This window comes from Parasteatoda tepidariorum, chromosome 4 (assembly GCF_982258835.1).
Source record: "Parasteatoda tepidariorum strain Cologne lab strain chromosome 4, Ptep-v5.0, whole genome shotgun sequence".
Lineage (NCBI taxonomy): Eukaryota > Metazoa > Arthropoda > Arachnida > Araneae > Theridiidae > Parasteatoda > Parasteatoda tepidariorum.
In genome coordinates, this window is record NC_141758.1 from 107,900,117 (window position 1) to 108,044,295 (window position 144,179).

Below are 144,179 nucleotides of genomic sequence, written 5' to 3' on the forward strand. Positions count from 1 at the left end.
ACGACATGTTGAGAAAAAGAAAAAAAAATGCTAAAGCCTGAGACTCGTCCAATGCATAGCTATAAAATTATACAGCACATCATAAGGAGAAAAAAAGAAAACCCATGTATCAAGACCAAAGCAGGAGTGTTTAAAAACTAATTTGCTTACTGTACCAAATTTACAATTTAAATAAAATTTTAAGTATGCATCATTAAAAATTACAAAATTTTCATAAGAAAAATACTGCAAGTGAAAAATCTTTTTCCAATAACAATGCTGCCACCAGCATATCAGATAAATTTTCAAAAATCACATACACAAATTTCTTGAACACTCTTAAAAAAATTCTGATGTGTTTACAGGAATTACACAACAGAGTCAAAGAAAATCTCTTACTAGATAAAATTTATTAAAGCTAGTATTTAAGAATGATATGTCAGATTACCTTTTTATAAAGTTAACAAAAATTATTACAATACAGTTGTATATACTTATCTTTTCTTTGATTTATATATTACTTAAAAAAAAAAAATATTTTTACTCTAATTAAAGCAATCTTTCTTTAAAAAGTATCAACTACTGCCTGTGAGTTACCAACTAAACAAATTACCAAATAACTTACACACACAAGTATGCAAGTTAAGTCGAGATATTAAATTAAGAAATCTAATTTTTATAAGCTAATTAATCAAATTTTTTTATAAGCAATTAAAAAAAAATTAAGAGAACAGAACTACGCCAATTGGCAGAAATGAAGTATATAAAAAATATGTATAATGAAAAAAAAGCTAAAAAGAAATACTCAAATTGAGGCAGAAAACACTACAACTAGTGGGTGATTTAAATTTAACTGTGGAACTGTCTAAAGTAATATCACTAAAGGAAAAAAAAAAAAATGTGATATGGAACTAAAGCCAGTAAAAAATTCACAATTTTCTTAAGATTTTAATTTGCAGAGATCCTAATTTTTAGGAGAAATAATTGTAGTCTAAATAGTATGTTTCTTATGTAGATATATTACTGTTAACATAATTGTGAGCAAATAATTTAAATCTGGTAAAACCCATATACTGATGTAAAATAATTAACACATTATTGAATATTAATTATCCGACAGCCAAACACAAACTTTTTTTTTTTTGAGTCGTATAGTAAGCTAAAGATGGATATAAAAATCAATATTGTAAGCATCATTTAAAAAAAGGCAAGCCAAAAATATCAAAGTTTGAAATTATAAGTTTTGATAGCCTTGAAATTCTTAACATTTGAATAGAGTGATTCATAATTACAATTCAGTAATAATTTCTTTCTCCCCAAATTTAATCCACAAAGGAAGAGGTAATACTAATCGATTAAAACATAATATAAACACCATTCGGAAAAAAAGATTGAGCCAAAATCTGGCTAAAACAAACCAGACATACAAAATATATTTACAAACATATACATTTAAAAACTTGAAGTTTTAATAAATTGGCAATATTCACTGAAATCTGTTTTATGAGAAAACTTTTTTATAAAACAGTAAATATATATTTTCTAAACGAAATCCAGAATTATTTTCAAAGATATCAAGCCTACAAATTAAGCAACATAACAGCAATTTTAGCTGTTGGAAACAAATTTAAAAAAAAAAAAAAAAAAATTCCAAAACAAAATTAATACTCGAACTTTAAGATATAAACATATTCCATCTGTGCATAATGGCTTAGCTAATCTAAATTTTATTTACTAGGAGTAAAAAAATTTTTTTTTTCTTCTTTAATTAAATATTTAAACAGAAATTCAGGTAAAATTTACAAAGGACATTTTGTGTTCATGTTGTACACAAAATGTAGCTAAGACAGTAAAGAAAAAAAAATTGCCAGATTATCACATTCATCAAAATATAGATAGTAAATTTTAAAATAAAACTTTTTTCTGGGATATATTCTCAATATAGGCGGAACCAGCCACTAACACAATAAAATAAAGATCTTCTTTGGTATTTTTATCAACTTAGAAGATTAAAATATTTTATCCATAAATTTTATCATAACATACAAGTAGACCTGCACTTATAAAAAGTAGATCATAACACAGGAATGCCAAACAGTAATTCTCCATAAGCTACAAAAAATTATATGTTTTATTGAAATAGACGCCAAAGCAACGAGACCATTACTAAAATTAGCACTTTACTTTGCAAGTTACTTTTTGCATCTTTCTTTCTTTTTTTAAATATTGTTCACAAATTGTTAATCAAAGCAATTTTTTACACTACAACAAAAAATTTAAAGTAATGAAGTTTCCAAGAAATTACTTAAAAATAAGATTTTATAAGCCATTTTAAATTAAGCATTTACGACACAAGAAGTCAAAATTTTAAGCTTTTTAATTGAGAAAGGAATTTAATCCCTAAATTCAATAACTAAGAAAAATAAGTAAAAAAAATAAATAAAAAAGTTAGTTTTAAAGAGAATATTTTAATTATTTTTGAAGGAAAATTCAATTTAATAGTACCAAGTCCAAGAAAGAAAATAAAACTAGATAAAAAAATGAAAATACACCAATTTTTTATGCTCTATAATTAATATAAAAAGCAAATAGATGAAAGAAAAATATGAATTTCACTAACCTTTTATCATCTAATATCTCATTCCAAGAAAACTTAAGTAAATTTCTTATAACTATGGAAAATATATGGATAGTTGGCATAAATTACAATATAACACTGTGTTAATATATATTTGCTGGGTAAAATAAAACACGTAACTTGAGCAGCAATTAAAAGAAAAGTAAAATGCATTGAGCACAATCCATATTGGAAGCTTATTGCTAAGAGATTATATATATAGAACTTTTGCAGTCTTTTAACATATACAGCACTGGACCAGCAGTGATAAGGCATTTGTTAGAAATTAAAATTTCATAATATTCAAATAAAAGTTAACACAGCTAACAACTGGACAGCAATAAAAGTATTCCAGGAAAATAGCTTTTTTTTTTTTCAGTTAACATTATATATAACTATCACAGCCTCAACTTCTGGCCATTATTTAACAGTTGGAGCTTTTACAATTTTTACTATACTTTATTTCAGTATCGGCATAAGATTTTCTTGGAGAACACAGCAGTGAAGAAAAATTTAGGACAGGAAAGAATTTAACAAATGATAAAATTCTCTCGACAATTCATTCATTAAGATTAACTTGTAACTTTTGAAAATAAATATTGTGAAGACCATAATTATCAAGATTATATTAAAATAAATTTTAATTGAATTTTTAAATAAGGGATATTTATTGTGGCTGACGTAGAAATAATCTGTTTTTACTTTTATGCATTTTTATGACATGATCAGAGCTATATCTTTCATTTAGATCAGGGTTCCCACACAAATTCAGACTATATTTTATCAATGCCTTGCAATTTTTTCATCACTGATTCTTTTATTGGAAATTGCCAAATATTAGATTATCTGAGCAAAACAAAATATATTATTGTATGAGGAGGGTTACACAAAAATGTGAATAATAATTGTAATAGATGCTGAAATTAATGCTAATCTCAATAACTGATTACTGTTACTGACAATTCTAAGATTGGTTATTTTCCAGGTATGACAGAAATTTTCCAGGTTTTGGTTAAAAAAATTTAGTTTTATCCTGACTATTCCAAACTTTTTAAGAGCCAAAATAAAACTCTCTGACAATTCCGGGATTTCCCTGACATGAGGGAGCACTGTTAGATATAATTATGGTCTTCATAATTAAAAAATAAATAAAAATTAATTGGATTTTTGTAAGAGTGAAAATTATCTTTTAATCAAAAACAACTAAAAATCAGAACCAAATCTGATTTAGATACAATAATAATAGACTTTATTATTTAAAAAAATACATAATCATTGACTTTTGTTAATACTAATCTGACGGTGCAGTCATTTTTTGATCAGTTTTAATCTATTTTAATTCATGAAAAAAAAAAACAGTTTAGCAGTCAATCACAAATTTATTCTAAAAATAATTTCACTATAAATTTGTAGTCTAAATCTTGAACATAGTTTGACAAAATACTAAAATAAATTTGAAAAAATTTACAGAAAATACTATTTTTATAAGTGAAATTCATTAAATTTTTTATTTTTTTAAATAGCATAAGAACAATCCAAATTTTGAATGACTTTCAAAATGAAAAGCTTTATTGTCTGGAGTTTAATATTAGTGAGAACCCACTGAAAAAAAAAATTTACCTGGCCATCTGAATTGTCAACAGAATTTTAAAAAATAATGGTACATACCAAATTTTCAAAACAAAAATAGAATTTCCATAAAAGGCTTCAAAAATATTAACAGAACCTTTTTATTACAAATTAAACAATTACCACTGATACAGAGTCTAACAAAAAAGTAAAACCGAAATGAAAAATGTATTAAAAGGATTTAATTCAACTGCTTTTAATTTATCGTTCAAGTATACAAGGTGTCTAAAAACTAAAGGAATACTGATTGTGTCAGACTTTTTCAATCTCAGTTATGTAAAAACTTATGTACACATCCATCTAAATGAAATGTATGCTCATTATTTACATACTTTTAAAAGCTGTCTAATAATTTCCTCTATAATGATATGCATAAATTTCTTTAATACAGAAAGTAATATCTTTCACAAAATATTACTAATTATTGTGGGTTTTTAAAAATTTCACAGCTGCATACTTAGATTTTAACTCAAGAAAAACATTTCAAATCAAATCAAAGGATTTGCAGAAAAAAAAAAAAAAAAAAAAAAAAAAAAAAAAAAAAAAAAAAAAAAAAAAAATTCATTTTTAATTTTGTATTAGTCTAAGGAAAAAAGCACAGTAAAAAGTTTAAAAAATTTATTGAAATTGCCTTTAATGTAACCATATAAGAAATAATTCCTAAACTAATATGTTAATCAACACTCGATACACATCTTAAAAAGCATTTTAAAATCAATAATTTAATACGGGATTCTTCTAACTGAACTTTTTGCATCTTAAAAGAGATAGTTTTTCTCGATAAGTCTTAAGATACAATTTTTTAAAATTTTTTATGGAATTAGGGTAGGAATAAATATTGGAATTTATTAAATACAAGGTTAACATGATTTTTTAAGCTCAAAGAGACAGAATAAATAAATTTTAAAAAAAAAAAAAAAAAAAAAAAAAAAAAAAAAACAATTTTCTCCAAAATTCAAATGCATGATTAAAAAAACTCTGATTTAAATAAATTGCAATTTTTCAGACAAAAAAAATAAATAGAATTAAAAGAATAGAAAATTGCCTAACAGGATGGCTATATTTTACATGGAAATGCCATCAAAAGTTTGGAAAATGCATAGCTGCCAACATGTATAAGAAATTCTATTTCAATAGAGATTTTTTTAGGAAACATACCTAATTTTAGGGAATTTTCTAAAATGTACAAAAAAATGGAGAATTTTAATTAAACCAGGAGAAACTTATAAAATCCAGTTGAGTTGGCCGCTATGGAGTATGTATGCAAACATCTTTCCAACCCTTGAACCAAATTATATGCCTATTTCAAAATTTAAAAAATCAAAACATTAATTGTTGAACTGTTTTTCGCAAATTAAAACCAAAGGTATGCAAGAAATCCAAACTCACAATTCATAGAAGGGGGGGGGGGAGAGATCTTAAAGCATATTTAACAAAATATTTGTAAACTTAACAGCACAATTTTAAGATAACGGCCAGCCAGTAATATTAGGCGTAAAGACTGAAACAACCAGAATGTAAGAAAATATATATATATATCTATATATGAAATATTTATGCACAGCATTACATTTTGAGTTTAAGGCACAACAAAGTTTTGGTCCACTTTGCTTTTTAAACTAAAAATTTAAATTGCTTCTTTTTCCTAAACAGGTAAGTTATATACTTTAAAGCGAAGGGAAGACGTTTAAAAAATATACAATCCAGTCAAGCTGTCGTCTTGGAAGTAAAAATAAAAAATTCCCAGCAGAGGATGGTTCTCCGATAATCAGAAAAATACAAATGTCTATTTTTTTTCTTCTTCTTTACAATACAGATGAAAACAACCATATAACAATATACACATTCATTCAGAAGTCAAAGCAACTGAAGTCATTGGCACACACAGCAAATATATATATATATATTTAGTAGATCCTTTCTTTAAAACAAAGGCACAGCTCCATCTAGAATGTGAAAAAGAAACTATAGTTTAGCTATATGCAGTAAAATACTCAGCATCAGTGAGCTTTTCGGTTTGGACACAAAGCTCAAAAATAGACACAGCAAAATGCAGTTATTCCACACTGATTTTGAAATGGGTTTAATTTTCTTCCATTTTATTATGGCGTGGGAATGAGCGTTTAACTATTTGAGATATTAGTCTTCTATCCCAGTCAGGGTTCCATTTTTAAGAAACAATATAATTGGATAAAATATCAAAATTTACATGCATTTAACATATGTTTCGATTTTAATAACAAATTATCTATTTTGTTACTTCAAAATATCAGTAATGTATTTTGAACATAACAAAATCTATTGTAGAACAATATTTTACATAAAACTAAGACTCACCAAGCTTCATTTTCTTTAAAATATATCTATAAAATGTGAAGCGTGATTTTTAAAATTTTTGATTTTAAAAATAGTGAAAAGTACGCATTTATATGAACTTAGATATACTATATGCAAATCAAAATTATAAGAAAGGTGAAGTCTCAAAGATTATGTAAATCACATATCACAATGTGTGATTTGTAAATTGAAATTGAATTGCGGTGTATGCTTCTTAAATCTGAACAATGTGAATAGCAAATGATACAAAACGCACGAACTAACAAGACGTGAATCACAGTGTGTGATACATAAATCACTTCAATATGAATTCTGTTGCATGATTAGCTAATAGTTTTCATATGAATTGTAAACAACATTATGAGGAAAACTGCAATTTGTGATTCAAAAGGTGCTTAATATAGAACAGCTATGTGTGATTCTTAAATCATTTTGATGAGAATTGCGAGTGGTAATTCTTAAATCTCTCTTTTGTGAATCGCAATGCCTGATTTGTAAACTACTAGAAGGAGAATTGTGAGGCATGATTCTGAAATTACTTAAATATGTATTACGTTACATGATTAAAAAATAACTATAATTGAAATCATGATGTGTGAATACCGTGAATATGAATCCCGATGAGTAATTTGCAAATCACTTTAAAGTAATATTAGATAGGGGATTCATTAATCACTTTCATTCAAATCACAATTCGTAGAACAATTTATATGAATACAGATCCGTGAATCAAGAATCAGTTTAATGTGAATCACAATGCTTATTCATAATCAATGAAACCTGTAGAACTAAATAGGTAAATTAAAAGAACAAATAGGATAACAATATTAACATGTCATAATAATAAAATTAACACATTGAACATATTTCTAAATTGATTAAACACTATAGATCATTCGAAAACTATGACAACAAAACCTTACATTTGCTAGAAATTTCAGCCTCCAAACATCAGAGAGATGAACAATAATCTGGTGTAAAAAATTTAGGAGAGAAAAGTTTTGCATCTTCTTTAACCCCTTTTGACTTCAAGCATTAAAAATTGCATCTATCAGAATTTCTATAATTTTCCTTTGAATTTATTATTTTTTTACTGCTTTTTTGTAAGAAAGATTAGTATTGATTTAATTCCTAAAAAATCAAATACTTTTCAAGTACCCTATGGTAGAATTCAAAGACTTTTCGGGGCCCTGATTTTTTTCCAACAAAATTCAAGGACTTTCAAGTACCGTGGGAACCCTGCCAGTGCATTTCACATGGTTCGTCTTTCGTTTCTCGGTAGTTATTATTGAGAATTTTCCGAAGATTTTTAAATTCCTCTTTTTAAAAATCAGAACATGCAAAGTTTGAATAGTGAATTTCAGTGTATTTCTTGCACACTTGATTCACAATGATTCCAAGTGACCTTGTTTAAAACGTTTTTGACAGTTATTGTTAACAATTGTGATTATCCCATTAAATTTTCAATTGCCCATCCTATATTCTTAACACGCTCAAATCATGCAGATTCTCTATGTAGTCTTGTTGATCTTTTTCACAACAAGAGTATTCTACATTTGTTATTTCTTACACTGGTTTTAAGATTCAGATTTTTTTCCTTTTAAAACACTAATAAACTTTAAAACACATTATTATTAATAAAATATATTTTTGAAGACTATATTATCATATAACAGGAAGGAGAAATTTAATGCACAAGTTTAAAAAAAGACCGAAGATTTAAGTCACAATGCTGAACGACGGAAAACTCTGTGAAAATGCAAAAACCTTTGGCAAAATGCAGAAGAGTCTGCAGCAATGCATAACTGACTAAAAGAGAAAATTTTACACAACTATAAAAATATGGTAATACAGCAAGAGGCTAAACAAATCTAAACCCCCACTTCTGCAATTTTTAGAATTCCAATCAACAGCCTTTTGTTGATCACAATTTATTATTTGTGACAACTAATTATTGAAATAAGCATTCATTCGTAGTCTCCTATTTTAATATTAAATATGTGTATTTGTCCATAATTCCATCTGCTATTTTGAATTGTCATTATGACAGACTTTTATTGTCAGTAAATAACACTCTAATAAGCAACTTACAAATAAGGACATATTTTGGAATAGTATGAGGATACCAGATTACTTTTTAAAAGAATAATAAAATATAATTACGACTTACTTTTACTTACAGATAGAAAACTGAATAAAGAAATCAAAATTTTTTTTTATAGTATTAAGAGGCCTTACGTTCATGTTGCTCACCAACCCGTGGTTCTTTCTCTTAAATGTCGATAAAAACTATATTTATCATAATTTTATGAAAGCACATTTTGTTAACATGAGAGCGAAATTAATGGAAAAGTAATCAATTGTAGCTATTAATACAGAACGTGTGAAGAGAAGTAAAATGAATACAATGTTTATCATTCATACAACAGCCTTCGGATACAAATGTTAAATCTGGCAATCTGTTTTTATTATAACATTTATTCATTTTACATCAAATAAAGTGCAAGCTTGTGAAAACTCAGGAAAGATAAATTTCATTCCTACAGATTGCAAAGCAGTAAGCAAGATATTTTTACTTACTAATATTTGAGTTGAGTGTTAAATTCATTTATTTAATTGTATTCCTCCAACATTTTTCTATATATCTTTAGTCTTTGCATAACAAAACAAAGTGTAACACAATACCAAAAATTAAGGTTTTTTAAATATAGATTGTTGCTTAGAAAAGAAAAAAAAAAGTATCAATTTGATAATATTTCCCAAATGGATGTTCCCTTAAAAATTTTGAGCTCAAGGTAACTTTAATCAAATAATTTTAAAGTAGGAGTTCCATAATCTTGAAAATGCAGTGAATATGTCACTTGACAATTTTAAAGTCATGTATGAAAAAGATAAATCAATAATTATCTCCTGCCAACAAAACTTGCTGAAAATAAATAAGTGAAATCATAATAAAATTTGATATAGTAAAACTATTGATGGAATTTCTTTTTCATAAAGTTACAGAAAGTGTAAAACAATGAATATTTTAGGCAAGACTCTCTAAAGCAATTAATGGATGGTCCCTAAACTCAGACTTTAAGATTCTGCAAATTTACTAGCATTATTGAAATAAAAATTAGGATCAAAAATTAAAATCCTTTGATTTCTTTGTTTCAACTTGATTATTTTAAAATTCATATTTATTTCAGACTTGGAAAAAATGAACTTTCTATCAACTGCCAACAAAAAATCTAAATTAAAATTACTGCAAAGCATTTGATTAACTTTAGCAGCTAGTTTCAAACTTTTCGTCACAAACTCGTTTTGATGAAATTATATGAAAATTATTTAATTTTTATAAAATTGATTTATACCATAGGTATGAGTTTAGTTAACAACCAAACAAGCTGAAAATAGAAATTCAAAATTGCCAACTGAAACACTTTATGAATAATTTTAATACCTGAAGTTTGAGGAAACATTTTTCTGCAGAACGTTGTCAGTGTTTCAATTAAATAATGATATACTTTATTTAAATTGTGCAATTATGAATCTGAATGTGCGCTTTTTTTCTATTTAATGGAAAAAAGCAGGGGGGGGGGGAAAATCCTCCTTTAAAGTTGAATGTAATGATGTAATTGCAAGAAAAGTGTAGAAAAAGATTTCTAATATCAATTCACTGCCATATTGATATGCAGGCTAGGATAAGGAAGTATTGACAACTTTTTCTCTTCTTTAGTAATGGTAAGATTTTTTGCATGAATGGTGTTAGTGTATGTTATACATATATATATATATATATATATATATATATATATATATATATATATATATATATATATATATATATATATATATATATATAGTTCGTTGACCAGTAGTTGGCACTTGGCTCTACCTCCTTGGACGCTGAGTTCATTTCAGCGAGGGAAAGGAGAAACATATCTGCCCTTTGAATTGAGACAACCCTTAATATGCGCCAAACACAAACAGTGAAATCTTTTTCAATCACTTACTTCACTTTATTATCTGCTATTATAGCTTTCGTTTCTCTCGCTAATTAAATACATCTTAAATTTAAAAACTTCTGTTCCCAGCAAAATATCTCAAAAAGGACAAACTATTCACTCAAAAGAGAGAAATATTATCAAATTTATGAAATATTTAATGTTAAAAAAATATGCACATAAAGATTGCGAAATAAATATTTATGTCATGCAATCGCCAAATAGCAACCTTGTTCATATCCTTCTCTCAAAAATAGCGGAATAGTATTGTTGGATATCATGTGATGAAGGCGGAGCCAATTGTCAACTTCTGGTTACCAACTATACATATCTGTTTATAATCATATTATATTCTGGGCACAATTGAAACTCAAGAATGTCAAGACAAAAAGTTAAAATTTTTATCTACTGCATTTTTTATATCTTATAAGTATTTGATTCCATACCTACTTAAAGTATTAAAATCTTATGTAGAATAAATATATGACAACAAATATTGCATGTTTTAAGAAAACACTGCAGTATCCACTAAATTTTCAATACATATATGTATAACATAAATATAGAAGTAAACGAAATTATTTTATATGAACATTCCATTCTGTTACTAAATTAAATGGAAAAATAGATTTGAAAATAAAATTAAAACTCAGTGTTTGATATAATCTGGTATAGTTGAAAAATGTTATTTACAGCAGGAGAAAAAAAACTCACCAAAACCACCAAGAGCATGCTCGGTCACACTGAGGCACAGAGATTCCAGCCTAATATTTAATTCAGGATCATTTGCATCCACTCCTGCAAATATTAACATATTTCTATAAAAGGAATACTCTATTCAACATAAAAGAATTGAACTTGATTTGTATGAAATTAACTTGAAACAAAACATAGGAATTACAAAGAGTTATAAATTAAGAATGTTGATTGTTTTTGAGCCACGATGGCTCAGCAGTTAGGGTCCTGAACTCTCATCTTGAAAAACTAGGGTTCTAACTTGTAGTGTATCTACCACTATAAAAATACAATTCTAATTCCTTAGTGCAGTGTTTTCCAAACTTATGACTTTTGTGTACCCTTTCTAATTTTTCATGACGCTGTGTACAACTAATAAAAAAAAAAAGTATTTTTTACTGTAAAAAAATTGCACAAAAGTTAAAAATCACAACTGGATCTTGACACCAGTAATTATTAACTGTTAACTCTGCAAAAAATAGCAATAGAAAAATATGTAATCATAAATATTTTCATGGCTAGCTTTGTTTTTAAATAAAGATTTTTGAAAATTTTTCAAGCTATTTTGTATAAGAACGTGTACCCCCGTTAAACTGCTCCCGTACCCCTGGGGATACGCGTACCACACTTTGCCGGGGTCTGTTTAGGTTTTTCTAAAAGTACTTATTTTGTGAAAATTTTGACATAATTTGTCATAAATTTTGACATAACTTGTTAAAAATTATATTAAAAAATCAATACAAAAACATGGTAAAAATATAGATTTATCGTTTCTTAAGAGATACAAAAATAAAATTTTAAGAAAAAGTATTTTGTGAAACTGCTGTCTTTCCCGAAGTGGAATTTGTGAAACAACCGTTTTACCTAAAATTGAATTTGTGAAGGTACCGCTAAACGGTAGTAAATTCGGCCTGGACAGACCCCTGCTTTCGGAAACACTGCCCTAGTATATAAGACATGTTAACTAGATTCTACGTTGGGGTCCCTTTTCATAGATTAATGTTGACATTGTCTATAACTACTATCCCCACAATACCATTCAGCTTCATATCGATGAGTTGAGCATATAGCTGACTATATTACCACTATTATACTTTTGTTCACAAAATTTTAGAGACTACTAGCAAAAACAGGTTATCGTGGAAATACAATTTCATTTTACAGTGGTAGTAAAAAACTAAACCCCACTCTACTTAAATTTTACCCTTAAGATAAAATATGTTATTGAATATATAGAAAGACTAGAAGACAAAATCTTTCTAGCTAGTAAAAACTGCTTCATTTGTTTCAGTCAGAATTGATCTTATGGTGTTTTTAATATGTTTGCAAAAAAACAGATTTAAAAATGTTGTTTAAACCCTTGCAGTATGCTGAAATTCGAAACAAGCCGTGCCTAACTTATGCACAGGCATGCTTGCGAAAAGAGTCCAAGACAAGAGAGAGAGGGGAGACAAGATATAAAATACATATTCATATAAAGAAGAGAGCACATTCAGAGGTTCTTGTTTAGTCAGAGATTAAGTAAGGCTTGCGATATGTAGACTACGAGCCAGACTCATGAGATTTATGGTTGACATGAAATTAAACAACAAGCCTGACTGGTGAAAATAGTGCAAGGGGTTAACAAGTTTATGAATTGAAAAACCAGTACATTTTAATATTAATGAGAAAACTTTTTATACTACTTAAAAGTTAAACACAAGTCTTTATACCTATTCTTAAAATACTTGAAAATTATTGCACATCACTGTTTCTTAGCACAAATGCATTTGGCATGATGAACTTAAATTCTAGACTAATGTTTTTAAAGAGTAAACTAACTTACACCTAAAAATTTATTGAAAAATAATAAATTTGGTATACTGAAATCTTAAACAAAAAGTAAGTTCTTACCATCCACATTTTTACCAAACATAGACATTGGCAAGGGGTTTGGTCGAACTGGAGCAGAATTTGTCCGTTGTATTTGAACATGTGGCTTCATATGCTGCAATAGAACCAAACATTTAAAAGAAGCACTTTAAATAACTAGCAAAAATAACTTCAGCACAAGAAACAAGGTCCCCCCCCCACAAAAAAAAGACACTTCTAGATTTTTTAAAAAGTATCTACATACTATTGAGTAATATTTTTGTTAACGGTAAATTTTCATCAGAAATTACATTTTTTAAAAAAAAATTCTTTAAGCAAATCTACCAGGCATAAGACAACAATAAGAAAAATAAAATACTAAAAACAGGCATAGCTGCCAACATGGATAGAAAATAAAATCCAGTAGATTTTATAAAATACTATAAATTTCATGATAACAGTAGCATAATATACTAAATATTTTACATTAAGGTTATGATTGACATTAAATGTAACTGATAATTTTGAATACTAACAGACAAGTATTTTATTATTGATAGTAGAAAGATTTTTTCTATTACAGGATGCATAGCCAAACATTTTAACTAAAAAGAAGCACCTTTTAAGTACTTCTTAAGCAATCAAAAATATTTTTAAGTACTACATACATTAACAAAATAATTTTCAAAGACTTTACATGATCATTATAAAATGACTAGTTTCTGAAGAAAGAACTCTTTTCTTGATTATATTAGCTATTATAAAATGATCAAAAGAATTTTTAGTGCAATATCAAAGTTTGGAAAATGAAGCCTGAAATTGAGAATATCTTGTAAAATGCAGCAGAGTTGCACACGAGAGTGCAATACTCTCACCAAACCCAATAAATGCACATGTGGACACGTAAGTATTCCATCATATATGTAAAATCATCGGTGCTTTCATATGCTAATGACCGACGGTACACCGAAATAGATTGTGGCGAATAAATTGTGAAAACGTTGAATAGAACAATTTGAAAAGAGCGCTTTTACGTAGTACATGGAGAAAATACATTCCCTTTTTGAAAATCTCATTTTCGAACAGAGAAAATGAAGCACTTTTTAAAAACACAAAATGAAAGAAAGCAGTTTTAAAAAACGAAAATTAGCACCTTTTAAAAATGCTATGCACCAGGAATTAGTTTAAAAAAGGGTGTTCCGAAGAAAAAAAGTTAATTAAAATAAAAATAATAAAAAAAAGGACAAAACTGATTATACCAAATGAGGATCCCTTCATTATGCATAAGTAATATTTAAATATTTCAAGCAAGCAAAAATTTATGCAAAAATTCTATTTTTATAGGGATTTTTAAAAGTAGACCAGGAGAAATTGACAAAATCCAGTAGAGTTGGCAGCTATGATCATGTGAATAAAAATTAAATAATGATTTGGAAAGCAGCAAAAAAGACTTGTGCTGTTACAAGCAAGTTGAAAGTTATCAAACTTTATAATTTTGTGTCTTAAACTTATAATTGAATTAATGTACGAATAGATCAACAGAAGAAAAATTTTAAAATAATCATTTGTTATAATGAAGCATAATTTAAAAAAATTCTACATAATAAATTTCGACATATATATGAAAGTGATACAAAAACTGATAATCTCAATTTATTCTAATTTATAATTATATAAAGTTTTAAACCATCCAAGACATCATTTAGTATTCAGAAATTTATTTAACAATAATTCTAGCACGACATTCAAATATTCTCTTCATTTTTACTGTATGATTTATTTTTAACAATTTTTGACTTGATTTTTGTAACATACCTGCCAACATAGGAGAAATAAAATAAAGGAGATTTTACTAGCGAAATTTTTTAGGCTACACGTAAAGTTTTGATACATCAGGTATAATCATGTAAGTCAAAAAGAGAAATTCAAAATTGGAAATAATATATGCATATAAACCTTAATCATAAGAAAATTTCTTAAACCATTATTTATAATTACTTTATTACTATTAACATGTAACATCAGTATTGACACTAGCACCATCTGTTGAGAAATAAGCCATCAGCAGAAATACCAATAGCCAATTTTGTAAAAAAATTTCTTGAACGAATACACAGAAATTTGAGAATATAAGGGTAAATAGAAAATACAGAAGTCTTTGTTAAAAAACAGGAGACTTAGCTGGTATGTTGTAACAATCGGCATAAAATTTTATAAATATTTCCAGTTAAGCCATTTTTTTTATTCACAACTTTCAATGACGCCACAAACTCAAATTAGTTTATTTTCTCCAGACTCCTTGGACATTCCTCGATTTTAGCAGATTGATAAAACTTTTCCCTGTTCTTTGGTCAGCCTGTTTATAAGGTAAAGTAAATATGGTAGCTTACATCTTGTAGACTAGGCCTTTTTATGACCGCAGTAGATATAGGTACACTCCTTTGGGATGAGTATTGGCCATTCTGCCTGGAAAGTGGCATGCGTTGAGGTTGTTGAAATTGAACAGGCACACGCCTTCTTAATGAGACTGAACCACCCACAACAGATTCTGCAGATTCATTAGGTCCACCATTATGATAGTTGTTCCACTTGCTATAAAAAACACACACACAATAACAAAATTAGTGAATAAGTTATTTATGTCCAAAACACATCAACATATACAGTCAAGCCCACTAAGACTTAGAAACTAAAAGAACTTGCAGAGAATGAACAGCCATCTGTTACAAACATCTAAAAATTTATTTATTTTTTTTTTTTTGATGTCAAGAAGAGAAGAGTGTGTTCAAATGAAGGTTTTACATAAATATATGTATTCTTCTTTTACATAATAAATATTTCGACATAAAGTACATAATTTAAATATTTTGTACTTGAAAATCAATGAATTAATAACCAGTTTCTGACAAGGAACTAATCTTGATTAGATTAGCCATTATAAAATGATTCAAGAGATTTTTGTGTTTGATATCAAAGGGTGGAAGATGAAGTCGGAAATTGAGAATATCTTGCAAAATGCAGCAGAATTGCACTTAAGAGTGCCATAATCTAACCGAACCCAGCTAAGTATATGGACATGCGGACTCGCGAGTATTTCATCAAACATGTGAAATGGTTAGCTCTTTCATACGCTATTGATTGACAGTACGCCGAAACAGATTGTGGTTGAATGAATTGTGAAAATGCTGAATACAACAATATGAAAAGCACGCTTTTGCACAATAAGTGGCGAAGAAAAAAAATCTCATTTTTGAAAAGGGAAAATTAAGCACATTTTAAAAACCACAAAAAAAGCACCCTTAAGGGTTTTTAAAAGTGAAAATAAGCACCTTTAAGCACTTTTTAAAAAAGCTACTCATCCAGTATTAGTTTACCCTGTAACTGTCGTTCACAGTGAATAGTTTCATGAGAAACAATCAATAGGGTTTACTGAAATAGGACTTTAGAAATTAGAAGTGGGGGACAGAGAGTTATCCCTTTAAAAAGTTGATCTCTAAAGCAATGCACCACAAGTGTACACATTTAAATGTAGCACAATGTATATACATAAAAAAAATCACTTGCAATTACTTTTAATCTAACAATCAGATCCTCGTGTACTAGGATTCAATTTTAATGGTTCAAAGTAATGTAATCTCTAACAGTGCAGATGATAATTTAAGTGGCAAAATCATTCTTCCTATGAATAAACATACCATACACGGATTTTGATTCCTTAATCATAAAATATTAGGGGTAGCGACAATCTGAAATAGGGTCCCAGTAGTTTGGTTGGGAGGGAGGTCTGCATTTCGGATCCATTGATATTTTATTTTTTGCGTATTTTGGTATTCGAGGAATTTTTTAGAGACTCGAAAATTTCCTGCGCACAATTATTAAATTCGTTTATCCAAAGATAATTTAATGCAAAAATTTTTCGCCGATTATTTATTTTAATAAAATAATGTACTGTTCGACGACAGTCATAAAAAATATCCATTGCAAAGAGTCGTGATGACTCAGAGGATAGCGAGTTTGTCTTCCAATTAGAAGAACTGGGTTCGAATTCCGTCAATGGCAGGTCGATACGAATTCCGCACCCGGCTCATACCGACCACAGTGTTGGCGTGAATTATCCTGAGTGGTAGACGGATCATGTGTTAGTCCTTCTGCCATCAGGCTAACAATGGGAGGTTATCGTGATCTTCCAGTAGTTCCCTTGTCTTCTGGATTGGGTTCAATATGACAAGGCTATGGAGTTGAACATTAGTAGTCGTAAACCCAAAAACTGGGATGGCTGATCAATGACTGTTTTAAGGAAAGAAAATAGTTTCTGAAAAATAGAATTTTATATCTATGATTCCTCAGAAACAAAGAACAATGCTTACTTTCTGTGCTTGTTGTCCAAAGAGCGTCGTGGAGGAAGGGGATTACATGCTTTTTGTATCTGTTGCTTCCAAGCAAATAATCTCCGTTTCTGTACAGGAGTAAATGCCTGAAAAATATATTCACAATTAAGACCACAAACCCAAAGAATAAAAGATTTTTTTAATAATAAAAGATTTCTTAAAATAAATATGTTTTCATTGTAAATGCTAGCTCATACTCAAAATTGTTGTGGTAAAGAAATTTCTATAATAAATTAATCATTTTCACACTTCTAACATTCTATATTGCTAAGATTTAAAAATGCTGAATTTAAAATATTTTTAAAATTTGCAAATGCTTATCATTTATATTACTTATTTTATCCATAAATCTTTATACAAAGAGAAACTTTCAAGACAAACTAACACTGTCTAAAGAATGATTTATTTCAAAATGTGACATCTGTCTGTTAAAATGGGGAGAAAAAAAAAAGAAGTTTATTTATTGGTAATTACTTTTTATAGTCTTATACAAAGATTCTGCTTATGCGCCAAAAGTTTTAAAGAGGGCACAAAAAAAGGTTTAAGTGTCCTCTCGCATGCATAATTTTTCAGAGAGAAAAATTTTCAAATAACGCACCAGCAGATTTACTTATGTCTGCAATATTAAAACAAACTATGAAATATTAACAAAACAAAAAATAAACAAAAAAAATAGCTTACTGATTTTAATTGATCCACACGTTTGATTAAAATCTTTAAATAGCTCTAGGTAAAAACTTTTGATTTCAAATTTAACTCTTTCACTTCATTGAAATTTTTTGTTTTGTTTATCTATATTTTCATAAATGGAAAGATTAATAGGAATCATTAAAGATAAAGAGGTAGAGAGTTCGTCCACTCAATATCAAATTAATTTTTTCAGTCTTAGAAACTACCTTCTCCCTCCGTTAAATAGTTTTTTTTTTTTTTAAATGTTTGAAACATTTTTTAAAAGTTTAAGCGAATTATATCTTAAATAGGGACCCATTTTTAGCATTAAAAAAATGGTAATCCAGGTTGCGTAGTTTTCAAAAGTCAAGCAGAATCCCCGTAAATGGAATGGGAATATTTTTAAAACTTTAATGGGACTACAAAAAAAAAGGTTATTTACTTTGGTATTAAATTTCATCCATGAAAAGGCATATATGTCTTGAAATCTAATTGGTAATTTGCACTAACAAGAAAAATTCTGTTCTTTATTTTTATTCATAGGAAATTTGAAATTTTGAATATTGCATACGAGAAAAAAAAAATCTATTTTATTCAAAATGACTTAAAACGTAAGTATATGACTTAAAACGCAAGTATAAAAATTACCAAAACTCCTTTTTGGTGTTTGAGTGGCATAAAATACATATTAAAGACTAATTTCCATTATTTAATTATTAAGTAAAAACAAATTTACCTACACAAAGTGTCATTTCAAATTACACAATTTAAAAAATTAAAAATTTATTATTAAAATAAATTTTAAAAAGAATGTTAAGACTTTTCTTTCTTAAACAAAGAACAAATTGATTTATACCAAATCAATATTGTTTAAGAATAGTTCAAAAAAATTTTCAAATCTTAAAAAAAAGTTCAAGATTACCTCATGGCTAAGGCACTTGTCAACAACCATCACAAAGAAATTCAAATTCTCATCCTGATTAGGCGAAATCAACAGAGTTGCACAAACTGTAATGTAAATGAATTTTTCACTTCCTGTTTTCCATTAAATGACTAAAATATAAAACTTTTGACATAATATTGATAATAAAGCTATCAAATTTTAAGGTGGAATTGTGAATCAATTATTTGCTATTTTTCTTTCAATATCACACAGAACAATATATATCATAAAGTAAAATAAAAATTCTATCAGTAAACTGTGATTGGAATTTTCCTTACTAGTGAATCAGTTATATTGATATTAGATTCCAAAATCGCGTAAATACCAATCACGATGTATAATTTTTAGATCATGTAAAGTCAAATTGCAAAGCATGCTTTTTTAACTACGCATAAAAAATAAAATTGAAGTTTGATAAAACAACTGTGTGCATACGAATTGTGCGTGATATTGGGATTTTAAACTTACATGAGTAGGAATTTGCTGCGATATTGGGTTTCAAAATGCGTAAAAATACAAACATTGATATTAGATTTTTCAATCCTGCGAATAAGTATCGCGATGGAGTATTTTTTTAAACCGTGTTAATACGAATCAGGATAATAACTTTGAAATCAGGAAAAGATGAAACTCGATGCTTCGTATTAAAATCGAGTGAATAAGAATCAAGATATTAGCAGACTCCGGTACAGTTACAACTATTCAAAATTGCGAAAATCCGACATACTAAAAGAATCAAATTGGTGGAAGAATCACATGCATGTAAATGTGCCGTTAATGTAATTTAGCAACAGGTTAAAAATATTGGTGTATTTCAAGTTTTTGACTCTCAGAAAAAACCACATCTGTTTCTAGCAATTATTCCCAGAAGAACGATAAGGAAAATAAGGAAAATCCGACATACTAAAAGAATCAAATTGGTGGAAGAATCACATGCATGTAAATGTGCCGTTAATGTAATTTAGCAAAAGGTTAAAAATATTGGTGTATTTCAAGTTTTTGATTCGCAGAAAAAACCACATCTGTTTCTAGCAATTATTCCCAGAAGAATGATAAGGAAAATAAGGAATTCGAAGCCAAACCCGTAATACAATCACCCCTACATAATGTTATGGGGGCCGTTCAAAAAGTACGTACACAAAAATGATATGGAATTTTTGATGTTAAAGAAATAAAATCTTGCACACATATATATATATAAAAAAAAAAACTTAAATTGTTTAAAATTGGTAATCAGTATGATGTGAGTAGTAAATGAACTTAGCAATCATGAAATTGTTCAGAACTGATAACTGACAGACAATGATGAAATGTATTAATAGTAGTACTATGACTCACACGGATACAGAAATCAACTTAGTGATTTTAAAAACAAAATAGTTGATATCACCCTATTGTTGTGACTAATTTCAAATACAAATCATTCACAGATATGTATCGTTGAAATATCAGGGTTTCCACTCAAATCTGGAAAAAAAAAATTCCCTGTGTTTTCCCTGTACATATTATACACAATATAGTAAGAGGAAACAACAACTACTGTGCTCTTTTGTGTGAGCTATAATGGGCTTACTATATTTATTAGTTTTAATCAGGGTTGGCAAGGTTTAGGACAGAATGGATTAATCCATGGTTTAAACCCTGGTATAAACCGTCCTGTCCAAAACCCCTTTGTCGAAAACTGTCTTAAACTGTCCAAAACCCTTTTACTCAAATTATTTCACAATTTTATCTGAACAATATTTAAGAGGTAAAATAAACATAGAACTAATAACATATTGATAATTAAATATACTAGAGAATATTTGTTTTTAAAAGTATAATGTTTTATTAATATTGTTTGACTCTTCAATTTAAACAAAGGAAGATTAATCAGTAATCAAGTTCATTCAATTGGTCCTCTCATTCAATAGTACATAACTGCAGTTTGGCCTTGCCATACAGGTTAAAATATTAGGGACTAAGTGCTTGGTTCGTCATAAACACATCTATTTATCTAAAGTACTATTCAAGAATACTTTTATTTTATTCATGTTATGCTCCTCAAAACTGTTAATACATTTTTCAGTTATTTTGTATCTTCAATTTCAACTAATATATTTTAAGAAAAATTATTTTTTAATATTGCCATATTTATCCTTATGCAAAAATATTATTTATCAGTATTAAAAGCATATTTATATTTAAAGGATTGGGTATTCACTTTTGTTGTTCAATGAATTGTGGAGCTTCAAAAATGATAAACCTTTTCCTATTATGTTACAGTAAATTGTATAAAAAATATCAAATATTTATTGATACATGTAATTATTATGTGTACAATGGTTACATCTATAGAATTTTTACCTTTTACCAAAGTTCAAGGTTTTGGACACTTTAAGACAGTTTTACCCAGTTCAGGACAGTAAAACCCACGTGTCCTGTCCAAAACCCCAACCCTGGTTTTAATTGCTGGAAAATCAGCTGAACATACTTAAAATAATGCTATAGTAAATGAAACAGTTTAGTATAGCTGAAATATAACAGTTAAATATCCCATAGATATGAGTGGTTACCATTTTTTAAAACACAAAAATAAGAAACAAAATTGTGTATTTTCCCTGTTATTTTAAGTGATTTTTAAATTCCCTGTATTTTCCAGGTTTTTCCTGTTCTCCCTGTGGAGTGGCAACCCTGTATATTTTTGATGATATTGAAAATATAATTAATGGAAATTAAAAATATATAACAGTTATGACTTATACAATTTCTACTATTAGTTCACACTCTTATCTTGTTCAAATTTTTAATGGTCAATAATTTTCAATGAGAAAAATGTTTAATTATTTAATAAAAAGTAACTAAAATAAAAATTTTCTTTGTTGACCAAAATAGGAATTGACTAATTTATATTACTTGTTTTTATTGAATGTATTCATAATTCATACACGTTAACACTTTATCGATTAACTGGGGGATATCTCTGTTTAGTAAACTATCAGTAGACAACCAATCAGAGAGATCTCTGTTTGGCAATAGTTAGTTGCTGATGTTAATAAGTTTGTGAAGGCTAGCATATATTCAGATGCAATGCTAAGTAATAGACTTTAAAAGAGCATCCTGATTATGTAATAATTTTAATTTCCTACACAAGGTTCTAACTCAATTTCAGGAGGAAAAAAAATTTCCCGACTTTTTCAAGTATATCAGGAAAATTTTAACGAAAATCCATACCATATTTAATCTTTACCATGCAATTTTTCATAAGAAAACATTAATTTTTTATTAGTAATGTCTAATATCAGATTTTGTGAGCAAAAACATAATAGTATGAGAATGGAAACATGGAAAAGTTTCACTAAAAAGTGAAATTCTATAAAATAATTGCGAATAGATGTTAGAATTATTTAACCCTAATCTCAATAACTGACTATTGATGCAGACAAATCTTAAACTGGTTACTTTCCAGGTATAATACAGGAATTTCCCCATTCTCTTGTAAAAAATTGCAACTTACCCTGACGATTCCCTAATTTTTAAAGTTAAAATAAGATTCCCTGTTCTCCCTGCTACAATTCAAGATGAATTCTATCACTGCAATTTTAACAGTAAAGAAAGCTCACCTTTCCCCAAAAGGTGTGTTATTTGACCAGGTATATCTCCTTCCGCAATATGTTGCTGGCCTTCTTCACAAATGGGCGGACTAGGTGGAGCACTCGGTGGATCGGAGCCTGATGATTCAGATTCACCTCCATTAGAGCAGATAATATCACCGTTATAACTCATACTCTGAAAAGCTTTGATGGGTGTTTGCAGCATGCCTTTAACTTCGTTCAGAGCACACCGTATTGTACCTTCACCTTCTTCAAGATCCTACAACATTGAATAAACCATATAAACTAAATGAATGCACACAAGCAATTTTTACATTCTTGTTTTACGAGATGCGACAATATCAAAAGTTTTGATCTAATAATTATTGATGGAAGGACTCAAAAATATTACATGAATTGCAGACCATTAGTATGTTTCAAGGTAACCTTTCAGCATGTACTTCAGTATTTGGATGTAAAATTACTTATAACTTTGAAGTCCTCATTTAAGATTATCCTTAACTTTAATTTTGAGTCTTAATGACTTAGTTGTTCTTAAAGCCTGTCCCTTTGGCAAATTACCGGGTTCTGAGGTTATGGTGATAAAATTTGCCATATTTTGTACAAATCTCTATAAGCATTTTGTTTCAGAAATCTTAACTTCTACATGAGGAACAAGGCTTAAGTATTCCAAAAATACCAGAATTGAAGAACATTCTGAAAGGATAACCTATAATTTGTTTCTGAAACTTTTAAAGCTAAGTGTAGAAGTGCATCGCAGCAGGAGGTTACTTCAAGCATAAAATGGGAGTGAAATTCACATATTTTCAGCAGTTATTAGATCATTTTTGAAACATCAAAGTTGCATACAAAAGAATTTTTATACAGTTTATTAATGAAAGAATCTCATAAGATAAAAAAAAAGACCATCACGCCATTTGGTGCCTAGTCACAATATTACATTTATATCTCTATGTTCATAAATTTTAAAATCCACATGCGAAGCTCAAGTAAGGCAGAGATGTTCCCCTTTCAGGTGCTTTAAAGGACTTATCTATTTCCTGAATGACTCCTGACATTTTCTAATTTGCTATCGAGTTATGTACTTAATGGCCTTTTAATGTTCAGTCTAGAAACCTAAGGTTATGCCCTACCGGTTCTTGTTTGCAACAAATTTTACAGACTGAAATTTAAAACATAATTTACCCCATCTGAAACCACATTAAAAGAACAGTTTTTAATCATTCATGCAATACAATAATTAATCAGAGATTTGACAGTTCAATTACACTGATCAACCTGCATCTTTCAAAGGTGGTCAGCAGGAATCGATGAAATCTTGTTCAATAGAAATTTTTAAACATTCATACAGAAAATTTTTAAACATTCATACAGAAGTCAATTATAGTTTCAACAGTTCAATTCTACCTACTTTTAATTGCCAGCACTTGCGCAAAAAACGCAATGTGTGCATGCGTTCAACCAATATTTGTTTAACCATTTTTCGTAACTCTCTAGACACTAGAAGAGTGAATATCCGAATATGATCTGTAGTAAATGAATATATGAACTATGAGTGATAATCACAAATGAAATATCCTTACATTTAAAGATAAAATCAAAGGTAAATAGTTGCACTAGATGGCTGTGTGGAAAATAAAATATAAAAAGGCTTTTTATCATTTGTGATTTTATGAACAGTTAGAATAACCACTTCATTTATAATTCCTAATAGCAGCCACCTGCCACACAGTCATGTGCAAGGGAGGTTTCAATGTATTTCTTTAAAAAGAATACTAAAAAGTTTTTCCTCATACAAAATTTATGAAATCCAACTTATAAAATTTATAAAATCTAACTTAATCTAAATGATAACCAAATTAGTTTTTTTCACACGGGAGATTAAGAGAATGAATTGAGGAGCTTTAAAAATATTATACAATAAAAATTTTTTGTTTAAATTCTGCTTCATTGCTGCTTTTTGAACCTCTTTTGTAAAGGGGGGAAAAAAGTCAGATTTTATGACAAAATATACCTTTTCTAAACTTCTTAGGTTTGACTGTCTTTCTTTTAGCTTGTGAATACTTAGCACAATTTTATGTCTAGCTCCTTTAGTGATACTCTGAAAAACAAAGTGAAGTTTCATTTAATAATAGACAATAATTAAATAATAATTTTTTAATTACAGCTTATATCATTCAGTTCTTAATAGGTTGATTAATAACATTTACAATAATCTCCAAATTTTTTTGTAACTGCTTTAAAGATTTAGAGCAGAAATTTTATAACTAACAGTTATAAACATTTTTAAATGCAGATCTAAATAAAGCAATTCTAAAAAAACTGAATAATTCATAAACTGCATCGAATTTACAACATCTAAAGCTAACTAAAATGGATAAATGCAGGGTATCTGCTACATTTCAGATTTTCAAATTCATGGCTTTCCATGACTAATTCCAAGAATTTTTCATGACTTTACGAAGTTACTATTTTCTCTGACAAAAACACAATAGTAAATTTAAAAAAGCATCATAATAACAATAATTGAAATTATAGTGAAACCAAAACTGTTCTGCATCTTCATATTTATTGATTTTTAATTTAAAAAACCGAGAAAATAAAGATTTGAAGCAATAAAATAGCTCAAAAGTAATTTTTTTCTTTTTTCTGCAGAATTATATTCTAAAGATACTTTTCTTGTTCAAGGGAAAGGAAAGAAATACTTTTCTGTTCTCATTTCGAAATAAAAATAATTCGCCAACCACTGGCTTGCTTCAGCTAGAATTTTAAATTTATAAAATAAATAATAAAAATTCTTAAATCACAGAAATTTAAAAGATAATTTGCTCTAGAAATGACGTTTTTTCTTCTTTCATTTTTTGAAAAAACGCAATTTTTAAAGAACTTGATAAAAACATGTTATATTTTGATAAAATATGACTGTGAGTGGGGAGTTTGTTACAAATTCAGATATTCAGAACACCAAGAAATTGGGGGATGGGTAAATTCCAGTTTAATAATTAGATTTTTCGGCAACCTAAATTCATGACTTTCCATGATTTTTCATGACTTTCCAGGTTCGCTGATACCCTGTAAATGTGTAGGTTTGAATACTCTTGATAAAGAAATTTTTAGTAAATTAAAGAGCATACCTTTGCGTTTAATACTATTTTTACTTAAATTTATTTTAAAGTAGACCTCATTACATATTTGTCTCAAAATGTCTAAATAAGTGTGCAGTTTGATCTATACCAGATATATACCTGTCATGTTTAGTAGGCAGATATGGATAATACGCAAACACAATTCGCAGAAATTTTATTACTATCAATTAAAAAAATAATTAACAATAAAATTTTTATCTGATCGTCACAGAAAGTTAATCTCCTTTGAATTACAGAGAAAAAGATTAGTTTTGATGCTTGTTTCTACCAATGCAAGCGTGATTTAAAACTATATTCAAACAATTTAAAATCACACATCAGAATTCCTATTCAAGCAATTTAAGATTGTGCATCGTGTTTGGTATTTTCAAGATTTTTATATCAAACGTAGTGTTTCATATTCACACCATCAGGGGGGCGTAGCTAAATTATTCAACAAAAAATAAGCACCTTTTAAGCACTGTAAAAAAAAATTATAATTAGGATGTGCACACTAATAAAAATATTATCTTCCTAAAAGACTTTACATGATTATGATAAAATAACTACCTTCTACAAAGAACTCTTTTTCTAGATAATATTAGCCATAACACCATAAAAACAATTAACAAAATTTTAAATATATTCAATATTGAATGGCTCATACTATTTTTCAAATTAACTCCGTAAAAAGTTTTAATTTAAAATTACAATTAATGTAACTATTATTTAAAAAGGTTATAGAGTATTTTTTAAATTTAAATAAATGTCATTTATAATAGCTTAAGTTAATTTTTTTGTTTCAATTGTTTTTATATCAAATCATTAAAAGATGAATTAAAGTATTTTGGAATGAAAAATATGAATAACATAAGATCTTTTGCTGCTTTTAAAACTTTGAAAGCTCCTTATCACTTCATAATCTTTCCTCTAAATATTTTTAAGTTCGTTTCAAAAACAAATTAAGAGCACTGACAATTTTACAAGTAATAATACAATGATAAAAAGTAATAAGTAAAAAAAAAAAAATTTAAGTACAATAAAAGATTAAAAAAAAATTATGCAATTAGTGGAGGGTCCCTCTTATAAAAAATGTGACTCTTAAAATTTTTTTATCTTTATTAACTGAATAAAAGAGATGGAAATTTTGAGGTGATGAGCTTAGTGATTCTTAACTGCTCTGAGGACCTATAAGAAAATATGAACTTAGTGAATGGTCTGCAAGTCAAATTCAAAGAGTATGGTACTGATCTATAAACAGAATAGAGCAAGAAGGTCATTGCCATTAACAAAGATGCTTCACCACCGTTGAAATTAACATGAGAAATAAAATTTTCGTTTGCTATGAAAATTTGGCAATGTTTAGTTGGTCCCAGTTATCAGCAAAAATTCGAGAGATTTTTCCATTTGATTTCAGAGGGCGAAAAATGAAGCCTAAAATTGAGAATCTCTTGCAAAATACAGCAGAGTTGCACGTGAGAGTGCAAGAATCCAAAATCCCAATGAATCCAGCTAGTACATAAGCGCATACGATTCGCAAGTATTTCATCAAACATGTAAAATTATCAGCGCTTTCACAGGTTACATTTTTTTTTTTTTACCAAACTCATTATCAACTTTTTTTTAACAAACTAGTAGTTATAAGAGTTAGTCAATACTTTCAGAAAGTTTTTCATTCTATTTAACAAGACATGTAGTAAGTTTCATGATATATGAAATGATCCATATAATGTTTAAAGAGAATTCAACATATCAAGTTTTGGTTCATAAAGATCTACATAGAATTTAACAAATTTAAACCAACATGTAAAAACAGTTATAATATTATTTAGTATTTAATCCAATCATACCATTTTTTCAAGTTTTTCTTCTGATATCGACATCATTTCCTCATAAGTCATATTTTTAAAAATATAGGAATACTTGTGTAATCTTAGTCCCTTAAGCCAGCAAGGAACATCTGCAAAGAAATAAAAAACATCACATTAGGGGAACATATAAGTTGCAATTGCAGAAGATAATATTTCAGGTAGCATATATGGAAACATAGCCTCAAAGCTGTCATTTTCAGTCAAAATTTTTAAACTGGAATGCTCTTAAAGAAACAGACTATTTTAGAAATAAAATATTTAATTCCTTAAAAGACAGACACTGAAAGGCATGTAATCACACCATTCAATAAATATTTTTTTATCATGATGTATATATTTTTCACTATTATTCTTAAAACATCTATAAAATATTAGCAATTGTATTGGAGTAAACACAGTGTTGAGAAATTTTTAACTATGCCAGTTTTTTAACTTGAAACTTATTTACAAATTAGACCAAAAACTAGGGTTAAACTAAATAGTTGGCCTATTGAATCGGCCCATGGTGCATATATGCATTTTTTATATTATTTTTCATACGTAACTTTTTGTCTTAATATGTAATTAATCCTTTGTGGTCGTATGTTTACTCTCCGCCTCCAACGTTTTTTTACCGTTAAAGTCTTATGCTTTCAGCCACCACAGCAAAGAACCATAGAATTTGAAATAATATATTACATAAATTGTGTTTAAGTGTAACTAGGCATTTTAGTTTAATACTCTAATAAATCGGCAAAAAGAAATTTACCAAGTGTACCGTGAAATTGAAAGTAGCGATGACGAATTTTACTTCCAACTCTTGATACAGGAACTGACTTTGATACAGAAAGTGATAATGGTTGTTTTGAAAATATATATAATAGTGACTAAGTTCCAGTGAAGCGACGAGTTACACAATTAAAAAATTTCAGTGATAGTGAATTAGAAGAAAATGATGATCAATAGCTACATCTTATAGAAGGAGTCAGCTAGAAGAGAAAACAAGACGCCCATGTCACATTTTATGTTTGTCCAGTCGCAATATGGTGATTTTTGCGATGGAGCATCTTCAAAATCAGGAAGACCATCCTCCTCTGATGAAGGGGAAAGGCTTAGTGGCAAACTACATATATTGCAGAGCTATAAAATTGTTCTGTAGGTTCAAACAGAAGACGCCAAACTAATTATTTTTGCAACTCATGTTCTCGAAAACCAGAGCTTCATATTAGTGACTGCTTTGAAAGATACCACACAATCGAGAACTATAAAATATAATTTTTACGTAAAATTAAAACTTATTATGTTCCATATATCTAAAGTTTAAAAAAGAATTAATGAATTTTATTTTTCCTTCATAATCTTGCATATTATGTATTCTTTCAACAAAAATCAATTCCGACCATCACAATACCCATGTAACTAACTTAAAACGACTGCAAAGGGTTAAAGCACATTTTATAAAATTTCAATGCTTGGACTAGATTTACATGAAGTAAACTTTGTCTACAATTAAAGTTTGATAGTTAAAAAGAGACTGTGCCTTAAAACTCAAAAGTAGATCTGTAATAATGGACGAAAAGAAATGCAGAAAATGAAGATGCTAGAAACTATTGCAAAAAAAAAAAAACAAGAAGAAATATTTACCTTTCATTCCAGTACCATCCTGATTAAAGACATCTTTGTTGTCATCTTTTTGACTTTCACTGCCACTACCAGAGGATGTGACGCTGCTTTGTGGAGATAATGGAGCATGATCTACATCAAAATTCTGATGTTCCAGAACACTAGAAGATATGGAGAGACCATTATGAGGTATAGGAGGGGTGAGGCTTGTGCTTCGTTTGATGCGCGAATGTGGCATAGGAAGCGTTTGTGTACCATCTGAAATAAACAAAATTTCACAATTAAACAAGTTTCCAACATAGCAAAACAGTATGTAATAGGTTTTTCCCACTCATTTACAGAAAAAAATTCCTGACTTTACCAGGTATACTGGGTAAATTTCCATGAAAATTGAGATCATATTTTTACCTTACCAGAAAACTTTGATTCTTTTATTTGTAATGTGAAATATTAGATTTTCTGGGGATGTAAATATTATTTAATGAGGCTGGAAACATTTCAGTTTGATTAAAATGTGAAATTTTTTATAATACAGGTTTAGACCCGATCACAAAGTCCAATCCTGTCTTTTATGCAGTAGACATGAAATAATAATTCATCTCCAATATTACATTTTAATGTAATTAAAATAAAATAATTAAAGGTTACATGAAATAAAAACATATCTCGCTGACGATCGAGAGAGAGAAAAATATCAGATGAGCAACATCTCGTGAACGAACTTGTTTATATCTAAAAAGAAACTACTGTTCACTTCAGTTCAAAGTTCGGAAGTAGAAATTGAAGTAGCAGTCTCAATCTCACAACTGCGTCAGGGGGCAGTTGTCGTTTTTGAGTTTGACTCAGCAGTGAGGATACTGCAGTACCCCCCTCCTAGTGCAACGTTACTTGAATCGTGCAGGGAAACGTACTTTACGTCCCGATCGCGTATGCTTAGCCTTGTCCTCTGCTTTTTCAACATTTGTTGTTGTTGGCTCAGTAACTTCCGGAGGTGGGCTAGGATGGTAGATCACAGGCTCTGGTTCTGACTCTGGAATGTTCAAGATGTAGGCTGGTTTTAGTCTGTCTATAGTCACAAACTTGGATTTGTTGCCGACTTGAACTTTATATACTTTGTCTGTTCTTTCCAGTACCTCGAAGGGTCCATCGTAAGCTGGCTTAAGTGGCGGTTGAACAGCATTGTGTCGGATGAAAACTTGCTTGCACGATTTGAGGTCGGTCGAGATGAATGTTCGGCTCTTAGTGTCATGATTCTTGGTTGGTGAAGGGGACAATTTTGCCATATTTTCTTTCAGGCGCTGCACAAATTCACTGGCATTGAAATCCTTTGGTGTTGGCATTAGAAATTCTCCCGGCAACTTCAAGGCAGTTCCGTAAACCAGTTCAGCTGTTGTAGCCTTTATGGATTCCCGGAATGCAGAACGCATTCCCAATAATACTGTGGGTAAGACCTCTGTCCAACGATCAGTTAGATGAGCTTTTAATGAGGCTTTCAATTGAATCTTTTTATGAGGTGCCAATTTTCAATCAAGCCATTAGAAATGGGGTGATATGCCGTCGTATGGATGTGTTTAATGCCTAATAATGTCATTAATGATTTGAATAGTTGACATTCAAATTGTTTACGCTGATCTGTTGTCACTATTTTAGGAATGCCAAATCGGGCGATCCAATTTTCGTATAACGCACTAGCTACTGTTTCGGCCGAAATGTCTGGAATTGGACGAGCCTCAACCCAACGAGTGAAACGGTCAATCATTGTCAAACAATACGAATAACCACGAGAAGGTGGAAGGGGTCCTACAATATCTATATGTATATGTTCGAATCTTTTGTCTGGGACCTTTATAGTCTGAACTGGGCTGTTTGTATGACGATATATCTTAGCTTTCTGACATGGTATACACGATCACGTCCGGGTCACCACTACAGGTTTAGACCCGATCACGAAGTCCAATCCTGTCTTTTATGCAGTAGACATGAAATAATAATTCATCTCCAATATTACATTTTAATGTAATTAAAATAAAATAATTAAAGGTTACATGAAATAAAAACATATCTCGCTGATGATCGAGAGAGAGAAAAATATCAGATGAGCAACATCTCGTGAACGAACTTGTTTATATCTAAAAAGAAACTACTGTTCACTTCAGTTCAAAGTTCGGAAGTAGAAATTGAAGTAGCAGTCTCAATCTCACAACTGCGTCAGGGGGCAGTTGTCGTTTTTGAGTTTGACTCAGCAGTGAGGATACTGCAATAACAAATAATTATAATAGATGTTAGAATTATTTAACCCTAATCTCAATAATTGATTACTGTTACTGACAATTTTAAGACTAGTTATTTTCCAGGCATAATATTGGAATATTCCAGGTTTTTGTAAAAAATTGCAACTTTCTCTGACTACGCACTGATTTTTGGAATTAAAATTCCCTGTTCTCCCTGACCCGTAGGAACCCTGCCACCATTATTCAATGGATTCTGTAGAAATCTTTATTACTGTTTGATGTTCTGTAAAATGAAATACAAAAGACAGCTTGCATATATATAGCTGGGCTATGAAAAGTCATTGAGGCTATTTAATTTTCTTCTTACAACGTCAGGGGTCTGCCAAGGTTTTTCTGAGAGGTACCTATTTTGTGAAAATGTAGACATAATTTGTGAAAACTAAACACAAAAATCTGGTAAAAATATGGATTTATCGTTTCTTACAGTATATAAGAATAAAATTTTAAGAAGAAGTATTTTGTGAAACTACCGTTTTTCCTAAAGCTGAATGTGTGAAGGTACTGCTAAAGGGTAGTAAATTTAGCCTGGACAGACACCTGAACATGGATTAAGGAACATATTCATAATAATTGTTATTATGTAAGATATGCATGGCAACTTTCAATTTTTTTAATCGAAATTTTAGAAAAGGGCTGTTTTGAATACTTTTTTCTAAAAATATTTATTTCGTCAGGCACCAATCCACTAGGAAGTTATTTAAAACAATTGTATGCAACTTTTTCATACCATAAATGAAATGAACTAACCTGGATGAGAAGACATACCACCAGCAGGCGCAGAATTCATGCTATGTAGAGCCATATGCTGACTTCCTATGCCTGGAGGTAAACTGTTACTTCCTAGATTATTAAGAACAGGAAAAGAGTTCATTTCAACAGGAGGAGAAGCCATGCCCACCAGTGTGCCAGGCCTCCACAAGTCCAAACGCGGTACAACCGTATTAAATTGGCAACCCCCAAAACTCTCTGTAGTGGGAGGCGTGGGTGGCAAAGGTCCATTACTGCCGATGTAAGGAGATACCGGAGGGGGACAATTGTGTATCCTGTCCTCGAGCTGTCTCAGCCACTGCGTCAAAGTACAGCGGTCTTCGTTGTTTATGGCCGGATGAATGAGAGAATAGGAAAGAAGTTGACGGCTCTCTTCAATATGAACACTGTGACGAATCGAATGAGCCAAGATTTTAGGAATGAGTCCAAGGTACTGTGTTTTGGCATCGTCGTTTCCAGGTTGAAGTAATGGTAAGTGTGAGAGTAACTGATGAACGGCTGTTTCTTTACTTTCGCTGCTTAGGCTGTTGATGTAACCTGCAGTAAAGAACAACTTTTAGCACCTTGCATACAGAATCATATAATAAGTAAAATTGCATACTTATTAAATACAAAAAACATTTTTAACAAGGACTAAAAAGGGAAGTTTTAGTTTTGCCACACTCAAAACAAAAAACAGTAGGAAATAGTTAAATATGAGAGTGCACACACTGTCCCGAGCAACAATTTAACCTTAGCCCCAGTTGGGCTTAATACGGGTCCTATAAGAACATGCACTGAGCAACCAATATTGGTCCAAGAATAGCCCATATAGGAACTACATTGGCCAACATAGAATTCATATTGGCTAATGGATATAAAATATCTGGCGAATCAGATAATTCTATATAAGACCGATATTGGTTGCAAAATATCGAGTGAATCAGGAAATTCTATATAGGGCCAATATTGGAAAAATAACCGCCTTTTGCAAACTTATTGAGCCAAGATTCATGAATATTGGCCCAATAAAGGCCCAAGTAGTTTTGTTTTTATATATCAAGTGATAGATAAATAGAAATGTTTCCTCTTCGAGAAGCATTGGTTTTTTAAAAAATATATTTATGTTATTCATTTAAGTTTTGAGGATGCTAGTCAAAATCAAAAAGCAGTCAAAACTTAAACTGGTGATAAGTTCTACTTAATCAAAAAAAAAAAAAAAAAAAAAAAAAAAAAAAAAAGAATGTAACTTATGACATCAACAAAAATTTAGATCTCAAAATCTTCTGGAGCTATGTTTTCCCTGGAGCTGGAGCTCTAAATTTTCCATGCTCCAGCTATTTCATTTTATCCTAGATTCAAGAGGCCTACTGTACTGTAACGGCATTGACCATTATGCAACTTGCTTTAGAAAGAAGATTCTAGACATTATAAGGCATATATAATGAATTAAGATCATATAAGAAGGATTCACTAAATTCAACTATTTTTCTTAAGATAGAACAAAAACTACTGAGAATTAAATTTGTATTTCTTTTAATGGTTTTTAAATTTAGATACAATCTTAAGTCCAAAATTTTACAATAGCAAATTTTTTTTTTTAATATATGGGGGAAAATATATAAAAATTCACCAGTCATGAATGATTTTTATTTGAAGTGACAATTTTTAAAATATGTTCTTACTTTCCCGCCTCTTAAAATTTTGTTTTTGTATTCCCCTAAGAAATGATAAATATCTGGTTAATTCCAGAATATACTAATAGGTAGCACATACTTGGTCAGATAGTGTGGTATAGTAAGCCTAACCCGTCGCTTACGCCATATTATAGCGAGATTTTTTAAAAAATTAAACAACAAGGAGCTCCCTCTGTAAATTTTACGGGAAGTTGAAATTCAAACATTATTTTAAACATTCAAACATTGTTCGACATTTATTCTAATAGATCTTAATTTTTCTTTATGAAATATCTATTTCTCTCCGTAACTTTCTTCTATATGACCGAATTTAACAATAGACAATGACTTTTAATGGATTTTTAAATTTGGATACGATTTCAAGTCCAAAACTTTACAATAGCAAAATTATTTTTGATTATATGGGGGGGGGGATATAAGAAATATAAACATTTAACAGTCATAAATATTTATTCGCAGTGACAATTTTTGAAAATATCTTTTTACTTTACCATATTTTTGTGTTGATGCTTTAATAAACTTTTTAATTTTCACAAATTATGTCTAAATTTTCACAAAATGGGTACCTCTCATAAAAACCTAGACAGACCTCTGATTATGTTATTCTCTAACGCTCTTTTTTATAAAAAAATTTCAGCAATAGAAGCTTTAGCTTATTATTTGGAGTGGAGTTGGTGCATAAAAATTGTTCCAATCAATTCCTTGATCATTAGGCAAAAAGCTTCAGTTGAAATTTCAATAGCAAGATTGGAAACGTACAAACACAACTAATTCATTAAAACATAATGGAAAAAATCAATTTTCATAATTTTGAAATACTTCGGTTCAAAAATTAATAACAAGTTGAGAACTTAACATAGCTACAATTGCAAAATTAAAGATAATATTTCATCAAAAACTACACAATTAGGAAAAAATGTTCATTAATTGGAGAAAAAAAATAAAATAATAATATACGTTGGCCTGGGAGCAACTTTTTCAAAGGAGATTTTTTTTTTTAAAAATTACCAAAAATTTGCTTTGAAAATAACTACAAATTGCGATCTATTTTAAAAAGCATTTTTAAAATGTACGAGTAAATTTGACATTTAGTCTCCAATCTATAAAATTTTTGTGTAGTCAGTCCAATATTTCTCAAATCATACATAGTTGTTTAAATTGTGAGAAATTTGAATGTTAGTTATAAAATATTTCACACAAGGAATGTAGAATTTCCCTTGTATTTTAACATTAGAGTACAGCATTCTAATAAATGGGAAAATACCACTTAAAAACTTAAGTTTCTACCTACACTTAAATAAAAAACAACTTTTAATTGTTGTGATACTAGTTAAGTAACTATGAGTATTGTTTATGTTCATTTTAAGTTACATTATTTAAGTTACATTATTTAAGTTACATTATTTAAGTTACATTATTTAAGTTACATTATTTAAGTTACAATATTTAAGTTACAATATTTAAGTTACAATATTTAAGTTACAATATTTAAGTTACAATATTTAAGTTACAATATTTAAGTTACAATATTTAAGTTACAATATTTAAGTTACAATATTTAAGTTACAATATTTAAGTTACAATATTTAAGTTACAATATTTAAGTTACAATATTTAAGTTACAATATTTAAGTTACAATATTTAAGTTACAATATTTAGGTTACAATATTTAAGTTACAATATTTAAGTTACAATATTTAAGTTACAATATTTAAGTCATATTGTTTATCAACATATTAGGGAAAATTAAAGAGTATTATTCAAGTAACACTGAACTGTTTGACAAAATAAAATAAAAAATTTAAAAAAATAAGAAAAAACAGTTCTACCACAAGATTTTTGATAATTACTAATTTTCTACAGGTATCTTTATAAATAAACAGCCATCACTAGTTAATTCATTTTGATAGCTAAATTATCGATCAAAAAATAAATGAATGAAATAAAAATTATTAACAATATATAAAATGTTCATCAATAGACATAAATTGTTCTGCTGAGAAGTGGATGTAGATAAATGGTTCTTTGTTTAGAATTCTTTCTGCTTCAGGAAACTATCAGAACATACATTATCCTTTAAGAATAAAATCATGGAATGTCATGATTTGTCAATTAATTTAATTAAAGAATTGATTTGTCAATTATATATTTCTCTACTATATGCAACATATTTATGCATCTTAAGTTTTAAAAATGCATGGCAGAATTTTTTCAAGCTATCTGCGACAAAACTCTATCACTAATATCTTTCTGCAAGATACTTTAAATAATAACAAACTTATATGCTACAAATTTAAAATAAAAAAGAAGCTGTGTTAAATGAAATAAAAAAAAAAAAAACGATATATATTTTTTTAATAAAACATGTAATAATTTTTCTTCTTCTAATATTATGGGTGATATTCTCGCATTTTGAGTGAGGGGGGGGGGGCACACACAAATTATTTCTTTCTTTGCATTTTGTAAATAATTATCAGAATAAAAAATACAATTAAAAATCATCAAATCTGTGGTAGTAATTGCTGAAAAAAAGATAGATGACGTAATCTCCTCAAATGCGTGTTTCCTTTCGAGATTACGTTGTTGTAATAAATAATGTATCACATAAAAATTATCGAATTTAAAAACTATGGAGAAATTAACAGCAATAACTGCCAAAAATTCGATAGAATTATTGCCTTAAAAAGTAAATACTCAAACGCACGATTCGGTTTTTCCATATTGTTTGAAATATATCGTGATATTTAAAATCCACGCGAAAATCAATATCAATAACTGCGGAAAATACAATCGTTTCATCGATTAACGATTCTATCGTCGTAAATTGATCACGTCAAAAAGTGATTATCTACAAATATTGCGTGTCAATTTCTGTAATTTTAAAAAAAAATCTTTTTAAAAGAAAAATCTTTCTGCAAGAATTCTGTAACGTTCTGCGACTATGTCGCTGCGATTCTGCCCCGGGGTAATCTTGCTGTAAGTCAATTTTCGTTTAGAAAGCAAAAGTAATTCCAAGAAGTTTAGCATAATTCTTGCCGCCTATTGTTCAGAAGCAGCAGCTCCAGAAAGTGGAACAAGGAGGAAAAGAAACGTTACGTAGAGGGGACAAGAAGTGTAAAAGCAGGTCATTATCCTCACTCACTAACCTACTTTATTCTCTTTTTATTATTGAAGCTTTTCTTGGGTAATGATGCATTCAACACTTTCACTTCCACTTTCCCCCTCTCAACAGGTACGATGACCGCACACTAGAAATGTTACACTTTTTTTTTTTTATTTCTGCAAAAACGCATGCACTTTCATCAGAAAAAATAATCGGTGGTTGTTTAATTGAGACTAAATTTCTTTAAAAAAAGCAAAGAAAAAAAATGGAGGCAATAACTTATTTTTAGAACTATATATCGAAAAAAAGAGATTTATAAGAAAGAATTTGTCCTGCGATCATCGCTAACGGGGGGGGGTTTAACAAAACAAATAAAGGAAGATTCTCTGTCAATAAGATAAGAGCCTGAACATCCTTATGATCACTGTCAAGGTCAAAAAATTTGAGTTCAATCTAAAATTAAAAAAAATAATAATAATAAAAATAAATTTGTCGAATTAAATTCATTAATATTACTCATTACAATAATCAATATTTCAAAAGGACAATGATTGATAAAAGGTTTGAATTTACTGCGTTAAAATGAATTTCAGAGTACTGGCAGCTTAATAATTTTAAAAATTCAGTTTTTTTTGGATAAATAATAACATTTAAAAATGATTATAAACTACAAAACCTAAGTACGTACTTTTATATATATTTTTAAAATTACACACACACAAAAAAAAAAAAAAAATTCGAACGCTATTAAACAATAACATTTTAATATATATATTTTTTTGAATACTGAAAAAGTTGGAAATGGTTCCCAAAAAAATGGGCAGCACTGCCTTAAGAGGAAGCTATACAGAGGCAGAATCTTTCCCTGACATTTTCTGTTTCACTTTTTGTCAGTTCTTATTACATAAAATTGATAAATTTATAAAAAAATTTACATGCTGTAGGATATTTTAACAGTATTTATTCCCATTTTGGTTACGGGACAAAATCCGCAGGTCATAAAATTGTTCATAAGGATATTTGAATCTGAATTATTATTTTTTTAATAATTTTTCATTGTACCAATAAGGGTAACTCCAAATATTTGTATTGACTATAGCAAAAAAATAATCTTAAACCATAAATTTTTAAGTGATAAAATTGTACCTAATCGTTAGCTTCTCAAGAGGTGAAATCAATACAGAAAGAGTTTGAAAGACAAACTGGTTAACGCAGATAGAGTTTAACATTTTATGTTGGAATTTAATTTAATACAATTTGATTTTAAATTACTATTTAAAAAAAACAACAACTCATATTTCGCAAATTATGCAATAAAATAAAATTTCGGCTTATATGAAAACTCAAATCCTTTTTTAAATTAGAATTCGGTTACATTATTTCGGGGAATTATTAGTTTTGAAACAATTCTAAGACAGGACGAATACAAGATAATAATCTACAAGTATACGGGAGGCTGGTAATCCCAAAATACAACGATATAAAACTTTATCGTTAAATAAGTTTTTAGCGTTTAAAGTTAAAATGCGAAAACATAAAAGACATACAATGAAAGTACAGTTCGCAAACAGATTTAGTTTACTGTCAGTTACGCCTGAGCTGTCACGAAACAAGTTTAAATTTAGATTACCGACTAGTGAAACAGGCTTATTTCTAAATGACTCCGTAATTAGCAATTTCGTCGAATTGACAAAGCTCTATTAACTAATTTGTAATTTTGAGTAGATTACCGCATTCGAATTAGTCATGGTATTTTTTTTTTTTTTAATATTTTGGAGACCGATACAATGATACATAAAGGTTCATTAAGGTTGATACATAAAGGTTCACTTGAGGTTCATTTAAATATTACGTACGCATCTAACGAGGTGGTTGTTCAAAATATGTTTGCGCAAGATGACTGAAAAATTATTTTTCAAGTCTAATTTCACTTGACATGGACACTCAAAAAGTCTTATTTTTATGACACGCTAAACATTCGAATATAATAGTTCAGTAAAATTAGACTTTCTTTTAATCTTTTACTAGCGAAAATCTGAATCACAAACGATTCTATTGTTTCCGAGAACCTTATCGATATTTTTGATAATTGCTAATAATTCCTGAAATTTTAAATTTATAATGAAATAGGCATAGGAAGAGGTGGTTTGAAATATCGTTCTTTTCCGCAGTTTAGAAGTCGAAAACTCTAAAAATTGGCAGCTTAAATTATAACGCATGAAGTAAATATAATTTAAGAAAGAAAGAAACTACAGGGAATGAATTTTAAAAAAGTGTATTTTAATTCGAATTAAAAGTTACATAAGCTGAATTCTCCAACAAATGCAAAAATAGAAGCAAATGTTTACATTGGCAAAGCCAAGAAAATTTTTCAAAATTGAATAAATTCCAACTACAGTTGTTTCCAACTAGATAACATCACAAGTTAAAAAGCGAAGAAACATTACGAACAAAAATCGGATGTTAATTACAACGAACAAGCACAATTCTCTAGGATCACTAGATTTACTGTTGTTGATATTAAAACTGCTGTTGATAAAAAGTAAAAACATATGAGTAAAAAAATTTTTTTTTTATTTAACTTGCTTTTGGCCGCGAGCGTTTAGTTATCGACATTTTGATTGCTTTTTGACTAGATAGTGTGCTCAAACTTCAACTGTATGCATGCTGGATAAAAATTCCAAGTTTTAACCGTTTATTGGTTTAAACCGGGGAATAATCGGTTCTGTCCTGGGACTTGTAAACTCGGATTTGATTATTTCTATCTCGGTTCAGCTTCAGTGAAGAAAAAACTAAAATTAAAGCAATGTTTTTTAAAAGGAGCTGTAATTACAAAATTAGGAATTATCAACTCCACTTCCTTTTTCGGGTAAAATGTTTTGAGTAGGGGGCACACCCGAATTTTTTTTCAACAGACCCCAGATCACCAATTGAAATTCTGATTAAGAAATAAAGTTTTTAAAAAAAGCAAGCTCTAAAGGGGTATAGAAAATAAAAATTTTGTTTTTGTCACAAATAAAACGTGAGGCACAATTTTTTTTCTATCCTTTAGTCCAGTTGAACGTGGCTTAAAAATTTTATTTTACTTTGCGCCAATATGATGGAAACAGTTAATAGATTCGAACAAAATATGAAATAAAACTTTATTCAGATTCCCCCCCCCCTTTTTTTTTGTTAGCAAAGATTTTGCAATGCGATTCTGAATGGTTGGAGACTTTTAGTAGAATATTCTTTCCCCTGTAGCTGAATTTTTTCGGCTTTCTGCGACATGCCTCTCTAATACTAATATTTTTTTGAAAGATATTTTTAAAAATAAAAAATATACATGTCACTAATTTAAAGTAACAGAAGTGTAAACTTCAAATATGAATTAATAATTTTTCGGTTAAATTAATATAGTATAACTTTTCTTTAATTGAATATGTAATTTGTTATTTTTTATTCTAATATAATGGCCGATATTCTCGCATTTTGTAGGGAGAAACACAATAATTATTCCCTTTTTCGTATTTTGTAAATCATCATTGCATTAAAAAAATATTTTTAAAAAAATCGTGAATTCCGTAGCCAGTAACTAGTGAAAAAAAGATAGACGGTGAAATCATGCGAGTCGGACTCTTCGAAAAGGGTGAAATACTAAATGAGTGTTTTCATTTCAAGTTTCAGTTGTTATAAACAATATCGTACTAAAAATAAAAGGATTTCAAAAACTATGTGGAAATCAATAGCAATAACTGCATTAGGAGAATAGAATGAAAATTTCTGCAGGAAAGAAATCCAAAATTTCTTTACTTTCCAAAGGAAAAATCCTTCTTCAAGAATTCGGTAACATTCTGCGACAATGTCGCCACTGGGATTCTTTCCACGGCGATTTTTGCCCCAAGAGAAGAATCCTGCAAACCCAAGCTTTGGATTAGAAATTAAAGTAAGGATTCTGACCCCCAAATCCTTTACTTTGGAAGGCCACGAGGGTTACCACTATGAGGGTTATTTTCAGCCTGTTTTATTGAATCTGTGTAGAACATCTACATACATGGCACACAAAAAAATTTATTGGAAAAACTCAAGCTCTGCTGAAGGATTGGTTTTAAGAGGCCAATAATTTTTGACATCACAAGTGGTTAAAATTTTCAGGGGGAAAAAAAAAAAAACCCTTAAAAGGTCACACTTAAGAAACTCCTTATTAAAAGGAAGATACAGTTTTATGATACAAAATCTCAATTAACTTTCAACTGTTAAAAAACCTATGCATAAGGTGTTATGTATAATGTTAAGGTATGTAGAAAGATGTTAAAAAATAATACATCCGAGGTTTTTAGTGGCAGGCATTTAACAAAGTTTATGACATTAAGGTTTTATGCCTATGGTAAAAGCCGTCAAAACCCTGGCGTTGTTTTGCCCGGTCCGTTTAGCAAGTGAAATCACGAAAAGACAAACAACTTTTCTGAGAAGCTTTAAAAGGTAGATGATAAGCGATGCAAAAATAAAAGATGCAGATACACATCCGCTTGATAGTCAGTCCCAAGAAACGACTACAACTAACAGTAAGCTAGAAAAATCATCTAAATTTAGTGAAAGGAAGTCCCTAAAATTTCCATGACGCATCATCAGCAGGATGTTTTCTGCAGCAGCGATTGGGGACATCTTTCTCTCTACAAGAGAGAGTCCTATTTTTAAAGTTCACACACCCACCCAAGATTTGCAGCTTCGTACACACCCACAGAACTCTGAGAAAGCAACACCAATTAAAGACGGAGGAAATAAGCACTTATTTTCACGACGCTTAGAATTTGTCAGGGTTCTCGTGACTTGTTTGCTAAAGTACCGCAGAGATTCTGTTTTCACCTCCACTGGTATTTCAAAATTTGAGAAAAATGAGTACAAAAATAAATAAATAAATAAAACGCCTAGAGTAAACTATGAAGTTCAGGGGTTATTTAGTGTTAGCCCAACTCAAAAATCCTGAAAATTTCTTGAGTAAAATCATTAATGACCCACTTAAAATGTCTTGAAAAATTTAAATCATTGATATTTTCAAAACATGAAATTCTAAATAAATCATATGCAGCATAATTTTATTTTTATATTTTTATTTTATTTTATATCCCTTCGTTGAACAGCCGACCCAACTTTGGGTTTACAACTACTTATGTTCAACTCCATAGCCTTGTCATTTTGAACCAATCCAGAAGACAAAGAAACTCATGGATCAGTACCCCCAGAGGTGCTGATAAAAATAAAAATGCTGATCAAAATAAAAGTTAACATTGTCCTTAGAATCTAAAAATGTAACATTGAAAATAACAGTTTATGTTACCGGTTAAATCTGTTAACAATAAAAGAATAATACCTATCAGAAACGCTACATTAAAATGCAGAGCTGTACTCAAAATTTAAAACAAAAACGATTATCTGAATATCATTTTAAAAAATTCAGCTGTACAAAACTCGCTAGAATCAATATTAAGTAATCTAGTTTCGATTCATCAAGTTTCGTTTTCCCATTTGCCTTTCAGACTTGGCTAGTTCTATAACTTCACAAATACGTGTAAAAACTATCTTTAATCATGCATAGTAAAAATAAAATTTTAGATTATTTTTATTAACTCAATTCAAATTCCGAAGAAAAAAAATTATTTTATTTTAGAACCGTCGATCCATTTTTTTGGGTATACGACTACCAATGTTCAACTTAGTATTCGTGTAATTTTGAATCCAATCCAAAAGACAAGGGAACTTCTGGATTAAGTATTGAGAGAAATGTTGCCTTCGTGGAGGATTTTTGATGGAACTAAGTCGCATTTGCGTTGCACGGAGAGGAAAACCACCCAAACCTCCCACGGTAAGTCTGACGGCAAGGGGAATCTAACCCATGATCCGTCTAATACTGAGAATATTTTACGTCAGCACTGTGGTAAGTGCGAGCCGGGTGCGAAATTCGTATTGAACAGCCTTAGCTAGGATTCGAACCCTGTTCAGATCATTGGGAGGCGAAAGCTTTATCACTTGAGCCACCAGGGCAAAAAAATTGTCGAAAAATACTTTGCCAAGTATTCGACAAAATGACCGAATATTTGTTAAACCCCTACTGAATATATAGGTTTTAATGATATCAAATAGAATCTTAGAAAAGTAAGTTCCCACCCCTTAAGTTTCGTTTGCTTCTCTTTAAAACCTAAGTTTTTTTTAAAAATTAAATTAAAATTTTTTGCTTTTGCATTCAATTAAATATTACATAAGCATAACAAGATCATTTTTGGACTTTTTCCCTCCTATCAGCAAAACTAAGCAATTTACAAAACCACTTCCCATGCTTACGTGGGAGTCATAACCCCCCCTCCCCGGTTTTTGCTATAACTTTTATTAAAGCTATCTAATTTCAAACATTTTAAGATTAACTTTAACTGTGACATGGCATAAAGCAAAATTTACATTTATTTCATTTTATAAAAGTTTGCAACTCGTTCGAAAAATTTTATAAACCTTACTTTTCCCTAGTTAAACTTCGATTTCAAATTTGTCCAAGTGTCTTTCACCCAATTTTTTTTGTTACATTTTCGTGCATTAAGAATCAGAAAATAGCTTAGGGTGTTGCGTGAGTAAGCATTATTGATTATACACCCTTCACCTCCTTATCAGCAAAAATAAACAAATCACAACCTCCCCCCCCCCTCTGTTTTGGTGCTTGCGTAATATATGAACTGTGTGCAGAGGGATTAGCAATAATAAACATTAAACAAATTTATCAAATATTCCTTTTTTTCTTAATTCTTAATTTAATTCTTTTTTAGTAATAGGTAAAGAATTGTATGCATTATATGAGTCTGCCATGAAGTTTAAAAAAAAAAAAAATTTTTTTTTAAATTGTTTTCATAAGTCAATAAATTACGACAGAATTATTTCCCTACTCTGTATTCCTGTTATAATTTGCATACAATGACATTTTGAAAAACATATGACTTAACGAAGAAGTTTCTATTTTCCACGACAAAAACGCAACAATAAATTTAAAAAACATTAATTGAAATTTTAAGTATAACCAAACTGTTATACTCTGCGTCTTCATATTTATAGATTTTAAATTTAAAAAACAGTAAAGAAAGAGTTGACGAAAAAAATATCTGAAAAAAATACAAAAGCAAACAATTTTTTGTTCTTTTTTTCTGCAGAATTATATTCTAAAGATACTTTTCTGTTCATCCGGAAGGAAAGAAATATTCCCGATTTTTCTGTTCTCATTTCGGAACATAAAAAGAATTAGCCAATGACTGGCTTGCTTTAGCTAGAATTTTAAATTGATAAAATAAAAATAAAATATTAACAAAAATTCTGAAATCACAGAAGTTAATTGGCTCTAGAGATAATGTGTTTTTTTTTTTTTTTTTTTTTTTGAAAGAGCACTATAATTTTTAAGGAACATGATAAAAACATCTTACACTTTAATAAAATATGACTGAGTGAGGATTTTGTTAGGAATTCAGATATTCGGAACACCATGAAATTAGAGGGGGGGGGGGGTAAGTTCCATTTTAAAAATTAGATTTTTCGGAGACCCAAATCCATGACTTTCCATGATTTTTTTAAAAAATAAAGTTAAAATCATGACAATTTTTGTTCACTACCGAAATTCATGACTTTCCAGGAGCACAGATACCCTATATTCAGCTTTTCACAGATTTTTTTAAAAATTTTTTAAAAATATGAATTTAAAAAACGCTAGTTCTAAAAATAGGGAGTCTTTCTTAATCACGAGTGAAAAAGGTAACATTCATTTTATAACCCAGACTTCTTTAAAATTCTTTCCCGGTTTGCAGTCGAAACTTTTTTTTTTGGCACCAGTCCGGATGACAAATGCAAGCTAAATCGAGACATTCACAAGGAACAACCTGCTTGCTACTTAGCCAACAGTTGGCTGCTCTGGCGTTATCATTCATAGTTGATGCTAAATATTCCTTAAGTGCCAGAAAAAGTTTCTAAGCGGATACGTAAATAGTTACTGCAATTTGATTTACTCAAAGCAAAATTATCAAAGATGAGGCCATCTACAACACAGTGCGCAGCCAAATCTTTCAACGAAATATAAGCACCTTTTAAGCACTATACACATTAACAAAAGGCAAAATAATTTTTTTAAAACTAGTTGACTTAACATGATCATGATAAAATAACCAGTTTCTGACAAAGAACTCTTTTCTTGATTATATTAGCCATTATAAAAATATGAAGAGGTTTTTCGTTTAGATATCAGAGGGTGGAAAATAAAAGAATATCTTGCAAAATGCAGTACATGAGAGTGCAATAATCTCACCGAACCTAGCTCAGTAAACGCACATGCGGTGACTCCCAAGTATTTCATCAAACTTGTATAATGATGGGGGCTTTCATACGCTATGGACCGCCGGTACACCGAAATGCATTGTGGTTGAATGAATTGTGTTAATGTTGAATAGAACAATCAGCGCCGTTCCTGGCGGGTATGCAGCGAATGCCCCGCACGCAGGCGCCCAATTTAAGGGGCGCCAAATTCAACTATTCGAAAAAAATCAAATTATAGCAAATTATTAAAATTCAAATTATTAAAAATCAAATTATAGCAAAGCTGTAAACTTTGATTACAGGAAGAAACAGTAAACTAATATAATAACCTTGTTATTTGATAATTAGGTACTTAGGTATTAGACAGATCTTGCACATTTTCAAGTTAACGGATTTGTTTGCGTTGAGCGGCGTTTGAGAGTTTTAACTCAATTCACTCAGTTGAGTGAATTGAGTTATATTAGATTTTTTGTTAATTTCCGAATGGACGTGTTTTATTTATGACCTATATTGTACGTTAATAGTCTACGTTAATAGTACGTTATAGTCTAAAAAAAAAAAAATTTTTTTTTTAAAATTGTTTTCATAAGTCAATAAATTACGGCAGATTTATTTCCCTACTCTGTATTCCTGCCATAATTTGCATGCAATGACATTTTGAAAAATCATTTGCAGAATTTAAAATTTCATGCCTTACATAAGCTTATTTTGTTCTATACTTTTGATTATTTATGAAGCCGAAAGAGAATTAACCATGAAAGGTTTTTCCCCACGTGATCTCTTTATTTACTCTACAGTAAGGCTCCTATACTATGTCTAATTCAGGGGCTCTACTCTACAGCAGTAACTAAGCAGCACTATAAACAGTGAAAAATTCTGACGAAAATTAATTCCCCCCCCCCCAATGACAACTGAATATAAAAGCAGAGCTTCTCTGTAATTCAGCCATCGGAAGAAAAACAACAAATATATATGTAAAAAAATTAGAGTCAATTCCTAAATTAAAGCAATATTTGAAAAAACTGCATTGACATCAAGTGACATCCACTACAAGTTTAAAAAAAATGTATTTGAGCTTTAATGTATGAATAAAAAGTTTTTTATTAAAGGTTGAAAATTTGAACTATATATATATATATATATATATATATATATATATATATATATATATATATATATATATATATATATATATATATATATATATATATATATATATATATATACAGGCTTCGAGGTATCAGACAACTATAAAAGTATAAATTTTGTGACGTGGATCACTTTTTTTTTGTTCAAACAGAGCTATAAGTTAGAAATGATCACTGGTGTTATTTTTAAAATATGTGAAAAACTGAATGGCTTATGGTAAAATTGAAAACAATGACTAATATTTAACCCATCAGAAAATTCCATTTCGTTTCTCACTCCTCCCTCTATTTAATGAATGAATTAATATGTGAAAAAACTGTATTAACATCAAGTGTCATCCTCTACAAATTCAAAAATAAGCATTTGAACTTAAGTGAATGAATAAAAAGTATTTTATTAACGATTGAAAATTGGAACAAGAAAGAGGGACAGCGTGAACTAATAGTAGGAATTGAAAAAAGCATATTTAAACACCATACATCAATTTTTTCGTCCAGCACAATTATTTTCCGCGCTTTCAATTGTAAAGAAGTACACGAAATTTCTACTAGAAGTTTAAAAGGGAAAATAAACCCAGTTGACAGTGTCTCTAATTGTCTTCATAAATTAAATACGACTAGCAAGTTACACAACTAAGTTTTCATTATCATGAACAACACTGTTTTTTATTGTTATGATCAGCAGGAAGCATAGAATAATAATTTTTTCAACCAATTCTTAACAGAAAACGATTTTTAATAGAAAGATGCTTAATAAACAGCTAATTTCTTCTTATATCTTCAATTTAAATGTGCTTCATGTAACTGTTATATTAACGATATCTTAAAATGCTGACATCGTTGTTTATTTAATGATTACTGGAAATTACTCGACATTATAGTATTGTAAATTACTTCTAACTGAAACTTTGAACAAGAGTGAGAGCGTGAATTAATAGGAATTGAAAAAAGGCGTAAAAAAAAGAAAAAAAGACACTTTTACAAAAACTTGAAAGAAATACTTTGTTTAAGTAGGATATTAGAAAGAAAAAATGGATTTATGGGAATTAAATGAAAAAGAGTTATATTTAGAGGAAGGAGGGGGGGGGGATCGATAAAGTGGCATACCTTTCTCTTTCTAATAGTGTAATGAGGTAGCTTTTTAAAGTGTGCCAATCACCTCTAGATAGAGACTTTCTTTTCGTGCCCTCATAACTCCGTGGCCGATCGATTCAGCGGCCAACAAGTGGAACGAGAGAGTGGAAGAAAGGGCCAACGAACCGGCGACACACTTTCTCGGGACAGCGGTGCTTTCGCTAAAGGGTTACCCCACAACAACGGAAAGGAAATCGCTATGTGAATTAATTGCCCGAAGAAAAAAAAAAAAAAGCGGAAAAAAGAGCTAATTGTTTGATAAAATTAGCCGTTATTTTAAAACTTTTAAGCTTTTTTTGTGTGTGTGTGTGGTTATTTTGAAATTAAAGGAAATGTATACGTTGCTGTCGTGGATCGAACATTTTTTTTTCTTCTTCTGAAGCGTATACAAATTATTTAACAAATCTTAAGATATTCGCGGAAATGAAGTCACTTAACGGGGAATTATACTCAGAACTAGATTCATAAAAATAGAAGTAAAGGAAGTACAAAATTTTTTTTATTGTAAAAACACATTTTTTAATTTATTTTTTTTTAAAACATTTTCATAATTTTAACCGTTTCCCTTGCCATTATTTTTTGGAAAAAAAAGTGCAAAAAAAATTTTAAATTTTTTTTTAAATTTTTGAATAAATACAAGGAACTGAAACAAAACGTAAACGTTTTAAGTTGAAATTTCAATTTTTTTCCCTTCTTTTTTGTGTGTAAAAAACATTTAATTTACCATCAGTCTTCTATCCCCAGTTATCTTTGTATAATGATTTTTAAAACAAGGGAGAATACAAAGTGATACTTTCCAACACTTGTTACTTGTATAGAAAATTTAACAACAGAATGATTTTAGAATAACAAACATCTATTACTCATTCACTGATCTTAAATTAATTAATTTTATCTGACTGTTGTTTAAATTCTCTGATTTAAGATTGATAAAATTTCCCGATTTATAACAGATTAATAAAATTCTTTAACTTTTCCACATTGTTTCCTAATTCCCATGTTCTTTGGCCACCCTGATTAGGTCATCTTATTTTACACTAAGTAATTCGAAGTAGTGTAAAAAAAAAATTTATTCAATTTTTCTATATGTAATTCAATAAATACAATCTTTATATTAAAAAATCGTGAAGGTCCCGTCCCGCAAAAGCAATATGCCACAACAAACTTTTACATGTTTCACGGTAACGAAAAATAACAGGTCAATAGAAATAGGACTGTCATAAGTTACAAAATCATTCCATCAAACGCTGGCTAGTTTTACAATTTACTCATAATTTTCCAACACTCAAACAAATTTTTTTTATTTTTAAAGGATATATTTTAGGTGACCCATTGTCCAATATATTGTACAATTACAATTTGGTACAATTTTATCAGTAAAAATATCAGTTTTTTTTCCTCCAATTTATACGCTTTTACAATAAAATGGTCTATGTAAAAATATAATTTAATTTACCCATATAGATCAGGAAGGTATGTTTCCAAATAGCTTCACTTTAAAAAAAATCTTTTTGTCACCATACTATTCATAAGCAAATATTAACATCATTGATGTTTTAATTCATGTAACTAAATAGTTTTAAAAAATTACATTGTTGTAGTTCATTTACGTCGCACTAGATTTGCACAATGGGCTATTGGCGACGGTCAGGGAAAATCCCTGAGGACGATCCGAAGACATGCCATCGCAATTTTAGACCTCTGTAGAGAGGATGGATCCCCTGCTTTGGTAGCTCGACGACCTGCGCGAAGTCTAGCACTTTACGGTAGAACAGTTTACCGCGCACCCTCGGTCCCTAACGCAGGCTGATCAAAGCGGTCACCCAGCCGCTTACAGACCGAAGAGTCTTGACTTCCTACCGAGAACCGTGTCTCTACTCTGATCTGAGTTAATTGCAATGAAAAATTGTAAGAAAAAGAAATTCATTTTAAGTAACCTTTTGCAGAGTTTTATGGCTTATTACTTATCTAAAAGGTTTTTGTTCCCTTTCTAAAATAAAATGAAGAAAAACACTTTTAAAAAAATCTTACATTATGCAAAAATTCTAAATAATTTTTTAAATGTAATAATTAAAAAAACAAAAAGTTAATTCAATTAAATTTTTTAATTTATTCAGTTAAGTTAATTCAGTTAAAAGTCTATTCATTTTATGAGTTTGAGGAATAGGGGATTTAATTTTCGACAATGTCAACCTTCATATCTCAAAAGGTACCTCTTGACAGAATCTAGTTAACATGTCTTATATACTAGAGAATTGGCATTTAATATTTATAGTGGTAAGTTACACCACAAGTTCTAAGCAAAAATCTAGTGACTCACCTGGATCGTTAGCTTCCTGTTCCTGTAGTTGGAGTTCCATACATTCAGCGATATTCTGTTCTAATACGAGGGCGAGGAAGCGAGCGTGAATTGGACCAATTTTTTGGATGAGAGAATAGAGGGCCACAGTCTGCTCACAACTGTTCCACTGATCGAACCAGCCAGTGATCACGGTCAGCTGGTCCCTGAAATGGTGGCTAGATTTCATGGTGCCAACTGAAACAATAAAAGAAATACACTCTTACTAGACGTCTTAAGAAGTAGCCAAATCTTTCAACAAAAAATAAGCACCTTTAAAGTACTTTTTAAGCACTATATACATTAACAAAATGCAAAATAATTCTCAAAGACTTTACATAATCATGATAAAATAAGTAGTTTCTGACAAAGAACTCGTCTTGATTATATTAGCCACTATAAAATAATCAAGAGATTTTTCGGTTCGATATCAGAGGGTGGAAAATGAAGTCTGAAAAATGCAGCAGAGTTGCACATGAGAGTGCAATAATCTCACAGAACCCAGCTTAGCATGTACGCACATACGGACTGGCATGTATTTCATCAAACATGTAAAATGATTGGCGCTTTCATACGACGCTATAGACCGACGTTACGCCGAAGTAGATGGTTGAATGAATTGTAAAAACGTTGAATAGAACAATGCGAAAAGCACGCTTTTGCATAAGACGCGACAAAAATCGACATGGTAAAGAAAGAAAAAATCTAATTTTCGAAATGGGAAAAATTGAGCACTCTTTAAAAACACACAAATAAAATAAAAACACCTTTAAGTACTTTTTAAAAACGTTACTCAGCAAGTACATAGTATTAAATTCTGTCATCTAAAAATTGGAAGCATTCCCTCAGCAACCAGTCAAGGGAGCTTCACATTGGGCCGCCTTTACTTCCCAGACAAGCTGGCACCCAGTAGGGATGAGATGGGCTCGTTTAGTAAAAAAAGGTTTCAGGCTCGGACACACGATAAAGTTTTCACAAACTTTTTGTTCAGTATATAGGTATAAAAAATGTCAAATTTAGAAGGTATAAAAAGTAAGGATCTGCTATTAGGCGCTTTTGTTTTGAGAGGCTTAAGATTGACTGTCATTTTGAAATTTTCGTCGGTACTAGAATGATACCAAATGTGGGTCGACGTGAGCGACATGCAGATATAGTAAGTGTAACCAGTTTACGGCGTTCTAATGATGCAATGAGAGAATATATTTAGTCAGGTAGTAAAAAGTAATCATCAATATATCGTGAATGATGTGAATTGAGCACCGTTCAGGGGTTTTCGATCTTTAGTGAGACCCCTTTCCGGTTGCCACTCAAATCTAGTGGGGGGAAAAAATCCCCTGCATATATTATGCACAATATATTAAGAGGAAACAAAATTACTGTGCTCTTGTGTGAGCTACATAGGGCTAACAGGGGTCTGTCCAGACATTTTGCGAAGGATCCGTTTTTGTAAAATTGTGAAAAAATGACTCGTAATTTGTGAATATAAAATAAACGTTATGTCACATTCTTTCAACCTTTTGCGAATTTGTGCTGTCACAATTCGCAAAAGGTTGAAAGAAAGCTGGTTTTTGTTATTGCAAAAATCTTTTTCAAGGAGTTTTTAAATTGTAAAAAGATACAAGATTATGCTCAACGCTGTAAAATTTAATTTTTAAAAAAATTAAATTTTAAAAGATAAACAATATTGCTGCTGCTCAATTAGAGAAGCAACATACAAATATTTAGTATTCAGCCCACCTGTACTGCTGAACGCAGAAAATTCATTTCGGAAGAATAAAGGAAGAAGCGTCTGCGGAAGACAAAACTTAATTCGTTTACATGTCTTCCCCCCCCCCTCCTGGGAAGGGTTTATTCGATTCATAAAACAATAATGAAGATAAACAAATTTGTGAAGGGTCCGTTAACGTACCCAAATTTCTTCTAAACAGACCCCTGGCTAACTATACTAGTTTTAATTGCTCTAAAAACTTAGAGAAAAAAAGAAACAGCCGAACATACTTAAATAATGCTGTAATTAATGAAATAGTTTAGTATAGCTGAAATATCTTTAACTATCCCATAGATAACACTTTGAGTGGTTAAAATTTTTTAAAAGACGATAAGAAACAAATTTCCTGCATTTTCCAGGGGAAAATGCAGAGAATTCCCTGGTGATTTTTTAATTCACTGTATTTTCCAATATTAGTTTTTCCTATTCTCCATGTGAAGTGGTAACCACGCCCCAGCATATATAAGTTCTTGTTTGTTGAAGTACGATCTAACAGAATTATCCGACGTATATCTCTGGCTCTTGTTAGATCAGAGTAAAATTCTTCGGGCTCGGGATTTCCAAAAGTGAGCCCGAACTCATCTTTTGTACCCATCGATTGTGACTCAAGCCTCCACTGGAGACCAAACCCCTAGAAAGCGGACATCATTTGTGGACAGTCCTTTTACTAAAACACAACTGTTTATTTTTGTTATATGGTTTAGGAATAATAAAGTTTTTTTTTTTAATTAAAAATATTTGTCTAAATAGTAGGGTTCACGCATTAAGCACCGCAGGATATAATACGATTGCAGAAAAAAATGAATAAAGACTAGCAATTTAAAAATTAGTTCTCAAGCACAATTGAAGACCATTAATTGTTTAGTCCATGAAAGCTGATTTTAAAATAAAACGAATGTGAAGTTTTGAGATCTTTCAGAAACAAATATTTGATTCAAATATTTGTTTACATCACCTAAACATTTAAAAACAAAATTTAAAATTTTTTGATGTTGAAAAAAAATTGTTATTCGGGCTGCACAAGAACCATATTTTCTTCAAGATTCTTCTTATACAATCTTTCTAGTATTCCCATAGTCTTCTCTTACTACTCTTCTTTTTTTTTCCCCCTACGTTCTTGTCTATGTGTGCACTTCTTAAAAAATATTGGGATATGCGGATTAATAGAACCTTTTTCTTCCAATTGCTTGAAAGTGCTTCATATATTGATCAAATAACTAAGCTCGTGAAAAAGAACTCTTTTTCTTGAAAACAATTTAAGCACAATTTTAAATATATTCAATATTGAGTGACTTATTCCATTTATTAAATTAAAAATTACTTTACTTAATTTCTGCAAAAGAATTTAATTTCAAAATCATAATTTAACTATTTAAAAAGGTTATCAAGTGTATTTTTCAGATTTAAATTCTAGTCATATTTAATACATATTCAACATAGCATTCACAAGATTAACATTAGGGATCATACTGAATTTATAAAGATATGTAAAGAATTCAGCAAACTATACAAAATTCATATTACAAATGAATGGCCCCTAATAGATCTTTTTTTATTAAATTAAATGTATAAAAAGGAGATTGAGGGGATGAAGCTTTTGATTTTTTATTGCTCCGGGGATTCGCGTGAAAATACGTAATTAGTTATAATTCGAGTTAATACGAGATTCTAATTCGAGTATTTAATATTTCCGGAACATTTTGATTGAAGTAAATTTTTGAAAACTGATGCATAGGCGAAGTGAAATCACGCAGGGAATTAAAAATATCCTCTAATTTCACAAATGTAAAGGAAAAGAAAATGAAATCCGGTCAATATTTCATAGAAAGCGGAAGAAGTTAGATAAATACAATAGACAATTACTAGTTTCATCTGTGTTCATCGTCACTTAATGCCTGAGTCACAGAAAGGTTCAAGTCAAGTTCATGGTTTCTGGTTTTGATCTATAAGTAGAAGAGCGCGAGAAAGCTTGCCAGTGACGATAGCGCTGCACCAACGATGAAATTAAAAAGAGAAATAAAATATTCTTTTGCTACTAGGGAAGAAAAAAAAAATTGGCAATATTTAGGCAGTCCCAGTGATTAACAAAAATTCGAGAGATTTTTCCGTTCCATTTCAGAAGAGAGAATTGAAGCTTGAAATTCAGAATAGCTTTCAAAATGCAACAGAGTTGCACATGAGAGTGCAAGAATTCTTCCCACCTAAAGCAACACAGAATACGCATATGCGGAGACGAGGGTATTTCATTAAACATTTAAAATAATTGGCGCTTTCATACGCTACAGACCGACGGTACACCGAAATAGATTGTGTTGAATGGTGCAATGTGAAAAAATCACACTTTTAGAGTTAATTCGTGGCGAAAATAGACAGGGTGAACAAAAAACCTATTTAAAGGGGAGAAATTTTGCACTTTTTAAAAGCACCCAATGAAAAATGCATAAGGGTTTTTAAAAACTGAAATAAAAAATAAGCACCTTTAAGCAATTTTCAAAAACGCTATTTTTTCTAGTACGGTCTATCTTTACTGTGTAATAACTCTAGGGTATAACCGAATTTAAACTTTGATTTGTCAAAAATCCTCAATGACGATCGTCATTTTTGAAAATCTCGAATTTTGACGTAAATCCTCGGTCTTTTAAGCAAAACTCCTCAACAATACATGTATACCACAAAATAAATTAATTAAAAAATAAATTCTGTACATCAAAATAAATTTTGTGTTTAACATCTGTTTAAAAAAATGACACATTCTCAGAATTAACTTAAATACAAAAAGACAACATTGATTAAACGAAAGGGACCATTTTTTGATTCTTTAAACTGGATTTTTGATAAGTTGTCAAGAATCGAAACTCTTATCCCTCGGCAAAAAAAAAAAAAAAAAAAAAAAAATAATCACTTTGTAATCAATATTTTTTAATTTTAATCTCTAATAGACTTAATATTAAAATTTTCTTAAGGAGCTATTTAAAAGAGATTTTATAAATTAATTCCCCATGCCTATAAAAATTTTAAAAAAACTTTCGTAACAAAAAGTATTAAGTTATGTCAAGAGACTTAAGAAGTTGAGGAATATTTTTTTATATACATTAAAATACATAGTACTAAATTAATGATACATATTGTTAAACTTTTGGGTTTACGACTAATGTTAAACTCCGTAGCCTTGTAACTTTGATCCCAATTCAGCAGATAAGGGAACTCCCGGACTTAGTATTTTGAAAAAAATTGCCTTCGTGGAAGACTTTTAGATGAAACTAACCAGCATTTACGTTACATGGAGAGGAAAAACACGTTAACTCCCACGGTCAACCTGAGGACCTAACCCATGATCCGTCTACCACTGAGGATATTTTACGTTAGCACTATGCCTGGGGCGAGCCGGGTGAGGAAATCGTATCGACCAGACATAGCTGGGATTCGAACCCGGTTCACCTTATTGAAAAGTGAACGCTCTATCCCCAGATCCATTACTAACAATTGCGATATTTTCCTAATGATACATATCGTTATCATTAATGATCACAATATTGTCAGATTTGATACAGTTATGCGTGTTATCGGTGTCCTATTACAGAACCCGGAATTCGTCGTTGCTGCTACGTGTCGGCAAAATTAATTTTCAATCCCCATAACCGATAAATAACCAAAAATTCTTTTTTTAATTTAGTTGAAAATGTTATAAGACAATTATCTCTTTTTCAGAAGAAAAAAAAGTAGAAATTTTCACCTTGACTTAACATACATTTATGAACACTTAACATGTAATAGCAAATTCATCACCTTAACAGTATCTTAAATAGACAATGACTATTAATAAAAACAAAATTATTTAGTAAGATTTCAATAGCAATGGTGTTCTACTCAATGTCATGCGTAACAAGACGATAAAGATTTCTTAGGGAACTATACATGGAATTGACTTTTAACCTTCTTTAAATGCATTCACCGAAAACAAATCAACAGCAGAAGATTTTTTTTAGTAGAACAAAGTTGAATTATTTAAGATCTGGCAGGGTGCCCGAAAACAGAGCTCCCACCTTTGTCTTGACATTATTTACAAGTAGAGACATCATGGGCGATAATCACTTGCTCATGAATCGAAAACAAGCTTTTAAAAGAAATTGATTTTTCTATAAAAAAATAAAGTGTTAAGAACAAATAAGGGAAACAAGAATATTCTCAATGTAATGCGCAATTCATTCAATAAAAAAGATTTCTTCGAGAACTTTTCCTTCAATGTGTCATTTATGTGTGTGTAATAGTGCAGGACAATAATGGGATTTTAATATTCCGTACATACCATTGGGTATTCCCTATCTTTCTTCCTAATATATCGCGATATTTTTTTTCACTTTTTAACATGGGTCAATATTTTTTTCATTGCTCGAATGAAATTTGCTCTTATTAAAAGGAATTCGTAATAAAGTTGATATTAATTATCGCCATTTTATCCCTCACAATATTCATCGTTGTCAAAAATGATTTCTAAATTATAGTTTTATTTCATAACAGACATTGAACAGCCGATCTGCGGTATGTTCTACTTCGTAGAATTTATTTATTTAATATTTTATATCCGTAGTTGAACAGCCGGCCCAATTTTGGGTTTACGACTGTTAATGTTCAACTCCGAAGCCTTGTAATTTTGAACCAATCCAGAAGACAAGGAAACCCTTGTATCAGTACCACCAGAGGTATTGATTTGTTATGGGAACACGGAGGACTCTGCTACTCGAGAGATTTAACGTGCATCAGTTACCATTTACTACACGGCTGGCGGGGATCGAACCCACGAACCCTTGGACATGGGCCCAGTGCCCTACCAACCAGGCTATCCCGGCCTTACTACGTAGCCTTGCAATTTTAAATCCAAGCAGGAAGACAAGGAAATTCCAGGATCAAGCACTAGAAAAATTGAATTCCACAGAGGAGTTTTCGATGCCATCTACGCTTCATTGTGAAGAAAACCACGATGTACACATTATATTCATTGGCGATATATTTGTAAATACCAACACCGAGAGAAGTTTACAATCGCTTTCGAAACAAACTATGAAGCCTTTGTGATCAGAATAACTCCAATGAGAGGAACAAAGTGTTTTTTTATTCAAAAATGGAAATAAACAATGTTTATTCTTAGAACTAATGACTTCCTAGACGAGAAATAATCAATGTTTCTTTTAAAAGATGAAAAGAGGTGATTACACCAACGAAAAGGTACATCTATAAATTAGATTGAATGGTCTCGGAAGAATATTTATTATTGGCATTACTAGTCTCTTCAGATATTACTTTTCTAGCAACAAAAAAAAAAAAAAAAAAAAAAAAAAAAAAAAAAAATTCAAATTCTTATTGTTACTCGTTCATTTTAATGCAACATTTCTATAATATATATATATTTTTTTTAATTCACTTGCTGATAGTCGCAATATTTTTTTATCATAACTTTTGCAATATTTATCATCAAAGATTTCTAAAAATTTTCTGCTCGAAATAGTGTACCATTTTTCTTACATTAAAAAAAAAAAAAACATGCATTATTTCTGTAGTAGAAATAAGGTTATTGTTATTTCGTCTTTGGAGAAAATTAAACTTGAATGATAAATATTAGTTTATAGTGTTGGTGTATGATAATAACAGTTTTGAGGGCATAGATTAATGGTTATTTTTCCTCATAAAAATTCTATTTACTGTTTTCCTCCGAAGCTAAGATTAAAGAACATTATGACACTCACGCCTTTAACAGAAGTTATCACCAAAAATAACTTCTGTTCCATTATAAGTGTGATCAATTTTCTCTAAGGAAGTAAATTCTGTGTATGGACAATTCCAAGTCACTCAACAACGAAGACTAAGAGGGTTCATTAGAGCAGTGATTCTCAACCTTTTTTTTGTGGCGGCACAATTTTAACGATTTCGAAATTTGACGGCACACAATGAAAAAAAATTAGTTTAAAAGTTGTTTACTTACCTATAATACACTGTGTTAAATAGTTTGTGATAATAATTTTGAATGTGAAATAAAATAATATGTACTACAAATGCACGTTTATTAAGGGATTAATTATTTCTTTCGATTAATTTTTTATTAGTTGGGAACAGTTATTTATTTTTTTGCTAGTTATTAATTGTTAGCTTGTTTTCCATAGTTATTAACTGTTAGCTTTTCTACATTGTTATTTTTTTTGTGATTTCTTGTTAACTAGTTTTTTTTGCTAATTATTAATTGTTAGCACATTTTTTTGTTAGTTATTGTTAATTTGCTTTTATAACTATTAATTGCATAGCTTACTTTAATGATTAGCTTTAATTTCCGTTTGAAAGTCATATTTAGCTTTCTTTCTTTCTTTTGTTATTTAATAATTTTAATGGCCATTAAGTTTTCTACTTATTTCGACAATTTTTAAAATTGCCATTGACAATTTAAACGCTTCCTCCTTATTTCAACTTACTTTAAGATTGTCAGAGACAAGACAATCAAAGATTTTCTCGCGGTTAAAGACCGGAAAAATTATAATATATATATATATATATATATATATATATATATATATATACACACACAATATTATGTATGTATATATAATATTATATATAATATACACTTTTCTTTACTTTAAACTTTACTCGAAATAAAAAAAAGTATTATAATTTTTATTGTATCATTTCTAATATTTGGCGGCACATTTTAAGAATTTGGCGTCACACAAAAGTGCCGCGGCACAGTGGTTGAGAATCACTGCATTAGAGCCTCCATGGCGTTGTAAGATGGGTTATTGGCGTAATTTTGGAAATGCTCAATTCAAATAAAACTTATATTAAATTTTCGAAATTCGATTTATAAAAGGATTCTTTCTCGGGAAATTGATGCATGTCAACATTTTCTTGTCCTAAATGATGTTGAGGGAAAAAGAAAATCTCTTTAAATAATGTTCAATGTAAGTATTAAATCTGAGACATATTTTGCGAAAGTTAGCTCGAAAATGGATAGAATTTAGCAAGATAGCTTGAAATGAAACTGGACATTTTCGCATTATGGGATAACTGCAAGTAACGTAGTGTGGGTATCCCGATCCTGATTGGTTGCTGAAACGTGGCTATTGTTTATGTTAGCAACTGTTATTCCCACTATTTTTCTAGTAAACCAATTCCGTTAAGTATCAATTCTCTATATTCTTTCACAAAGATTTCTAATCTTTCACTACATATTTTTTACTTAACACAAAGACAGGCACAAAGCCATCTAGAACATAAACTAATGATGCATCGAAGTTGACAGGTACACAAAACAAAAATATATAACGGTTACAATAATATGCATAAATAATAAAAGTAAAATACTAGGAAGAATATTTCAACAAATTCGATGTGCTGCTATACTGGGCTGTATTTAATCAGCTTCATGTTAGTTAAGATTCTGCCGAATGTGACGAAACTTTACACCATTTTTCTTATAAACGATTAGCTGGAGCTGACGTTATAGGTCATGTGTGGATATTGTGATCTTAAAGTGCAAGAGGTTATTTTGTAATGCCATGCTTTCAATTTTTTGCCCATCTTGCATTAACCACAATTTTCCATGCAGGTAATATGTTTGTTAGAAATACAGAAAACCCGTCAAACATCAATCTGGGAATAATACTATGGAACAGTTTTTAAAAGTCACTCAGGAAAAAAGGGTGCCTCAGTACTATATTGCCATGAGCTTTTCAATTGAAAACCAGGGTTGGCAGGTTTTTGACATGTGACAGTTTTTGACAGTTTAAACCATGGTTTAAACCGTCACGTCAAAAACCTCACTGTCAAAAATGTCGAAAATGTCAAAAACCTATATTCATATGTGAAATTTAATTAATACGTAAAATTTATGTATTTTTTATAAAGGATAGTGTTTCTAAATATGTTCTAGAAAAAATAAATTTAAAATTTTGAAGAAACACTTATATTTTGAATAGTAACCAAAATCTTGTACTTAAAACTCACATCTTTTGTAATATTATGTATTCATTTTCATGTGTTATTGAAAATCTGCAGTGATATTATTAAGAAATTTATTTATAACCAAATTTAGCGTATAGTATAGATTATACTAAAAATTAGACATTTTTAAAGATAAACATTAGCAGTTTTGTACATTAGACATCTTCTTTTAAAGAAAAATCTTTTTAATATTCTTTTAAATCTTCTTAATAATCTTTTTAACATAAGACAATACAAATTTAAGTGCTTTCTGTTAAATACACAGAGTAGTTAGTGTCAATTTACAGTATATTCAGCCTATTCATTTACTATGCTGAAAATTTAGTTTATCCAAATACTTGTGAATTTCATTTTGCTGAATACGATATAGTTTTGTTGAATATCTAAATATTCAGCTGTTGAATAATTACTTCTTGCTTTCAAGATATGCATTATTTGTATTCTTAATACAAGTGGAGAAAAAAAAATTAAGAGATAAAAATTGTTTTAAAATGATAAGTGTAATAATTATAAATAAATATAATAAACAATATGAATTATATTTATCATTATTCATAAATATAACTACTTTTAAATTCAAATTAACATACTGGATAATAAAGATATTCGGTATAACATTAAAAAAAAAAAAATTTTATACACTTGTATCAAGTTTGAATTTATACAACATAACTTGTAAGTTCCTTATAAATATTAGTTATATGTTCCTTATATGTCAAAAATGCATAGTAATAAACTTTTAATTTTCTTAAGTATCAAAAAAAAAAAAAAAAAAAAAAAAAAAAAAAAAAAAAAAAAACAATTTTTTTAAATATGAATATTTAAACAACTTTTGTGCAAAATTTTTCTGCACATGCATTTGAATATGAATTTCTGAGATTTTAAATCTGTTATTTTACCTTAATTTTAATTAAAAAATATTTTAAAACCTGCTGATTACCTATAGTGTAATTAAATTTCAATCTAATGCATGGCAACTGTTGGTAGTTTTGAAGTTTATATATTTTCTTGGCAAACTTCAGTTTTTGACATTTTTGACGGGTTTTTGACGGTTTAAACCAGTATTATACCCTTGTCATGTCAAAAACAACTTTTTGACGTCAAAAACCCAACCCTGTTGAAAACTGATAAATTTTTGGAGAAAAATAATAATTGGCCAAGTCCAGAATTCAATGTTAAGTTTCACATTTTTTTATGTAATAGAGTATGTTTCAAAAGCTAAATAATTTTGTAATTCCTGACCATCCAACTCTCAGATATATTCCTTGAAAATTTCTTATCCAATTTGATAGGAACAAACATTCGGTATTTATTTAAATATAAAAAGGTAACTTCTACCAAAAAAAAAAAAAAAAAAAAATTGATTCAAACTAGTACAGTAAAAAATATAGAACTAGAAAATTTTAGACCCTTGAATACAATAAATTCAATTCTTAAATTACACAATAAATCAAACCTATAATTTCTTATTTTAAAGCGGCATTCATTGTTTAGATTTATAAGAGAGCGATTTTTAACTCCTCAGATCAATAAATCTTCTGCTAGCAAAAAATTTAAATTCATAGTGAATATCTGACTTAATTCGGACGACACCGAATATTCCTGAGAACACATATTCGATATTATTTCTTCGACTAGAAAAAGCAGATAAATAAACAACGCTTTGAGCGGCGTAAAATAATTCCTTTGGGCAAAAACACAGTAAACTAGATCTCGAAATTTTTAGATCTTTGAATACTATATTGAAAGTCCATTTTTATAAAACAAAAACAATATAGATAAAACCTATAATTTCTTATTTCGAAGTGGCATTCATTGTTCAGGAATCTCTTGCCACTACATGTCACCCCAACACTTATATTATTGATGGAGGCCTGTTTATCTTCAAAGACTATTCGAAGAGATTGTTATGAAAGAAAGAAAAAAAAAAACTATTGTTTTCCGAAACGTAAATTTCGTCACACACAAACAACTCACCTCGGCCGGCAGTTAGGTAGGTGTTGAGACCAAGGCCATGCAACAGCTGCATGGCTGCGAGCATCCAGCAGACGTAATCCGAAACACAATTTGACACTCAATCACAACTCCATTCCACTCCCGCGTATTAAAACAAAGAAATTAGTTTTTTTTACAAGTGAAAAAATGGCATCCGAAGAGGCACATAAGCACGTGCTTCTGTTTTTCCGAAGCAGAGAGGAATCGTTTGCAGAAATGTTGTGGGAAAAGAAGCGGAGGGGACCATGTGATTCAGGAGGTGGAGTTAACGGTCGGTCCCACCAATTAGAAGGAAATGAATTTGGGGGAAGAAAGTTTCGTTCTCGTTTTCATAGCTTTGTGTAGGTTTCTGTTTTCAGTAGCTGGAAGTATGAGGACACGAGAACGTCACCGTCTACCTTTTTGGTATTCTAACTTTCTTAGGACTAATCCAAGGTCGAAGTAAGTCGTCGGCGGCGATGAAAACAATTGAAAGCGAACCATTCGTTTAATGAGGCGGAGAGTTTTCCTTATGGAAGAAATTATTTGCATTGATACTGAGCAGCATGTGATATTTCCTTCTCAACAATTCCCAAGATTGAAGGCAGGGTAAACAAACCAATTCAGCGAGATAATACATATGATTACCTTAGGCGAGTGTTACGATCAAATTAGTCAAAACAACAGCATCAAAATTTCTACAATAGGTGGAAAGTAGTCTAGAACATCTTACGATAATAAAATTTCTAAAAATTGTTCTTAAGGCGAATACAGATGACAAACTCATTTTATTATATCTAACTATATATATAAATATATATCTAACTATATATATAAATATCAGCGACAAAACTGTCTATCACTAATATCTTTCTGCAAGATACTTTTAACAATAACATTTTTGTAACTAATTTAATTAACTACTAATTAACTATTAATAATCACTACTTTAATAAATAATTAGCTAAAGTGCTGTGTTTACAAAAAACAAGTAATTTTTTTAATTGAACATGTAATATTTTTTTATTCTAATATTATGGGTGATATTCTCGAATTTTGTTAAGAGGGGAGGGGGGTTACGCACAAATTATTTGCTTCTTCGCATTTTGTAAATAATCATCACAATAAAATAATAATTAAAAATCATGAAATCCGAGCTATCGAAAAATAAAAGATCCGCGATAAAATCACGCGAATTGGACTCCTCAAAAAGGGGATACTCAAATGTATAACAAATACAGTGGAGCATCGTTTATACGACGCCGAAGGGACCATCGAAAAACGTCGTATAAACGATAACGTCGTATAATCGATTTTTACTTCTAAAACTGAAACTAACTCTGTTTTCAGTTAATTTTAATGTTTAACGTGTTGATTTACATAAGTTTCTAAATTAGACAAAGCAAAACAAACAAATAACCAAAGGAGAAAAATTGCAGTGAGCCATTTGAATGTATGTTACCTTTAATTATATTTTCTTGCTATTATTCTCTACAATGTTTTGAATAGCGAGTTGAAGTTACTGCTTTCTATGATGCAATTTTAAATTTCTAATCACGGCCAAATCTAATGGCTGAAGCGCACTTGTGCAATTTTCAGGAAAAAAGAGAGCTTTTACAATTTCCAAAATAATTAGTATCGATGGGTGAGCTGGACATTGGTCGATGAATAGCAACATTTTTCGTTTTTTCCTCTTCATAACATTGTCTAGTTTTTTCAGCCATCTAGTAAAAATTACGGTCGTCATCCAAGCATTCTTGCTGACACCCTTTTCTGTATCATTCATGTTGGCAAATTCCACCCTTTTTTAAAATACACAAGAAAAAATAAAAAATTAAATAAAGAACAAAATATAAAAATCGACGTATAACCGATTCTGTGCGTCGTATAAACGATATATTTTTACATTAAAATGAATAGGAATGATTTGGGACCACACTAAAACGTCGTATAAATGTAAACGTCGTATAAGTGATCGTCGTATAAACGATGCTCCACTGTAATTGTAATATCGCATAAAAAATATCGGATTTAAAAACTATTTAAAAAAAAATACTCAAATGCACGATTCGAATTTTCCATATTGTTTGAAATCCATGGAGAAATTTAAAAAACACGTGGAAATCAATAGCAATAACTGTCGAAAATACAATCAAACATTACATAGATTTACGATACTATCGGCGTAAATTAAGTACATCAAAAAGTGATTATCTAAATTCATGCTTCAAATATTACGTGTAAATTTCTGTAGAAAAGAAAACTAAGATTTTTTACTTTTCAAAAGAAAAATCTTTCTGTAAGAATTCTGTAACGTTAAAAAAATTAATGTGTCCCTTAGTTTTCTTGAAAAAAAAGTAGTTTTTGACGACATGCTAAGTGTTAATTTGTTGACATGGCAAAATAGTCAAAATTTCGATTGGAGTTAAACTTTGCTGGATCCATTTGAAATTTATGCACTCTGGTGGTTGAGTAGGAAAGTGATCAAAATTTTTGAGTCACGAAAATTTTTTTATGGTCATTTTCACAGAGCTCTAAATAAAACTCGAACACACAAGTGAGTCAAAATGTTGGTTGACGATCTGTGGTGATAATATGAAGTAAAATTCTGCTCGTAGACCTGATGAGCTTTCAGCACTTCCGTAGTCGAAATTCTGATATTCGTTTCGGCTATAAACTGACGATAATTCTGCTAATAGCGATCAGGAAACGATTGAAACTTGTATCTAATTAAATGAAAAACAAGTTACACTGGGAGTTAATTGCAAGTCCTTTACTATTCATATTGTTTTATTGGGTTAACACAATTATAAATGTGGAAGGCTTAAAAAAGCGACATCAACGAATAATTATTTGGAAATCTATCTGAAAACAAGTGCTTGTTATTAGTTTGAAACGTGGTTCCACAAACCTAAATAATGTAAAATCAATGCTATTTGTGGTAATAAAATTTAGTTATATAATAGTATCTAAGGGACAAATAAATCGAAAAATTGTTTTTTTGTGAAGAAAAAAGTTTCTCCAACCTTGACGATATCAAAACTATATCAGGGCGCGCAACCAAATCTTTCAACAAAAAATAAGCACCTTTTAAGTATTGTTTAAGCACTCAAAAATATTTTTAAGCACTACACACGTTAACAAAACGCAAAATAATTTTCAAAGACTTAACTCTTGACATAACTCTTTCCTTAATTATATTAAGCCATTATAAAATGATCACGAGATTTTTCGACTCGATATCAAAGGATGGAAAATGAAGTCTGAAATAGAGAATATTTTGTCAACTGCAGCAGAGTTGCAATAATCTCGCCGAACACAGCTCAGTAAAAGCACATGCAGACTCGCAAGTATTTCATCATACATGTAAAATTATCGGAGCTTTAATATGTTAGTTATGTACCGACGGTAAGCTGAAATGGATTGTTGTTGAATGAATTGTAAAAATGTTAGATAGAACAATATAAAAAGCACGCTTTTGTATAATACGTGGCGAAAAATCGTCATGGTAAAGAAAAAAAAATCTCATTTTCAAAAAGGGAAAATTACGCACTGAAAGAGCACCTTTAAACACTTTTTAAAAAAGCTACGCACCCTGTTTAAAGAATGACGAGTCCTCTGCCTGGCTTTTAATATACCTATTTAAATTAATTATATGTAGAAATAGACAAAACTTTGAATCTTTTATTTTATTAAAATAATACATTAACTTCCTTGTGACCACTGGAAGAAATACTTTCTGAAACTACGAAAACTCCGTATATGGAGGGTACGTACCTCCTCAAAATCTTTGAAAGCCGGTCTGAAATCTTTGGTCGTAACTTTTAACAAGAACTTATAATACCTCAATTCAAAACCCCAATTAAACACTAAAAGCCGGTATTTTTTAAAAACCATTTAAGAGGAAAAAATTTGGTCTAGATAAAAAAAAAAAAATTACAAGCATTGAAATAAAAAAAAAAAGAGCTTTACATCGTTTGAAATATATTTTTAACGTCATACGTTTTACGATAAAATATACAGCTGCTAAAATATACAGATCGTTACGGTAAGTGTTTGGTGATAAAAATAAAATTTTATGTATTCCATAAATCCCCGCTCAAATCCCGCGACATAAAATGTTTCCTACTCAATGCCCCAAAACAAGTCACCTAAAAAAAAAAAATAGAACTGCCAGCAGTTTTCTAATCAAAGTGTACCGATACAATTTCGTATCCCTGATTGGGTAACAATCGCAGTCAGTTTAATAACTCGCTAATATTCTCCATTTGCAATAAGTTTTACTTCAATTACAATTTTTTAAACTTACTAGTTCCATATGCTTAATCAGGTTGCGTAGCCGAATTATTCAACAAAAAATAAGCACCTTTTAGCACTTTTCTAGCGCTCAAAAATTATTTTTAAGCACCTTAAAAAAATATAATTAGGCAGGATTGGAAAGTTTTTGACAACTGACAGTTTTTTCTTGTTTTAACAGTCGTATAAAAAAAATTCTTTTGGCATTGTTTTTGACAATTGTCAAAAATCAGGAAATTTTTAATAGTGTAGAACGAATGGCGTTTTCATACACTACGGACGCTTATTAATTATGAAAACGTTGAACAGAACAGTGTGAACTGTGTCTTTTTGCATAATTCGAAGCGAAAATCAACACAGAAAAGGAAAAATCTCATTTTGAAAAAGGGAAAATTAAGCACTTTTTAAAAACACTCAATGAAAAAACACCTTTAAAGGCTTTTAAAAATCGAAAATAAGCACCTTTAAGCACTTTTTAAAAACGCTATGCAGCCTGTCAATCTGTCACGAAAAAATGGTGCTAGAAGGTTCAGGAACTCATATTTGCCCCCCCCCCCCTCTCCCTCATGAAATCCATAGGATGAAGACCTTTGAACATTTCATTCAGCTAGTATTTTAGGATAAATTAAAATTACTTCAGGGCACGAAGCCAGACTTTTAAACAAAAAATAAGTACCTTTCAAACACTCAAAAAATATTTTTAATCACCTTTCAAAAAAAAAAAAAAAAAAAAAATCATAATTAGAATCTGTGCAGCAACAAAAAAAATTTTCCTATTGTTTAAAGTTCTTAATTTATAAACATAAAATCAATAAAATTGAAAAATATTTTCAAATGCTTTACATAATAATGATAAAATAACTAATTCCTGATGAAAATTGCAGAGAAAATAGTGAAAATCATGTATTTTTTGTAATTTAGAATGACAATCGACACGGAAAAAAAAAAACTTTTTTTAAAAGATAGAAAATTAAACCCTTTTTACAAACCACGAATTTAAAAAAAAAAAAAAAAAAAAAAAAAAAAAAAAAAAAAAAACTTTTAAGGGCTTTTAAGAAACCTAAATGAAAAATAGGCATCCTTAAGTACTTTTTCAAAACGCTATGCAACCTGTCCTTTGAAATGCGTATAATATAAATTTCTGGTTAACTACTAAATAAAAAGAATTAAATTCGTGAAAAAGCAAAAAGTTTTTGTTTAAATTTGACACCTGCAGCAAATTAAGTTTCTTGTAAATCATTTCAAAAAATTTAGACGTAACGTTTTTTAAAACAGAAAATACCAGATTCAACGTTCCTTGAGTTTAAAAAAAAAATAATAATAATCCGAAGATAAAATACAAATTTGTGATTTAAATCTCCATCAATTTTAAAATAAACATTAATTTGAGACATAATAAGCACCGAAACGGAACATAAGTTATGACAAACTGGTTGATATTAATAAGTTGAATAATAAGAGAATTCTTGCGGCTAAGCCGGAAACGAGATTATCAAAAAAGAAAGACCGGTTTGAAAGGATCTTAAAAAGCAAACAGACGGACTTCGTGTGGTCAGTCCAAACAATGCTCAAGAAAAAGTAGGTCACTATATCATTCTCAAACGGGTACAACTATTTAGATATAAATAATGTAGGTGGCTAGTAAGACAATTATGGGACTCAGACAGTATGTCCTTTTTATTTTAGGAGATGAAAGGGATTACAGAGGACTGAAAAAATTTCTGAATGAAGATTAACAAAAGGACTTATCAACAAACTATTTGTGTGACCAAATGATATTAAGTCCACTTAAATTTTTTAATAAAATTCAGCAAAGATTCCGACTCAAGAGAAATTTTAAAAGACGAAAATAATGCTAACATTCAGCCGATGGATTGTAACTCAGCACACATTTAAGACTGTGAGCAGTGTTGCCAGGACTTCAAGATTAAAAAGTAGCGAATGGGAGCTCCAAAAGTTACCGATTCGAACATTTTGTAGCCCCCCAAAAATTCGATTTTTAATTATCATTTATAAATATATATATAGCAAATAGTATAAAAGGATTTCGTATGATTCTATTAAATTCTGTTAGTAAACATAATTAATGTTGCTTCGTGATTTTTTCAAATAATATTAAGCATACATAGTCAACAAATTTCGTGAATTTTTAACCATAATTTAATATTTTCGCTTTAAACACAAATAATGAGTGCATCACGTTATGCATAAAGCAGATTGCGAAGTTATAAATCATAACGAATCTCTTTAACAGTGATTTATAAAAGCATATAAATGCATTTTATACCAAAATTGACACTAAAACTGTTGTGAACACTAAAACACCGAATAAAATAAATTTATCCTAAAATGTAGCGCGATAAGGTAATATCGTAAAATAAACTCCTTTTTTTTTAAACTCTTAATTTAGAAAACAAAATAAAAAACATATTAATAGACTAAAATAGGAAAAATTAATATCACAGGTAAATACTTTTAAATTTGGGATACAAAAATATTTTGCAAGAAAGCAATACCTTTATGACTCAATTTTATACTGACGGCAAAAAAACCATAGAAATAAATGTGGATTAATTTTTTATCGTAAAAATGAAGTCACAAATTATACTTTAAAAACGGACCCTTCACAACGTAGTTTAACTTAAATTTGAATTTCTTAAAGTAATTTACCTTAAAAACGAAACAGACACAAAATATTTCTGAATAAAGTAATTAATTTTTTTAAATGGACTCTACGAAATTCTTTCGAAAAATGGAGTCTAATTCATAATTTAGAAATAAACTTTTTAAAATACTTAGTTTTTTTTTCTTCACAAAAACAGAATCTTGGCAGAAAATATGCAATTCTAGGTTAACTTTGGATTCAGAAAATCATGAGTAAATTTTGAAAAAATTCACTAAGCAGGAATTATAAACTGGGTGGACCACAGGTTCAAAACACCTAATTTTCAAACTATTATCATCAGACTTTTCGCTATTTCACAAAAACAGGACTTTCTAGAAGAAGACTAATCTAGAAGAACACATGCAATTTCAAGCATAACTATGGGAAACTTAATACGGAAACCAGAATGCTAAAATTCTATTTCAAATACAACTCAAATTTTAATACGCATAATAAATACGCATTTAAATATGTCTCAGAATGAAAAATTAATTTGTATTTAAATCAAACAACTTCATTCATAAGCTAAATTTTTGTTTTTAAGATTTTCACACATTATAATCATTAGTGAAAAAATAAAGCGATAAAAAAATCACTCTATTATGGCACAAATTTGCGATAAAGTTACGCAAAGATAAAGTTGAGCTTACTAACAAAATTATTTCAGCAAAAGAAAAACGCAATAAAAAATAAGCAATACATAAAAACGCATACGGAAATGCGACACAAAGTATAAAAATCGTGATGCGTTGAAATAAAGGAAAGAAAAACAATAAATCAAGACATTTGAAGCATTAAAAATGCTGTTGCAACTTAAAAACGAAATACAACAGAAATAAACGTGAATTTGAAAGAATCGATTATAAATTATAATTGACGCAATACTCACAATAATCATGAATGAAATCCACGTAGTCATCGGCATCCGACAAGCGCGATATTCCAGAATATTTATCTAAATTTGAGGGCATTTTCAGAGATATCTCAGTCATATATTTAAAAACACACAAGCACCAGAATATTTCGAAACGACACAGTGAAATTAAATGGGATTTTCAAACACCTCCCGAAATTCGTGGAGTTGAGATGTTTAAAAACTTAGCTAATCAATTTTTGAAGTTAGCTCGCATAAATATTACGTCACTCAGTAACAATGAGATGATCCGTGCCCTGAACAAAATCACATGCGAGTGCAAAATTGAAGCGACATCCAACTTAAACCCCATAGTCGAGAGGTTATTGTCATTTCTTCATACGTTTGAAGAACAGAGGTAGAGGGTTCGATTTCCGCTATATTGAATTAATCTATGTGATGCCCCAGTATCTGTTTAGTTGGACATGGGCTTATTAGCATTTCTGGTACAGATTTATGAATGATGGATTACATAAAAGACTACGGGACATGAACCTTCTTCGAAAGTCTTTCCAATAGTTATCGATATATGTAAATAATTCTTTTAATTGCAGGTTTAAGTTTAAAAAAATATTAACCAGAAGCATTTAATCAGCACAGGTAATTCAAGTTCTTCGTCCTGGGACAAGGTTCGATTCTGATTCCTTATAGAAAGTTAGCCTGGTCCTCCCGTTAGCGCTGAGAGGCTGATCTCACTGAAATATACTTCTTACTGGGACATTTTATATCCAGCGTCAAACAGCCGCTCCGATTTTGGGCTTTCGACTACGTTCAACTCTGTAGCTTTGTAATTTTTAACTCAATTCATAAGACAAGAAAACTTGTGGATCAAGCATCAGAACAAACTAGCCACCATAGAGAGCTTTATCATGGAATGAAACTGAATTTGCGCTACATGATGAGGAAAGCATCCTATTGCTAGACACAGAAAGGGAGATCTAACCCATAACTTCTCCACTACTGAGGATATTTAACGTTAGCACTGTGCTTGGTGCGAGCCGGGAACAGAATTCGTATCTAGCAGCCATTGCTATGAATCAAATCTTGGTGGTTACCTCATTGGGAGAAGGGTGATCTATCCGTTGAGCCACCACGACTCCTTATTAAGAGATTGCTGTGAATGGCTCAAACATGACGGTTAGGTTTGACATTAAATTTGAGATAATCAACTTGTGAGAGCCATTATTATTATTTAGACCGTCATTGATCACGCAAGATTTTTATGTATTTATTGATAATTATTTACTGCAACAGACAAATGACGAATTTTTGCAATTTGGCTACTGGCCATAGATTTTATATTTTATTTTATAACCGTCGTTGAACAGCTGACCCAACTTCATGGGTTTACGACTACTAACGTTCAACTCCGTAGCCTTGTAATTTTGAACTAATCCAGAAGACAAGGAAACTCCTGGATCAGTACCCCCAGAGGTATTGATTTGTTGTGGGAACATGGAGGACTTTGAGACTCGACAGATTTAACGTGCATCAGTTACCATTTACGGCCGGCGAGGATCGAACCCACGACCTCTTGGATATGGGCCCAGCGCCCTACCGACCAGGCTATCCCGGCCTACTGGCCATAGATTGTGAAATGACAAATTTTCGTCATACGGACGGGTATATCCTAAAAACGTACACATACTTAACTTTCTGTTGAATTGGTGGTAATCGCCGAGATTCGCAATTTTAAGTAACATTCCGTTTGTAAGTTTTGCGCTTGCTCGTAAGCTTCTTTATGACTTTTCAGCGCTAATTAGTTAGCCAGAACATGAAGAAGCAAATCGTTTTATAGCTCAGGCAACATACCACACCATGGAAGATAGTAGACGATGAAAGAAACTGATTTTGAATAGAGGTCATTTACCTCAAGATTAATTAAACAAATTAAATAAGTTTCTTTCAAATACAAAATTATTTTTCGGAAGACGCTTAAAATACGAAACAAACCTGGATTTAAACTTTAAAATATATATAATTTAAGAAAAAACATTAGATTTCAATTGTATTTATAATTTTGTTTTTAACTTTTTTTCTCTCTCGATTAGAAACTATTTTATTTAGGATAACTATAACCAAGGTTGGCAGGTATTAAACATAAACCAGTTTTTGAGAGTTTTAACCACATGGTTTAAGCAAACATTTCAGGTGGTTTCAAATGTGTCGCTCAATTGCGATAGAGGCAATCTAGAAAATCGTTTTCTCTTCTTCTTAGAGAAAGCTGTATTATCTGTCAAAATAGTAATCAAAACTAAGGTTTACGATGTTAAAACACAATATAAAAAGGCAACGATTTTAACCAAAAATCCAAGATGGCAATTTGTAGAGGGCAGCATTGACTGCCACAAGCAACCTAAAGCAAATATATCGCATCTGTTGATATATTTAAAATTACAACTTTTTGGAAGAAAATTTTTCTTTCGAAAAAGAAAACCTTTTAATTATGAAAGGAAAACTAGAATTTCTTCCAGCTTTTAGGTCAAATTTTTATATTTCTCAATTTTTTTATGCCACATTCAAATTTCCACGGTCCTTTTTTTCTTCCTATTTCTTCCCGAGGAGCATGAATATTATGATTTAATGTTCTGAAACAAAAAGAAATCAGTGTTCTGTCCTTTGTGTTAAAAAAGGTTGCGTAGCCAAATTATTCAACAAAAAATAAGCACCATTTAGGCACTTTTCTAGCACTCAAAAAATATTTTTAAGCACTTTAAAAATATAGATATGCAGGGTTGGAAAGTTTTTGACAATTGACTGTTTTATCTGGTTTTAACAATCGTGTCAAAAAAAAAAAAAAAAAAAAAAACTTTTGGCATTGTTTTTGACAATTGCTAAAAATCATGAAATTTTGAATCAATTAAAACGAATGGCGTTTTCACGTGCTACGAATCGACAATGCGCCGAAATAGATTAGAGTTGAATGAATCGTGATATAGCTGAATAGTACAATGTGAACTTTGTCTTTTTGCATAATTCGTAGAGAAAATCAATATGGAAAAGGAAAAATTTCATTTTGGAAAAGGGAACAATTAGCACTTTTTAAAAAGCCCCAATGAAAAAAAGCACTTTAAAGGGATTTCAAAAGTCGAAAATAAGCACCTTTAAAAACGCTAGGCACCCTGCTTAAGAAGGATGGCACACTCAACCTGTCTTTGAAACGATCCTGCTCAGGAGAGCTTCCTTCCCTAGTTAAATAAATGTCTATATCAGTGGTGCCTAAATAATGTTCTAAGGGTTCTGTGGAAGAATTAAAATGGTACCGACAGTATATTTTTTTCACCAGCAATAATTTTAGAAACCTTTAATTATATCTCGCCCCAATCTATTAATAATTTAATATTTCTAGGGTATCTGCTACATTTTAGAATTTCAAATTCATGACTTTCCATGACTAATTCCAAGGATTTTTCATGATTTCACGAAGTTACTATTTTCACCGACAAAAACACAACAGTAAGTTTAAAAAAGCATTGTAATAACATTAAAATGATAGGTATAACCCAGGGATGAGCAAACTACGGCCCGCGGATAGAATTTTAACTTGCTGATCCGTGGCGAAAATAAACAATATACATCCATTTTCTTGTCTACTTTGTTCAAAGTTATTTTTAATCTTTCTTTTTTAACAAACTACTGATGACCTTTTAACTTTCTCTAATTTTTGTTCTACAAAACAAAAATTGATGTAAATAGCTAGTAGCACAGACAGCTTCAATTGGTAAAATGTTGAAAGCTCTTCATAGAATAGCCGTAGATTGGTGCCATCTGAAGCAGTTGCTTTTAAATATGCCAAAAATTGAGTTTTACAAATCATTACCAAAAGCTGGTTTCCCTAATTTAATATTTCATGCCCAGAAAATCGGTACTATGTTTGCTTCATTTTACTTATGTGAACAAGTGTTTTCATCTTATGAACCTTAGAAAAAATCATTTCAGAAGTAGACTAACAGACAAACATTTACCCTCGTTCCTTAAAATAAGTACATCTCACTTAGAACCTCAATATACGGAACTTTCATTAAAATGAAATCACAATTTCATTCATCTCATTAAATATTTATATAAAAAATTATATATCGTTTTTTTTTTTTTTTTTTTTTTAAGAAATTTTTACTGAGCCAACCAAACTTTTCCAATTTTTGGCTCTCGACCAAAAAAGTTTGCCCATCCCTGGTATAACCAAACAGTTATACTCTGCATCTTCATATTTATAGAATTTAAATTTGAAAAACAGAGTAAAGAAAGAGTTGAAGCAATAAAACAGCTGGGGAAAAAAATACAAAATGATTCTTTTCTTCTGCAGAATTATATTCCAAAGATACTTTTCTTGTTCACCGGAAAGGAAAGAAATACTCCTGACTTTTCTGTTCTCATTTCGGAATAATAATAATAAAAAAAAAAAAAATGCCAATGACTGCTTCAGCTAGAATTTTAAATTGATAAAATAAAAAATAATAACAAAAATTCTGAAATCACAGAAGTTTAAAAGATAATTCGCTCTAGAAATGTTTTTTCTTTCATTTTTTGAAAGAACACTATAATTTAAAAAAAAAAACATAATAAAAACATTTTATATTTTAATAAAATATGACTGTGAGTGGGGGTTTTGTTACAAATGCAGATATTCGGAACACCATGAAATTGGGGGTGGGGCTAAACCCCATTTTAAAAATTAAATTTTTCGGCGACCGAAATCCATGACTTTCCAGGTGAGCAGATATCCTGTATTTCAGTTACCATTACGAAATTATTCAAAGTAAGATGCTGATAAAAAAGATAATTCTTCAAAAAAAAAAAAAAAAACATTTTTAAATACTAACTATACATTTAATAATTTATGAAGAGAACATGCATTTATAAAAAATGCATTCAAATCACGCTTTTCAAATCAAAATAAAATGACTAACTTTAAGCGTTTAGTGGATGACACCTGATGTTAATACATTTTTTTTAAAATATTAATTCATTAATTGAATTTAATTAATTAATTTTAGTTTTACATGGGATAAATTTTTTTAATTATTTAATAAAAAGTAACTAAAATAAAAAAAAATTATATTGCTTGTTACCTAGTTCAAATTCAGAAGTAAACTTATACACTCAATAAATGTAAAATCCACTCTGGATCTTAAAAGGAACAGCCTTTTGGAATAATTATTACTCTAGAAATGCAATATTCCAGATATCACAAAGAACGCTTTAACAATTCTGTTCACATGTTATAGTGTGTCAAGCATGCTAAAAATCGTACCAGGGAAGCAAAAACTAAATTATGTTGCATCCTCTGGGATGTGCAATTCTCCATTAAAAAAATAATAAAAACAATAGTCTACTCTAGCAGATTTATGATGACAGAATTAGATCAAACTTTAAAGAAAATTTTTCATTGGTGCTTTTCTTTGATCAGTTCTAATTAAAATCCTTGATTCTAAATGCAATTCTTTGTACTGTTAATCAATTGATGGAATCTTGATGAATACGCATGAATTAATATATGGATAAAGCAAAGCCGGATTATACCTTTCGTAGGCCCTAGGCATAGCCGTTTTTGGGCCCTGCCCCCCTTCCCTTACTCCTCCCCTCTTTTCAAAATATATGCTAAAATTTTCTTGCATATTTTTTTTAACATTTTTATTAATATGGATTTTAATTTACAAATTTCTTTATCGATCTTTATCTACAATACCGACATACTGCCGATATTGCAGTTGATATCGATAATACCATTATGACTAGTTCGATCGATAACTATGTAAACACTTCACGTCAACAATACAACAACAAACCAGCAAAGAAAACAGTGAAATTGATAGTGAGATTAATTACAAGAAATATTTATACTACAAATAGCTTCATAGTTTTCATGATACTACTATGATAACTAAGTGAAGGAAATTAACATTGTCAAAAGCCCAGAAGCAGAAAGTGCCTAAAACTGTGACGTACGTCGCAGAACAAACGAAATCCTGCAGAACAATTTGTATCTTGAATAAAATTCTCTTTAGCTTTTTCCACTTGCTATTTGCTCAGGAATGATTTTGCGTTAGAAGAGGAACATTTGACACCCTCACAAATTTCAGCACATTTATCAATAATCTCCCTCTCTCATATCTTTGCCATTCTGAGGAGGAAATTAATAAATTAGCTTTCAGCCATAACATTTTTATAAAATGGGTGTATCAGTTTTCAGCAGACAGCAGGAGAAATCGATTATCAAGAGAGCTTCTAAAGCAAGCCGTAAAAGAATTAAATTCAGAGATTTCCAATTTCATAAAGTTTATGACTTTCTATATTTCCATTCTCATTTCAGAAACAATTTGTGAATCGTGGGGATCCACGATTAACAACAGAGTTGTTTCTAGAAGACCAAATGCTTTCGATGGAGGTGAAAAAGTTGCTAAAACAACAGACCAGTGAATGTTTGTGTTTGCAAATGGTGCACCATCTGGGCACTTGTCCCTTAGAAAGTTTTTTAAGGCAGTCCTTATTTTAATGTTCGGACATTCATATCATAGGCATTTTATTAATAATTCATCATCATCATCGTCAATAACAAAATTTTGTACTTCAAAAGTGATTGAAAAAATCAAGAATGTTTGCTTTGGTTTAAAAAAATAATGTAGTGTATCTGTGTATGATCCTGTTTTTTAATAAATGAAAATATAGTATTTTAATGTAAAGTTGACTTTTTTTCGCTGTGAAATGCTTGCACAACATTTGTATAAATTAATAAGTCCTGTTGCAGAACATTTGAAAAAATTCTGCTTATGGGGTCAAAAGTAAATCTTTTGAAATTATTTATAAATAAATTTGCAAGGTAGGTTAAATGTTTACTAATAAAAAAAATGATTTAATACTATTTTAATAAAATGTTAGTCAATGCCAATGTTTTTTATATATATTTTTCAGGATCATAAATTATAGTCAACAATTATAGTTTACTCATCCGATTTAGAGGAAAACTTTGAAGATGAATTTTTACTATTTTCAAATTTGTATGAACATAAATCTGCACAAGAAATGTTGAAGGCTCAAATTAAAGATAAAATTGTGAACACTTTTCCTAACGTTCACATTGCATTAAGAATATATTTGTCGATTCTTGGATCAAATGCAGAAGGAGAAAAATCTTTCTCTAGATTAAAATTGATAAAAAATTATTTGCGTTCACCAATGAATTAAGATCGTTTGGCATCGCTCGCACTTATGTCCATTGAATACGACATTTTGCGTAGTTTAGAATTCGACAGCATAATACAAGATTTCGTTGAATCCAAAAAAGTAATATATTAGATCATAAGATTCTGCAAAATAATTTATTACCGAAAAATATTATATTTTTATTTGTATCTTCATAATTTTGTGCAAAATACACTTGTTTTTAAAGCTAAATTATTTTTGTCAAAAATTTTTTTTCTCGTAAGTTTTTCGTAGGCCCTAGGCACGTGCCTAGTGTGCCTATAGGTTAATCCGGCCCTGGGATAAAGAGATAAAGAATTTGCCCGGTCACTATCACAGATCTATTTGTAGTTCAAATTCGCATTACTGCTAAGTAGACAGTACCGTAAAGCTGGAGCTGTGTTTTCCTTGGAGCTCTAAATGTTCTTAAACTCCAAGGCTCTAAAAATTTCATCGTCTTCCTATTGCGTATAGGGCATTCGAGTGGTCTGTCGTCTTGTGGTGGCTTTACCCATTAGCCAAGTTGCTGTAGAAAGTTGTTTTATTATTATTATTATCAATATACTTTAATAATGATTTAAGAACAATTATGAACAAGGATTTATTGAATTCAACTCTTTTCTTAAAAATGAACAATTAACTCTGAATTAAATTTGTATTTACTGCACATTGATGATTATGTTACGTTACTAAACCACATAAATATACAGGGTGAATAGCCAAATCTTTCAACAAAGAATAAAAACCTTTCTTTATACTTTTCAAGCACTCAAAAAATATTTTTAAGCACTACATAGATTAACAAAAGGCAAAATAATTTTAGATAAGACTTTACATTCTGTAATAAGACTGTAATAAATAATTCTGTAATAAGACTGTAATAAATAATTCTGTAATAAGACTGTAATAAATAATTCTGTAATAAGACTTTCCATGATAAAATATCTAATTTCTGACAAAGAACTCGCCTTGATTATATTAGCCACCATAAAAATATCGATAGATTTTTCTGTTCGATTTCAGAGGGTGGAACATGAAGCCTGAAATTGAAAATATCTTGCAAAATGTAGCACATAAGAGTGCAAGAATCTCACCTAACTCAGGTCAGTTCAGTATACACACATGTGAACCCCCAAGTATTTCATCAAACATTTAAAACGACAGTAGCATATGTAAATAAGCATTCTTACTCTACGGACCAACAGTACACTGAAACACACTGTAATTTAATTAATTGTGAAAGCATTGAATAGAACAATGTGAAAATAATGCATGGGCATGGCGGAAATCTCATTTTCAAAACAGAAAAATTCAGCAATTTTTAAAACCATAAAATAAAAAAAGCACCTTTAAGAGCTTTTAAAAAAGGAAAAGTGAAAAAAAGCACCTTTAAGTACTTTTTAACAACGCTATGCACCATGACCATGATATTCAGTAAAATTGTCGGAACATTAGCATTTATCTACGAGCAGAATTGGAGCACCTAAAGTTTTTTAGGCCTGGGTCCCTGTTGATAAATGCTTGAAGATTATTTCATACAATCTTGTGATTTAATGCTGTAATAAATATTTTTTTGACAATAAATTTTTTAACATTTTAAAAAAATTCAAACGATTTCTAGACGTAACAGTTCATAAATGAATAGAATTCAACCACTATAAATTACATTATTAAAAAAGATATCGTTAACACATTGATAAAATTCAAGGAAAGTTCATCAATGATCCAAAGGACTTATTTTTAAAAAGTATTACTAATACAATCTATGCACATTTTCACTGGTTTGTTGGTGTGTCCTTATTGGATTTTCCTGTTCAAAAAAAGTTAACTTTAATGAAAAATAATAATACAGAGAATGTGTAATATCACAATAAAGGGGAGATTTCCATATGTGGTAGAATAAACACCAAGTCTTGGCAACTTTGGACAGCGGCCCATGAAAGACATCACAAAAATGGACCAGCATCATCAAAGAAAGGGTCCAACTCCAAAGGTATAATTTGTAGCTAACCCCATGCAAGTATCTACATAGTTATTTTAAAAAAATTTACAAGTTTAAAATCTAATTGGCACCTTGATGATAATAAATGCACAACAGATCATGATATGGAAATATCCCCATAATTATGATGATATATGCTATTTTGTGTCAAAAACACATAGCAAAACATGAAACTGAAAAACAAAAAATGTCAGCATACCATATCATTACATGGATTGGCCATCCTATGGATCACCACCCATAACTATTTTATGATGGTCTGAATCAAATTTCAATAGTTAGACCACTGTTAATATTGTGCCCTTAAACACGTCATTGATCAGTAAAAACAGTTGAGTTAAGAGATTTTTTCCCAATCAAAATTCAGTTTTGGCAAATACAGTAGAGAACCGATTATCCGGAACGATCGGGACCATCGCTATTCCGGATAACTGATTTTTCCAATTTTCTGAATCGCTACAAAAAAAACGTTTTTTCATTGTTAAACCCAACTAAAAAATACAATTTTTTGGAAATTATCTTAAAAGGAAGAAAAAACGATGAAGTAATACACTAATGATTATTTCCAAAATGATGGTAAGGTGAACATCTTTCAAAAAAGAAAAAAAAATCCTAAAATCTTATGAGGAAAAAAAATTTTTTTTTTTAAATGACGGGAATATTTATCGAATTTCGTTCCGGTTTTTTGGTTTTCCGATTTCCGGATAACGAGTTCTGTACTGTACAATATCTGCTACATTTTAGATTTTCAAATTCATGACTTTTCAGGACTAATTCCAAGAACTTTTCATGACTTAACGAAGTTACTATTTTCTCCCGACAAAAGCAGAACAAATTTAAAAATGCATTGTAATAACATTATATTGAAATGATAGGTATAACCAAAACTGTTATACTCTGATGTTCAAATTTATAGATTTGTAAAAAACAGTAAAGAAAGAGTTGAAGCAAAAGAAACAGCTGAAAAAATACAAAAGCAAACAATTTCTTCCCCGTTTTTTCTGCAGAACTATATTCTAAAGATACTTTTCTTGTTTATCGGAAAGGAAGAAATACGCCTGATTTTTTTGTTCTCATTTCGGAATAAAAAAACTCCCCAATGCCCGGCTTGCTTCAGCTAGAATTTTAAATTGATAAAATAAAATAAAAATAATAATAACAAAAATTCCGAAATCACAGAAGTTTAAAAGATAATTCACTCTAGAAATGATGTTTTTTCTTTCATTTTATGAAACACCATAAATTTCAATGAACATGATAAAAACATTCTATATTTTAATAAAATATGATTGTGATATTGATCAGATACTTGGCACACCATAAAATAGGGAGGGGGGGGGGTAAATTCCATTTTAAAAATTAGATTTTTCAGTGACCTAAATCCATGACTTTTTGACTTTCCAGGTGTGTAGATACCCTGCATATAAACAGGTCAGAGATCAATAGCAGTCATCAATAATAATTATTGGTTTTTTTCGATCAAAGACTAAATTTTCATAATTTATGTGCCCCAAAATGTCTTAAGATATTACAGCAACTATAATTTGAAATAGTAAGATCTTACTAAATTAAGTTGTCACCCTTTATCACAATATCATTCACACGAGACATAAACAATGATTTTTAGCAACACTAATACTGCCTCCCCATGTAAGAAACCCTGTTGAAACAATTTTTCAGAAAATGTAATAACTATCACAGCCTAATACATTTTCTAAACTAAAATAATTTACATGTTGTTAGTAAGACAGCACACATTTGTACCATAACCTTACCAAAGTTGTAACTTTCGTAAAAAATATCAATTCAGAATAAAAAATATCAATTCAAAATAAATAATTAAAAAAAAAAGACTTTACGGTTAACAATGTACTCATAATATACAGAGTTATTCAGGGGTAATTTTGAGCCAAACTCAAAATTTTTTTAAAGTGAAATAGGGGAGATTTCCGCATTACGATCTGTAGCAGAATAATTGCCAAGTCTCGGAAACTAAAAAAAAAACATCACAGAAAGTGTCTAACTCGAAAGGTATAGCTAGTAGTTAGCCTCGGGGAAACATTTACATATTTTTTAAAAAAATTTTGCAAGTTAGAAATCTATAAGACTCCTTGGCGATTGTAGTTGCCGCGTCAGATCATGATACGGAAATATCCCCGTAAAATCATTAATACCACATTTCAAAAAAGTAATGTCTGTAAATTTAAATCATTGATATTTGCAAAACATGAAATTCTAAATAAATTATATGCAGCATAATTTAAATAAATAATCATTTATAAGTTTACTTTTATCATTAATTCATTTATTATTCTATCAGAAAAAATATTAAATGAAAGAGATGCCAAGTATAAATTCGAGTTCTAATATTTCTAAATAATACAATAAAAATTCTATACATAAACATAATCAATAATTTCATGAAACTTCTGGACCTTGGACTTCCAGATCGCATTTACCAAAAAATCCGGAAGTCTGGATTCTTTTCTGTAAGATAGCACACTTTTGTACCATAACCCTACCAAAGTTGTGACTTTCATAAAAACTATTTCAGAATATAAATTCAGAATAAAAATAACAATTCAAAATAAGTAATAAAAACAAAACTACACGAAAAACAATGTACTTATAATATACATACACTTGTTGGATAAGTGTTTTTTTTTTTTTTTTTCTTCTAAGATCTAATAATAGCATGCATAGCTAATATCTTATACCTATACTGATAGCAATCTAAAATCCAGCTATTTCATTAATTTTTTTTATCCATTAAAAAATGCATTTCGAAACTAATTTCTAGTAAATATATGAATGATTGCAGATTCATAAATATTTTAAAGTTCAAATAATTTACTTGTAAACATTGAAATTAAGTTCGGACAATTTTGTACCATAACAAGTCCCTTTCAAAGATGTAAACAATTCATACGAAAATAAACGAACTCATTAAATATGTTATATACTTATTAGATGATTGCTATTTTTTACAAACGATCTACTGATGACATGCTTAGCTAATTTCTTATCCTGATAGCAATCTAACATCTAGAAACTACATTATAAATATAAAGATAAGATTTTGTTATGATAAGCTAATACATGACAGGTTTAAAATAAAAATTGTAATTTTTACAATATATCGTGCTCTTACGTAAGAAAATAGATAAAATTAAGCGTTGAATTAATAGATTACACCATCGCGGTGTTTACATATAAGGGAAAACAATTGTTAACGGTGTTTAAATTCTAAGCCTACTGCCATACATAAGTGGGGAAAAGGGCATTTGTACTAAAACTGATTAAATTAGTGAAACACTTACAGAATCCTCGGTTTCAAACGATATTTGTGCTTGGTCCATAAATATATGTTGTCATCCTTCGTTCCATTATACTTTTTAACACTTCCAAACTCACATGGGGTCTTTTATTTTGGACACAACAAACTCATGCTCCGTCGTTTTCATTTTGGGACATGACGTCACCGGATGGCGGGAACCCGGAACCTCTCCTTTAATTAATAAAATATTATAGTCTGAAACAATTAATTGTAATAAATAAAAGGAAAAATAAGTTGCTGAGATTTTTAAATTTATAATAATCCCAAAAGAATTTTTTTACCTAATAAACAAATATCAGATTAATATGTCTTAATCACAATGTCGAAACATGATTTGTCGTCGTGAAAATTTCTTCCAGACTTTCATTTCAAGCTAACGGGACAAAATGTAGCAGAAAGCCTAAAATGGACATGTAGCGCCATCCCTCGGAGTTTCGTAAAACTTAAGAAAGTTATAAAAAATAGTTCTCACATTTCATGGAATTGTTTGTTGATTTATTTTTATTAGAATTTCTTCGCATGATTGATTGGATAAGATAAACATTAGATTGACTGAAAATGTTCTTAATTTATTTAATAACTTCCATCAAATTTTTTTCAATTCTGAAATAGGTCGAAGAATATTTTTTAAATAAAATTAAATCGACGTAGTGTTTAATAAATTTTACACATTGTATAATTTTATATTCACGTTTTACAAAGTTTATGTCACGAAAAAAAATTGAAATACAATTCATAAATGTAATACATTTTTTTTAACAAATATACTTTTAAAAATGGAGGCAATAATTTTTAATTTGTGTAATTAATAACTAATTAGACAATTTTGGGACATCTTCGCATTTTAATTAATTATAATGCGCTTAGAACCGATTTATAAATTACAGCATTTTACTATTAAACTTTACTTATTATCGGAAATTTTTTTTTTTATGAAAAACTTTACATAATGTATTATTTGCGTTTCCTTAAATAATTTATGTTTCCAAATATCTGTATAATGATCTATAAGATCTAAAATTTATTCATAACAATTACAAAATTCGATTATCTAAATATAGTTTCATGCAAAAATTAAAAAATAACAAAAATAACATTAATAATTAATAATTTCATTTTTTAATCATTATTTTCCTTGAAAATGAGAAAAAAAATTTCTAATTACAAGGTTTAAGAAACATTTCCTTCATTTAACGCAATGGAATTTTAAGTGAGAAAATCGAAAATTGGTGGAATTAGTTCTAGAAAAATAAAGATTTAAAAATGCGACTTTTGTGACGTTTGATTGCTTATAACCGATTCTGATCAACTACTACGATTGAGAGAAAATTAAATGTAGAAGTTTGAAAAACATACAATTTAAAAAAAACTTTCGAACGTCATATTTTGTTTAATAATGAAAAAGTAATAAATATATATTTAGTGGTTGGAATTATCCTAAAATAATCGAGGTTTGAACTAAGTGCAGAAAAATCCATTAAAATAATTTTAGATATTACGCATTAAAGAAAATTAATCTTAAAACTTTCGTCAGTTTTTTTGATCGAATTTTTCAGATTGCTTCAACCTACCATAAATCTAAAAATTGCGTAATGGCCAGAAATCTAAATAAATAGAAAAGTAGGCTTTTTTAATTCAAGAAAAATGAGTTTTTGTGCCGAATTTTTCAAAATATTTTATCGTCGATGCAAACAAAAAATAGGAGTCATTATGAATTTGAGCTGAAAGGTGCTGTTTTAGTGAAAGTATGAAATAACTTGCGAATCTCAAACAAGATTAAAATCAGATCATTTCCATTAGGGTCCTGTTGTCGTTTGTCCCGTAGTGGACTGATCGTAACGACACGGTGACCAATGGAACACCGAAGTCAGGCCTCAATGGCTGCGGTCAGTAAGCTGATGCGTGACCACTTTGATCAGCCAGCGTAGGAACCGAGGGAGCGCGGCATCGGTCCTCGTTAAACAGTTCTACGTTAAAGTGCTCGACTTCGCACTTCGGGCAACCAAAGCAGAGGATCAAAATTACAATGGCTGGGATCATCCTCCCCAGGGCCGTCGCCAATAGCCCGCCATGCTGCGTTACGACGTAAAGTATCCTATCTGTAGTCGTTTTGCAAAAGAAAAAGCTTATTTTTTTAAGGGAAATATTGAGAAATATTAACAAAAATAGTTATATGAAAATAAAAAGTATTGTGACGTGTTATTTTTTTAAGGTAAAGTATTTTTTAAAAGACCTTCCTTAACGATAAAATATTTAGTGAAGACTCCATATCACGTAGCTTCAACATCCATTACCCATATTTACGAAAAGCACGGATTCTCACAGTAAAGTCATAATAAAGCTAAAAACGATCACAAGCAATCAGTGCGACCATTTTCAATTGTCTCAAGGAGGTCATAATGCGACTTTGATGTTGCTCTGTAATGTCACATAAAAGTCTTCACGATTATTTATTGAGACTTTTGTCACTTTGTAGTCACAAACTGAGACTAAAGTGACATGAGAAATTTGTTGCCTCTTTTTCGCATCCACTGAAAGCTGCATGAAAACCATTTCAAGTCTTACTAAAATTCCAGTAGTATTTTTTGCGACATTTTGTTCTCATATTTACCAAAGTCAAAATTCTTCCTCATCAAAAAATTTTAATAGTTTCAGTGCGATTCATGATGGTCCAAGATCATTTGATGGTCACCATCATCCAACATTTTCCATTAAGCGTTCATGGTGTTTGATAAGCCGACAAACTTCCATCATGTTGGAAAATGCTACTTTAATAATATGGTTAACCATCAAGAGAAATTTAAATCTCATGAATCAACAATCCATGATGATCCGTGATGGTTCCAACTATACATTTCCATGATTGTTTTTAATGGGAATTCTTGTTGGTTCTCAGGAATATACCATCAAAACAACTTTTTTTTTATGTTGGCATATCATAAGTCAGTCCGAAATCCTGAATTGGGGTGATGATGGTTTGTGATCGTTCCAACATTTGATTTCTATGAAACTATGATGGAAATTTCTGATGGTTCAACATGCACAAACCATCAAACAAGTTATTTTTCTTATGTTAGACCATCATAAATCAGTCCGAATTCCTACATTTATGTTGGTTACCATCTAAAAATATAACAGTTCATGATGGAATTATTGATGTTTTCCATCAAGATTATGTTGATCCCTCATTGGAAAACCATAAAAACCTTTGAATCGGGTACTTTTCATTGAATTTGTTTCATTGACATCGCTTATATACTTTAATGTCTCACTAAAGTTGCGATTCCAGTCTATACAGAATAGTCATTGACAAGTCTGTAGTGTGTCTACCACTATAAAATTAAAATTCCAATTCACTAGTATACAGGGTGGTCCCGAATTCATGGTACAAACTTTAATGGTAGGTACAGGACATTGTAACAATGATTTATTGTATAGGAATGTATAGTCGCAAGTGACGCGGTGAGGCGTAAACAGGGGAAATAAAAGGAAAGAGAAATGCAGTGATCGGTTGGTATCATTGCCGGTAGAGGGCAGTAGTGTGCAGTTTGGTGCTCGATGGATTGGGCGTGGTGGACCAATCCCTTGGCCACCCCGTTCTCCCGATTTATCGAGCCTCGATTACTTTTCATGGGGACATCTAAAGCATCTTGTTTTTGAGACTCCAGTTGACTCAGATGAGGATCTCGTCACTCGCATATCTGTAGCTGCTGCAGGTGTGCGTGAAATACCATGCATCTTTGAACGTGTACGCCAATGGCTCCACCGACGCTGTCAAGCATGTATCGCTTCTGGTGGACGCAATTTTGAACACTTACTGTAAACATGACACTTGTCAACAACGCTTTCAATAAAATCTCTGTTTTTCCTTTCGGCCGTTATTTCATCTGCTTACGCCTCACCGCGTCACTTGCGACTATACATGCCTATACAATAAATCATTGTTACAATGTCCTGTACTTACCATTAAAGTTTGTACCATGAATTCGGGACCACCCTGTATATAAGACATGTTAACTCGGTTCTATGTTGGGGTACCTTTTCATAGATGAAAGTTGACGAGGTCAATGATATATATATATATATATATATATATATATATATATATATATATATATATATATATATATATATACACAAGGGGTGATCAAATGAAAAGGTACGAAACGACACGGTGGGTACAAATGTACATTTTATTCAAAATATACACCATAGGCTTGTGCACAGCGATCCCACTGATGAACAAGCCGCAGGATTCCTTGTTCCCAGAATTCCTGTGGTCTTGGCGAGACCCAGTCCTTCACAGCGTCCTTGAGTATGTCGTCCGAGTAGAAGAGCTTCCCTTTCAGGTGGACCAAACACATGGAAATCGCAGGGCGACTAGTCCGGATTGTAGGGCGGATGGTCCAACGTCTCCCACTTGAACTTGGCCAGTTCCATGTGTGTGAGACTGTCGACGTGTGGACGCGCTTTGTCATGGAGCAGAACCACACTCGCCGTGAGCAGCCCCGGTCTTTTGTTCTTGATGGACCTGCGTAGGCGTCAGAGTGTCTCACAGTACACATCGGACTTAATGGCTTTTCTGTGCTCGAGGAAATCGGATAACGCCTCGCTGCTCCTCAATCGTCGAATTTTGCAACGCGAACGCCATCCAGTCCTCATACGGACTGCCGCATCATTTGGACGCCGCTTCTGATAAGAGCCTCTGCTCTCTCCTGCTCATGCGGGCACCAGCGCATGCTCCGATCCCAGTCAGAGACTCCAATCGCATCCCGAGATGTCTCGCTACGTTCTCCCATTAGCGGAATATGCAAATATTTAACTGTTACGTTTTTACGTTGATCACCCCTTGTATATATATATATATATATATATATTGCTACCGTACACTATTGCTTCATTCCCTAAAGCTCGCAGTGTCACAAAAAAGATTTTAAATGTAAAACACCCTCTGTTCAAACATCGAACAAAATTTAAATAAATTATATTTTATATTATCTATTTGAAGAAAGAATATGGATGTTTTTTTCCATCTGTTTTTAAAATAGATGTCTATGCTTACATTTTCTTTAAGAATCATGTAAAAAAATTTCAATTTTTTTACACAAATTTAATAGCCAAAGACAGACCTGATATGATTTATAATTAATTCAAAAATATTATTGCGGAGGAAAAAAAATAACGCAATTTTTATGTGAACAATTCCATAAACTAATAATTTTTGTAAGCGTTTTATAATATTTTAATGTAAAATAGAATGCTTTATTCTATTTTATTAAGGAAAATAAAATTGATAACACACACACACATATATATATATATATATTTGTGTGTATCACTGATGCCTTATGTATCACTGAGTACCAAAAAAAAAAAAAAAAAAAGGCTATGCTGAAAATTATTTTAGGAACAAAATTAGTCTTGCTTTTATTAATGAATTTGTTATTTATGAATAGAAAATTTATTACAGCATGTAAAAATTTTTCGTAGTTTAATAATTTTAGTTTTAAAAACCTAATTTTTTTGACTTTTTTGATTTTTAATAGCTCTTGTGAATTTATAAAAAGATTTCTTTCCAAGAAATTCTAAGAATCATTTTATTTACTTGAATTACTTTTTATTTGCTTCTTTTTTATAATATCCACAAATTCTAAATAATTGCGAGAGTTTCATTGAATACTCTTTTAAGAGAGGCTATAGCTGATTACAGTACTTACTGATGAGTTACACACATCACAATCTTTTTCGTAACTCATTTCTGTCTTTAATCAGTTCCTCAATCCAAAAGACACTTCGAATTGATATGATATATGGTCCTCTTACAAAATTAAAAAATAAATGAAATCAATGGTAATAACTGCATAAATTTGCGAATCAAACTTTAAAATAATTGAATTGTTGAAAGAAAAGATAAAATATAGGTAAAAAAACTCTCCATTATTGAATAATTGATTGTAAACGCTTGATTCAAATACTTTTTTTTTAACATTATCATTCATTTCAACGCCATTTTTTATAATGATAATCAATGTTTGGTTTATTATTGACTCTGTAATTTTAAATTCGCAATAACAAAGAAGCTAACTCTAAAATTTACGGGAAAAAAACTTATCTTCGTAAAACTTTAAGGGGTACCTTTTCAGAGATCAAGGTTGACTTTGTTGATAACATCTCTCCCCACAGATTCATTAAAAAAAAAATTGATTTAGAGGCGACACATATTTTAGGATGCTGTTGAAGTCAGTATCAATTGATAATATATAATTTATAATATCTAATCTATAATATCTAATCTATAAAATATAATATATAATCTATAATAAGAAAATGAAGAGCTTTCTTTGACTGTTTGTCTCTTTTAAAGAGCGATTGTAGCGGTAATTGTAGGCCCTGATCCTAAAAGTTATCCAAAAATTTCGATTGAATCATTTGGGAGAAACGTTTTAAAAATTTCATACATATAATGTAATAAAATACGTAATATTATAAAAAGTATAGTTACCCCGGCAACAATAGAACCATAACATTAAAACAAACAGCTTCATGGTACATTTACCTCACTTGCTCATTTGAAAACAATCTAAATCTAAAAATTTATCTTAGCCCACACAATGGTTCATCTGAGCATGCTGATTGGTTTCCATCGAGTATGGCGAGTACCTTGAAATGAAATTTCGAAAAATGCTGCCCGGAAAATGTTTTTGTTGCTTGAACAGCAGCTTCTCTGACAGCACTGTCTGATGCATCCACTTGAGGCAGTGTTCCCCAACCCCCGGTCCACGGACCGTTACCGGTCCGTGGTACAAATGGTACCGGGCCGTCCATTTCATTGAAACTGAATTTAAATTCCTAGGTTTATACCCCAAATTAAAAATATCTGGTAAGGAATGGATGTGCGACCCATTTGTCAACAAATCGGGCGAATCTAGTATGTGTGTGCAAGAAGATCAACTGCTGGAGATTGCAAATGACGACGGCAGCCTTAAAACTACGTTCGAGACAACAACTCTGTCGGTGTTCTGGATTAAAGACCTGACAGAATACCCCGAAATTGCCACCACAGCACTTAAATCCCTATTGCCATTTCCGACTACCTATCTGTGCGAAACTGGGTTTTCTGCAGTAACAGCTACCAAAACAAAGCAATGGAATAAACTGGACATAAGCAACACACTTCGGGAGTCATTGTATCCGATTACCCCCGGATGGAACAGTCTCACTGCAAAGAAAAAAAGCTCAGGGTTCTCATTGATTTAAAGCTCTAGTAAGTTAAAATGTTAAATCACTTTATATTTATTTTTTGGCGTAACGGCATTTTATTTTGAAGGCATGTTTAAATACAATTAAATTAAAATTAATAAATCGAAATAATCTAAAATATAAACAATCAACGTCCCCCCCCCACACACACACCACCAGCTGGCCGCGATAAAATTATCAAACGATCCGCGGTGATGAAAAGGTTGGGGAACACTGCACTAAGGTATAACCACTGCAACCTTTGCAACTACAATTTGCAAACGAGAGCAAAAACAGATAGCAACAAAAACACTTTCCACATCCACAACACCTTATTGAAAAAAAGAAAAAAAAAAGTGAGGGGAGAATCACTCAAGATACACTTTAACAAATGATAAAAGCTTTACCTTACAATTTTTATTCTTATTTTCGTCATTGAAAAATATTGATACAGAATTATCTGTAACCATACCTTATTTATCTGTAAATAATAAGTTTTCAATTTAGTCATTTAAAATATCTTATTTAAAAAGTATAATTTTAATTTTATTTTGCATATTTGTCGACAAAGCAAAGTTCGTAACATATTCCATTTCTAGAAAAATATGTCTGGAAAAAAAAATAATTGATTGGGCGTGGCATTTTTATTTTATGTATTTAATCACCTATTTATTTTTTTAAACATGATATTTACAAAAACAAACAAATAGTTGTTGATAATTCAAGCATTTCTTAAAATCTGTGATGTATTTCCATCAAATTTGCAGATTTTATCTCTATCAAATGCAAATTTTCATCGATCAATATTAAATTCGATATAAAAAAAAATAATCATTAAAAATAATGATTCGCATGGGATCATGATTATACATTTGATTGAATTTTAAGTATTTGACTTTTATGAAATTCATTTTCTCAGGAACTATTCGATCGATTATCGCTAAAATTTTTCATTGTGCCATCTAAAATTACATTCTTTAAAATGATGCGAAAAATTGTATACCTTACAAGTCAAAATTTTGTCTATCATTCTTAAATAAAATTAATATTTAGTAAAAGTTATTTTTTGCATGAAATTTTCATTGAAAAACAAATTTTTTAATTGTGTGTAAAAAATTTCAATTAGCTTAAAATGTTCGAGATATAGCGAAAGATGAAAAAAGTAAAATTATCATTAAGGAGTCCAAACTATTGGGACCCTATTTCCCAGATTGTGGCTCCCTCTATTTTGGAGATCAGAAATACAAATCAGTCGGAAAAAAAAGGTACGTTTATTCAGAGAATAAACATACTCAGAATTACGTTTCTGTGTCTGATTTCGTAACTTGAAATATCGTCTGCACTAAATAATTAGCATACTTAAAGTCACCCCCTTCGAACCATTAAAATTGGGTCCTAGAACGTTAAGATCCGATCATTAGATCAAAAATTATTCAGGGTGGTCCGTTTTTTTTCATTTTTGGCGCACTGTATATTAATATGTGTACTTTAGTTTGTGTCAGTTTCATTTAATTCTGCATGTTAACTTTTTGAATCAGTCATTTTTGTAATTTTTATTTTACGATAATCAGTGTGTATCTCAAAGCACTGTTGTAGTGTTATTATTATTATTTTTTTTTACCGGAACGCAAGTCCTTGCATTGTAGGGAAGGCAGAATCAAAAATTATAAAAAATAATATCTGATGTACTTTTGTCAAATCATTTGAAGCTATTGAAGCGGTTTTTTTTCTTTACTTAAGTTTGCTTATTTCTATAGCTTCTATAGCTTTCTCATTTCCCCCAAAACAATTCTAAAAATATTTTTATTTGCACATTTTTACTTTTTCTCAGTTAAAAATAAATTTATAAATGTAGGAGAGTTGTTGTAGTTGTAGTTCATTTGCGTCGCACTGGAGCTGCACAATGGGCTATTGGCGACAGTCTGGGAAACATCCCTGAGGATGATCCAAAGACAAGCTATCACAATTTTGATCCTCTGCAGAAGGGATGGCACCCCCGCTTCGGTAGCCCAACTACATGCACGCGAAGTCGAGCACTTTACGGTAGAACAGTTTAAAGAGGACCAGTATCGCCCACCCTCGGTCCTTACTCAGACTGATCCAAGTGGTCACCCACCCGCACACTGACCGCAGCTAGTGATGCTTGACTTCGGTGATCTGCTGGGAACCTTGTCTTAACGATTAGTCCACTGCGGGACCGTGTAGTCCGTGTAGGAGAGCTTGCAGGCTTATGAATTATTTTGAATAAAACTTACGAACTCTTGTAAACAATTTAAAATATTTCCATATTAAGTGTTTTTTTTTGCCCAACCACGAAACTACCCTTGTACCTACCTATACCACGTAGAGGGAGCTATTAGAGAATAAATCGTATTATGTACCCTTGTAACTACTACGCAGAGAGAGCTATTAGAGAATAAATCGTATTATGTACCCTTGTAACCTACTACGCAGAGAGAGCTATTAGAGAATAAATCGTATTATGTACCCTTGTAGCCTACTACGCAGAGAGAGCTATTAGAGAATAAATCGTATTATGTACCCTTGTAACCTACTACGTAGAGGGAGCTATTAGAGAATAAATCGTATTATGTACCCTTGTAACCTACTACGCAGAGAGAGCTATTAGAGAATAAATCGTATTATGTACCCTTGTAACCTACTACGCAGAGAGAGCTATTAGAGAATAAATCGTATTATGTACCCTTGTAACCTACTACGCAGAGAGAGCTATTAGAGAATAAATCGTATTATGTACCCTTGTAACCTACTACGTAGAGGGAGCTATTAGAGAATAAATCGTATTATGTACCCTTGTAACCTACTACGCAGAGGGAGCTATTAGAGAATAAATCGTATTATGTACCCTTGTAACCTACTACGTAGAGGGAGCTATTAGAGAATAAATCGTATTATGTACCCTTGTAACCTACTACGTAGAGGGAGCTATTAGAAAATAAATCGTATTATATGGGAACAATAAAATTTCAGTTTAAAAGTAGGTTTATATAGATGGGTATTTTCGCTATTGGCAATAGTCCTATTCTCTCTCGATTGCTTTCAAACTTAACACGTTAGCTTTCAATTTGTAAGTTTTAAGAGTGGATTAAACCAAAGCCACTTTTTTATTTAAAAATATATATATAGTTTTTGAAAGGGAAAATTAGTATTATGTTTGCTAAGTCTCAGAATACGTTTCCGTCCGATTCAAAAGTACCAACAGCACTACATCCCTGTGCACATCAGCATAGTTGAAGTTATAAAATTACAGTATTGTTAAAGTAAGAAAGTGTATTTAATTCTATCAACTAATTTGCTAATAATTGTCCCTTTAGATGTCGAAAAATTAATTCTTGGTTAATTTTCTAATTATATTAACACTAAACATACCAACACTACCTATTTCTACCATAGCTAAACAAATGACCGGACTATATGTTTCTTGATTGAATGTATGAAATATGGATGTCAGGAAGGATATAAACTAAAAAAAAAAAACTTTATTAAAATTGAGCAAAATTGTATATTGACAATTTTTATCTATTACAAACACAAATAATAAGAATTTTTAATTCATTGTTTAACGCCTTTTTTTTTCTTCCATATACAGGGTGTTTCCCTTGTGCATTTTCCGCAAACCTATTTCTTCTAATTATTATTATTTCTGTAATTCTTATAATTGTTCTTATAATTATTCTTATAATTAATATTTCTTCTAAGAACTTGTGCTGCATCTATTGTTTCGACATTTTTCTGGGTAAAAACTAACAGTTAGTTAGAAATGAAGAAAAGCTATCAAAATAAAATATAAACTACTTACCAAAACATTACGTTTTTGTCATTTTTTCTGACACAAAAATGCCTATCTAAAATTTTAGGTACTTACATGTAATCTGAATTCAATGAATTTATTTAAATTCATTGTTTAATTACTGAGTTTAGATGTCAATACATTTTATTTCTTCTCTTTTTATTCAGATCAATAGAGATTTACATTTGAAACCAAAAATAGAAAGGAAAAAAAAAAAATTATTTGCGAATTTTTATCAATCTTTCTTTACGTTAACGCATGAATGAGTAACAATAAGTTATTTCTTCTTTTGTTTCATATGCTCTACTTTTACGCATTCATTTCTTATGCGTTACTTTTCTTATGCCACTGGTCTTAATTACTTTTGTGCGTTACTTTTAAGCGTTTGCTTTGATTATGCGTTGTTTTTACTTGTATACGTTTTTTGAGTAATAAATTTTGACTATTTTTAAGCGTTTCTTTTCATAATGCGTAACTTTTTACGTTTATGCGTTCTTTAACTTTTTCTGCGTTCATTTTACTCTTATACTTTACTTTAACCTTCAACGTATTTACATTACGCGTTAATGCTTTACATTTTATTGTTACGTGTTACTTTTATTAGCTTTTTACTTTTCTTATTTTACACATTTTTTAATGTATAATTTTAAATTATTTTTAATGAGTTACATTTACGCTTCTTTTCTATGAGTTTTTTACACCTTTTCATTTTTAGGTTTCGTATATTTAGAGTAGCAATTATTTAAGTTTTGTTTTAATTTCAGTTAATTTTATGCGTTTTTCTTTTATTACTTTTAAGTGTTTTACATTGAATTTTATTATTAAGTATTTATTTTTTATGCATTACTTTTACCTGTATGCGTCATACACATTTTATTTTACACTTTAACTTTCATTATGTGTAACATTTTGGTGTTCTACGCTTTAATTTGTCGCATTATTTTTCAATGAGTTTACTTTCCTTATGCTTTATTTACCAAACTTTTTATTGTATATTTAATGCATTAGTAATTTTATGCATTTGTGCTAAATTAACGTGTGTTTGCTTTTACTTTTCTTATAAGTTTTCAAGTGTATTTTACGCGTCGCTTTTTATCGTTATAATGTTTTGAGTGTTACATTTCATTATGCGTTACTTTTAAGCTTTTAATTTTATGATGCAGCTTTACTTTTCTTATGTGTTCTCTACGCGTTACTTTAACCAATATAAAATTGAGTGTAATTATAACAATATACTTTTACTTTCTTTTATGCGTTTATTTTATTATGCGTTACTTTTACGTCTTACTTTTTGTAATTCTTAAAATTGCATATTTAATAGTTATACTTGAGTTAATATCTTCTGTAGAAAATACTATATATATTTTTCATTTTATTATTAGCAGTCGTTGCAGAACTAAATAATTTTTCGCTTGAAGAAAAAGTCGTGAATAATACAGATTGTGGTTACAATAATTCAAATGAATAGTGTAAGAAGAAGATTCGAAATAATTTAACTAACTTTAATTTATTTTTTTAAAAGAAAAAAAAAACAATCGATGCTTGAAAGAAGTATAAAATTTAAAAAATATAATTCATTAAATGATTATAGATTTTGATAATATCTATCGAAATGATAGATCTTGCCCAAAAATAAAAATAGTTTAGAGATCAACTGGCAAAATAATGCGCAATATTTACATATGAAGATAGCGAAAAGAATTTTAAATTTTTTTAATCCATAAATAAAACTCTTAATAAAATTAAGTACATACACATTATTTTAAATATATATAAAAAATTGCGCTGAAATAAACATTATGTAATCAATAAAATTTTGATCTGAGGTAACATTTAAACTACACAATAATCTGCATCAAATAACTTTGTAAATCAGGAAATTTAGAATTTTAAAACCCTGAATATTTGGAAAAAATTTGATCATTTGGAAGAGATTAAATAGCTTAAAACTATATGAAGTTAAAATGCCCGTCTTTAGTTGTCATTTTTATTACATAGCCTGACTACTGATATATTTCCATTTACAATTATCTAAATTAAATTTTTAAGGGCATGATTTTTTTTAAATTTTGAAAGTTTTTAAATATTTGCTCCGATTGTGTGATATTTTTCTTTAAAAAATTTTTCATCAAAACCCAGACTGCAATTCTCTCTATCAAGAACAGATGGCAGCAGAGTAATAGTCATTTAAGACTTCTGAATAATATGAATGATGAACGTGTTGATTTACGCTTATCTGAGCTTAGAAGTTTATTTCATACAATTTCATTTAGAATTTTTTAAAAAAGAAAATTATTCTCAAAATGGTTTAAATTATCGATAATATGTTATGAAGGAAAAAAAAATAGATTAAAAATGCGAATGATGTTGGCATAATCCCCTTGATCATTGTGTAAAATAAAAGTATTAAATAATTGTGTGAAATAAAAGTATTTTTAATTGAATTTCTGTTACATTTCTGTGGTTTGCTTGCGGCTTTATGATATCCATAATAATAAAATATCTAAATTCATAATAATTAAGCTTGGATCCTTTTGTTCATCAATAGAAGTCAGTTAGGAAAATGAAACTAAACATCTTTTTCATTTGTCGAGTAAAAGAAGGATTCAAATTTAATTACTAAATGCAATTTTTTTCTTCTTTCAATAGAAATTTTTTTTTAAAAATAGTAACGAAAATAGAAAACAAACACTGTTAATAAGGTCAAGCAAGCCACCAGTATAAGTAACAGCGAGTTAGCAACCAGCAAGTTAGCTTAAGAAACCAGGGCTTTTCTACTCGAGGTCAAAGTTTCCAAGGAGTTTCGCAATAAGGTTAGAGTCAACTGTGAATACTGAGGTAAGTGAATCAATTGAACAGTTGATTTTATTCAGTAAATTTTGTTCTGTTGAACCTAGTCTCAAAATGCTAATAAAAAAATTTTATATTGGATTCTGAAAGTTTTAAAAATGCTCTGAAAAACTTTAGTAGTCTAATCTTTAAATGCAAAAACTGCTTAAATTTGGTAACCAGGTACATAAAGAGATTTCAATGAATAAAAAGAATTACATAAAATAACGGAATTTAGCTTGATAATGCTAGTACACAATGAGAAAAATTCTCTAACCGACGCAGATCGGACACCGGTATTATTTATTTTCAAGCTCTCTAATTAAAAGTAAAATATATATTTTGAATTCGAGAAACAATGCAATAGTTACTGAAAAATCGGTACTTCATGCTAAAATATAAAGTCCAATTACAAAATAGTCAGTCATATTTCAGAAATTTAATTTTATAAATTACCTGTAATATTGGAAAATTAGGATTGATAGTTAATAATGGTTTTAAAAAGATCTCAGTCCCCCCCCCACCCCCGGCATTTGGAAAATTCTGAAGCAACGAAGGAAACCCTTTGAGCAGTTAATTTAATTCTTTAAATTTTGTTCTATTGAACCAAGTCACAAAATTTTACTCAAAATATTTTTGAAAGTTTTTAATTTAAACTTTAAGTAACTTTATTAGTCTAATCTTTAAATACAAAAACTTTTTAAATTTGGAAACTAGGTGTAAAAGATCTTTCAATGAATAAAAAGAATTACATAAAATAACGAAACTTACTACAAATACGCAATTCCTTAACCTTTGACGCAGATGAGACAGTTTCCCTTTTTTATATTTTTGACACCTTAATTGCAAGTAAAAATATTTTTCGGTATAAAAAATCATAAAATCAATCTAATATCTACTAAAAAATCTCAAATAATCTGAAATCTATTCTGAAATATATAATCCAAAAAGTAGTTTTAATTTTTTAAATTTATAGTCAAAAATTTAATAGTTGATTTTGTTAATTAAAGAAACTTCAATGATGAATTACTATTTCTTAGATATAATTAATTTCTAATAAGTGTAAATTTAGAAGTGAGCAGCGTTACAAGAATTTTACCTTTACAAAAAAAAAAAAAAAAAAAACGTTGACGTTCTCTATTTCATAACCATAAATGATCAAAATGCTAAATATTTTATTTTCATTTGTTTTGACTTTACTTTTTAATGAAAAATAAAAGAGTCTCTTCATTAACTTTATTGGAAGTGTGTACACATTAGTCAGTAGAATGCTTATCATAATGGAGAACTTACATAACTAAAATATTACGTTCTAATAATAATGGAAAATTGAAATTGAAATTTAATAAAGGTTTCGACAAGATCTCTTCCCAGCCCTTCAGCATTTGGAAAATTAGAATTCTGTAGAAAGTAAGTGAGCCATTTGAACAGTTGATTTCATTTAGTAAATTTTGTTCCATTTAACCTATTCATAAAATTTAAATTTTTTTAAAGTTTTTGAAAGTTTTAAACATGATTTAAAATTTAAGAAACTTTATTAGTCTAATCTTTAAATACAAAAGCTTTTTAAATTTGATAACTTGGTTCAGATGAGATGTCAGTGAACAAAAAGAATTGGATAAAATAACGGAATTTAGTTTGCTAACCAACTAATACACAATGAAAAAAATTCTTTAACCTTTGACGCAGATGGGACATCGGTATCCCTTTTATATATTTTTAAATCTCTCTAATTACAAGTAAAAATATATTTTGTTACTTTTAATTCTATAAACAGTTTAGTAGTGACTAAAAAGATTCGGTTAGATTATCGGTACTTGATACTAAAATAAAAAATCCAGATAAAAAATTCGTCATATTTCAAAAATTATACATTACATAAATTTAAATGATGAATAACTTTCTTTAGATCTAATTGACTGCAAATGAAAGCAAATTTGTAATTGGAAATGAGCCGAGGTTTAAAAATTTTACCTTTACAGGAGCAAAAAGTACTGTCTCATTCTGTATTTTATAATAAAAAATTAAAATGCTTAATATATTTTTATTCGTTTTGAACTTAATACAATTAAAAGGTATGAAATATATCTATATAACAAATTTTTTGACACAGTTTTCCATTGTTGTCGGAGCACTTATTGGCTGGAAAAATCATGTGGTAGGATTTAGTTTTTCTATATTGTTATCAGCATAAAAAGTCAAAGGTATTTTTTTCTCTATAAATATGTCTGTATCCCTGATTTAAATGTATTTTTCTCTACTGCTGTTATGCTTTTAATTTCAATTCAAGAGTTTAAAACTAGGAGAATTATTTTATTTTATTATTACAACGAAATTCTAAACTACATTTTTAAATAAAGTTTATAAAAAAAAAATTTTTGTTATAAATACAGTTAGAGATTCTTTAAATGATTTAAAACCTGAACAATGTGATTCAAGCAAAAATGGTATTTATTAAACATATCCGCCCGTTGGGTAAGCGGAAATATTAAATAATTGTCGTGGACTCAAATTTGTTTGAGCAACAAAATGTTTGAACAATATACACGTTAGTTTAAAAACTGATTACATCTGTTCACCAATAGATCTAAATATTTATAATACTAATAGATAATATTTGGACATGGAAATAGAGGCATAAGCGTAAGCAAACGGAATTACTTTTAGTACGTATATGTAAATGAATAATTTTAACTTTAGAATAAATACTGTTTCCTATCAATCAATAACAATTATTACGAAGTAATCGGCAGTGTCTGTTTAATAAAAATTGTGCGTCGAAGAACATAATCTGGATCTCAATTCTCAAGAGTATATCAGATAAAAGCACATATTCTTGTTAGTAGGGAGAATTTTACTGCCTATGTTACTTTTCTGAATTCGATTTTTCACAAAGACTAAGAAAAGTTCTTTAAAAACTGTACATGTTGACAGGCATAAAAATTCTTCTAAATATTTGTCTAGTGTCTCAACATTTAACTAAATTCGGTTCTGATAAAATCTACATTTGCTTTGGAAACTATTCGTAAAGTATTTAGAGACTAGTCCAAGTAACATAATATTTCCCTAAAATCTACAGATATTAATGATATTCACAAATTTATCTTGAAAGTGGTAGTTTAAAACTGAACTTATTAGTCCGGAAAAAGAAATTCTTATATAAACGAAAAATAAAACTAACCAATTTGTCCATCAAATAATTTTATTAAAATACTTATAATTACATACATTTCAAATTAGTTTTAAAACAATATCGTCCTTATTTTACATGGAGCTCTAACACCATTTACAATGTTTTCTTTTAGCAACATTTCACATTAAACTTGCGCTTTATTTACACATCAAAATTTTAACATGGATTTCTTACAGTATACAATAAGCTATCATATATACCATATATCTTTGATATTTAATTACACAATGCAAGAGTCATGAATATTTATAATCTATAGAAAATTCTCCTTGTAAAAATATGTATCAGAACAAAAACAATTAACCTGTATGCATTAAAATTTAATTCTCAAATTTTGTCATTTTAAACAGTATCTAAAAAAAATCTCCAAAAATTTTTGAAAAAGATTTTAATTTTAAAATAAGAAGTCTCTATTGCACCTGAAACTTAATTTCTGAAAAATTTTAAAAATTTAATTTGTCAAAATATAACTTAAAACAAATTTATATGAAAGGCAGATTTGCGCATTGAGTTTTTCACTAGATTAGATTTTAGACTGCAGTTTTACATAAAATTGGCACTACATTTCACTTTCAGTTCAAGTTATAAGGCTGCATAAAATTTAAACTGTTAATTTATAACTTTCAGAAGAGGGCACAGTTGAAAAAGTAAATTTAACAAAAATTAGCTGCATTTTCTAACGAATTTTTTCACTTTTAGTCTGGTGTATAGTAAAATCCTGAAGATTTACAGCTACTTAGTGTTTTGAGCAAAAAATAGTTTGATTTTTGAAAACATCGGTATAGCGTCTGAAGAAATCGGGGAACTCTTGCATTCGAAAAGTCAGTTGTATCCTATTTATTCTGTTTGGAGTCAAAGCTGCACGAGTGCATATCAAAAAAGAATAACTAGTTTCAAGTTCTTAAAGAAAGACTGCCGTTAAAGATTTCTACACAGCACAAGGATACTGATCCACTACAGAAGGGCACATGTGTGAATCGAGAAGTTCCGAAACGGCTGGACGAGTGTGAAACATGACGAGAAAGCAGAACGGCCGACTACCACCCCCACGTCATTATCCACACTAGTCTAGAACATTCCGAAGCCTCCGATTCACACTTGCACACTCATGCAGCAGATCGATATCCCCAAATTGTGTAGATCTGCTATATCATCGACTATAAATGCGGTAGTACTGACTGTTTTTCATTTATCTGTGTTTCAATCGAAGTCTTAATATTTGCGTACCATTAAGTTTAAATTTCGTTCTAGACATTTATAAAATGACACAGTTGCAATTTCGATGTAGTATCGCAAAATTTACCCGAAAGGATCAGATGTTCATGATGGTATCTCTAATGGCATTACCACGTGAATTTGGTTACTATGCTGTTCTTTGTCTTGCTTTGAGTTAAGCGGTGCTATATTAACCGTTTGAGTGAGGTGAAGAGCTATCGCGCTTTGCTTGTTATGTGCCAAAAATGCGGAGAAGCGCTATTGTACCGAAAATGCTGAGACGCTGCTGTTGGTTAGCAGTTGGTTGGTAGTAGTTAGTTAGTATATTTGTTAGTAGTGTTGTACGCATTTCATTCCGCCCTATTAGCATATATAAGAAAGCTCTTCAGCACTCAAACGGTTAAAAGTGGAACCTACATCTTAAAGTAGATAATGAGAATTTCATAGAAATTATAGTGACAATTTAACTTAATATAGGTAAACACTATTAGCGATTCCAAAAGTTAGTTTAACGTTTTGAATTATATGACCCTGATTTCGCATCATTTATGACATCTAATATATATAATTCTCTTACGTGGCTCCCGAATTTTGGCTGTATTTCATTTCCACCGGTGGCAACGTTTGCTTTGTTTTTTTACGTTACTATCTCTTACACGGTGAATCGACTAATGATTGCCGCTAAAAATGTCACATGCCAAATCTAGATGAGGTGGCTCAACATTTAGCGCATTTAAAAACGGAAATAACCAGAGCGCATCAGCTGCGGCAGTCTCATACTATTAAGCTAGGCAGAAGTGAGTAGTCTGTTTTTTTCACGAATTTATGTATTACGAATTTATTAGACGATTTTTGATTTATATCACGAATTATACTATAGCACATTTCTAATAGGTTTAACGAATTACATGTCATTTATTTGAATTCATATTTATTTTAATGACTTAGTATTTAAAAAAAAAATTACATCTTTTTAGTAAAAAGTTGTTATATTGATTTGAATGATTGTTTTGAATTCTTAGAATTTTGTGCATTTGCAATGTACCTAAGTTAGTAGCGAGTGAGCTTGGTTTGCGAAGCAAACCATATAAGATTGCGTGGTAATTTTCTGGGATTTGCGAGCGCGAGCGAGCAGGGGGCGCAGCCCACTAGTTTTATTGAATTTATATTTGCACAGAACATGTCTCACCAGTTTTAACAATGATCCGCTTAGGATAGAACGCAAATCAATGAATTTTAAGACTAAAAAACACATTTCTCGAAATTTGCAAATCTGCTTTTCATATAGTTCAAAACACACAACATTTAATGATTAAATTAGCTTATTGTTATCTATGTCATTGGTTCTTAAAGTATTCAACGCAATTGCAACTTACTATGAGAATCTGAAAATTATTCAAAATTTTGCTGTTAGATTAAAAATGAAGACATTAAGAAAGTTTGTTTATACTTTACCTCATGGATTATTCGGGTATCTGTTCAAATAGTAGATTCAAACTTCTATCCGAAATTTTTGCCCTCTCTGACCAAGAACCTATATTTGTAGCCCTTTTGCACAAGATCGGTATAGTTAAAAGAAATAGTTTAGTTTAAAAATAAGAGTTAGAGAACTTTTGAGACACTCATTTGAGTCGAAATCTATATATTTACTTAGCACCAAACTTACAATTTTTCAAATGTTAAATTGGCAACATTTAATTTATACGTGAATACGTTGAACGTATTTTTTTAAAACACATAAACACATATTTCATTTTATTAGAAACATATGAATGTTGAAGAATTTAAATCCCTTGCTTAAAAATATATTTTAAAATTTTAATAAATTATCTTGAATTTGGATAGGTCGAATAAATCTGGTATTTATACTAAGTTAACATTCTCAACTGAAATGGTTTTAAATTTTCGAAGAGATTTGAAGAGACTTTTGCTGCAATATAAAATTTAAGTTCTAATTTTGTCATCCAACTTATATTTAAACTTTGTTTTGAAATAAATTTTATAATTAATTTGGAACATTAAGTACCTTATAGTTTATGTACCCATTTTCGAAATTATCAATTAAAACAAGTTTTGTTTATCAGGATTATGGAATATTCTGCATCCCGTAACGATTAATTTATGTACGAACCTTTAAAATAAGCTCTACCACTTATGCTTTGAAAACTAATTTGTCTAGTACCCAAGTACTTTCCAGGATGTGGATGGACGGCTCTACGTGTAAAACGTCGTTAACCTATAATTTTGAGTCATACTTAATCGAGAACAATTTACAACGAAACTAGTTTAATACACAAGATAGAACGTTTTTGAAGTCTACCCGTTATACAGCGGGATTTCAGCCACGATAGTTAGCTGGACTGCAAAAACTAACATTTGACTAAAGTCTGCGAATACCTTTGGGTTTTGACAACTACAATCAACAAAAATTCAACGATATTTTGACTTAAATACCTGCCGATTCGAAACTTCACATTAAACTAAGATTTGTTTTTATTAATTTATACACTAAACGTATAACGATTTCATATACCCGCTAATCAATTCTGCACTGCTACGCTCTGCCAACGCGTTAAATTAAGATTTTTTGCGTAACTTTGTAGAGCTAAAATATTACTTAACTAAGGCCTGGCCAGTCAGGATCGGGAATTTAACATTTGGAGCTGTGCATCCACTATGAGAATGTTATGGTTTGTGATAAGATTAACTCTGCAAAAGAGTTAATCCGGGAAAAATTTCAACCACACTTCATTTTAACATGTTTTATTTTTGATCAAATTTTACAGCCAATTAACATTCTTTCCTGAATTGCGCATATATGACCATTATTTAACACTTCACTTTTAATAAAATATTGACTAATTCAACATTTAATAAAAAATTATAAAATTTTAAACGTTTATTTATATTTTATTCTTCAAAAATCTTACTGTAAGAAAACAATTCAGAAATGTGCGAGAGGATGGACAATTACAAGACTATGCATTTAAAAAAGATTCATGAACTAAGACTGTTTCAGGGTATTTATTGTTTATGTTGCTCAAGAGATCTTCAAAATTAAAGCTAAAAAGTTTAATTTGTGTTTTATTAATTTTAGCTTTTTGGTATTCCAGTCTTAGTACAAATCACTAGTTCTAAAATGTCTTTCGAGTTAAGAATTCGTTTTAGTTAACAAAATAAAAATACTTTGTAAATAGTTATTAAAATAGATGCACGTTTTTAAAACTTTGTTGGTATCTTTAATGCTCCTGTAACAAAATTTTATTTTATCCGAATTAGAAGTTTCAAAATTCGAACAAAGCTGAATTTCAGTATTTCTAAAATATTTTTAAAAGTTTTTTCCATGCAATTTTCACTAAACTTAATAAAAATAACTGAAAATGATCGAAACTGCATAACCTTAATTAAAAAAAATTACTATCTCATAGTTGATAAAAATTTAATTTTAAGTATACTTTTAATATTATAACTTTTACCGCGTAACTATGCCCCATTGTTTAAACTTATTTAGCCGCCGAGTCAATGAATTAATGTTAGATTATGGTTAAAATATTTGTTATAGTTAGTCGTATGTTAGTAGTTAGCCAGAAATAGCATGATGAATGAATATGAATGCATAACTCAATTCCTTAAACATGAATTGCTTCAAATTTGCTCATCCAGGCATATTTACATTAAAAGGGGAAAATTTTCTAAATTTATTTACTTTTTGAAACTATGGCTCGATAGTGTCAGATTCTTTTAAATTTTTAAGATATCCTTTTATCACGTGCTATGCTCATAGCCAGTTTCGAATAACTAAACTAGCCGAAGCATCCGTAATAAATATTGCTCAGTGTTAAAATTTTTATTTGAACAGATACTTTTGACACTGAATATGTACCAAAACAGCTAAAAATATTTAAGAGGTGATATGAAGCAAATTGAGGCAAATCCATTTAAAGATTATCGTTATGCAAATAGACTCGGCGGAGAAATAAGATTAAAAACAAGACTAGTTTTGTAGAGACCCATTTATTAATGTATTAAAAATATCTTATTAGAAATATAATTTCAGTTTATCTTAAGAAATCAACTGGTAAGTTGAAATATTTTATTTACCAAAATTCTAACTTATCTAACATTTTCAGTGCATGCGATAATGTGTATAATTAGTTCGATCTACAGATAAAAATTACTGTTACGCCAAATCGTGTTAGCGACCAGTTTTCTTTTGAGTAGCAAAATTAGAACATTTCTTGAGCAAACGTAACGCGTTCCACTACGCTAACTTAATTACTAGACTCTTGATTTTTCATAAATTTTTGATTTAATAGTTTCGTTCTCAAACTTTATATAAAGCACATTCTTTTAAATTTGGAATAAATACCTAGAATGGTTATTACCTACACTATATAAATGATCGACAAATTATAAATTTAAATTTGTTTTGTGAAATTTATCTCAATACAATTACGTAAATGAAAATAAGACCTAATGTGTGAAGTGCCAACTTAACTATACAACATTAATTGCTTTCCATCAAAGCTAACTAAGATTAGGACAAAAATAAAATTTGAAAAATGCGATACTATGACGAGACAGCTAGACGTTATTGCATGAATGGTTTTAAATAATTTAAGTGATGGGTGCACAGACAGACAGATCCGGAATAGTAAGATAAAATTGGTATTTCGAACAGTACGGGATAACTTAAATTCGAAAACTGGTATTTAATAAGTATTTTACTGGTGAGGTGGGGATTAATTGATAACTATCAATTTCATACCGTGTGTTTTATTAAGGTAACACTAAATTTGTGATATTTTATGTACTAGTTTTCCGGTTTCTAAGCATCTCGTTACCTCAAAGAGTTTTAAAATTTTGATTTAATAAATACCGGTTTTTATCTGAACCCTGGAATTTTTTAAAGATCAATTTAGATCAATTTATTAATTTTTAAAGATCAATTATTTTAAAGATCAAGACAAATTTAAGAGTTAGTTTATTTTAATAATATCCTACAAAATTTGAGATACGAATTTTGTCTATTAGATACAACTTCCTCAAATCTTTTTTACTTAAGTTTTGCTTAAACTTCAGATTAAGTGTATTTTAACAGTAGATTTTTAAATTAACTAACCCCCCCCCCCAACCACACAATTATTTCAACAGATTCTAAAATATGAAAGTAACGCATGATGTATTTGGTGGAAATATATTGAAAAGGAATATTTAAATATTTGTAATACCGAAATTGAATCCGATATAAAGTATTATTCATCTAAATAAGTTTCGTTTGAGAATCAAATGAAAGTATTTTAATTTTTAACAATTCTGAATTTAATGATTTGAATTTAAACACCAAAACAATTCTTTTGAATAATACAATTTAGATTTTAGTTAGTGTACTAGACAATAGTTCCGAGGAAAAATAATAAGTCAAAGTTAGTTCTTTTGCGCTAATATTTAATTTTTCTTAAATATTATTTCATAGCTGATAACGAGCAATAGATAACAATAAGCTTGTCTTAATATTTTTAAGACAATTTACAGTACGTATATAGACATTAGAGAAGGTGCATAAATTTTTTAGAGACTGAATTTAATTTAAAATATTTAATGGGTAAATATGGCTCAAAGTAATTTAAGACTAAAAACTTCCAGGTATGATAAAAAGGAATAATTTGCTAAATAAGATTTAATTATTCTTTACGTTTAAGAAAAACTTCTGAAATAAACTTTTAAGCAATGTACACTTAAATTTCATATAATTTATAAATATGTGTTTAGATTTAATTTAAAATATTTATAGAACTTAATTTTTATAAGAGAAAAATTTTAGTTTAAATAATCAAAATATTGAAAATGGAATTTTCATATTCAAGGAGAATGTAAAATAAACCTCTTTTTCAGATGAAGTTGATTTTTAGTTGAAGACATACGATCAGCGTTTCTGTTACGTCATGACGACTAGGCAACTGAAGTAAGTCATCTTGGCAAACTACGATCCTCATGGCAGGTAGGTCAGCAGTGGACATCTTGGCAAACTACGATCCTCATGGCAGATAGGTCAAGCAGTGGACATCTTGGCAAACTACGATCCTCATGGCAGGTAGGTCAAGCAGTGGACATCTTGGCAAACTACGATCCTCATGGCAGGTAGGTCAAGCAGTGGACATCTTGGCAAACTACGATCCTCATGGCAGGTAGGTCAAGCAGTGGACATCTTGGCAAACTACGATCCTCATGGCAGGTAGGTCAAGCAGTGGACATCTTGACAGACTACGATCCTCATGGCAGGTAGGTCAAGCAGTGGACATCTTGACAGACTGATCCTCATGGCAGGTAGGTCAAGCAGTGGACATCTTGACAGACTGATCCTCATGGCAGGTAGGTCAAGCAGTGGACATCTTGACAGACTGATCCTCATGGCAGGTAGGTCAAGCAGTGGACATCTTGACAGACTGATCCTCATGGCAGATAGGTCAAGCAGTGGACATCTTGACAGACTGTTCGTAATGGAAGATAGGTCAAGCAGTGGACATCTTGACAGACTGATCCTCATGGCAGATAGGTCAAGCAGTGGACATCTTGACAGACTGATCCTCATGGCAGATAGGTCAAGCAGTGGACATCTTGACAGACTGATCCTCATGGCAGATAGGTCAAGCAGTGGACATCTTGACAGACTGATCCTCATGGCAGATAGGTCAAGCAGTGGACATCTTGACAGACTGATCCTCATGGCAGATAGGTCAAGCAGTGGACATCTTGACAGACTGATCCTCATGGCAGATAGGTCAAGCAGTGGACATCTTGACAGACTGATCCTCATGGCAGATAGGTCAAGCAGTGGACATCTTGACAGACTGATCCTCATGGCAGATAGGTCAAGCAGTGGACATCTTGACAGACTGATCCTCATGGCAGATAGGTCAAGCAGTGGACATCTTGACAGACTGATCCTCATGGCAGATAGGTCAAGCAGTGGACATCTTGACAGACTGATCCTCATGGCAGATAGGTCAAGCAGTGGACATCTTGACAGACTGATCCTCATGGCAGATAGGTCAGCAGTGGACATCTTTGAAAATATGCTCCCCAAGGTGACTTAATGACGATGAAGTACTCAATGCAAAGCCTAGTTTTAAACATAAAACAAAATGTCTTTACTCCCATGGTCAAATCAACAAAGGGATTTTACTTTAGTTAGAGGCAGTGTTACAAAATCTTTATCATTTTACAAAATTCTTAAAAACTTGTAACGATGTTCATATCAGTCCGAACATTTTAATTCCTACACACAGGACCTCTGAGCTATGTGCGTGCTTTTCAAATATCTATCACAGAAGTCTATATTAACAAATGCTGACGAAGTTTAAATGTAAACGAAATTTCAATTACCAAAAACTTTAAATAACCACGGAATTAAGAAATTTACAGTCGTAAAAGTTATTTTGGAGGTTTGGTGATATGAGCAAATTTCATTAGCCTCTTATCATTAGGAGCTCTTATCAGCAGAAGTTAACACCCCCCATACAACCAAGTATTTAAATGAAACAAATATTTTACACTGCTCAATTCTTAAAAAATACTGCTACATTGCTGTAACTTGTTTATATTTAGAGAGAATATTAAAAAATAATTTTATACATAATTCATGCTATAACAAGAAAAATTTTAATTTCTTAGAAAAAATTGTCAATTTTTAAGTTTAAATAAGATCTTTGCACTAAATTTCTCTTTAAATTTTAAGATTTGATAATTTTAACTCCATATTTCTTTTTAAAATGTAGGGAAAATCTAGACAATTTTCAACTAATTTCCATACTGAGTAGAAAAAGCAAGTTTCGGCAAAAAAACATGAAAATAGTCCCTTTATTAACGTTTTGGAACATTGAAATTACTATAAAATATGTTGCAGTGAGAAAATTTCAAAATAAGTTGCCAAAAGTTTTTATTGGTCTAGAGTGTCAAAAAAGTTTCGTGGAATAGTCAAAATTATAGAGCATGGAACTAAATCAATTTTCAGTTCAATGCAAAATTTTTATTGAGAAAAACTTTTTCCTAATAAAAAGCAAAATACTAATATTGTCAAATGTTTTACAAATTCTTGATTTTATTATGCTTTTTATATCATTTAATTATAAAATGGTCAGAGTTAGAAAATCGACTTAATAGAGTTTCACGATTTTGGGAGTAGTTCACTGTAGCCTTAAAAAAAAAACAATTAAAAGCCGTGGTGCCCCCCCCTGAGCGTAAGCCTTCCAATGATACTACTACCTTAGCATAGGCTGATAGATACCAATTCTGCTCTTCACTGTAACCGACCACAGTTCTGACGTAAAATATCCTCAGTCCATCATCCATCAAAATATCCTTCATGATTTAGAAGCTCGTTACCATCAGACTGATCGTGGAAGGATTTACGCAATTTTTAAGACTTTTAAAATTAAATTTAACGTAAAGATTAAAATGTATAAAATATTAGTCAAAATAAGTTCAAAACTACACATGTTTCATGCCACGCTAACGGCTCTACAGTAAATTCTAATTCCTAAATTTCAAAATACCTAAATTAATGTTATTACCCGAGTTTTTGACTAATTTATAATTTCAAAAAGACTTAACTACACATTAATATTGAATTTTTAATGAAAAATTTAATATTCTTAAAGCTTGATAAAAATAACTAATTCACACTTGCACCCTAGCTCTTAGTTCATCGCCAACATTACACAAAATCTACATGCAAAGTTTCAAGCAAGTCTAAAGTAAACTGTTATGTGTGCTGGAGTAAAATATCTCCAAATCTACGTTCTGGAAATGCATTTAAATTGTAACAAAATTCTGAGAGCAAAAACTCGAAACTTTCAGAAAATGCTATGTCTTTATATAAAGTTTATATAATATGTAATAAATTGAAAATTTAATCTTTTAATTTATTCAGACAAAAAGGTTAAATTTTCAAAGCTTAAAAATATTCAAGTGTCTTTATGAGTCTACTTTCATTTTCATTTGTGAGTGCGAAAAAATTAATATGATTTCAAAAGATGGATCAAAAATTTAAAAAGGTTTTCAGAAGCTAATGAATAAAACGTTCTAACGATGAAATGTTAAACAGTAGACTCAAGGAATAAAATTTCTATTAAACAATGCATTGATCAGATCAAAATAATTCTTAACTTCCTTACCCAATCTAAATCGGATAATGATGACCAACAACATCTATTTTCAGGTAGCTTCTTGGATCCTGCAAGAAAATAGGAAACCTGTCATTAAAAATATAAAATTTGTTGCATACACAGTGGAGTATGTTTTTATACTTTTACGTAATATACTGTAAGTTCGTTGATGAACGTTGTATACTTATTACTAATAGATAGATAATATTAAACTAATACTACGACAATATTAGAGTTCGATATTATATATTCAGGAGGTTAAATTAAAATCTTTAATTCTGAGAAGAATTGGAAAAATTAAAGACTTAATATTTTGGTTCATTTTTCAGTTCTCTGACAAATTTCTTGTCTGAATGAGATTTTAACTGTTTCGAATCTGTTTAACTTCAGAAGCCCTGAAAAAATTATTAGTTTCTGACAATTGCAGAAGAACCTAACGAAATTTTAGATTGATATTCATAGCTAGATGTGGTTGACCTACGAATGAAATTTAAAGTGCGCAGTAAACTCCCCAACCTCATAGGAAGTTACCGCGCATTTCTTAACATCGAATAAAATCATGAAATAGATTATTTTCATTTTATGTATAATCTAACAACATAACATAAGCTACCATGCTAAATCTTTAGTTTACAGTCACTAGCCAAACTATTAGACGCACTATAAGATTCTATGTAAAATCTTAATTATCAAGTGATACAGCTGTATTATTTTTACGTAGCTGAAATCTGTTTGCACTTTTTTTACCATCGTTTGTAAATTTATTACCATTGTTATGCAATACGGTAAAAAATTATTAATGCAAATAGGACTATATAAAAATCTCCTAAATAAAACCCATTACATGTGTGTTTAAATATAAAAATATTGCATATAAAGTCGTGCAAAACATGTTAAAAAACTACAGCGCGTCTAATAATTTGGTCTAATTATTATAACATACTAAGACTTTATAGAATAAATATTCTATATTTATATAATAAATAGCCTAATTTATCCTATCCTCGAGTTTATATTATTTATAGTCTAATTCAGCCAATTGATACACGAACGTAAACGTGTACAAACAGGTTGCAGTCGCATAAAAACAATAATGCTGTATGTGATAATCAAGATTTTACATAAAATCTTAGAATGCGTCTAATGATGTAAGAAAATAATAAATTCATCGGTGATATCTGGGCCCCATCTCAAAGTTTTTAAACGGAAGCTCAATCTGGGCAACTAGCTAAGAGAGACTTTTTATTTCCCGAAGTTATATTAAATACCCTCAAGTTAATAAATAAAAGCTTAATTAATAAGATGGATTGAAGAAACTACGTTTTGAGTTTGAAAGCAGATTTCTAGATTTCAGTGCCAGTAAAATAGAATTAGATACCTTGCCTTTCAACGTAAATTGTGGAACAGTGAGGTTGGATTTGCAGCTTTAATTAATTTAGTTTCAATGTAACAATCTGAAACAGTTGCTTCTAAATATGCCACAGTTACAAATTACCAAACGCTAGTTTCCCAAATCTAAACTCTCATGCCCAGAAAATCAGTACTATGCTTGCTTCATTTTATATGCGTATACAAGTGTTTTTAACTAGCAAACCTTTGAAAAAAATAACTTCAGAAGTAGACTAACAGATAAGCATTTACCCTCGTACCTTAAAATAAGTACACCTCACTTCGACACTCAATATATGTAACTTTTAAAAATTAAATCGTAATTTCATTCATCTTAAATATTTTAAAACTGTTTAAAGTTTTGTATTTTAGAAGATTTTCCTTAGCCCACTAAACTTTTCAGATTTGTTGAAAAAGCGCTCATCCCTGCTCTAGGGCTAACAAAATAGACCGGAAAAAAAGATTGCCCTTTCTCTCGTCGACCAGAGACAAATCCTGTTCTAAACAACGACCCCACACTTAAACTTGAAATAGTTATACCTCGTTACAGTAGTCACCGTCACGGGTTCAAACGAATGGCTAGGGGAGTTCTTACTTTAGACAAACTATAGCTTAACCCCTTAACAGTGACATATATCAGAAAAAATGACGAAAAATGGAAAATTTAACTCTTTAACTTTGCTCTTTATATTATTATAAAAGTTAAAATGGTTTTATTACAAAAATAATATTTTAAATGCAACAACTACTGTATTTATAATTTTTGCATACGCATAAAAGGTAATGGATTACACACACATCTTATGCAATTAAAACAAATTAAACAAAATTTTGAAGCTAAATATAATATAACTAGTATAATATAAAAATACAATTTTCAATACATAAATTTTACAAGTCTTTTACTGTATGGTATATCCCAAAACCCCCACCCACATTTCCTTCCCTCGACTGAAGTCATTATCGGTGAAAAACTAGAAATCATCTTATCAGGTAAATAGTGAGTTCAGTATTCTAAGGTAGAAATTAGCTAAGCTCGGGCTTCACAAAGATTTTGTTAAACAAAATTAAAAGTTTATGCAACCTAAATTTTGAAGAAAAAAATTTATAGCACTAAACTACATAATTAAGCTTGAATATACAATATTTTGGAATTGAGTGGGAAGTCTATTAAGTTTGAAACTGTCACAAAACTTTTTAAGTAAATTCAATATCGGAGGGGGGAAAATAACAAAGTTTTAAAAGCAGACTGTTCGATATAGTATTCAAAGTGCGTGCAATGTTTAGTATTCAAAAGCTAATAATCACGTTAAATCCCGTGGGAAAAAAATTTATATATAACACATTAAAACTATTATTTCATAAAACTTTAGTTTCACTGTTCTTCGTCAACAAGGAATCGCAATTTTATTTCAAGTCGTTTTTACTCAATAATCTAAAAAGAATTTTAACTAAGCGAAATTGATAATTTTAAAAGTAATACTTTAAATAAGCAAATACCACATCAAAATATTCGAAAAAGAACCATTTTTGAATTTCACAAAAGAACCAAGTTAATAAAAGAGGTATATTAATCATACTTAAAGCAATCCCGAATTTTAGACAATTACAAGCATACCATCAAGCATCTCGAAAAACTTTAAGTGTATGTAAAAGTAGGGAAAATTAGAAAAAAACGTACTGTAAAGTTCTGTAAAATTAACAGCAGACTTATAAAACACATCATAATCCTTTTTTGTATCTAAAACTAGACCAAATACAAGAGTCTACCAACTCATAAAAAAAAAACTCACAACAACAAAACAGAGATTCGAAGAACTCGGTTGGTACAAGTCTTGCCCCGTATTTTATATCCTTTAATATCGATAACGATTGGCAACTATTGTCTATCAAAGTCGAATTGAGTTGATGATGAAGAGGATCCACGATACTCGCGTTCTTTGGGGCCTCCCTGTGCCGAGCGTTATCACTTGCCAAAAGTTCTGTAGTGTGGAGGTAGCGGGTTCGAATCCCGTCCTACCATGGATGTGTCTTCGTTCTGTCCTTATTTAAATTGTACTATCTGTCTTTCTACTTGATAAAGGTTCCGCAGTGGACTGATCGTTGAGGCATACTTCCTAGCAGATCACCGAACTCAAGCATCACTGGCTGCGGTCAGTGAGCGGGCGGGTGACCATTTGGATTAGTCTGAGTAGGGACCGAGGGTGTGCTGCATGGCTCCTCGTTAAGCTGTTCCACCGTAAAGTGCTTGATTTCGCATGCAGGTCGTCGGGCTACCGAAGCGGGGGTGTCATCCCTTCTAAAGAGGATCAAAATTGTGAGGGCATGTCTTCGAATTATCCTCAGGGATGTTTCCCAGACCGTCGCCAATTGTGCAGCTCTAGTGTGACGTAAATAAAGTACCTGCGTATCTACTTCATAAAGACTTAAAACCAGTGCTTGCGTAATTAAATGTATAGCATGTAATTGGGAACAAGCATGCATGTATCAATGAATAAAATATTCGTTTGTAATATATCTTCTGTGAGCTGAGTAAGATAAGGTGACTTTTCGGGGTTGGGAAAAATTCTGGCAAAAGTTGCTGAGGAAATAAGACATTTTTACAGAACGATAAAAGGGGCCTCCCCGGATAAGTGGTCTCACCATTTCACCAAACGCTCTCTCACTTGAAAGTAACGGATTGCACAGCCATCCTGAATCTATCATTGCAATATCATTCGCGAGTTTTTGTCCAGCAGTGGACTAATCGTAAAGACACGGTTCCCAATAGAATATCGAAGTCAAGTATTACTGATTGAGGTCAGTAAGCGGGTAGGTGACCGCTTTGATCAGCCGGCGTATGAACCGATTGTGCGCGATATCAGTCCTCGTGAAACTGTTCTACCGAAAAGTGCATGACTTCAGGTGCAAGCCGTCCCTCTGCAGAGGATTAAAATTGTGATGATAGGTCTTCAAATCATCCTTAGGGAGGTTTCCCAGACCGTTGCTAATAACCCGTTGTGCAGCTCTAGTACGACGTAAATTAAATACCCATCTACCCATATCAAGCTTGGGCTATTTGTTCTTGATATTGACAAGGGTTGATAAGTCGTACTTTTAAATTAGCATACAAGCTTGTATATGCATGTGAAGATAATAAATAAATTAATAGAACGATACAATATTTTAATAGACAACAGTTTGGTTGTTGAGCTCAGGGAATAGAGCGTTCGCCTTCCAATGAGGTGAACCGGTTTTGAATCCCACCAATGACTGGTCGATACGAATCCGCATTCGGTTTGCACCGACCACATTGGTGACGTGAAATATCCTCAGTGGTAGACGGATCACTGGTTAGAGTCCCTTTGCCGTCAGGCTAACCATGGGAGGTTCTCGTGGTCTTCCTCTCCATGTAACGCAAATGGGGTTAGTTCCATCAAAAAGTCCTCCACGAAGGCAAAATTTCTCCCAATACTTGATCTAGGAATCCCCTTTGTCTTCTGGATTGGATTTTAAATTACAAGGATACGGAGTTGAACATCAGAAGTCGTATACCCAAAAATTGGGTCGGCTGTTTAACGACGGTTATAATATAAAATAGTCTGGTTGTTAAAATCACACTAGAGCTTCTCTAATGTTCTAATGGTGACGATCTGCGATTCATCCTCACTCATGATTCGAATTCACGTGCATTACACTACCACAGTTTAAATCGGACAGATGAAAGTAATCGCCCTATCTTTGCCCCACGCTCCCCAGCCGTTGAATCATGCCTGTACTGTTCCAGTTCTTAACTTCACATTATATTCAAGTAAAGATTTGTCCCGCAGTGGACTGATCGTTAAGACACGGTTCTCATCAGATCACCGAAGTCAAGCATCACTGGCTGCGGTCAGTGTGCGGGTGGGTGACCCACTTGGATCAGTCTGCGTAAGGACCGAGGGTGTGCGGTATTGGTCCTCGTTAAACTGTGCTACCGTAAAGTGCTCGACTTCGTGTGCAGGTCGTTGGGCTACCGAAGCGGGGGTGCCCTCCCCTCTGCAGAGGATCAAAATTGTGATGGCATGTCTTCGGATCATCCTCAGGGATGTTTCCCAGACCGTCGCCAATAGCCCATTGTGCAGCTCTAGTGCGACGTAAATCAACAACAACAACAATCAAGTAAAGATTTGAAAATTATATTGCCCCAAATTGTAAGATGATAAATAACATATATTGCTGTTGTCTGTTCACTTCGGTTAACCTTTCATTCAATGCTTGTGGTGAGAAGAAGGTGATGATTTTGATTTCGGTTGTATAACCGGCTTGAAGTCATTATCTCCATGTAGTTGGTGTTGGTTCCACTCCGTTAAAGAGCTGAGATCTTTTAGTAACTTTAGACACAAAATTGAAACCTTCTGTTCTGCCGCTCGAGACATTAGTTACTCAGTTGCCTTCCCTATTAAGTCTGTGCCTTTTCTCTAATCGTTTTAGTCAAGATACATGTCCTCCTGCCGAATACTTTGAAGCGCAGAGTTATCGGGTTCGAATTCCGTTCTCACCCTGATTGTAACTTTATCGAATTTGTGCTATCTGTTCTTTGATTTGACAAAAGTCAAATTGAATAAAATTAAGGGTTTGATTGAATTTTCATTTTATGCATGTGAATAAATCAAATCAAATTTAGCAGGGTAGCAAAGAAACAAAAATTCCGTATGATGATATGAACAGATTCGTTCCCCGAAATCTCTGAAATACCACTACGACAAAAGGACCGGAATATAAATTTTTTGTATCGAATAACCATATTTTCTAATGAGTAAACAAGTCAGTGTACGCATTTGAAACTTTAAAGCAATTCATAGCGTCAGATGGATTATTTCAGAAACTAGATCGAGATATTATATCCTCATATATTAACGTTAGGCAGACCGAAAAATAGTTTTAACCTCTTGAGTTAGCAAAGGAATGTGACCTATATTTTACAACTTGAGGGAAAATTATAGCTGAGAAAAGAACTGAACTAAGGGTTTATAACAACAAATATATTTTGAATGATTAGAAAAATAATAATTAAGATATCATGGTGAGTAGCGTTTTTTAAAAGTGCTTATTTCCGATTTTCGTTTTTAAAAGCACTTAAAGGTGCTTTTTACATTGGGTGTTTTTAAAAAGTGCTCAATTTTTCCTGTTTGAAAAATACATTTTTTTTCTTATGTCGATTTTCGTCAAGTATAGTGGGCTTTTCACATTGTTTTGTCCCGCAGTGGACTGATCGTTAAGACACGGTTCCCAGCAGATCACCAAAGTCACGCATCACTGGCTGCGGTCAGTGTGCGGATGGGTGACCAATTGGATCAGTCTGCGTAGGGACCGAGGGTGTGCGGTATGGGTCCTCGTTAAACTGTTCTGCAGTAAAGTGCTCGACTTCGCGTGCAGATCGTCGGACTGCCTAGTTTCTGGTAAAGAACTCTTTTTCTAGAATACATTACTGAGGAGAATTCAAAGACATGCTATCACAATTTTGATCCTCTGCAGAGGGGATGGCATCCCCGCTTCGGCAGTCCGACGACCTGCACGCGAAGTCGAGCACTTTACGGTAGCACAGTTTAACGAGGACCAATACCGCACACCCTCGGTCCCTACGCAGACTGATCCAAGTGGTCACCCACCCGCACACTGACAGTAGCCAGTGATGCTTGACTTCGGTGATCTGCTGGGAACCGTGTCTTAACGATAAGGCCACTGCGGGACCATAAGTAACCATCACCCTGATGTCAGAATTCGGACTGATTTATGATGGTCCAACATAAGAATAGCAACTTGTTGTTTTGATGGTTCGTTCAGGTTGAACCATCAGAAATTGCCATCATAGTTTCATGAAATCAAATGTCGGAACGGTCATGAACAACCACCATTCCAAAGTAGGAATACGGACTGATTTATGATGGATCAACATTAAAAACAAAACAAAATTGAATCAATGGTATATTCCATCAAGAATTCCCATTATAACATCATAGAAATATATAGTTGGAAACATCACAGATCATCATGGATTATTGGTTCATGCTCTTTTCTTGATGGTTAACCACCAATAGTATTAAAGCATTATTTTTTTTTAGTTGAGACGTTTAAGAACTTTTAATTTCGCCATTGAAATCGATGCCGTCTCTTGTAACTTTAAACAGAGAAGAAGGGAAAAAAATGCACAAGGTCAAAAAAAAAAATCCTGAACTTCAAAAGCGAAAGTTATTAATGCTTAAAAATTCTTTCGATTTAATAATATATTTTTTAATGTCATTATTCAAAATATTTACGTGTTTTAATTATAACGCCTTAATTTTCAATATTTATGATCGAGTGTAATATTTCCATTATTATATGCTCAAAAGATTATTTTTTTAGTAATTACCATTTAAGAGTTTTGCTTCCTAGTGAAAATGTATACAAAACAATTGCTATTGCAATTGGGTATAATATGAAAAAAACACAACTACTTCGATTTAGTAGGAACAACATATGACGCAATGCTAAACGAATGGAATTTAGTTGTTGTTTATTTAGTTATTGTTATTAGTAGTTGTTGTTATTTGTTTTAGTTGTTGTTGTTTATTTATTTGCATTTAGTTTCAATAACTTTTCTTTATAATGCAATAAAATCTGGCGAGCAGCTATTTAAACGATCGAACACTTCGTTTGTTTATTTGTGGCTTGAAGTTAGGCTCGCAGAAAATGCCGTTCATGGGTTAAATTTAGTAGGAACAACACAACCTGTGACGTAGGCTATATTATACCCAATTATAAATAAGAAACTATATTAAAATTAGGCATCCCAATTAATAAAATATAAGGACACTTCGTACTTTAAAAGTTTTCTTATATACTTTCATTTATTAAACAGTAAAAGTTAAAAACTTAGATAAGAAAAAGATTACGACAACCATTGCAATATTTCTCTAACTTTAAAATATTTTTTTTCATTCTTTTTTTAAATTATTTAATACTATAAGGAATACTAAGAAAACGTATGAATACTATATTTTTTTGAAATAATTTGTTGGCAGTGTAAAGTTTGACAGCTATTATCAGAAAAGTGTCGAACATTCAACTCATTTCTTCAAAAGATTATTTAAATCGTCTGCAAACTAGACCTAAATGGAATAAGGGAAACGAAGAGTTTAAAGAAAATGAAGTGGTTTTAGTGAAAGTTGAGGATAATTCAAGGGTACTGAATTGGAATCTTGCTGAAATAATTAAGGTTCACCCTGGCGATGATAATATAATTAGAGTGGTGACATTAAAAACAAATAAAGGTAACGATAAAAGACCTGTAAATAAAATTGCGAAATTATACATTATTTCTAACTAAATTTAAGTGTATTTTGAATTATATATTGTACTGTAATTTATGTTTTATTTTATAACCGTCGTTGAGCAGCCGACCCAATTTCATGGGCTTACGACTTCAACTCCGATCTTCAACTCCGCAGTCTTGTAATTTTGAACCCAATCCAGAAGACAAGGGAACTCCTGGATCGAGTATTGAGAGAAATTTGCCTTCGTGGAGGACTTTTTGATGGAACTAATCCGCATTTGCGTTACATGGAGAGGAAGATCACGAGAACCTCCTTCGGTTAACCTGACGGAAAGGGGACTCTAACCATAGCCACCGAGAAATAAGGCCGTTGAGATCATCAAGGACTTTTAGTGAAGTCACATACTGTGGTGATATGCGATTAGCCACCAATTTCAAATATTTATCCTTCATATAGTATGAATCTTTCGAATACAGATGAATTGTTTTTGTGTTACCTTATTTTGATGCCTGAAATAATTTGGCAACAAAAAATTATTATTAAATTGTTATGTTATTATTTTCCTTATTATTTTTTGATGTACCATATAAGAATCTATACTAAAACTAAAAAAGAAACATTCTTTTTTTTAAGTATATTTATTTTCGAAAATAATAAAAACTATTTTAAAGTTTCAGAATCTTAATGATCGAAATACTTTGCTAGATTTCTTGTAATTTTTTTATTATTATTACTTTATAATTAATGCTTAGCTAAATTATTTTGTACTATTTGAATATTATATGCGTCATTTGTTTGTAAATAATTGCAGTATTTATGTTTGTATTATTTCCACTTGGAATTTGAATGTGTATCATAGGATTCTGAAAGAATTCTTTAGAACGTATTTTAAAATAAAAATTTTATGAATGTAACAATAAAAATATAATTTCTTTATTTGTCTCTTTTCTGCCATGATATAAACATATTTTTATTTGTCTCGTATTCGTTTCCTTATAAAAATGTGTCATTTCTTATTTTCAAATATACGATTAAATCTAATATTTAATTACATATTAGAAAATAATAAATTATACACTTAAATAAGGTTTATTCTTTTGATATTAAAAATAGTTATGATGAATCAAGAATTCTTATTAAATTTCATTTTTATTGAAAAACATCAAGCAGTCCTACATGTTCATTATATTGAGTTATAATTTTATAAATAACATTGATTTATTTAATTAAAAAGCTAAAAATTCACCACTTAAAAAAATTAAGTGCTATTAAATTAGCTAAAGCAAAATGATATTACGTCGCTCAAGCGATTTATTATAGTTTTCTCTTAATAGAAATCCGAATACCACGTCATCTTATGGTTCGTTAACACTTCAGAGGATGACGTCACAAATATACTGAGAGGCCTTGACTTTCGGTGGTAATGTTCTAACCCATGATCCGTCTACCACTGAGGATATTTCACGTCAACACTGTGGTCGGTGCAAGCCGGATGCGAAATTCGTATCGATTGGGATTCAAACCTGGTTCGCCGCATTGGAAGGCGAACGCTCTATCCCCTGAGCCATCGCGGCTGTAATTTACGTTTGTATCTGTTGAAAAATTTTTGTTTTTGTAAAATTGTGAAGGCGGGTGGTATGTTGTGCCCAGCCACTGTAAAAGCTGCGCTGCAGTCGCAGGAAGGAAAGTAAGAGATCGAGAGTGTTAATTGAAGAGGAGAGAGTGAAAGAAATACAGTCCATCTGGGGTTTTCACAATTCGAAAAGTATTTAAAAATTGAGAGTTATCGAGGGCCAAAACAACAAGCTTGTTCAATTTTTGTGATCTGCTGGACAAATTGTATCATTTTTGTCACCGAGGGATTCATAAGAAAGAATAGACACCTTTTTTTAAAAAAATAGCTTGGTCTGCAATGAATTGCTTGTTGAAAATTTTAAAGGCAGAACGAAAATAAATTCTGCTTGCTGGCATTATAAACGGGAAAGGATTTCTTGTAAAGATTTATGTCCTTTAGCTAGTACTAAATAGTTCGAATGCAAAATACTATCCTCACAAACACGAAAATGAATTAATAAAAACGAAGTCAATTATAGGTTATTTTGTGTTATAGCCCATTATTGAACTGCCGACCCAATTTTTGACTTTACTACAACCGTGTTTAACTCCGTAGCCTTATAATTTTTATCCCGGGCTTCTCTTTAGGAGGCGAGCATTCCATCCCCTGAGCCACCATGGCTCTAATTGCAGGTTATTTTTATTCTATAACGACCAAGGCAATGATTTTGAACAACCGATACAATGATTTTGAATCAATCCAGAAGACAAGGGAACTCCTGGATCAAATATTGGGTGAAATTTGCCTCCGTGGAGGACTTTTTGATGAAACTAACCAGCATTTGTGTTACACGGCGAGGCAAAGCACGAAAACCTCCCTCGGTTAGCCTGACAGCAAAGGGACTCTAATCTATGATCCGTCTACCGCTGTCTTACGACAGCACTATGGTCGGTTTCGACCCGGGTGCAGGATTCGCTCCGTGTTCACCTCATTGGAAGGCAAACGCTCTATTCCCTGAGCCACTACGGCTTATTGCAGGGTATTTTATTTATAGCCGTCGGCGAACAGCCAATCCGAATTTGAGTTAACTGCTACCAATCTTTAATTTTGTAGTTTGAAATTTAGAACTCAACCCAGAAGACAAGGAAACTCCTGGATCTAGTATTGGGACAAATTTGGTTTTGTGGAGGACTTTTTGATGGAACTAACCCGCATTTGCGTTACACGGCGAGGAAAACTTCCCATAGTTAGCCTGTCGGTAAGAGGACTCTAACCCATGATCTATATACCACTGAGGATAAATTACGTAACAATGCAGGTTATTAGGGAGTTACCATTATAAAATCGGGAGGGAAAAAAACCCTTACTAAATAGATATTTTTATAATAGTTTATTGACGACCTGTTTTACGTGAAATAAGCTTTCGAAAAGTTTAAATGTGGTTTGACTTATAGATAAATTCATGTTTAACACATAAATTCATGTAACAGAATGTTTAACTTATGCATGTTTTGAACGTAGCGTACTTTTTTTGTTTATTGAATTTTAAATTTTTTGCTTATTTGGCTGAATGATTTAAATAGAAATTCGGCATTGTTTTTCTTTCACCCATGAGTGCTTTGACAACCCTAAAAGACAAAATATTTTGCTACACTTGGCAGTTTGCCAAACTAAGTTCGGTTCATCCGTTGATTCTTCTCTTTAGTTTAACCTTCAGTTTAAAATTTAATGATATCGAGTAAATTTTAAAACTGAGTTAAAATTGATATATTTTTAAGATTATTAAATTTAATTTTTATGTGTTTTTTTGGTAATTCCAAATATATAAATTAAAATAACTTATGGTAGAATTTCAAACCTTTAATGGTTCAGGGTCGTCCCTAACCTTTGAAAACTTTAAATCTTGTTGCCGAGAATGAAAAATCGCATGAACAAAACATCTCTAAAGTTATTAAATAATCTTTGAAGTATTTCTTGAGGAATATAAAAAAAATGACAAAAACGGAAAGTGTCTCTTCTATTGTAGGTTTAGTGTACATGGCCCTAAATAATTTCTATTACCACATAACTTTTACATTCGGTGGAGTGTTACGTTATAACTAACCACTTACACAACTTGTTCTAAGTCAGATACGACTGGTAGGGTTTAGTGGTATGAAGGCACAAACTGCTAGTTCCGAGGGACCGGACGTGTTCCATATTGAAAAACTATATTTAGTTAAACAAAAAATTTGTGTATTTATTTTTATGGATTGAAACGCATACTTAAAAGTATTATTTTTAAATTATTCCTATACTTTTAAGTATTATTTTTTCCTTTATTATGTATTATTTTTTCCTTTATATTTACTTCTAACTTTCAAACTCAGACAGGTATTATATTATAGCATTCTCTAATATAGAGAGAAATCACAATGTTGCACAAAATGGTCCCATTGGTAAACCGCAGACATTTTTCATAAACTTTTTTCACAAATCGAACAATCAGACGGTGGCCGGTAGTGCTAAGTGACATGAAACCGAAAATCATAAGATTCGAGGTTACTTGGTTTGAATCCTGAATATGGTCATTATTTAACAATATTGTAAAGTAAATAAAATATTGCTTTATTTATTTATTTTTCTTTTCTAAGGGCGTATAATACTATAAGCTTTAAAATGAATGCGTTGCTTGAATAGTGTGTGTGTGTCTATATACATATATATGCCCCACGTGTGCCCTTAACAATTATCTATAATTTTGAAACTCAGCTAGGTATTATATAACATGCTATATTACAGTGTTGTAGGAAATAATTATAATAAAATTAGTGGGACCAAAATGTGCACAATATGCAAGTATAAATTTTTTAAGTGCGTATAATGACATTAAAATAGAGAAATTGTTGCTCACACATATATATATATATATATATATATATATATATGGGCCATATCGCTAATTAATATTAAGCTGAAATTTTCAAACTCGGTTAGGTGTTGTATTATTACATACTATACTACCATTTTAAAGGATATAATTATAGACAAATATATCTGGGCTCGATCCTCGCACATGATCAATTTTAAAAATTATATTTAATAAAAAAAAAATTTTAAATTTATTTTACAATCTCTTAACGTAAATAAAATATTCCTAAAATTTTTCTCTTTGTCTAAGTACTTATATTACCAAAAGCATTAAAAGGAAGAATATGTTGCTTGTGTACTGTATCCAAATCTACCCTTAGCATTAACGTATATTTTTCTAACTCTTTCAGGTATATTATAATATACTATACTACCATACTTAAGAAACGATTGAAATAGGAAAATTTCAAAAAAAGAATGGTGAAAGCATGGTCCTATAACATGGTCCATGGTACTTGGAGCAAGGAACTAGCACGATAGGACTATAAGCGTGGTCCAACGGCTAAGACCATGTGCTAGTGACTTACACTTTGAGGCAGTGGGCAAGGATTCGATCCCCGGCTGTGGTCAACTTTTAAAATTTCTTCTTTTTTTTCTCTCTTGTTTATTTTACATTATATTATTTATTAAACGTGTTTTTCGATAAATTAAAGGATCCTATTTATAAAAAATAATTTTTTTTTGTTCGGGTATTTTCAAATAATGCTTAAAAGCTGGAAAAATCCCGGAAAATTAGTTTATTTATAGCTTATTATTTTTTTAAACCTGTTTTACAATACTTTCACGATAGTTTATCATACCAAAGGTGTCTTTTATATAAAATCAATTGTATTTCTTAGTGAAAGAACGTATAATGGAATAAAAAATAAAATAAAATAAAATGGCGGGAAAAATTTGAAATTTCAAGTCCGCCTAGCTCCCTTTAATATTAAGCTATAATTTTCTAACTTGGGTCGAAAGTTGGTATCCATCAGCTGAACCAACCTACCTAGAAACATTTTTTATAGATAAATTAGGGGTTCCACAGTGGCCCCTTAAATCTTTTGCTTATCTAGCTGGGAGAGGGTACTTGAAGCTATGCAGTAGCACGATTCCCGTATAAGCGTGGTCCAACGGCTAAAGCCACGTGCTAGTGATCTGGAGCGAGGAAGCAAGAGTTCGATCCCCTTCTGTGGTCGATTTTTAAAATTTTTTCTTCTTTTTTCTCTTTTGTTTATTTTACATTATATAGTTTATTTAATGTGTTTTTCGATAAATTAAAGGATCCTATATATAAAAAATAATTTTTTTTTGTTCTAGAATTTTCAAATAATGCTTAAATGCTTTAAAAATCCCGGAAAATTAGTTTATTTATAGCTTATTATTTTTTTGAACTTGTTTTACAATACTTTCACGATACTTTATCATACCAAAGGTGTCTTTTATATAAAATCAATTGTATTTCTTTGTGAAAGAAAGTATAAAGGAATAAAAAATAAAATAAAATAAAATGGCGGGAAAAAGTTTGAAATTTCAAGACCGCCTAGCTCCCTTTAATATTAAGCTATAATTTTCAAACTCGGTCCGAAAGTTGGTATCCATCAGCTGAACCAATCTACCTAAAGACATTTTTTATAGATAAATTAGGGGTTCCACAGTGGCCCCTTAAATCTTTTGTTTATCTAGCCGGAAGAGGGTACTTGAAGCTATGCAGTAGCACGGTCCCCGTATAAGCGTAGTCCAACGGCTAAGACCATGTGCTAGTCACTTTCGCGAGGAGCGAGGGAGCAAGGGTTCGAACCCCGACTGTGGTCGATTTTTAAAATTTTTTCTTCTTTTTTCTCGTTTGTTCACATTGCATTTTATTGTTTATTTAATGTGTTTTTCGATAAATTAAAGGATCCTATATATAAAAAATAATTTTTTTTTGTTCGGGAATTTTCAAATAATGCTTAAAAGCTTGAAAAATCCCGGAAAATTAGCTTATTTATAGCTTATAATTTTTTTGAACTTGTATCACAATACTTTCACGATAGCTTATCATGCCAAAGGTGTCTTTTGTATGAAATCAATTGTCTTTCGTTTTGAAAGAACGTATAATGGAAAAAAAAAAAAGTGAAATAAAATAAAATGGCGGGAAAATTTTAAAATTTAAAGACCGCCTAGCTCCCTTTAATATTAAGCTATAATTTTTAAACTCGGGTCGAAAGTTGGTATCCATCAGCTGAACCAACCTTCCTGAAAACATTTTTATAGATAAATTAGGGGTTCCACAGTGGCCCCTCAAATCTTTTGTTTATCTAACCGGGAGAGGGTACTTGAAGCTATGCAGTAGCACTATCCCCGTATAAACGTGGTCCAACGGCTAAGACCATGTGCTAGTGATTTACGCCTGGAGCGAGGGAGCAAGGGTTCAAACCCCGGCTGAGGACGATTTTTAAAATTTTTTATTCTTTTTTCTCTTTTGTTTATTTTACATTATATTGTTTATTTAATTATTTTTTCGATAAATTAAAGGATTCTATATACAAAAAATAATTTTTTTTTGATCCGGAATTTTCAAATAATGCTTAAAAGCTGGAAAAATCCCGGAAAATTAGTTTATTTATAGCTTAATATTTTTTTTAACTTGTTTCACAATACTTTCACGATAGTTTATCATACCAAAGGTGTCTTTTATATAAAATCAATTGTATTTCTTTGTGAAAGAAAGTATAATGGAATAAAAAATAAAATAAAATAAAATGGCGGTAAAAAGTTTGAAATTTCAAGACCGCCTAGCTCCCTTCAATATTAAGCTATAATTTTCAATCTCGGTCCGAAAGTTGGTATCCATCAGCTGAACCAACCTTCCTGAAAACATTTTTTATAGATAAATTAGGGGTTCCACAGTGGCCCCTCAAATCCTTTGTTTATCTAGCCGGGAGAGGGTACTTGAAGCTATGCAGTAGCACTATCCCCGTATAAACGTGGTCCAACGGCTAAGACCATGTGCTAGTGACTTACGCCGGGAGCGAGGGAGCAAGGGTTCAAACCCCGGCTGAGGACGATTTTTAAAATTTTTCTTCTTTTTTCTCGCTTGTTTATTTTACATTATATTGTTTATTTAATGTGTTTTTCGATAAATTAAAGGATCCTTAATATAAAAATAATTTTTTTTTTGTTCGGGAATTTTCAAATAATGCTTAAAAGCTGGAAAAATCCCGGAAAATTAGTTTATTTATAGCTCATTATTTTTTTAAACTTGTTTCACAATTCTTTCACGATAGTTTATGATACCAAAGGTGTCTTTTATATAAAATCAATTGTATTTCTTTGTGAAAGAAAGTATAATGGAATAAAAAATAAAATAAAATAAAATGGCGGGAAAAAGTTTGAAATTTCAAGACCGCCTAGCTCCCTTTAATATTAAGGTATAATTTTCAAACTGGGTCCGAAAGTTGGTATCCATCAGCTGAACCAACCTACCTAAAGACATTTTTTCTAGATAAATTAGGGGTTCCACAGTGGCCCCTTAAATCTTTTGTTTATCTAGCCGGAAGAGGGTACTTGAAGCTATGCAGTAGCACGATCCCCGTATAACCGTAGTCCAACGGTTAAGACCTTGTGCTAGTCACTTTCGCGAGGAGCGAGGGAGCAAGGGTTCGAACCCCGGCTGTGGTCGATTTTTAAAATTTTTTCTTCTTTTTTCTCTTTTGTTTATTTTACATTATATTGTTTATTTAATTATTTTTTCGATAAATTAAAGGATTCTATATACAAAAAATAATTTTTTTTTGATCCGGAATTTTCAAATAATGCTTAAAAGCTGGAAAAATCCCGGAAAATTAGTTTATTTATAGCTTAATATTTTTTTTAACTTGTTTCACAATACTTTCACGATAGTTTATCATACCAAAGGTGTCTTTTATATAAAATCAATTGTATTTCTTTGTGAAAGAAAGTATAATGGAATAAAAAATAAAATAAAATAAAATGGCGGGAAAAAGTTTGAAATTTCAAGACCACCTAGCTCCCTTCAATATTAAGCTATAATTTTCAATCTCGGTTCGAAAGTTGGTATCCATCAGCTGAACCAACCTACCTAAAGACATTTTTTATAGATAAGTTAGGGGTTCCACAGTTGCCCCTTAAATCTTTTGTTTATCTAGCCGGAGGAGGGTACTTGAAGCTATGCAGTAGCACGATCCCCGTATAAGTGTGGTCCAACGGCTAAGACCATGTGCTAGTTGCTTACGCCTTGAGCGAGGGAGCAAGGGTTCGAACCCCGGCTGTGGTCGATTTTTAAAATTTTTCTTCTTTTTTCTCGCTTGTTTATTTTACATTATATTGTTTATTTAATGTGTTTTTCGATAAATTAAAGGATCCTATATATAAAAATAATTTTTTTTTTGTTCGGGAATTTTCAAATGATGCTTAAAAGCTGGAAAAATCCCGGAAAATTAGTTTATTTATAGCTCATTATTTTTTTAAACTTGTTTCACAATTCTTTCACGATAGTTTATCATACCAAAGGTGTCTTTTATATAAAATCAATTGTATTTCTTAGTGAAAGAAAGTATAATGGAATAAAAAATAAAATAAAATAAAATGACGGGAAAAAGTTTGAAATTTCAAGACCGCCTAGCTCCCTTTAATATTAAACTATAATTTTCAAACTCGGTCCAAAAGTTGGTATCTATCAGCTGAACCAACCTACCTAAAGACATTTTTTATAGATAAATTAGGGGTTCCACAGTGGCCCCTCAAATCTTTTGTTTATCTAGCCGGGAGAGGGTACTTGAAGCTATGCAGTAGCACTATCCCCGTATAAACGTGGTCCAACGGCAAAGACCATGTGCTAGTGATTTACGCCTGAAGCGAGGGAGCAAGGGTTCAAACCCCGGCTGAGGACGATTTTTAAAATTTTTTATTCTTTTTTCTCTTTTGTTTATTTTACATTATATTGTTTATTTAATTATTTTTTCGATAAATTAAAGGATTCTATATACAAAAAATAATTTTTTTTTGATCCGGAATTTTCAAATAATGCTTAAAAGCTGGAAAAATCCCGGAAAATTAGTTTATTTATAGCTTAATATTTTTTTTAACTTCTTTCACAATACTTTCACGATAGTTTATCATACCAAAGGTGTCTTTTATAGAAAATCAATTGTATTTCTTTGTGAAAGATTGTATAATGGAATAAAAAATAAAATAAAATAAAATGGCGGGAAAAAGTTTGAAATTTCAAGACCGCCAAGCTCCCTTCAATATTAAGCTATAATTTTCAATCTCGGTACGAAAGTTGGTATCCATCAGCTGAACCAACCTACCTAATGAAATTTTTTATAGATAAGTTAGGGGTTCCACAGTGGCCCCTTAAATCTTTTGTTTATCTAGCCGGAAGAGGGTACTTGAAGCTATGCAGTAGCACGATCCCCGTATAAGTGTGGTCCAACGGCTAAGACCATGTGCTAGTTGCTTACGCCTTGAGCGAGGGAGAATGGTTCGAACCCCGGCTGTGGTCGATTTTTAAAATTTTTCTTCTTTTTTCTCGCTTGTTTATTTTACATTATATTGTTTATTTAATGTGTTTTTCGATAAATTAAAGGATCCTATATATAAAAATAATTTTTTTTGTTCGGGAATTTTCAAATGATGCTTAAAAGCTGGAAAAATCCCGGAAAATTAGTTTATTTATAGCTCATTATTTTTTTAAACTTGTTTCACAATTCTTTCACGATAGTTTATCATACCAAAGGTGATTTTATATAAAATCAATTGTATTTCTTTGTGAAAGAAAGTATAATGGAATAAAAAATAAAATAAAATAAAATGACGGGAGAAAGTTAGAAATTTCAAGACCCCCTAGCTCCCTTTAATATTAAGCTATAATTTTCAAACTCGGTCCGAAAGTTGGTATCCATCAGCTGAACCAACCTTCCTAAAGACATTTTTTATAGATAAATTAGGGGTTCCACAGTGGCCCCTCAAATCTTTTGTTTATCTAGCCGGGAGAGGGTACTTGTAGCTATGCAGTAGCACGACCCTGGTATAAACGTGGTCCAACGGCTAAGACCATGTGCTATTGACTTACGCCTGGAGCGAGGGAGCAAGGGTTCGAACCCCGGCTGAGGACGATTTTTAAAAATTTTTCTTCTTTTTTCTCTTTTGTTTATTTTACATTATATTGTTTATTTAATGTGTTTTTCGATAAATTAAAGGATCCTTAATATAAAAATAATTTTTTTTTGTTCGGGAATTTTCAAATAATGCTTAAAAGCTGGAAAAATCCCGGAAAATTAGTTTATTTATAGCTCATTATTTTTTTAAACTTGTTTCACAATTCTTTCACGATAGTTTATCATACCAAAGGTGTCTTTTATATAAAATCAATTGTATTTCTTTGTGAAAGAAAGTATAATGGAATAAAAAATAAAATAAAATAAAATGGCGGGAAAAAGTTTGAAATTTCAAGACCGCCTAGCTCCCTTTAATATTAAGGTATAATTTTCAAACTGGGTCCGAAAGTTGGTATCCATCAGCTGAACCAACCTACCTAAAGACATTTTTTCTAGATAAATTAGGGGTTCCACAGTGGCCCCTTAAATCTTTTGTTTATCTAGCCGGAAGAGGGTACTTGAAGCTATGCAGTAGCACTATCCCCGTATAACCGTAGTCCAACGGTTAAGACCTTGTGCTAGTCACTTTCGCGAGGAGCGAGGGAGCAAGGGTTCGAACCCCGGCTGTGGTCGATTTTTAAAATTTTTTCTTCTTTTTTCTCTTTTGTTTATTTTACATTATATTGTTTATTTAATTATTTTTTCGATAAATTAAAGGATTCTATATACAAAAAATAATTTTTTTTTGATCCGGAATTTTCAAATAATGCTTAAAAGCTGGAAAAATCCCGGAAAATTAGTTTATTTATAGCTTAATATTTTTTTTAACTTGTTTCACAATACTTTCACGATAGTTTATCATACCAAAGGTGTCTTTTATATAAAATCAATTGTATTTCTTTGTGAAAGAAAGTATAATGGAATAAAAAATAAAATAAAATAAAATGGCGGGAAAAAGTTTGAAATTTCAAGACCGCCAAGCTCCCTTCAATATTAAGCTATAATTTTCAATCTCGGTACGAAAGTTGGTATCCATCAGCTGAACCAACCTACCTAATGAAATTTTTTATAGATAAGTTAGGGGTTCCACAGTGGCCCCTTAAATCTTTTGTTTATCTAGCCGGAAGAGGGTACTTGAAGCTATGCAGTAGCACGATCCCCGTATAAGTGTGGTCCAACGGCTAAGACCATGTGCTAGTTGCTTACGCCTTGAGCGAGGGAGAATGGTTCGAACCCCGGCTGTGGTCGATTTTTAAAATTTTTCTTCTTTTTTCTCGCTTGTTTATTTTACATTATATTGTTTATTTAATGTGTTTTTCGATAAATTAAAGGATCCTATATATAAAAATAATTTTTTTTGTTCGGGAATTTTCAAATGATGCTTAAAAGCTGGAAAAATCCCGGAAAATTAGTTTATTTATAGCTCATTATTTTTTTAAACTTGTTTCACAATTCTTTCACGATAGTTTATCATACCAAAGGTGATTTTATATAAAATCAATTGTATTTCTTTGTGAAAGAAAGTATAATGGAATAAAAAATAAAATAAAATAAAATGACGGGAGAAAGTTAGAAATTTCAAGACCCCCTAGCTCCCTTTAATATTAAGCTATAATTTTCAAACTCGGTCCGAAAGTTGGTATCCATCAGCTGAACCAACCTTCCTAAAGACATTTTTTATAGATAAATTAGGGGTTCCACAGTGGCCCCTCAAATCTTTTGTTTATCTAGCCGGGAGAGGGTACTTGTAGCTATGCAGTAGCACGACCCTGGTATAAACGTGGTCCAACGGCTAAGACCATGTGCTATTGACTTACGCCTGGAGCGAGGGAGCAAGGGTTCGAACCCCGGCTGAGGACGATTTTTAAAAATTTTTCTTCTTTTTTCTCTTTTGTTTATTTTACATTATATTGTTTATTTAATGTGTTTTTCGATAAATTAAAGGATCCTTAATATAAAAATAATTTTTTTTTGTTCGGGATTTTTCAAATAATGCTTAAAAGCTGGAAAAATCCCGGAAAATTAGTTTATTTATAGCTCATTATTTTTTTAAACTTGTTTCACAATTCTTTCACGATAGTTTATCATACCAAAGGTGTCTTTTATATAAAATCAATTGTATTTCTTTGTGAAAGAAAGTATAATGGAATAAAAAATAAAATAAAATAAAATGGCGGGAAAAAGTTTGAAATTTCAAGACCGCCTAGCTCCCTTTAATATTAAGGTATAATTTTCAAACTGGGTCCGAAAGTTGGTATCCATCAGCTGAACCAACCTACCTAAAGACATTTTTTCTAGATAAATTAGGGGTTCCACAGTGGCCCCTTAAATCTTTTGTTTATCTAGCCGGAAGAGGGTACTTGAAGCTATGCAGTAGCACTATCCCCGTATAACCGTAGTCCAACGGTTAAGACCTTGTGCTAGTCACTTTCGCGAGGAGCGAGGGAGCAAGGGTTCGAACCCCGGCTGTGGTCGATTTTTAAAATTTTTTCTTCTTTTTTCTCTTTTGTTTATTTTACATTATATTGTTTATTTAATTATTTTTTCGATAAATTAAAGGATTCTATATACAAAAAATAATTTTTTTTTGATCCGGAATTTTCAAATAATGCTTAAAAGCTGGAAAAATCCCGGAAAATTAGTTTATTTATAGCTTAATATTTTTTTTAACTTGTTTCACAATACTTTCACGATAGTTTATCATACCAAAGGTGTCTTTTATATAAAATCAATTGTATTTCTTTGTGAAAGAAAGTATAATGGAATAAAAAATAAAATAAAATAAAATGGCGGGAAAAAGTTTGAAATTTCAAGACCACCTAGCTCCCTTCAATATTAAGCTATAATTTTCAATCTCGGTCCGAAAGTTGGTATCCATCAGCTGAACCAACCTACCTAAAGACATTTTTTATAGATAAGTTAGGGGTTCCACAGTTGCCCCTTAAATCTTTTGTTTATCTAGCCGGAGGAGGGTACTTGAAGCTATGCAGTAGCACGATCCCCGTATAAGTGTGGTCCAACGGCTAAGACCATGTGCTAGTTGCTTACGCCTTGAGCGAGGGAGCAAGGGTTCGAACCCCGGCTGTGGTCGATTTTTAAAATTTTTCTTCTTTTTTCTCGCTTGTTTATTTTACATTATATTGTTTATTAAATGTGTTTTTCGTTAAATTAAAGGATCCTATATATAAAAAATAATTTTTTTTTGTTCGGGAATTTTCAAATAATGCTTAAAACCTTGAAAAATCCCGGAAAATTAGCTTATTTAGAGCTTATAATTTTTTTGAACTTGTTTCACAATACTTTCACGATAGCTTATCATACCAAAGGCGTCTTTTGTATGAAATCAATTGTCTTTCGTTTTGAAAGAACGTATAATGGAATAAAAAATAAAATAAAATAAAATGGCTTGAAAAATTTAAAATTTCAAGACCGCATAGCTCCCTTAAATATTAAGCTATAATTTTCAAACTCGGGTCGAAAGTTGGTATCCATCAGCTGAACCAACCTACCTAAAAACATTTTTTATAGATAAATTAGGGGTTCCACAGTGGCCCCTTAAATCTTTCGTTTATCTAGCCGGGAGAGGGTACTTGAAACTATGCAGTAGCAGGGTCCCCGTATAAGCGTGGTCCAACGGCTTAGACCAAGTACTAGTCACTTTCGCCAGGAGCTAGGGAGCAAGGGTTCGAACCCCGGCTGTGGTCGATGTTTAAAATTTTTTCTTGTTTGTTTATTTTACATTATATTGTTTATTTAATGTGTTTTTCGATAAATTAAAGGATTCTATATACAAAAAAATATTTTTTCTTTTGTTCGGGAATTTTCAAATAATGCTTAAAAGCTGGAAAAATCCCGGAAAATTAGTTTATTTATAGCTCATTATTTTTTTAAACTTGTTTCACAATTCTTTCACGATAGTTTATCATACCAAAGATGTCTTTTATATAAAATCAATTGTATTTCTTTGTGAAAGAAAGTTTAATGGAATAAAAAATAAAATAAAATAAAATGGCGGGAAAAAGTTTGAAATTTCAAGACGGCCTAGCTCCCTTTAATATTAAGCTATAATTTTCAAACTCGGTCCGAAAATTGGTATCCATCAGCTGAACCAACCTACCTAAAGACATTTTTTATAGATAAATTAGGGGTTCCACAGAGGCCCCTTAAATCTTTTGTTTATCTAGCCGGAAGAGGGTACTTGAAGCTATGCAGTAGCACGATCCCCGTATAAGCGTGGTCCAACGGCTAAGACCATGTGCTAGTTACTTACGCCTTGAGCAAGGGAGCAAGGGTTCGAACCCCGGCTGTGGTCGATTTTTAAAAATTTTTCTTCTTTTTTCTTGTTTGTTCATTTTGCATTATATTGTTTATTTAATGTGTTTTTCGATAAATTAAAGGATCCTATATATAAAAAATAATTTTTTTTTGTTCGGGAATTTTCAAATAATGCTTAAAAGCTTGAAAAATCCCGGAAAATTAGCTTCTTTATAGCTATAATTTTTTTGAACTTGTTTCACAATACTTTCACGATAGCTTATCATACCAAAGGCGTCTTTTGTATGAAATCAATTGTCTTTCGTTTTGAAAGAACGTATAATGGAATAAAAAATAAAATAAAATAAAATGGCTTGAAAAATTTAAAATTTCAAGACCGCATAGCTCCCTTAAATATTAAGCTATAATTTTCAAACTCGGGTCGAAAGTTGGTATCCATCAGCTGAACTAACCTTCCTCAAAACATTTTTTATAGATAAATTAGGGGTTCCACAGTGGCCCCTCAAATCTTTTGTTTATCTAGCCGGGAGAGGGTACTTGAAGCTATGCAGTAGCACAATCCCTGTATAAACGTGGTCCAACGGCTAAGACCATGTGCTAGTGACTTACGCCTGGAGCGAGGGAGCAAGGGTTCGAACCCCGGTTGAGGACGATTTTTAAAAATTTTTCTTCTTTTTTCTCTTTTGTTTATTTTACATTATATTGTTTATTTAATTATTTTTTAGATAAATTAAAGGATTCTAGATACAAAAAATAATTTTTTTTTGTTCCGGAATTTTCAAATAATGCTGAAAAGCTGGAAAATTCCCGGAAAATTAGTTTATTTATAGCTTAATATTTTTTTAAACTTGTTTCACAATACTTTCACGATAGTTTATCATACCAAAGGTGTCTTTTGCATAAAATCAATCGTCTTTCTTTTTGAAAGAACGTATAATGGAATAAAAAATAAAATAAAATAAAATGGCGGGAAAAATTTAAAATTTCAAGACCGCCTAGCTCCCTTAAATATTAAGCTATAATTTTCAAATTCGGGTCGAAAGTTGGTATCCATCAGCTGAACCAACCTACATAAAAACATTTTTTATAGATAAATTAGGGGTTCCACAGTGGCCCCTTAAATCTTTCGTTTATCTAGCCGGGAGAGGGTACTTGAAGGTATGCAGTAGCAGGGTCCCCGTATAAGCGTGGTCCAACGGCTAAGACCATGTACTAGTCACTTTCGCCTGGAGCTAGGGAGCAAAGGTTCGAACCCCGGCTGTGGTCGATGTTTAAAATTTTTTCTCGTTTGTTTATTTTACATTATATTGTTTATTAAATGTGTTTTACGTTAAATTAAAGGATCCTATATATAAAAAACATTTTTTTTTTGTTCGGGAATTTTCATATAATGCTTAAAAGCTGGAAAAATCCCGGAAAATTAGTTTATTTATAGCTCATTATTTTTTTTAAACTTGTTTCACAATTCTTTCACGATAGTTTCTCATACCAAAGGAGTCTTTTATATAAAATCAATTGTATTTCTTTGTGAAAGAAAGTATAATGGAATAAAAAATAAAATAAAATAAAATGGCGGGAAAAAGTTTGAAATTTCAAGACCGCCTAGCTCCCTTTATTATTAAGCTATAATTTTCAAACTCGGTCCGAAAGATGGTATCCATCAGCTGAACCAACCTACCTAAAGACATTTTTTATAGATAAATTAGGGGTTCCACAGGGGCCCCTTAAATCTTTTGTTTATCTAGCCGGAAGAGGGTACTTGAAGCTATGCAGTAGCACGCTCCCCGTATAAGTGTAGTCCAACGGCTAAGACCATGTGCTAGTCACTTTCGCGAGGAGCGAGGGAGCAAGGGTTCGAACACCGGCTGTGGTCGATTTTTAAAATTTTTTCTTCTTTTTTCTCGTTTGTTTATTTTACATTATATTGTTTATTAAATGTGTTTTTCGATAAATTGAAGGATCCTATATATAAAAAAAAAATTTTTTTTGTTCGGGAATTTTCAAATATTGCTTAAAAGCTGGAAAAATCCCGGAAAATTAGTTTATTTATAGCTTATTATTTTTTTTAACTTGTTTCTCAATACTTTCACGATAGTTTATCATACCAAAGGTGTCTTTTGTATGAAATCAATTGCCTTTCTTTTTTAAAGAACATATAATAGAATAAAAAATAAAATAAAATAAAATGGCGGGAAAAATTTCAAAATTTCAAAACCGCCTAGCTCCCTTTAATATTAAGCTATAATTTTCAAACTCGGGTCGAAAGTTGGTATCCATCAGCTGAACCAACCTACCTAAAAACATTTTTTATGGATAAATTAGGGGTTCCACAGTGGCCCCTTAATTTTTTTGTTTATCTAGCCGGGAGAGGGTACTTGAAGCTATGCCGTAGCACCATCCCCTTTTAAACGTGGTCCAACGGCTAAGACCATGTGCTTGTGACTTACGCCTGGAGCGAGGAAGCAAGGGTTCGAACCCTGACTGAGATCGATTTTTAAAATTTTTTCTTCTTTTTTCTCTTTTGTTTATTTTACATTATATTGTTTATTTAATGTGTTTTTCGATAAATTAAAGGATTCTAGATACAAAAAATAATTTTTTTTGTTCCGGAATTTTCAAATAATGCTTAAACGCTGTAAAAATCCCGGAAAATTAGTTTATTTATAGCTTAATATTTTTTTAAACTTTTTTCACAATACTTTCACGATAGTTTATCATACCAAAGGTGTCTTTTGCATAAAATCAATCGTCTTTGTTTTTGAAAGAATGTATAATGGAATAAAAAATAAAATAAAATAAAATGGCGGGAAAAATTTAAAATTTCAAGACCGCCTAGCTCCCTTAAATATTAAGCTATAATTTTCAAATTCGGGTCGAAAGTTGGTATCCATCAGCTGAACCAACCTACCTAAAAACATTTTTTATAGATAAATTAGGGGTTCCACAGTGGCCCCTTAAATCTTTCATTTATCTAGCCGGGAGAGGGTACTTGAAGGTATGCAGTAGCACGATCCCCGTATAGACGTGGTCCAACGGCTAAGACAATGTGCTAGTGACTTACGCATGGAGCGAGGGAGCAAGGGTTCGGACCCCGGCTGAGGACGATTTTTAAAAAATTTTCTTCTTTTTTCTCTTTTGTTTATTTTACATTATATTGTTTATTTAATTATTTTTTCGATAAATTAAAGGATTCTAGATACAAAAAATAATTTTTTTTTGTTCCGGAATTTTCAAATAATGCTTAAAAGCTGGAAAAATCCCGGAAAATTAGTTTATTTATAGCTTAATATTTTTTTAAACTTGTTTCACAATACTTTCACGATAGTTTATCATACCAAAGGTGTCTTTTGCATAAAATCAATCGTCTTTCTTTTTGAAAGAACGTATGAAAGAATAAAAAATAAAATAAAATAAAATGGCGGGAAAAATTTAAAATTTCAAGACCGCCTAGCTCCCTTAAATATTAAGCTATAATTTTCAAATTCGGGTCAAAAGTTGGTATCCATCAGCTGAACCAACCTACCTAAAAACATTTTTTATAGATAAATTAGGGGTTCCACAGTGGCCCCTTAAATCTTTCGTTTATCTAGCCGGGAGAGGGTACTTGAAGGTATGCAGTAGCAGGGTCCACGTATAAGCGTGGTCCAACGGCTAAGACCATGTACTAGTCACTTTCGCCTGGAGCTAGGGAGCAAGGGTTCGAACCCCGGCAGTGGTCGATGTTTAAAATTTTTTCCCGTTTGCTTATTTTACATTATATTGTTTATTAAATGTGTTTTTCGTTAAATTAAAGGATCCTATATATAAAAAATAATTTTTTTTTGTTCGGGAATTTTCAAATAATGCTTCAAAGCTGGAAAAATTCCGGAAAATTAGTTTATTTATAGATTATTATTTTTTTAAACTTGTTTCACAATTCTTTCACGATAGTTTATCATACCAAAGAAGTCTTTTATATAAAATCAATTGTATTTCCTTGTGAAAGAAAGTTTAATGGAATAAAAAATAAAATAAAATAAAATGGCGGGAAAAAGTTTGAAATTTCAAGACCGCCTAGCTCCCTTTAATATTAAGCTATAATTTTCAAACTCGGTCCGAAAATTGGTATCCATCAGCTGAACCAACCTACCTAAAGACATTTTTTATAGATAAATTAGGGGTTCCACAGAGGCCCCTTAAATCTTTTGTTAATCTAGCCGGAAGAGGGTACTTGAAGCTATGCAGAAGCACGATCCCCGTATAAGCGTGGTCCAACGGCTAAGACCATGTGCTAGTTACTTACGCCTTGTGCGAGGGAGCAAGGGTTCGAACCCCGGCTGTGGTCGATTTTTAAAAATTTTTCTTCTTTTTTCACGTTTGTTCATTTTGCATTATATTGTTTATTTAATGTGTTTTTCGATAAATTAAAGGATCCTATATATAAAAAATAATTTTTATTTGTTCGGGAATTTTCAAATAATGCTTAAAAGCTTGAAAAATCCCGGAAAATTAGCTTATTTATAGCTTAATATTTTTTTTGAACTTGTTTCACAATACTTTCACGATAGTTTATCATACCAAAGGTGTCTTTTGCATAAAATCAATCGTCTTTCTTTTTGAAAGAACGTATAATGGAATAAAAAATAAAATAAAATAAAATGGCGGGAAAAATTTAAAATTTCAAGACCGCCTAGCTCCCTTAAATATTATGCTATAATTTTCAAATTCGGGTCGAAAGTTGGTATCCATCAGCTGAACCAACCTACCTAATAACATTTTTTATAGATAAATTAGGGGTTCCACAGTGGCCCCTTAAATCTTTCGTTTGTCTAGCCGGGAGAGGGTACTTGAAACTATGCAGTAGCAGGGTCCCCGTATAAGCGTGGTCCAACGGCTAAGACCATGTACTAGTCACTTTCGCCTGGAGCTAGGGAGCAAGGGTTCGAACCCCGGCTGTGGTCGATGTTTAAAATTTTTCTCGTTTGTTTATTTTACATTATATTGTTTATTAAATGTGTTTTTCGTTAAATTAAAGGATCCTATATATAAAAAATAATTTTTTTTTGTTCGGGAATTTTCAAATAATGCTTCAAAGCTGGAAAAATCCCGGAAAATTAGTTTATTTATAGATTATTATTATTTTTAACTTGTTTCACAACACTCTCACGATAGTTTATCATACCAAAGGTGTCTTCTGTATGAAATCAATTGTCTTTCTTTTTGAAAGAACGTATAATGGAACAAAAAATATAATAAAATAAAATGGCGGGAAAAATTTAAAATTTCAAGACCGCCTAGTTCCCTTTAATATTAAGCTATAATTTTCAAATTCTGGTCGAAAGTTGGTATCTATCAGCTGAACCAACCTACCTAAAAACATTTTTTATAGATAAATAAGGTTTTCCACAGTGGCCCCTTAAATCTTTCGTTTATCTAGCCGGGAGAGGGTACTTGAAGCTATGCAGTATCACGTTCCCCGTATAATAGTGGTCCAACGGCTAAGACCATGTGCTAGTCACTTTCGCGAGGAGCGAGGGAGGAAAGGGTCGATATCCGGCTGTGGTCGATTTTTAAAAATTTTTCTTCTTTTTTCTCGTTTGTTCATTTTGCATTATATTGTTTATTTAATGTGTTTTTCGATAAATTAAAGGATCCTATATATAAAAAATAAATTTTTTTTGTTCGGGAATTTTCAAATAATGCTTAAAAGCTTGAAAAATCCCGGAAAATTAGCTTATTTATAGCTTATAATTTTTTTGAACTTGTTTCACAATACTTTCACGATAGCTTATCATACCAAAGGTGTCTTTTGTATGAAATCAATTGTCTTTTGTTTTGAAAGAACGTATAATGGAATAAAAAATAAAATAAAATAAAATGGCGGGAAAAACTTAAAATTTCAAGACCGCCTAGCTCCCTTTAATATTAAGCTATAATTTTCAAACTCGGGTCGAAAGTTGGTATCCATCAGCTGAACCAACCTTCCTGAAAACATTTTTTATAGATAAATTAGGGGTTCCACAGTGGTCCCTCAAATCTTTTGTTTATCTAGCCGGGAGAGGGTACTTGAAGCTATGCAGTAGCACGATCCCCGTATAAACGTGGTCCAACGGCTAAGACCATGTGCTAGTGACTTACGCCTGGAGCGAGGGAGCAAGGGTTCGAGCCCCGGCTAAGGACGATTTTTAAAAATGTTTCTTCTTTTTTCTCTTTTGTTTAGTTTACATTATATTGTTTATTTAATTATTTTTTCGATGAATTAAAGGATTCCAGATAAAAAAATTATTTTTTTGTTGTTATGGAATTTTCAAATAATGCTTAAAAGCTGGAAAAATCTCGGAAAATTAGTTTATTTATAGCTTAATATTTTTTTAAACTTGTTTCACAATACTTTCACGATAGTTTATCATACCAAAGGTGTCTTTTGCATAAAATCAATCGTCTTTCTTTTTGAAAGAACGTATAATGGAATAAAAAATAAAATAAAATAAAATGGAGGTAAAAATTTAAAATTTCAAGACCGCCTAGCTCCCTTAAATATTAAGCTATAATTTTCAAATTCGGGTCAAAAGTTGGTATCCATCAGCTGAACCAACCTGCCTAAAAATATTTTTTATAGATAAATTAGGGGTTCCACAGTGGCCCCTTAAATCTTTCGTTTATCTAGCCGGGAGAGGGTACTTGAAGGTATGCAGTAGCAGGGTCCCCGTATAAGCGTGGTCCTACGGCTAAGACCATGTACTAGTCACTTTCGCCTGGAGCTAGGGAGCAAGGGTTCGAACCCCGGCTGTGGTCGATGTTTAAAATTTTTTCACGTTTGTTTATTTTACATTATATTGTTTATTAAATGTGTTTTTCGTTAAATTAAAGGATCCTATATATAAAAAATAATTTTTTTTTGTTCGGGAATTTTCAAATAATGCTTCAAAGCTGGAAAAATCCTGGAAAATTAGTTTATTAATAGCTTAGTATTTTTTTTTAACTTGTTTCACAATACTTTCACGACAGTTTATCATACCAAAGGTGTCTTCTGTATGAAATCAATTGTCTTTCTTTTTGAAAGAACGTATAATGGAATAAAAAATAAAATAAAATAAAATTTCGGGGAAAATTTAAAATTTAAAGACCGCCTAGCTCCCTTGAATATTAAGCTATAATTTTCAAACTCGGGTCGAAAGTTGGTATCCATCAGCTGAACCAACCTTCCTGAAAACATTTTTTATAGATAAATTAGGGGTTCCACAGTGGCCCCTCAAATCTTTTGTTTATCTAGCCGGGAGAGGGTACTTGAAGCTATGCAATAGCACGATCCCCGTATAAACGTGGTCCAACGGCTAAGACCATGTGCTAGTGACTTACGCCTGGAGCGAGGGAGCAAGGGTTCGAACCCCGGCTGAGGACGATTTTTAAAATTTTTTCTTCTTTTTTCTCTTTTGTTTATTTTACATTATATTGTTTATTAAATGTGTTTTTCGATAAATTAAAGCATTCTATATATAAAAAAAAATTTTTTTTGTTCGGGAATTTTCAAATAATGCTTAAAAGCTGGAAAAATCCCGGAAAATTAGTTTATTTATAGCCTATTATTTTTTTTAACTTGTTTCTCAATACTTTCACGATAGTTTATCATACCAAAGGTGTCTTTTGTATGAAATCAATTGCCTTTCTTTTTTAAAGAACGTATAATAGAATAAAAAATAAAATAAAATAAAATGGCAGGAAAAATTTAAAATTTCAAAACCGCCTAGCTCCCTTTAATATTAAGCTATAATTTTCAAACTCGGTCCGAAAGTTGGTATCCATCAGCTGAACCAACCTACCTAAAGACATTTTTTATAGATAAATTAGGGGTTCCACAGTGGCCCCTCAAATCTTTTGTTTATCTAGCCGGGAGAGGGAACTTGAAGCTATGCAGTAGCACGACCCCCGTATAAACGTGGTCCAACGGCTAAGACCATGTGCTAATGACTTACGCCTGGAGCGAGGGAGCAAGGGTTCGAACCCCGGCTGAGGGCGATTTCTAAAATTTTTTATTCTTTTTTCTCTTTTGTTTATTTTACATTATATTGTTTATTTAATTATTTTTTCGATAAATTAAAGGATTCTATATACAAAAAATAATTTTTTTTGATCCGGAATTTTCAAATAATGCTTAAAAGCTGGAAAAATCCCGGAAAATTAGTTTATTTATAGCTTAATATTTTTTTTAACTTGTTTCACAATACTTTCACGCTAGTTTATCATACCAAAGGTGTCTTTTATATAAAATCAATTGTATTTCTTTGTGAAAGAAAGTATAATGGAATAAAAAATAAAATAAAATAAAATGGCGGGAAAAAGTTTGAAATTTCAAGACCGCCTAGCTCCCTTCAATATAAAGCTATAATTTTCAATCTCGGTCCGAAAGTTGGTATCCATCAGCTGAACCAACCTACCTAAATACATTTTTTATAGATAAGTTAGGGGTTCCACAGTGGCCCCTTAAATCTTTTGTTTATCTAGCCGGAAGAGGGTACTTGAAGCTATGCAGTAGCACCATCCCCGTATAAGCGTGGTCCAACGGCTGAGACCATGTGCTAGTTGCTTACGCCTTGAGCGAGGGAGCAAGGGTTCGAACCCCGGCTGTGGTCGATTTTTAAAATTTTTCTTCTTTTTTCTCGCTTGTTTATTTTACATTATATTGTTTATTTAATGTGTTTTTCGATAAATTAAAGGATCCTATATATAAAAATAATTTTTTTTTGTTCGGGAATTTTCAAATAATGCTTAAAAGCTGGAAAAATCCCGGAAAATTAGTTTATTTATAGCTCATTATTTTTTTAAACTTGTTTCACAATTCTTTCACGATAGTTTATCATACCAAAGGTGTCTTTTGTATGAAATCAATTGCCTTTCTTTTTTAAAGAACGTATAATAGAATAAAAAATAAAATAAAATAAAATGGCGGGAAAAAGTTTGAAATTTCAAGACCACCTAGCTCCCTTTAATATTAAGCTATAATTTTCAAACTCGGTCCGAAAGTTGGTATCCATCAGCTGAACCAACCTACCTAAAGACATTTTTTATAGATAAATTAGGGGTTCCACAGTGGCCCCTTAAATCTTTTGTTTATCTAGCCGGAAGAGGGTACTTGAAGCTATGCAGTAGCACGATCCCCGTATAAGCGTGGTCCAACGGCTAAGACCATGTGCTAGTTACTTTCGCCTTGAGCGAGGGAGCAAGGGTTCGAACCCCGGCTGTGGTCGATTTTTAAAATTTTTTCTTCTTTTTTCTCTTTTTTATATTTTACATTATATTGTTTATTTAGTGTGTTTTTCGATGAATTAAAGGATTCTATATACAAAAAAATAATTTTTTTTTGTTCGGGAATTTTCAAATAATGCTTAAAAGCTGGAAAAATCCCGGAAAATTAGTTTATTTATAGCTCATTATTTTTTTAAACTTGTTTAACAATTCTTTCACGATAGTTTATCATACCTAAGATGTCTTTTAAATAAAATCAATTGTATTTCTTTGTGAAAGAAAGTATAATGGAATAAAAAATAAAATAAAATAAAATGGCGGGAAAAAGTTTGAAATTTCAAGACCGCCTAGCTCCCTTTAATATTAAGCTATAATTTTCTAACTCGATCCGAAAGTTGGTATCCATCAGCTGAACCAACCTACCTAAAGACATTTTTTCTAGATAAATTAGGGGTTCCACAGTGGCCCCTTAAATCTTTTGTTTATCTAGCCGGAAGAGGGTTCTTGAAGCTATGCAGTAGCACGATCCCCGTATAAGCGTGGTACTACGGCTAAGACCATGTGATAGTCACTTTCGCCTGGAGCGAGGGCGCAAGGGTTCGAACCCCGGCTGTGGTCGATGTTTAAAATTTTTTCTCGTTTGTTTATTTTACATTATATTGTTTATTAAATGTGTTTTTCGTTAAATTAAAGGATCCTATATATAAAAAATAATTTTTTTTTCTTCGGGAATTTTCAAATAATGCTTCAAAGCTGGAAAAATCCCGGAAAATTAGTTTATTAATAGCTTAGTATTTTTTTTAACTTGTTTCACAATACTTTCACGATAGTTTATCATACCAAAGGTGTCTTCTGTATGAAATCAATTGTCTTTCTTTCTGAAAGAACGTATAATGGAATAAAAAATATAATAAAATAAAATGGCGGGAAAAATTTAAAATTTCAAGACCGCCTAGCTCCCTTTAATATTAAGCTATAATTTTCAAATTTGGGTCGAAAGTTGGTATCCATCAGCTGAACCAACCTACCTAAAAACATTTTTTGTAGATAAATTAGGGGTTCCACAGTGGCCCCTTAAATCTTTCGTTTATCTAGCCGGGAGAGGGTACTTGAAGCTATGCAGTAGCACGTTCCCCTTATAATAGTGGTCCAACGGCTAAGACCATGTGCTAGTGACTTACAACTGGAGCGAGGGAGCAAGGGTTCGAACCCCGGCTGAGGTCGATTTTTAAAATTTTTTCTTCTTTTTTCTCTTTTGTTTATTTTACATTATATTGTTTATTTAATGTGTTTTTCGAAAAATTAAAGGATTCTATATACAAAAAATAATTTTTTTTTGTTCGGGAATTTTCAAATAATGCTTTAAAGCTGGAAAAATCCCGGAAAATTAGTTTATTTATAGCTTATTATTTTTTTTAACTTGTTTCACAATACTTTCACTATAGTTTATCATACCAAAGGTGTCTTTTATATTAAATCAATTGTCTTTCTTTTTGAAAGAACGTACAATGGAATAAAAAATAAAATAAAATAAAATGGCGGGGAAAATTTAAAATTTCAAGACCGCCTAGCTCCCTTCAATATTAAGCTATAATTTTCAAATTCGAGTCGAAAGTTGGTATCCATCAGCAGAACCAACCTACCTAAAAACATTTTTTATAGATAAATTAGGGGTTCCACAGTGGCCCCTTAAATCTTTTGTTAATCTAGCTGGAAGAGGGTACTTGAAGCTATGCAGTAGCACGATCCCCGTGTAAGCGTGGTCCAACGGCTAAGACCATGTGCTAG

The 144,179-nt window shown here is 30.7% G+C and overlaps 2 protein-coding genes across 5 annotated transcripts; both read right to left on the reverse strand.

The window, feature by feature from the left end:
* Positions 1-5,362: 5,362 nt before the first annotated feature.
* smg (sterile alpha motif domain containing protein 4 smaug) lies at positions 5,363-82,642 on the reverse strand. Of its 4 annotated transcripts, none has more exons than XM_016055532.4 (14): positions 82,508-82,642; positions 82,210-82,397; positions 50,086-50,301; positions 32,367-32,924; positions 29,350-29,586; positions 27,706-27,815; positions 24,745-24,831; positions 22,740-22,989; positions 19,117-19,202; positions 17,505-17,611; positions 15,528-15,729; positions 13,180-13,273; positions 11,266-11,349; positions 5,363-6,171 (listed from the first exon to the last, which is right to left on the reverse strand). In XM_016055532.4, exons 3-14 carry the CDS (start codon positions 50,291-50,293, stop codon positions 6,149-6,151), a joined length of 2,046 nt encoding a protein of 681 aa, XP_015911018.1. In that variant the 5' UTR covers positions 50,294-50,301; positions 82,210-82,397; positions 82,508-82,642; the 3' UTR covers positions 5,363-6,148. The 4 variants fall into 4 exon arrangements, with proteins under 4 accessions (XP_015911018.1, XP_042906913.1, XP_015911016.1 ...); XM_043050979.3 differs by having other exon boundaries at positions 82,210-82,421; positions 82,508-82,616; XM_016055530.5 differs by lacking the exons at positions 82,210-82,397; positions 82,508-82,642 and adding an exon at positions 69,682-69,986.
* A 19,610-nt stretch (positions 82,643-102,252) lies between these two features.
* LOC147812533 (uncharacterized) lies at positions 102,253-112,885 on the reverse strand. The gene is made up of 3 exons (XM_087161885.1): positions 112,751-112,885; positions 109,690-109,748; positions 102,253-107,636 (listed from the first exon to the last, which is right to left on the reverse strand). The coding sequence occupies exon 3, from the start codon at positions 107,577-107,579 to the stop codon at positions 106,740-106,742; it is 840 nt and encodes a 279-aa protein (XP_087018011.1). The 5' UTR covers positions 107,580-107,636; positions 109,690-109,748; positions 112,751-112,885; the 3' UTR covers positions 102,253-106,739.
* Between the last annotated feature and the right edge of the window lie 31,294 nt (positions 112,886-144,179).

Bases quoted from the DNA above. Each gene is read 5' to 3' on its own strand.
- LOC147812533 (XM_087161885.1), bottom strand. From the start codon at position 107,579: ATGTCCACTGCTGACCTATCTGCCATGAGGATCAGTCTGTCAAGATGT.
- smg (XM_016055530.5), bottom strand. From the start codon at position 69,784: ATGACTGAGATATCTCTGAAAATGCCCTCAAATTTAGATAAATATTCT. The intron at 32,925-50,085 runs GTGAGTCACTAG...TCTTTACTGCAG, and splicing joins ACAGGAAGCTAACGATCCAG to GTTACATCAACAGCCTAAGC. The intron at 24,832-27,705 runs GTATGATTGGAT...TTTGTTTTTCAG, and splicing joins AAGAAAAACTTGAAAAAATG to AGTATCACTAAAGGAGCTAG.